General features: G+C 37.3%; 20 protein-coding genes and 4 pseudogenes across 34 annotated transcripts; 13 read left to right on the forward strand and 11 right to left on the reverse strand.

Annotated features, from left to right (window-relative positions):
- The first annotated feature begins 1,316 nt into the window (after nt 1-1,316).
- LOC114736500 (ethylene-responsive transcription factor ERN1) lies at nt 1,317-3,776 on the forward strand. Its single transcript, XM_028924346.1, has 2 exons — nt 1,317-1,415; nt 1,861-3,776. The coding sequence occupies exon 2, from the start codon at nt 2,193-2,195 to the stop codon at nt 3,033-3,035; it is 843 nt and encodes a 280-aa protein (XP_028780179.1). The 5' UTR covers nt 1,317-1,415; nt 1,861-2,192; the 3' UTR covers nt 3,036-3,776.
- A 2,019-nt stretch (nt 3,777-5,795) lies between these two features.
- Nucleotides 5,796-9,087, reverse strand: LOC114736499 (tubulin alpha-3 chain). The gene is made up of 5 exons (XM_028924345.1): nt 8,894-9,087; nt 7,988-8,202; nt 7,703-7,902; nt 6,522-7,030; nt 5,796-6,310 (listed from the first exon to the last, which is right to left on the reverse strand). Exons 1-5 carry the CDS (start codon nt 9,004-9,006, stop codon nt 6,004-6,006), a joined length of 1,344 nt encoding a protein of 447 aa, XP_028780178.1. The 5' UTR covers nt 9,007-9,087; the 3' UTR covers nt 5,796-6,003.
- Nucleotides 9,088-10,604: 1,517 nt separating this feature from the next.
- Nucleotides 10,605-13,712, reverse strand: LOC114736476 (eukaryotic translation initiation factor NCBP-like; annotated as a pseudogene).
- Nucleotides 13,713-14,541: 829 nt separating this feature from the next.
- Nucleotides 14,542-19,058, forward strand: LOC114736482 (5'-adenylylsulfate reductase-like 7). The gene is made up of 4 exons (XM_028924324.1): nt 14,542-15,042; nt 17,235-17,416; nt 17,692-17,816; nt 18,100-19,058. The coding sequence occupies exons 1-4, from the start codon at nt 14,836-14,838 to the stop codon at nt 18,516-18,518; spliced, it is 933 nt and encodes a 310-aa protein (XP_028780157.1). The 5' UTR covers nt 14,542-14,835; the 3' UTR covers nt 18,519-19,058.
- A 1,347-nt stretch (nt 19,059-20,405) lies between these two features.
- On the forward strand, nt 20,406-21,895 carry LOC114736483 (uncharacterized). The gene is made up of 2 exons (XM_028924325.1): nt 20,406-21,326; nt 21,467-21,895. Exons 1-2 carry the CDS (start codon nt 20,589-20,591, stop codon nt 21,581-21,583), a joined length of 855 nt encoding a protein of 284 aa, XP_028780158.1. The 5' UTR covers nt 20,406-20,588; the 3' UTR covers nt 21,584-21,895.
- Nucleotides 21,896-33,033: 11,138 nt separating this feature from the next.
- On the forward strand, nt 33,034-35,008 carry LOC114736484 (uncharacterized; annotated as a pseudogene).
- A 2,777-nt stretch (nt 35,009-37,785) lies between these two features.
- Nucleotides 37,786-40,304, forward strand: LOC114736481 (uncharacterized). Its single transcript, XM_028924323.1, has 3 exons — nt 37,786-38,149; nt 39,209-39,277; nt 39,648-40,304. The coding sequence occupies exons 1-3, from the start codon at nt 37,871-37,873 to the stop codon at nt 40,251-40,253; spliced, it is 954 nt and encodes a 317-aa protein (XP_028780156.1). The 5' UTR covers nt 37,786-37,870; the 3' UTR covers nt 40,254-40,304.
- Nucleotides 40,305-40,463: 159 nt separating this feature from the next.
- On the reverse strand, nt 40,464-41,200 carry LOC114736485 (uncharacterized). Its single transcript, XM_028924327.1, has 2 exons — nt 40,861-41,200; nt 40,464-40,775 (listed from the first exon to the last, which is right to left on the reverse strand). The coding sequence occupies exons 1-2, from the start codon at nt 41,023-41,025 to the stop codon at nt 40,671-40,673; spliced, it is 270 nt and encodes an 89-aa protein (XP_028780160.1). The 5' UTR covers nt 41,026-41,200; the 3' UTR covers nt 40,464-40,670.
- A 3,366-nt stretch (nt 41,201-44,566) lies between these two features.
- LOC114736479 (glutamate dehydrogenase 1) lies at nt 44,567-50,144 on the forward strand. Of its 3 annotated transcripts, none has more exons than XM_028924320.1 (10): nt 44,567-45,148; nt 47,468-47,600; nt 47,705-47,818; nt 48,058-48,279; nt 48,417-48,491; nt 48,583-48,699; nt 48,904-49,154; nt 49,311-49,386; nt 49,471-49,557; nt 49,640-50,144. In XM_028924320.1, exons 2-10 carry the CDS (start codon nt 47,493-47,495, stop codon nt 49,823-49,825), a joined length of 1,236 nt encoding a protein of 411 aa, XP_028780153.1. In that variant the 5' UTR covers nt 44,567-45,148; nt 47,468-47,492; the 3' UTR covers nt 49,826-50,144. The 3 variants fall into 3 exon arrangements, with proteins under 3 accessions (XP_028780153.1, XP_028780154.1, XP_028780155.1); XM_028924321.1 differs by lacking the exon at nt 44,567-45,148 and adding an exon at nt 45,800-45,874; XM_028924322.1 differs by lacking the exon at nt 44,567-45,148 and adding an exon at nt 45,900-45,953.
- A 171-nt stretch (nt 50,145-50,315) lies between these two features.
- On the reverse strand, nt 50,316-52,903 carry LOC114736486 (putative H/ACA ribonucleoprotein complex subunit 1-like protein 1; annotated as a pseudogene).
- Nucleotides 52,904-53,866: 963 nt separating this feature from the next.
- Nucleotides 53,867-60,839, reverse strand: LOC114736487 (casein kinase 1-like protein HD16). 2 transcript variants are annotated; one of them, XM_028924329.1, is made up of 17 exons: nt 60,583-60,839; nt 59,270-59,746; nt 58,763-58,888; nt 58,584-58,657; nt 58,284-58,353; nt 58,156-58,211; nt 57,982-58,053; nt 57,777-57,871; nt 57,579-57,645; nt 57,373-57,502; nt 57,059-57,277; nt 56,819-56,949; nt 56,092-56,266; nt 55,907-55,997; nt 54,812-54,969; nt 54,524-54,712; nt 53,867-54,308 (listed from the first exon to the last, which is right to left on the reverse strand). In XM_028924329.1, the coding sequence occupies exons 2-17, from the start codon at nt 59,672-59,674 to the stop codon at nt 54,249-54,251; spliced, it is 2,118 nt and encodes a 705-aa protein (XP_028780162.1). In that variant the 5' UTR covers nt 59,675-59,746; nt 60,583-60,839; the 3' UTR covers nt 53,867-54,248. The 2 variants fall into 2 exon arrangements, with proteins under 2 accessions (XP_028780162.1, XP_028780161.1); XM_028924328.1 differs by having other exon boundaries at nt 59,270-59,731; nt 60,583-60,838.
- A 1,560-nt stretch (nt 60,840-62,399) lies between these two features.
- Nucleotides 62,400-63,961, forward strand: LOC114736489 (photosynthetic NDH subunit of subcomplex B 2, chloroplastic). The gene is made up of 3 exons (XM_028924331.1): nt 62,400-62,930; nt 63,095-63,535; nt 63,611-63,961. The coding sequence occupies exons 1-3, from the start codon at nt 62,499-62,501 to the stop codon at nt 63,803-63,805; spliced, it is 1,068 nt and encodes a 355-aa protein (XP_028780164.1). The 5' UTR covers nt 62,400-62,498; the 3' UTR covers nt 63,806-63,961.
- A 685-nt stretch (nt 63,962-64,646) lies between these two features.
- On the forward strand, nt 64,647-66,404 carry LOC114736488 (protein NDH-DEPENDENT CYCLIC ELECTRON FLOW 5). The gene is made up of 3 exons (XM_028924330.1): nt 64,647-65,225; nt 65,303-65,773; nt 65,890-66,404. Exons 1-3 carry the CDS (start codon nt 64,710-64,712, stop codon nt 66,082-66,084), a joined length of 1,182 nt encoding a protein of 393 aa, XP_028780163.1. The 5' UTR covers nt 64,647-64,709; the 3' UTR covers nt 66,085-66,404.
- A 377-nt stretch (nt 66,405-66,781) lies between these two features.
- On the reverse strand, nt 66,782-70,171 carry LOC114736491 (protein SINE1-like). 4 transcript variants are annotated; one of them, XM_028924335.1, is made up of 4 exons: nt 69,869-70,171; nt 68,685-69,100; nt 67,942-68,576; nt 66,782-67,476 (listed from the first exon to the last, which is right to left on the reverse strand). In XM_028924335.1, exons 1-4 carry the CDS (start codon nt 69,895-69,897, stop codon nt 66,997-66,999), a joined length of 1,560 nt encoding a protein of 519 aa, XP_028780168.1. In that variant the 5' UTR covers nt 69,898-70,171; the 3' UTR covers nt 66,782-66,996. The 4 variants fall into 4 exon arrangements, with proteins under 4 accessions (XP_028780168.1, XP_028780165.1, XP_028780167.1 ...); XM_028924332.1 differs by having other exon boundaries at nt 67,942-69,100; nt 69,869-70,170; XM_028924334.1 differs by having other exon boundaries at nt 67,942-69,258; nt 69,869-70,170.
- Nucleotides 70,172-71,045: 874 nt separating this feature from the next.
- LOC114736503 (PHD finger protein ING2) lies at nt 71,046-74,846 on the reverse strand. Of its 5 annotated transcripts, XM_028924352.1 has the most exons (7): nt 74,707-74,846; nt 74,533-74,604; nt 74,146-74,372; nt 72,987-73,050; nt 72,465-72,721; nt 72,303-72,341; nt 71,046-71,295 (listed from the first exon to the last, which is right to left on the reverse strand). In XM_028924352.1, the coding sequence occupies exons 1-7, from the start codon at nt 74,750-74,752 to the stop codon at nt 71,191-71,193; spliced, it is 810 nt and encodes a 269-aa protein (XP_028780185.1). In that variant the 5' UTR covers nt 74,753-74,846; the 3' UTR covers nt 71,046-71,190. The 5 variants fall into 5 exon arrangements, with proteins under 5 accessions (XP_028780185.1, XP_028780184.1, XP_028780183.1 ...); XM_028924350.1 differs by lacking the exon at nt 71,046-71,295 and having other exon boundaries at nt 71,311-72,341; XM_028924351.1 differs by lacking the exons at nt 74,533-74,604; nt 74,707-74,846 and having other exon boundaries at nt 74,146-74,516.
- Nucleotides 74,847-77,510: 2,664 nt separating this feature from the next.
- Nucleotides 77,511-79,157, forward strand: LOC114736477 (NADPH-dependent aldehyde reductase-like protein, chloroplastic). Its single transcript, XM_028924318.1, has 2 exons — nt 77,511-77,978; nt 78,536-79,157. The coding sequence occupies exons 1-2, from the start codon at nt 77,557-77,559 to the stop codon at nt 78,942-78,944; spliced, it is 831 nt and encodes a 276-aa protein (XP_028780151.1). The 5' UTR covers nt 77,511-77,556; the 3' UTR covers nt 78,945-79,157.
- A 576-nt stretch (nt 79,158-79,733) lies between these two features.
- LOC114736494 (uncharacterized) lies at nt 79,734-84,396 on the forward strand (annotated as a pseudogene).
- A 3,325-nt stretch (nt 84,397-87,721) lies between these two features.
- LOC114736493 (GATA transcription factor 9-like) lies at nt 87,722-89,368 on the forward strand. Its single transcript, XM_028924337.1, has 2 exons — nt 87,722-87,999; nt 88,374-89,368. The coding sequence occupies exons 1-2, from the start codon at nt 87,874-87,876 to the stop codon at nt 89,085-89,087; spliced, it is 840 nt and encodes a 279-aa protein (XP_028780170.1). The 5' UTR covers nt 87,722-87,873; the 3' UTR covers nt 89,088-89,368.
- A 2,626-nt stretch (nt 89,369-91,994) lies between these two features.
- On the reverse strand, nt 91,995-95,251 carry LOC114736492 (glucan endo-1,3-beta-glucosidase 8). The gene is made up of 2 exons (XM_028924336.1): nt 94,266-95,251; nt 91,995-93,243 (listed from the first exon to the last, which is right to left on the reverse strand). The coding sequence occupies exons 1-2, from the start codon at nt 94,592-94,594 to the stop codon at nt 92,139-92,141; spliced, it is 1,434 nt and encodes a 477-aa protein (XP_028780169.1). The 5' UTR covers nt 94,595-95,251; the 3' UTR covers nt 91,995-92,138.
- Nucleotides 95,252-97,739: 2,488 nt separating this feature from the next.
- On the reverse strand, nt 97,740-107,067 carry LOC114736497 (CCR4-NOT transcription complex subunit 3). Of its 5 annotated transcripts, none has more exons than XM_028924344.1 (16): nt 106,831-107,067; nt 106,574-106,705; nt 105,694-105,810; nt 105,491-105,541; nt 104,997-105,086; nt 104,759-104,905; nt 104,479-104,589; nt 104,226-104,282; nt 102,495-103,190; nt 101,932-102,102; nt 101,230-101,338; nt 100,646-100,788; nt 99,765-100,046; nt 99,545-99,679; nt 99,281-99,462; nt 97,740-98,459 (listed from the first exon to the last, which is right to left on the reverse strand). In XM_028924344.1, exons 1-16 carry the CDS (start codon nt 106,921-106,923, stop codon nt 98,393-98,395), a joined length of 2,583 nt encoding a protein of 860 aa, XP_028780177.1. In that variant the 5' UTR covers nt 106,924-107,067; the 3' UTR covers nt 97,740-98,392. The 5 variants fall into 5 exon arrangements, with proteins under 5 accessions (XP_028780177.1, XP_028780175.1, XP_028780176.1 ...); XM_028924342.1 differs by having other exon boundaries at nt 102,495-103,184; nt 105,694-105,831; XM_028924343.1 differs by having other exon boundaries at nt 101,932-102,096; nt 105,694-105,831.
- A 2,013-nt stretch (nt 107,068-109,080) lies between these two features.
- On the forward strand, nt 109,081-110,082 carry LOC114736509 (E3 ubiquitin-protein ligase SIRP1-like). Its single transcript, XM_028924358.1, has one exon. It carries the CDS (start codon nt 109,081-109,083, stop codon nt 110,080-110,082), a length of 1,002 nt encoding a protein of 333 aa, XP_028780191.1.
- Nucleotides 110,083-113,891: 3,809 nt separating this feature from the next.
- LOC114736478 (myb-related protein 1-like) lies at nt 113,892-116,538 on the forward strand. The gene is made up of 7 exons (XM_028924319.1): nt 113,892-114,035; nt 114,111-114,328; nt 114,409-114,485; nt 114,861-114,918; nt 115,043-115,115; nt 115,211-115,280; nt 115,469-116,538. Exons 2-7 carry the CDS (start codon nt 114,121-114,123, stop codon nt 116,213-116,215), a joined length of 1,233 nt encoding a protein of 410 aa, XP_028780152.1. The 5' UTR covers nt 113,892-114,035; nt 114,111-114,120; the 3' UTR covers nt 116,216-116,538.
- A 4,639-nt stretch (nt 116,539-121,177) lies between these two features.
- LOC114736508 (thioredoxin-like 1-1, chloroplastic) lies at nt 121,178-123,348 on the reverse strand. The gene is made up of 4 exons (XM_028924355.1): nt 122,923-123,348; nt 122,384-122,560; nt 122,118-122,282; nt 121,178-121,788 (listed from the first exon to the last, which is right to left on the reverse strand). The coding sequence occupies exons 1-4, from the start codon at nt 123,199-123,201 to the stop codon at nt 121,522-121,524; spliced, it is 888 nt and encodes a 295-aa protein (XP_028780188.1). The 5' UTR covers nt 123,202-123,348; the 3' UTR covers nt 121,178-121,521.
- Nucleotides 123,349-128,876: 5,528 nt separating this feature from the next.
- On the reverse strand, nt 128,877-130,037 carry LOC114736511 (NAC domain-containing protein 87-like). Its single transcript, XM_028924359.1, is given in 5 exon segments — nt 128,877-129,080; nt 129,082-129,138; nt 129,380-129,543; nt 129,546-129,659; nt 129,783-130,037. Coding segments are annotated over 5 exon segments (726 nt in total). The 5' UTR covers nt 129,970-130,037.
- Nucleotides 130,038-134,769: the final 4,732 nt, after the last annotated feature.

Consider the following 134,769-nt stretch of genomic DNA (forward strand, 5'->3'; position numbering starts at 1 on the left):
TATACATAAAAAATTAGGTAAGTTAGGTCATGGGACTCACCAAAACTAAGGTATACCTCTAAGCTTAAAAAGTGCTTATGAAGGTAGTTATAGATTATGCAGGATTTGATATCTTTTTTTTTGTACATCAAAAGTTTAGGTGAGTTGGATCTAAACACTTACAAGAAGTATTTATAAATTATTCACCAACAAGGTCTCCTCACATTGGTAGCAGAATTCGAACTCACAATCTTGTGAGTTATGAGTTGACTCTTTACCCATTAGATCAACTCTTGTCGGTAGGATTTGATATCTTAATATCACTAGATTTGATTTTTGTTTTTTTCACCCCGACCTTAGGGATAACCTAATGCTGCCACTCTCAGCATTCATTGGCCCAAAGAGAAAGCCCATCTTGGAAGTGGTCAAGCCCAGTCTTTAGTTTTTCGAGCCCTTCTCCATTTGGTTTGTGATATCCAACAACTTGTATTTTCACTTTGCTGCGCAGGAATCTGAGATTAGTCATCAAACTAATGAAGACTTGTAAAAAATGCGGTTTCTTAATAAATTTACAAGGAATACTACTATTGAATATGTATAACATATATAATATTTATATGAACATAAATTAGGAATGTTAGGTTTGCTGGAGCCAGTCAACATAAAAATACACTAAAATGGGGTCGAACATGTGTTTTAAAATTGTCCATTATTTGAATCTAAAACCATCTGAATTTTATGAACAAGGCTAGGATCAAAATTTAAAACAAATAACAGTGAAAAACCTGGTGCAGCACTCTGGAAAGCGGAAAGCAGGGCAAGCTCAGGCTTCTTCTTCTTATTATTATTATCAAGCCAAGTTGACTGATATAGAAATGCTTGGGTCATTTTCCCCGAGTCGGTAACGCATAAGAACAAACGTGAACTTTATTACGAAAATTTAAATCAAAGAGAAAAACAAAGACTGAAATTTCTTATTAGGTTGGCTAATTGTCTCTCTCAACCAATCAACAAAGACGAACACAATTATATTATCACAATGTCTCAGATAATGATGTGATAAACAAGGATTAAGTGTGGTTTATGGGTTAAGACTGAAGAAGAATCTTAGGATTAAATAAACATAACAATGGAGGGAAAAGCAGCGAGAAATTGTTCATGACGTGGGGAGGAGGTTACAACAAACGCAGCTCGCACGACAAGGTATAATTAATAAACAAATTGATAAACATAAAATTCTATAAACCCAGAAGTGGTCCGCCACAGTAGTGTGAGGCGAGAAGGGTTTTGTTTTTTAATTTTTTGTCTCTTTGTTTATGGAAGTGTCTGCAGGATCGCTCTGGAGGCTCCACATGGCGCTCCGTCGTGCCTTCACTGTTATCCTTTCGACTCTTTTTGACTCAGCTGCATCTGCAGAAGCGAAGGACATTGACTTGGTACCCTCATCCCTAATCCTAACCTATCGTTTTGTTCTCTTTCTACTTTTGTTCTTTTAATTGATGGTTTGGTGATTCTATGACATAGCATGTTCTTTTACCGTGGCTTTAGAGTAATTTTCCAGGCTGGACATGGACCAATTGGCACTGATTTGTGGCATTGCTAAGTAGGGTTCTTAGTTAAACATGGCTAGTTGTTCTATTTTAGTGTAGTGTATTCTCATTTGCTTCATTCAATCATGAAAATGGTGCCCTCTGTTTTTTCATTTCGTTAGAAAAAGGAGGAAGTTCTTAAATAGTGCAGCGGTATTATTGAAATCAGTGGTGTAAATCTATTGACTGATCCAGTGGAGCTTAGTTTCTGACAACTGAAAAAAAAAAAAAAATTTACATTACATTGGGGCATATTTCACGGCCGAAATCTGAGTCAGTATCCATGAATCAGGGATAATTGGAGTTAAGAAGAAATTATTCTCTTTTGGTGCATGTGTGAGAAGACATTATCCAGTTAAGTAACTCCAACAAACAAGACAGGTATGGCGGTCATTTTATTGGAAGTCAAAGGAGCAATTGAAAGGTAAGTTGTCAACATCACACACACATTTAAAATATAAGCATCTCAAACCCACTTGCTCTCAATATTCTCATCAACCCTTGAATAATATATAATCTCACAACCCGCAAAATAACTACATGAAGCTGAAGAATAGCCTTCCTCTATTATCTTAAGATCCCTCTCTGACTTATTTGAATCAAATCCCATAAGAATTCTCTCTCATGGAAATTCAATTCCAGCAGCCAAAGCAGCAACATCAGAAAGCAGGCATTCCAATCAGCAAAGTGGGGAAATTCAAAGGAAGAAACAGAAGCCGCGGCAACACAAACAAGTTTGTAGGGGTGAGGCAGAGGCCTTCAGGGAGATGGGTAGCTGAGATCAAAGACACAACCCAGAAGATAAGAATGTGGCTTGGCACATTTGAGACTGCAGAGGAGGCAGCCAGAGCTTATGATGAAGCTGCTTGCCTTCTTCGAGGAGCTAACACTCGCACCAACTTCATCACCCATGTCTCCTTGGATTCTCCTCTTGCTTCTCGGATCAGAAATCTGCTCAACAACAAAAAACCCGCAACTAAAAAACAACAACAACAAGAAGATCGTGTGGTAGCAGCCTCTGCCTCTAAAACCAGATGCACCAATACTAGCACTACTAGTACTCCTAGTATTAGGAGTAGTTCCAGCAATAGTGTTGACCACAGCGACACTTCTCTTTCCAGTGGGACAGTCCAAGATGCCTGTTTGTTTGATGATGTTTATAGACCAGATATGAGCAATTGCAAGGAGGAATTTGGGTTGGGTTCCACGTCCAATCTTTCATGGGGTGGTTTTGGACAGGTTTTTGATCGTTTTCCTTTTGCTCAGGTTTCAGATATTCCCAAGACTGATGGGGGTCTGTCCAATGTTGCTGACTTGGATCTTTTAGAATTTGAAAGGATGAAAGTTGAGAGGCAAATATCAGCTTCACTCTATGCAATTAATGGAGTGCAAGAGTACATGGAAACTGTTCAGGACTCCAATGAAGCTCTGTGGGATCTTCCACCCTTGTGTTCATTGTTCTGTTAGATTGGACGGTCTAAAGGACATTGAAATATTGATCTCTAATATCTAATTCAGTATTTCTTTACCATCATCTAAAATTGGGGGAGAAACTGTGATCTAGGATTTGGTTGGGATCACATCAGCAGATAACTTTAGTGAGGTTTGGAATCCTGTTTTTCTAACTTCCTTCTAAATGTCAGCAGGAGGTTATGTGAATTATTTCAGGGACCACTTTTTTAGTAATCAATCTGTCAAATATCCCTGCAGTTTTGATCCCCTTCATCGCTGACCCCGATCTCTAAAACGTGAATACTGTCTCTATCTCTACCTTTAGCAGTAGAATTCGGACATTTGGAGGCATTGTAATTTGATTTCCTCGGAATTTCCTTGTGTATTTATTGATACGAGAAAAAGGCCAATAAAAGTTAATCTTGCCGATCGTATTATATAAAGGTCCAATGTTTCTCTGTACAAAGCATGCATTTCTTATTCATGCTTTTGTTTCTATAAATCACTATACTGTTCTCTGCATGGTATAACATTATGTAATGTCAGATGATTACTAATGTTTCATTGCCCAACCCTACGGGGTCAACCAGTAGAAATATGACCAAATATTATAAAGAAACTTCAAGACATGCGAAGACCATCAACAAAACGAGCAACAAGAAACAATGATAGAATTGAGATCATGTCCCTAATCACTTCTAGAGAGATGTTCACCTCTTGCTCACCATTGAAGGACGTCAGTTTTACCTGCCCTTGTGGACCCAATAGGTCTTCTAATATTTTTCCTTTTTAAAAATAGACTGTACTTTCTCAATCCTTTTATGCCATTTGGCTCATGAAGATCACAATGAGGCATATTTAGAAAAGCCTGCAAGCACAGCCAGCTGGATAATTTCAATAGCTGAACTGTGGAGTAGAAAGAATTAAAAAACTTCAAAGTAGAAATTGAGTTATAACTCTAACTCTATATGCTTCTGTTGAAACATGATTTGGATGATCCATCAAGTGAAAATAAGCTTTTTTTAATTTTAAAACTGCAACCGTACAAGGTTTCATGTAGAATCAGAAATGGGAGAATGGGTACAGTGAAGAACAAACTAACGCAGATTGACGGAAATTCAAGTTCAAATTAAAGAAAACATCGGATGACGCATATTTAGCCAAATCCAAACTGTGGAGCCATCAATAGTGAAGTGAGCCTGGAGCTGGGACTGTAGATGGCTTAACTTATCTCTTTTTGATGTGGGTTATATTTATTCATTAGCACATGGAGAGAGTAGTAAAAGAAGTTGGATTAAAAGTGAGATGTCTAACAAAAAGTATAATACAAGCTGCCGGAATATAGAATTAAGGTCAGCATCACATGGAACCATTCTTCCCGAGGCAAATACAGGGACCATGTCCTACTTCCCGAAACTATCTCCTAATTCTCAGCCAAAATTGAGGGGGAAAAGTCGAGTTGAACAGGTCAATTTTCATAGATATGATATTGAATTACTCTTTGATTACAACTCCTTCAGTGCTTGGTTCTAGGTATGTTCTTGAATAAACTATTAACTAATAATTTAAAAATAAATAAAAGGATTGCTTTTACGTGGAAGCAACAAAGACAGGATTAAGTCTTACAAATAGCCTAAAAAAGCTATTTAATAAACTGGAAGGTAAGGGGAAAGGGAAAAAATTTAATAAACTCAATTTAAAAAAATTTAAAAAGTATGATATAAAATTTTAATCTCATTTTTTAAATCAAGTTCATTGAAAAATTTTCTCTTTTTACTTTCTTTCATTTCAGTCAAACGAAACGAATTTAACGACCACGACGAGGCAGGCATATCCATACGGGCTACTGCAATTTAATGAGTAAACTTTTTTTTTCTTATTGCATTTATAAGTATTTTTTATTATTGTTATTCAACTGTACTAGTTCTTTTATGATGTTTCTTCTTTGTGGTGTTTTTAAACTTGGAAGGAGAGAGAATCTTTCTTTGCTTTCGTATGGGATAGCTTAAATAAACTTTATAACTACCACTCCTAATTTTTTATACATTTTTTAGTTCAACAAACATCTAATCCTAATTAATTAGTGACAAAAGGAAGAAAACATTGGAAACTAATTGTTTAATAAGCCAAACGTTGTGTGTTGTATAAAAGCCAAAATAGTTAATGCTCCCCCCATTCTTTTTTAAATTTTTATAAGCTCTTCTTAATCAAATTGCACAAATTAAGACAGGCCAAAAAAATTACACAAAGTAAGCAAATTGGTTGAAAATCTTGATTTTCTCAAAAGTTAGCCTGACATTCCAAAACTACCCTTGTATTTCAAATATAATGTTAATTCTCTCTGCAATAAATATTATAGCAAGCCGGCAACCCACTTATAAAGGACATTTTTTAATATCAATAAATAATTTACTATTTTTTCATAAAAAGTCTTATATTTAAAAACAAGAAAAACATCCTATATTGTACTACCTCCAATCCTTAATATAAGAGCTAGTTTAACATTTAATTTGATCTTAAATATAAGAACTCAATTCACTTTGTCTTTTATATTTATATATTTTTTCAAAATAGTCATTGTAATAGTTACATATGTTAAATGTTTCATCATATAGTACTTCTAACTGATATATATAGTTAGTAAAAGTATTTTAAGAAAGATACCACATATTTATTACAAATAACTAATTTGACAAATTTTATTAACATATTTAACTGGTTTTTATATTAAATACCAGAGATAATATATTGGTAATGATGAAAAACCGGACGTAGGATTTGCAAAAGAAGCAAGGGATTGATTCGAAAACTGAGATGAATCCTGGAGATAAGTAATCTCGGATCGACCTCTAATTGGGAATCATCATCAATAACAAAGCCACAACACCAGAAAGATTGGCAAGAACAGGCAGTGCAGTGTTAGAGATACAATACAGAGGGATAAGAAGAGATGTAGGCAGGTAATGCTGAAGGAGATTTGATTTCAGTAATCTTCTTCTTCATCCTCCAAGCCTTCTGCCCCAACTTCTTCGTAGTCCTTTTCAAGAGCAGCAAGATCCTCACGGGCTTCTGAGAATTCACCTTCTTCCATTCCCTCACCCACGTACCAGTGGACAAATGCTCGCTTAGCATACATCAGATCAAATTTGTGGTCGATACGAGCAAAAACCTCAGCCACTGCTGTGTTATTGCTTATCATACAGACCGCACGCTGCACTTTGGCAAGATCACCCTCAGGCACCACTGTTGGAGGCTGGTAATTAATACCACACTTGAACCCCGTAGGACACCTGCAATTAGTCACGAAAATCAAGCCTTCAGATTCAGGTTATGTTAAAGAGAATTTCATATGCAGAGGTTATTATTATGTTCTCCTCTTCACTCCCCCAATTTAAGCGGCTGGTGTATGGCAGGAACAAGAAAATCCATAGTATATAAGTGATCAGAAAGATAGAATGGCAGCAACAGAAGCAATTCCATTAGGCAGGGAATTTCAATTACCAGTCAACAAACTGAACGGTCCGCTTTGTCTTGATAGTGGCAACAGCACTGTTCACATCTTTGGGCACGACATCTCCGCGGTACATGAGGCAGCATGCCATGTATTTTCCGTGCCTTGGATCACACTTAGCCATCATGCTTGATGGCTCAAAGACGGCGCTGGTGATCTCAGGAACTGATAGCTGCTCATGGTAGGCTTTTGCAGCCGAGATTACAGGGGCATAAGATGAGAGCATAAAATGGATACGAGGGTATGGCACAAGGTTAGTTTGGAACTCAGTGATATCTACATTAATTGCCCCATCAAATCTCAAGGAAGTGGTTAAGGAAGAGATGATTTGAGATATCAAGCGATTCAAGTTCGTGTAAGTTGGCCTTTCTAAGTCTAATGATCTTCTGCAGATGTCATATATAGCTTCATTGTCCAAAAGCACAACCACATCAGTGTGCTCAAGAAGAGAATGAGTAGAAAGGACACTGTTGTAAGGTTCAACAACTGCAGTTGAAATCTGCATTTACATTACTAGAACAGTATAAGGCACTGCAGAGAGTCAATATCCTCAGGTTTTCTAGTAAGCCATCAAAGGAAGTAGGGCAATAATGGGAACATGCGTCAACAATTTTATGCTTCTAGATGCCAATATCATTTGCTTACCTTTCCGGCAGCAGCACAACTGTTAGAGTGTATATATATTACATTTTTTGTTCTAATAACAGGATATCCTCTATATACCCCTAGTACTTAATATAAAACTAGTTAATTAATTTAAATAAATTAAAAAATTAGTTAAGTTAATTATTTGTAATAAATAGATGTTATTTTTCTTAAAATATCTTTGCTAACCAAGTATATTGGCTAGAACTATCATTATTACACGAACTATCTTAGAAAAAATGGATAAATATAAAAAACAAAGTGAATTGGGATTTTATATTTAGAACCAAAATAAAAGTTAAATATACTTTATATTAAGCACCAAAGGTAGTATATATGAAGTTTTCCCCATTACAATTTCCCTAGGCAAGGAAGAAATTTGATTATTTAAAGGTTATTGTTAGGACTAAAAAAGGTCAAAAAGTCAGCACAGGGCGCAATGTGAAGTTGTTAAGCAGCTTTTGAAGCTCAACTGAAAAAATCATTTTTCTTCTATTCATATCTGCTAAGGATTTCAAGCAAGCACCTGAGGAGAAGGATAAATGGTAAAGCCAAGTTTTGACTTCTTCCCATAGTCTACAGATAATCGTTCCAAGATCAATGATCCCAGACCAGAACCAGTGCCACCACCAACAGCATTGAAAACTAGGAACCCCTGCAAACCAGTGCAATTGTCTGCTAATTTTCTCACACGATCAAGGCATAGGTCAATAACTTCTTTTCCAGCTGCAGCACAGATAAGCCAATTAGTAGCTCTGTTGAGTAAAACGGAGTAATGGCAAATTTAGACGTGGGCTGGAAATGGAGCTACCAGTGTAATGTCCCCTTGCAAAGTTATTGGCAGCATCTTCCTTTCCGGAAATCAGTTGCTCAGGATGAAAGAGTTGCCTGTAAGGACCAGACCTTACTTCATCAATAACAGTAGGTTCCAGATCAACAAATACGGCCCTTGGCACATGCTTGCCCGAACCAGTCTCGCTGAAGAAGGTGTTAAAAGCATCATCTGCAACGCCAACTGAGGCATCACTGCAAGTAGGTAAACGAACATTATTTGGGCCAAAGAGAGGGGAAAACAATATCACAGAACGTTAAAAATAATGAGTTCGCTACAATGGCAAATTGCTAAATCCATAACCATTAAAATAGCTATAATTCCAGTCCTCTTTTATGTATGTCTTTCAATGCAAGAAGCATCTCGGCTAATAACAACTGTAACATGAAACAGCGGCATATCTGCAAACACATGTTTGGGGAAGCGAAATAACAGAGTTCAACTATAATTTAAAAAAAAAAAAAAAATCTAGCGTCAACTGCTTGATAAGTATTAGTATGTTACTCAACAGAAATTATCATAGAAAGATAAAACGAATACAGGAGGATCTGAAACTTGACAATTAAGAAAAAAAAAAAGAGGGAGATAGGCAATTTTAAGAGGTAAAAATTAAAATGTAAATTAGAGAACTAAAGGAAGATCAAGTTCAAAGACTCGATTCGGTGAGATTCTCAACATTTTGGAACCAAAAAAAATAAAAATGAAATATAATGTAAACTTAAACACCGGAGCTAAAAAGGATGACATCCAAAATTAACCAGAAGAATGTATTTCTACGGATGTAAAAAGACATGTATCGTAAAAAACAGTAGGAGAATTTCAATCGCTGGAGAAACATTTAGGGTCAAAACCACACAAACAAAATGAAAGCAAAAAGAAATATACCTGGGCATCAAGCCATCGGGGTGAATTTGATGCTCAAGGCAATAAAGCTCCCAGCATGAATTTCCCACCTGAATTCCAGCTTGACCAATATGAATACTGATTATTTCTCTCATCTCCCCCCCTCTTTGAATCTCTCTCTTTTATCGTTCTGTTGCAATACATATATAACTGGAAAAATAAAACAGGGGGGAGAGAGAGGGATTCTTTTTTTCCTTCTTTAACGTTCACGGCGAGTCAAGGCCTGAAAGCCAATGGTAATGGTTATAATTGATAAATAAATAGCAAAGGGAAAAGGGAAAATAGAAAAGCCCAATCCTTAACTGTCAATTCAATCCCTTACTTAATAATTAATGAACGGCGCAAAATTACAAATTAAAGCGGGTCCCATGACTTGGCGCCATCCTTTTTGTGTTGTATATTTTGATCAGTTTTGGAGGTTGCGCATCGTGGCCATCTTTCTCGTCTTTGTTCTCTGTTCTTTAAAAAAAAAAAAAAAAATCTCATTACTGTATAAAACAAAATGAATAAACTATTTCTACGAACCTTTTAATATAAGAATTATTGAATTAATTTCAATAAATTTAAAATGAAATAAATTAATTAACTACAATAATATGACAATTTTTCTAAAATATTCTTATAACATTTAATTATATGGGTTTATAAATTAGGTAAATTGATGTAGATATAAATGATAAATATAAAGAAAAGAATGAATTAAAAACCTTATATTCCGTTCCTTAATATAAGACTTTGTTTGATTTTTATTTTTATTGTAAATATAAGAACCTAATCTACTTTGTTTCTTATATTTATCTATTTTTTTTTCTAAGATATCATTCTAATAATGATAATCCTAACCAACAAACTTAATTAACAAAATATTTTAAGAAAGATAACATCTATTTATTATAAATGATTAATTTAACTTATTTTTTTATCTATTCAATTAGTTAACTAACCTTTATATTTATATTTATAACAGGAGGTAGCCGCCGAACGAGCAACGCCACCTTCAAGCACCGTCAACAACCCAAAATTTGAAACAAAAGAGGATGATGAAACAACTGGTAACAGCCACTCGATAGTTGGGAAAGAGGAGCGAAACCCAAAAAAATGGTAAAATGTTGGAGATTTCAGAGTTTGATTTCACTTCATAACGCGAACAATAAAAATGATGCGAGAGAGAGCGATGGTGCTTCAGCCACTGTCAGGCCAGCGTGCTCTATGATTCGTCATCATCCCTATCTTCGCTCCTCAAATATCAAGGGGTCCGCTAAATATCTCACCTCAAATTCAATACCCAGCACAGCATGCTGCTGCTGCTTCTTCAAGTGCCTTTCCTGGGTTGTCCCCTCCACGTATCATGTGCCAAATGAGATTGAGGCATCATTCATTTATTGGATTGGGATTAGACAGAGATTACAGAAAAAAGTCAGTTTCAACCAACTCACAATTGAGTTGCTTATCACAAATTTCAAGGCAAATTTTATTCTGATATTAATCCTTTATTTTTACTTGTGACCGATAGAAATAATATAATCTTTTTGGAAATCAATAGCATCGGAGCCAAGAATTATAATCCCTTTTAAGACCTAGTGATCTCAAAAGGAACGTAGATAGTTAGGACAAAGGATCACAACGATTTTTGAATTGATTTGACCTGGTAGAGAAACGATATCACATTTATCTATTTAGCTGCGCTGTTGCATAACCAAAATGCTGCTCTTGATGTCTGAGCTTATAATATTCATATGACATCTAAACAAACGAAGTAGTAAATGAAGAAACCACATAAACCACGCGCTACAAATTAATGTAGCAGCCATCTGAAAGGTATAACCATCCCAAGGCCTTAAACATACTATGAAGCAAAGTCTCCGCAAATTTATTTACATAGAAGAAAGATTCAGACATGAACTATACGATTGGGGATGATATACAGAGTCTAGAACCTCTAATGCACTCTCTCTGCTGCCTCACTGATGCTGGCAAATCTAGGTCATTCTTTCTTTCAATAGTTTTCGTAAGATTTTTCTGTAAAACAGAAAAAACAGAGAGGAGAAAAGCAGGGATTTCAAACTCTGCAGTACAATGGATGACAACTCTTGCTTTCCTTCGGTTATGTTCAAGAGAGGCAGCGGCACTGAAGCACCCAAAACTATCATTAACTGCATCCATTGATGACCAAGTGACAGTAACCACATCATAAAAAATGAGCCAAAAGCAGTGCCTTGACAAAGAAAGTCGCGAGGCTTGCCCTTATATCCCTACTATCCTCTCAGCCAAGTGTTTCTGTAAGATGAATTGTCTCGCAAAGAGGCATAATGCGGCTTGTACTCCATAACATAGCTATGAGGAAGTTTTAAGTGACGTTTAATCGAATCCCTCAGAGCCATTACAGCCTGGCATGGACATCAACATTTTAGAGACAAGCATGCATTCCAGGAGATATTACCGTTAAAAATGCATGACTCAAGAGTGATAATGCCAACCTGATGGTCAGATGCATTGCGATTCCAAACACTCAATATATCCTCATTGAAACGAATGCTTAGAACTGCACCGCATATGTTGTCTCCACAATCCACTTGGTCACCCACCAAAGCAAGAACCTGCACTTACAGCCGCATATTGAACCAAACATGACATTGTGTCAAAGATTTGGAACCCAACGGTAAAATTATATGCTAATTAAACACAAGAATCATGGAGTCATGTATCGCCAGGCAAAATAGACTCCAAAGGGGATTGAGTTGGTCTTTATACCATTATGAAGAGAACTAAAATGAATGTATTTGACAGGGACGGCTGTTGAATTAACAATATCTAGGACAATTCATTCAATCAAGACAATATAGCATCTTATTTCTTCAAAATGACATTTTCCTAAATTGCACATTTAACATCATTTTGCATAGATAGATCCAGTAATAGGTATATCCCCTCGGCGCAAAGACGTTACTCAGGGTAATGATTTTGATATCCAAACAGAGTGCCCACTATTTAGAGCAAAGTGCTAAAACATGAGAGGGGACCCAGGCATGTGATTGAGAATGATAAAATCTGAATTCCTTCAAATTTTAGATCAATTAAAAGGTCATAACTATTAGCATCAGTATTTTGTTAACTTTGGCTTCCATCGAGATTTAAGTTGAATTCCTTCTTTAACCCTGTAAGACAGAGTCATTGTTTACTGGAAAACAGAAGATAAATTATCAGCAGACTTCTACTTACCAAGTCCTCTCAAAAACGACCAGACACAACCTTTTTGAATCGTATAATCCACTTTCCACCATTGCAGTTCGCAGAATCCTGAAAAGAGACAGAGCCGTCATTGCAAATTTACACTGAAGGACCAGGGTTAGGCATTTTAAGTTCTACCTCCCACAGAGGGCGGATTCCTTCCTTAAAAAGGTGCAAATCTGTTGGAACTGGCAAAGAAGAAGGGCGAGCAGGATGGCAATAGCAGACCCAGAATCCTTCGACCTACATATAAATAACAGTTATATATAACAGATCAAAAGAATGTCATAAGAAAGAAAGCTAACAACGAAGCAAGAATTCAGCAGCAATTTAATGATCCCACGATATTGCAAATCTTACCGTACTGAAATCAGCAAGTTTCTTTATGTTGTCCTCATATGATCCCTGACTTCGAACTCCAGGAGTTCGGCGAGTGTACCAAAATACAAATTTGTGCTGATTAGAGGAAAAGCCATCAAAAAATAAATGAAAATGTCACGTACAGAAATAAACTGGAGCATCAACATGCACTTATAATGTAGAGAAACTATCGAACAAAGTTATTAATATTTCGTCAGTCCTTTTAGAAGTAAAACCAATCTTAACATTAGCCTGAAAGGTTTTGAAGCCAGTGAGATAAAATTAAAACCCGGAATAAAAATGAAAGAGAAATCCCACAAAAAGAGATACCCCGGTTGGCTTATGCATTTGGGAGAAAAGACAGGTACGAAATGAAAGCAACAAAATATGAGTGTCGAATCGACTATAAAAAAATTGGATGATATGAGGAGCGAAAAGCCTATCAACATATACTGGGAAAGAATAAAAGAGAGGGATTTGTAGTCAACAGACATTTATAGCAAAAGATATATGACAAATAAAAGGGAAAGCAGCAACGGATTCAGACTTCAAGAGAAATTTATAAACAGCTGCCTAAAAGTAAAAGGAAGAATGAATTGGGGTCCAGAGTTAAAAACTGATGGACATTTCATCTTACAAGAGCAGAGCCCCTCGGAGACACGTCTTAAACCCAAAAAAAAAAAAAAAGCGAAAATGACGAAACATAATTAATGAAGTTCGACCAATTCAATCGGCGTTTCCAAGGAGGAAAAACCGCAGATATTTAAACAGAAAGTAGGAGTGGCGGAGTGTTAAAAAACCTTCAGTGGATGAAGGCCAACTTTAAGGTCACGAGCTTGTCGTTCGTCAGCTCCTTTATCAGGGTTATTGTTTCCATCAGATGCGAATGAAGACGTCGAATCTGGGATTTCTTGAGGATTATTGGTGTTACCATTATTATTTTTATCATTAGAAACATTGATGGAAACAAGTTCTTTCCTCTCCACCGCCAAATCCATAATTAATTCCCAAAACCCTAATACCCTTTCCTCCTTCGTATATGAATGATCACCTTCTACCTTGCTTCTCGCTTGCAAAACAAATCGATGATTGCTTGAGTGCTTTTGCAGTTATGCAGAAGAAAATATCTTTTGCCCCCTCTGAAAAACCTTTTGTTCCTTTCATTCTTGTTCGTCTCCCACTCCCACCGCGACTTTCATGAATAATTGCGAATTCGTGAAAATTTTCATTATCGCCTGTTTTTCCAAACTTACTAGTTCAGAATCGGATCCATGACTCGTATACTAGAAATAGCGTCCCAATGCTGGCCCAAAAAACAGCTCCAGAAGAGAAGGCCCATCCAAAAAAGTAAGTAAAAATAGACTTTGCCGAATGCCGACCCACGTCTATTTTTACCTTAATGTTTTCCTAAAAGGCTAAAATATGGTAAACAAAAACTAACCTAAACTGGTTCAAATAGAAGGGACTTGAGCACCTTACCTGTGGGGCATATTTTAGCCTCACGGTTTTGCGTTTTTAACAATCAATCACATTTAATTAGACTTGCTTTTGAGGTGGAAAAATCTCATTGAAAATTTACTAATGATGCGCTTCTCGTTCTCTATGCTATCTAATTCTAATGATTTACATATTAAAAGGTTGATTGACTGAAATAAAAAATGCAAACTTTCAATTTTTATTTTTAGAACATATTTTCGAAGAGTTATAATTATGATTTAATTTGTATGTTTCTATATAATGTACATATTTGTTTATTATTTTGACTTAAAAATTTTAATGTTAAAATATATCACCTAAAACACACACAAAAAAATCATGGTCACTCATACTCACTTTTAATTAAAATCACTTTCGAAAAGCAGATTCATTCAAAATTATTATGTTTCTCTGACTTTAATTCAAATGGGTACTCCCTTCCCTTATCTTAATGGTATATTTTTAATTATTTTCATCTGCCGATTTAGAATAATAATAATAATATATAATGGCCATGCCCCTTCGGTAATGTCTACGCACGAGGGTGGTTCAGAGGAGAGAGAAACGGTTTGTTCGGTCAAAAAAGAGAAACGATTTGATTATATATACATAAAAGCTAATTTGGAGCCGAGAACGGAGAATCTTGGATCATTTTGCCGCAATCAGCGAGCCGAACATTGCACAACCACTACAGAACAGAAAAAGCTACCCACCCAGTACCACCTCCAACCCCAGCTGTCGAAGACGATCAGGTGTCCAAGAGGGAGAAGATAGAAGATCAACGCTCTGTTTCTCGGAACGGTTTTGTCTATTTTTATTTTTATTTTTATTCTCCTATTTTGCCCCCCGTGTTTTCTTCTATGTACTACCCCTCCCATTCTTCCATGGCATCTTCGAGATCTATGGCCCCCTCCCTTCTTCTCCTTTTTATTTCTGCCTTCTCTTTGTTTCAATCGGCATCATCCTCATCTGGATTTTCGGCTTTGTGCGATCCCTCCTCTGCTCTATTTCTCCACTCTCTTCAATTTCAATGCCCTCTATCGATCTCCCCGAATCCACCTCATCAGGTAGATGTTCATCATCTCTATCTCTCTTTCTTGATTTCAATTTGCGGTTGGTTGTATGTTCTGTTTTTCCCCCTTCTTCGTTTGATTGATTCATTTTTGTGTCGGAAATTAATGAGCCTGTTATTTTGGCCTTTTCGTCCCTGACGTCGAAATTGTTTTCTTCTTGGTTGCTCAGTCAAAATGGCTATTTAGATATTTTGGTTTCGGATCTTTTATTCTAGGCTATTGTTCCTATGTTATTCATTCATGGATTTTCGTTTTATGGAACTAGTTTCTGAGTTGATGATTTGTTAAAAAAATGCAAATCAGAAAATTGGTGTCGATAGTCTACTGGTCGGTTTGATATAATATAATTGCAAATAAACACGGGAATGCACGGCAGCCTTTGAAGTTTTACTATTTTAGAAGATGGGCGACAATGTAATATTCTAAGTTGATAATGGATTTCATTGTAGATTGTCTTGAGTCTAGATATTTTTTATTTAACAATACAGAGAAAGAAAACCATGAATGCTTTTAGGGACAAGCAAGTCTTGTGCTATCTCTTGCGCCAAGACCGAAGTAGCACTTGCTCTGATTTTAGCTAATTTAATATGACTATGAGGCTTAATTTTCTAGGATCATCTAGCACTAATTAGAGGTCAGATTGTTCATATATAGCTCAGAAATGTAATCAGCGCGAGTTTACAGCCTCAAAATTTAATCAAAGCCTTTGTGGATACTCTTTTTTATAATCTTATGCATTGAGACGTTCATATACTTGCACTAGTCTTATTAATGCAAAAATAAAAATCTTAATGTGATGTCATGCCTTTATAGCCCTTAATTATCATGAAAGGAGTTGTCTTTTTCCCTTCCGACAAGATAGTTCACATGTGAATGTGATGACATGTTATGAATTTTAGCATGAATGTGAAGATTCCATTCAATTCTTAATATCTATCCAACAATATTATTGAGATGCCTTACTATGAAATGTATCATTTATGTATCCTATTATTAGGAGGAAACAGTCTTAAATTTAGGTAAATTGCATGTTGAAGTTCTTTCCTCGGGAAAGTTGACACTATCAGAAAAGTTTAAATGATTTTGTGACCCTAAGTAATTCTGCTTGTTGCTATGCACAAGCTCACTTCAGCTAAGATCCTTAGTTAGTGCAGGCTTAAGTTTTTGTTTTATACGGTTTCCCTTTTAAATGGACAATAGCTTGTTTTATTTCTCAGGTTCCCCCTGTCTCTTTTCTCGGATGTGAGATCCTCACTGTGTCAAGCTGGATTGCAGGGTGATCTGCAATGGCCAGCTGAGTTTGATTGCTGTTATTGTTAAATTATTAATTTTTAAATTGATCATGTATTCAGCTTTGTCATTTTCTGGTTTTCCCCTCTTTAACTTTCCATCATTCCTTTGAGCTAATATTTTGTAGAAAATTTTTTTATCTCATAATCTAACAATATCAAATCAATCACTATACTATTATTAATATCCCATTTTTAGAATCTTACGTAAACTCCTTCCCCATGCCTTCCATAAAGAGGAAAAGGCCTCAACAATTTTGAAGGTTCCTTACATGATGTTCCTTTCATATAGGAAAGTGATATTGCCTGACCTTAGGCATCTCTAGACGTGATGTTTGTGGTATGATTTTGACCTTCTCTACTATCTGAGTATCATACTTGAGTTGCTGAGCCTGGGACTGGAAAATGAGTCTGCATTGCTTGGGCCTCTGGGCAAGGCTGTTGTATATTGTTATTGATTTGTCTTTTTTTTTATTATTATTTTCTTTAAGCACTTTGCTTTTCATGAGGATTTTACTATGGTTATTTATAACTGAAGTTTTTTTTTTTTAACCGATAAACTAGTTTAGGTTGATCCCAAAAGCATTTTTCAATCTTTGGCAAATATATGGAAACATGGCCCTTTATTATATTTTTAGTGGATGCGTGTAAAATATGGGGAAAAGGCACAATTTTTCGTAGGAGCCACTTGATAGAACCTAATTCTTCAGAGAAGTGGACGTTTAAGGTGCAATGGTGATTTTTTCAATAGTCTTTCTTTCTCATCATTGGACTGATCAACTTGAAGATTTAATAATTTTTTGGTCTTTCTGTTGTACATTTATTTTGTTTATTTGTACTTATCCCAAAATGCTGATTTCTGTGTCGTGTATCTAATCCCTGTTTTGGTTTGCTCAGGTGGATGGGAATTTCGTAGAAGGAGTTTTGTCTGGGAAAAAGAAGATTGGTTATGCCTCTATTCTCTTCTATTCTTCCCAGTGCCCGTTTTCACACAGTTTGCTTCCAAAGTTTGAAACCCTCAGTTCTATGTTTCCTCAAGTTGAGCATTTGGCACTTGAGCAATCATCAGCCTTGCCAAGGTTCTAAAGCTATGGCCTATTAAAGTTTTGGATAATTATGTAATTGTTGCATTTTCTCTTTCACATGGTTGGTTTGTAAATATTCATTCTTTTTTCCGCAAGAATTAGCTTGGCTCTTTGTTGGCTGGGCTAAAGTCATGAAGTGCTGTAGGATAGTTTCTCTTCTATTTTATGTATTTGTGCTGATGATTTGTGATTGAGCAGAATTTTTTTTACCGAATGGGCAATTCTTTAATTGTGTGTTGATGTATCTTCATTTGTGTTTAACGCTGCAGCTTATTTTCAAGGTACGGAATCCATAGTTTTCCAGCTATATTACTGGTGAACCAGACATCAAGGTTGAGATATCGGGGGCCAAAAGATCTTCTCTCACTCATTCAATTTTATGAAAGGAACACGGGTGAGCTCATCCTGACTCTTATCTGTAAATTGGCGGTAAATTTTATAGACTGCTATTTTGTACCTGCTTTTGACCTCATAGCTTTTGGATGATACTCGTAAGACCCACTATTCCTTTTGTAATATAATTTACACTACAAAGTGAGTCTTATATTTGGAATTGGAAAAGTATATGCAAATAATATGGATGACAGACCAATTTACTTTGAGTCTAAGAGACTTAACTAACTGACCGTAGTGAGTGAGCCTATACCCTCTTGACTCATCTGCCTTTTGTGTCCCAGGAATTGGGTCAATCCAATATTTTGCTGATGATCAATGGCAAAGCTCACGGAGTGGGAGAAAATCAACTATGAAGTCATTGACGAGCTTGTCATTGGAAGAAATCACGAGCCGGGAGCCTTACTTAGTACTCTCCATATTGTTTCTGTGTCTGAGGATTCTTTTTTCTGTGTTTTCAAAGATTGTATCGAGTGTCCGGGCATTCTGGGTTTCATATGTTCCTCATTTAAACTTGCAAATATTTGGGGAGACAAGCCAAGCGATGGGACGTGTTCTTCATGTGATTGATGTCAGAAGGATTTGGACCAAGCTTAGAATGTGCAAGGCTAGGAACTTTCATGTTTGGGCTTCATCTCTGGCTTCCGTTTCTCTTGGCGAGTCGTCATCATCAGCGAGGCGGTCATCTCAAGGTTTAAATTAACAAAACTTATGCCAGCCCTGTTGAGGGCGGCATGAAAGTTTTTATCTGAACATCCTCAAGCTGCAGTGAAGCTTGGGATCACATGGCCCTCTCTCAAATTTTATTGTTAGTGCTGATAGCTGAATGTTGTTCTTGTTTGAGCTGGGTTTTGGGAGGAAGCGAACAGGCATGTAAATTTTGAGTACAGCTTTTTTAACCCCTGTAAATTATTTGTTGTCGGAAGCAAATTATACACGCACCACTGCATTTTAAGCACCTCTCTGTCTCACCCGCAAATAAAGCCCCTTGTTTCAGGAGATGATTCAACTACCGTCTACAAAGTTCATATGGCTGGGTAAAATGAGGGTGGAGGGTCGAGATTGCGATAGAGTTCTGTTCAATTGATATGCTGATTATGGGAGGAGACGGGATATACAAACTACCTGCGATCCCAGCGGCCGCGCAAAATACAAATCTTGATTTTCAACTTCCTTTCATTCTTAAACACGAGTCTTAGTACAAATTGTCATGTATAATTAATTCTTGTTTGGTTTCTAAAAATATTCCTGATAGAATATATAAATTTCTTATTCAAATTTTTACAAGTAGATGCGCCCTTTTTCATGATACTAAGTGGAAGGTAAAAATAAAAAGCAAAAAAAAAAAAAAAAAGGAGAGCATAATATATAAATTTTGTTTAAATATTAGAACTTATATTTGAAAAATAGAGTAAACATTGTTACCGAAAAAATAGAGTAAACGTGTGCACGAAAGCTGATGGTGAATAGACGGAAGGCATATGCATGAATGCAAGAGAAGGTATCTGAACGCAGCAGCGGTTAGGAAAGTGAAGTTACTGAAGAAAGGAGATGAGGCCGTAACTATTGCCATACATTAGAGAGATGTGAAGGGGAAGGCTCCGATAAAAGACAAATAAACTATGGACAGCTGTACCTATGAGAGGCCTCCTCACTTTCCTTCTATTGTGTTTCTTCTGGAACCCACCCTCATCATCACTCTAAGACCATAAATCTCGACAAGCAACCGCTTGAACCGACACTCCTCTTTTTCTTTTTCTTTTTTAATATTATTTTCGTCATATCGATCCCATTAAATTATCAAAAAGAACCTCTTCTTTAGTGGTGACTGGTGAAAACCCCTCTTTCTTCCCGTTTTTATATACTTAACTTTTTCTTTAGGGGAAAAAAGTAGACTCTTGTAGCTTTGCCCTTATTCCATATATAACCAATTCGAAGTACACCCCCCTAAGTTAGCTGGACATTATTATTTTTCTTCCTCTATTGGAAAATCCATCGATCGTAACCGTAGATCTACATGGAATAAATATCTAGGCTGGTTCTTCTGTGAGTACTGTCTATTTATATTTGAGTATAATTGAAGATAGCAAATTCTTCTATCTTTTAAACATTAAAAACACGCACAGAAATAGAAAGATACATTTATTTACGTTTCAATTGTGATAATCGTTGATGCAATAAAAAAAATATTTATGTATAATTCTTTTTGTTACAGTTATTCGATACTACCCTAAAATTTACATCTTTTTAGCACTATTATTTATTGTAAGATTATCAAGCCAATATTTAACTTCTAATAATTTTTTATTCCATGTTCGTTTGGAAGGGAACGAAGGGAGCAAAGATTTTAATGATCCCGATTTTTCAAAAAAAAATTGGAGAAGCAAAATTTAATTTAAAATCTTTAATAAATTTTACTTATTTTTCTCTTATTAGTATTTGCGTGCGCTAAGAATCCAAGCGTAGAGGCTAACGGCCATGGTGGGCCACGTGGACTATTCTCAAATTTATCCCTTTCGTGATGGATGCGCACCCAGTACTCTACATGTTAAACGCTGGTGGCTGGTGAGTTTTGAGTCCTCTCCCCAAGAGCAACATGACCCCGTAACGGTGGCCTGCTCTTTGATCGTATCTCAAATTCCACGCATAACTCCATGAAACCCACCTTCTCCGACTCAGTTATTCAACCCCTACCATTCAAATTCCCTGACTTCTATTGTGTAAATCAGCCTCCACTCTTGTCACCCTTCCCGATCCAAAAATCCTCCCCGACATGGATTTGAATCTCGATGAGTGGGATTTCCTGTCTGATGATGGCTTCCTTGATTTCGGTGAAGACGGTCAGAAGAAGGTTTTCTTGGGAAAACATTATTCCGACTCGATCAGCGTGTTCGACGCGGATCACTTCATTTGCCCTTCGCCGAGATCCGTAAAGAGCATCGAGCCACCAAGGAATTCAAGGCTGCCAAATCAACTTGTTCCTGTTCCAATCCCTATCCGATTGGATCCTGGACCTCCAAATGATGAGGCAGCGAAGGAAATCATCACTAAGAATCCTATTGACATCCCGTCAGCTTCGATTCAGAAAAACAGAGGCTCCCAGATTGGAGGCGTGGAAGCTGATCAGGACTCAGTCTCGCAGGTTTTCTTCAAAATGAAGGAAAACGAATTTGTCGACATGAAAATGGACTCACCAAAGTCCGGTAGCCGAGGCATGTTGCCTCCAATTGATACCATGAAATTCGATGAAAACGGAGAACCCATGGAAATCATGACCTCTCCCCGACTCAAAATTGAGAAGGAAATACTTACCCACAATGATCAGGACTCCACTTGGGAACACAACAAAGATGGGTTCAATTTATGGAAGTGGAGCTTCACAGGGATTGGAGCTATATGTTCCTTTGGCGTTGCTGCTGCCACTGTCTGCATCTTGCTCTTCGGTAGCCACCAAAAGAACAAACTCCACCACAACCACAAGATTCGTTTCCAGATCTATGCCGATGACAAGGTCCCTAAAAATTTTCAACACTCTTACTAGTTTCGCTTTCTCTTTGGTTTTTTTAGACCAGAATTGTGTGTATAATATTGATTGAGTTGAATTTGATCCGAACCCTTGAATGATGGACTGATGCTTTGGTGTGACTGCAGAGGATTAAGCAATTAATGCAGCAGGCGAACAAGATGAACGAGGCAATTTCTGCAGCAACAGGTGTTCCTCTGAGCAGAGCTCACATAACGTGTGGTGGCTATCACGATGGTCTGTGAAGCCTTAATCAAGAGACTTAAAGATATGAAATCCTACGTCCTGGTATTACTATTATAGTTATGTACGTAATATTACATGAGATGTAGTCCTTATACCCTATTATTTGCAGTCCTTCCTGTAGATGTGTGTGTTGTAAAGGGATCATAATTTAGCTTGTTATCCAGTCTAGATCCTGTATGTCATTATGATTGAAATCATTTATAAGCACATTTCATATAAGTCAGGATAAAACTCCGCTCACGTACTTATATACACTTACCTTGTATTCTGTGATTCACGATTAAAAAGTTATTTATAAACTATTCTAAACAGACTAATCTTCTATTAATTGCTATGTGGCTATTTGACATTTGAAGGTGCCAGCTTGCAGAGTAATGGCAGAACAAGAAACCAGTTTCAAAAACAGTGGGAGTTAAATTAATGACATTGAAAAATCTTGCGTGGTGTATACTTTGATTAACAAGAAATAATGCTTTGTGGACTTTTTGGTTCGGTTTTTCAAATATTATTAAACGGGTACCCTGCATGTTTCACCAAAGCTACACGCGTTCCCTTCTTGATCCCCAGTGAAGTCCTGGGTTTTAAGCTATCCCACCATGTGTATTTCAATTCATTTGTAATGAGAAGAGTGCCAAGTAGTTGAGTGCAAGTCATGAGAAACTATTATATTATTTGCAAACGTGTTTTCCCTCTTGAAGTTCCGGATAGCGATGAAGTACAGTAAGACAAATAGGTTGATGTGAAATAGTTTCTTCTTGCTTCTACTTACGTCTCTTGGGATGAATGAATCCAAAGTGCCAAGCGATGAGATACCTTCCCCATAGCTCTCAAGATATTTATGATACCGAGCAGTGACAAAGGTGTGAGAAGGAACGAAAACGATTGATTGATCGTTGAACAACCCAATTAATGGGATTAAAGCACAGTGAGAAGGAGGGGTTCCGTCATTCTGAGGGAGGAGCACAAATGACACACGGTACTGTTCATGTTTACATCGTCAAAATTGATAACGTGGAGAGCACTAGAATCGCAGAAAAGGAGGGCGATGTCAAGGACCATGTGGGAATACTATGTCCTTTAGAAGCAAGTCACTGGAATCTAGTGTTTGCCCATTTGGAGTTTTGTGACGTGGGTGGGGTATCAACTATTCAAGATTCAACGAAAGGCTGGGACCCCATAGAATCTTATCAGTTATACGGTGCATTCCCCCCTTCCGAGAAGTCAATAATTTTGCTGCTTCCAGTTCTTGACTTGTGGTATTGTTTCTCTTTCTGTCCGCGTCTGTTTTTATACTATGGAGTGTGAAGATTATGGACTAATCCGTACTAGCAAAATTAGGATCCAGCGGAATGCTTATTACGCAAATCGACAAATAATAGCGTGCTACATCTAAGAGAAGGATCTTACTGATTTGCATAATAGTTGCATCTGGTCATCAGATACTAAATTGACATTGTTTTGAATAACTCTCAGACCTTACATGAAATTGCAATATATTTATGTTTTGTCTGTAGGAGTGAATCCTTTTATGTTATCGTTTGTAATGATTTTTGCAGTTAACTTTCTTTCTTTGTTTTTTCCTTCTTAAAATAAAATGCAATTCATTCAGGTAAAACTGTACAGTGTAAAAGGCCTGGTGGGTCAACAAATATCGAGGAACAAGAAAATACAAGGTCCTTGTTTATGCGAATTCCTGTCACAATAATGAACTAAAGCACTAAATTGTGTTTTTTAATAATTAATTTTATCTTAGAGAAAACAAACAAAAAAAAAACCCCAAGGCAGCTTGTTTGTGGGCCTGGATTGATGCTTCATACTTGAGTGCGAACAATTAAAGCCCAAGAATCGGGAAGGGCTTTTAAGAAATCTGCGACTTTGTTTTTCTGGGAAGGGGCTGTGGGCCTAGGAGAGTTGTTGAAATAGAGAGGTACCAGCAATAGAGATTGCATTTTATGGCCCAAAAGAAGGTTGTTAGACAAGTATTAGACCAAAGATTACCATTATTGGAATTAAAAGCTGGGAATTATGGATCAAATGTCGCAGAGATGAGGAGACGGAAGCCATAGCTGAGAATGCCGCAGTTACTACCCCCCCTCCCAAGTGCAACAAGACATGCAATTGATGAATTCTATGAATTCATCTCAACTGGATTTGCGCAAAAGGGCTTTACTTCCATTGGGGGAGCCGACGCTTTAGCTAAGTTAGGCCATACTTTAAATGACAGCATTGTTGGATCCATGAACTCCAAAACAATCTCGTGTAATATGTTTCGATTCATAGTCACCTTTTAATTCATAAAAAGAAAAATCAAAGAGTTTGATTTCTAGGGCACAAATTCTCATTATCCATACCTTTGTGGGGTATGTTTGCCAAAGAAGGATGTATCAGATTAAGAATTGGAAGGTGGAGGGGAATGGTAAGGAGTGTCCGAAGCAAACAGGAGAAAAGAGCAACAAATGGAGATATTGGCTCTTTGAACGAATGGAAGTAAAAGCTTCGGTTAATATGATTGAATATAAGCCTCTTTTGAACTGAAAGCCTATTCTCAGCTTAAGCTCTCAGCTTCTGTAGAGGCTATGGTTGGAATCGAATGCCTAACCTCTTCCATTAACTCTGTATTCTGAAGCAGAACATTGCATTCGCAGTTTCGCCCCATCGATCTCCGCCGCCTCCCTAACCTAGCTCTCCCCCAACGCTTACCCCGACCCGTATCCTCTTAAGCTCTATTTATATTGGTCATCTACCTGGAATCACCATACTGCCCTTTGAGCGGCTCGTCAGACCCCATAATTTCTTTTTTTTTGTTTTTTTTTATGAGTAGACCCCAGAATTCAGATCGGCTGCCCTCCCCTTTTGTTATTTACTTGATTCCAAGTGAAATGTTAAAGTAGTAATATATATATAAATAAAAATAAAATGTACACCTAAAAGAAAATAAAACGCAATTTTCCCGTGCTTTTGAATATTATATATTTTTTAAAAACGTAGTGTTGATCATTTATAAGTTATATGATTTATAGAGTTTTGATGTTTAAATTAAATAATATGTGTGCACAGAAATCAAGATGATGATAATTTTCATAACTTTATAAATGAATAATTATAGAATACCATAGAAAGTAGTCGCACTCGATTTATAAACTTAAATTTGGACTTCTTTGACGGAATGACTTTTTCCCACAGCAGTTGAGCATCAGAGCTGCTTAAAATATCTTAACTGAATTTCATTTTAAATTGATGCAAAATAAGGAAAAATTAAATAGACCACACAAGATCTCAAACACTGTTTACATAAAACTTAATCGCAATAAGAATTACTGCCTCCAAGCTACATGTGATTTTTTATAGCTTTGAAAAACTATAAATGATTCGAATAGCTATATGAGCATGGGCGCTTGAGAAACAGTGGAGGACTTTAAACCCCCAGTGTTTCAAATGTCCAGGGAGGAGGAGGGGGCAAAAGAGCACAAGGAAGAGAAAGATAGCAACAAAAACACCAACAATAAAATAACAAATGATTATGATTCGGAAATAGTACAAAACAAGGAATATAAGGAAGAAGAGGAGAATAAATGCAGAATAATAATGTACAGAAAAAGCGAAGGGTTAGATCAGAGGAGGAAGGCGAATGCGAGGGCAATGAGGGAAGCAAAAGCGGAAGCCAGGAAGAGGGTGGGTGGCATCCGATGTGGACTTGGAGCTGGTCTTCCCCGCCGATGCGCCGCCATTATCATCACCATCACCATCAACACTACTTCATCTTCATTCCCTCCATTTCTCTCTCTTTCTTCTCTTAGCTTCACAATCTTCCTCCACAAGCTTCACAACAATACGCAGAGGCTGAGGGATGAATGAAGACCTTGTTTGGCGAGCAGCTTATTATATGCTCGTCCAGTTCACGGGCAGTCCCCCCCTGCCCGTTCGGTGACACTGAACAGGGTGTCTTCTACCTGCCTTCCAGCTGTTCCCAAACCCCTCTTTCTTCCCCCTCTTTCGAGTTTTTTGTGCGTAAAGACCCATTTCTGCATTTTATGTTATGCTTTTTAAAAAAATTATATGGGACTTCAGAATAATTTTTCCTCCCCCAAAAAAAAAAAAAATTTGTGCCGCATGAAAATGACTATATATCATTATATCTACACCCACCCAAAAGCACCCCCCATAAAAAATAGCGTATATTTCGCTGTGTAACGAGATGTTTAGCCTTAACATATACGAAGCTAACTGTCAGGCTGTTAATGAAGCCTGTCTTCTGGTAAAAATAAAAAAAAAACGAGCTTGTCTCCTAGTATCACAGTATTAACGTCTTTTGCAGATTTTATGCCCTAGAATCGTATTGCCTTGTGCTTCTCATGGTTGTCGTATATGGCTGTGCATTTCATAATTCATTTCCCCGACTAATTAACTGATTTCATTGAGCTTATCCTTTTTGTGCTGGCCACGTGGTTGTGATTATTGTGCATAATAATGTCTTTAATATAAAAACTGATTTAGCTTTTATAGGTTTCTAATATAATACTTTAACTCACTTTATCTCATAATTTATTTATCTTTTTCTCAAATATTTTATTGTACAGTTTTTATGTGTTAAAATATTTTATCAAATAGTAGTTCTAGTTAATAGATATAATTAATAATGATATTTTAGAAAAAACTACTTATTTATTACAGATAATAAATTTAATCAGTTTTTTTAATTTATTTAAATTAGTAAATAATTTTTTATCTATAAAGAATCGAAGTGGCATTACCTAACGAGCCTCTGGGCTTAGGTTGGCAACCCAAAAATAAAAGCAAAAAGAAACCACCGAGTTTAAACTTTAGAGTTGAACTCAATAATTGACGAAGGGGGAAGGGTTGGTGGGAGAACAGCGTTGCGTCACATCCTGCTTCTAAGCTTTTAAAAGCCTCTGGAAGACCGTTCCAATTCAAACTGATTTGTATGAAGGCCGTGTTCTAACGGTCATAATATCTCCAGTTATTAATATAAAAATTAATTAATTAATTTAAATATATTAAAAAAATAAATTAGTTATTTATAATAAATATTTTTTTTAAATATTATTATTAATCAAGTATATTAATTAAAATTATTATTTATTAGAAGACCTACCTTAAAAAAATTGTATAAAATATGATAAATAAAATGAATTAAGATTTTATATTTAAATAAAAAATAAAAATCTTATATTAAAAATCATAGGTAATAATATTTAAGCTCCCACAAGCATCCAATGTTTGTTGGGTGCGACCGAATTAGTTCACAATATCTACCTTGTTTGCTGGGCAGGAATGTGGGGTTCCCATTTGGTGCTCATCGGGTGATGAGCACCCAATGCTCATCACCTGATGAGCAATCTGGACCGTCCAGATTTAATTTGGACGGTCCAGATTTAATATTATTAAATATTATTTTAAAATAGAAAAATTATATTTTTTTAAAATGATAGTTATGAGATTATCTTTATTTTTTATCTTATACCTATTAAAATAATTATTTTAAAAAAAATAAAATAAAATAAAAATAATCTAACTGGACGTTTCAGATTAGATCTGGACGGTCCAGATGGGTGATGAGCATTGGGTGCTCATCACCTGATGAGCACCCAATGCAAATCCAGGAATGTGATATTACGTTTTCTATCTACTGTGTTCTACAAAAGCTTAGATATTAAATACGATAACATTAATTTTTTTTTGTTTTCTTATTTTTTTATTATTATTTTTGTTGCCAGAGTATCATCACATCTAAATTGTAAGAGACTAATCTCACACCGTAAGGGAAACCTCTTCCAATAACTTTTTTTTTCATACACACTGCTATAAAGATCTAACCCAAAACATAATGATTAAGGTGTTCTAACTATTTTCACTTGTTGGTTAAATTGTCTTTTATTAATTACTCATGAGTAGCACTGAAAAATGGGTCGCCAGTCAAAAAGTGGTCGTTTTCCGAAGCCTGGCCCTTGTTGTGATGGGCCCTTATCGGTCCTCGTGCTTTTTAAGCTTGTTTAATATTTTTTTAAATATTTTGATATGTATGAAAATAAAACAATAAATATCATAAAATTCATGCTTCAAGCCATTAATATTAATATAAAGAATGATTTGCATTGAGGGATGGTTTTAATCTAATAATTTTAAGAGGACATTTCCAAAAAAAATCATATATTTTTTTTAATAAACAAAAATTTAACTAAGTTATTTAAATTAATTAAGTAAATCTCACATTAAAATTCAACGTAATATTAACCAATTAATCAATGATCCACATTATCAATTTTTCAGTTTGGATATGATTATTAGTTGCAAGTACTCATAATATTTGAACGGAAGAATTATAATCAAGTCTCACAGAAAAGAAATAATTATCAAAAATCTAATAACAATATTAACAGCCTATAATGACAAGTCCTATGATAAGAATGACAACCTCTAGGACTTGTTTTTCAATTGTTTTTCCTTACTTGGACCTCATGGTAATTCTCCCTATTTGAAGTGATCATTTGGGCAAAACAATATCTTAAATTCAATAACTCCTAGTGTGATGAGTTTTTTTTTTTTGGTCAGGGTGTGATCAATATGGATACTCATCTGGTTCTAATATAAAACATATTTTTATAGTATAAATCATACTACAAAATAGGTCATAGGTCTTATATTTAGACTAAAGTGATATTATCACATGAAGTCTGAAGAGCATAATACAAATACTTTATTGCATAGCCCATCAGCTAGGGTTAAGCAAGCAACCTGAAACCCTGCCATCCACCCACAGCCTATAAAAATTGGACTCGTTTGAGCCCGCCCCAAAATAGAAAATAAATGGACGGGTTCAAAAATTAAATGGGCACAGACCGGGCTCTTATACTTGGCCATTTAGTTTTTTTTTTTTTTTTAAGGACATATCAAATCTGCCTTAGTTAGAGGCTTAAGGCGAACCAAATACAAGCCAGCCCACTTAATAAAGGTTGTCCAGTTTGTCCCTCAGCGTCTCTCGCCTTTCAGTCTCCACTCTTCATTCCAAATTTGCTACTCCACTGGCTGCTGCTCCTACCCACCTCACAGCCTCCCCCAGATACCCACCTTAACCTGGTTGCTCACTCATGCCTCACCAGTCACCGCACTCAGGCACTGGCACTCGTAAGCATAGCATAGTCTCACACTCTCTCACACATAGTCCGCTTCTCTCTCTCAGACCTCAGTCCAGCTCTAATCACGCAGATGCCCCCCACGGCAACACAGCATTGCTGTAACATCCTGAGCTTTATTTTGGTTTTTTGGTAGCCCTTTTTGGTTGATTTTGAGGATGGATTGGTGTCTAACTTGAACCTTGGTGTGTGGTTTTGAATCAAATCATGAGTGGAGACGTAGGTGAACAAATCCCTCTCAGGATTTGTTTGCTGCGACAAAGCAGCGAACAGAGAGGTATTGGGAGAGTTTCCTTTCAAGAATAGATTTTGTTTGTGGCTAAGTTGAGGGGGACGCCATGACGAAAGTTGTTCAGGGAACAAGGTTCCCTCTCGGGAAAAAGTTATCGGCGGGACGAAATGGGTTTTGGTCGCGACTAATTTGGGTTTTCGAATTAGAAAATCCCTCTTGGGATTAGTTAGTCAACGCCAAGGCTTGGGTTCGCCGCGACGAAAATGTTTGCGTTTTTAAATCTAGAGAAAGGGTTTGATGTGCGAAAAATAGAAAATCTGAAGGAGGTGAACAAATCCCTCTCAGGATTTGTTTGCTGCGACAAAGCAGCGAACAGGAGAGTATTGGGAGAGTTTCCTTTCAAGAATAGGATTTTGTTGTGGCTAAGTTGAGGGGACGCCATGACGAAAGTTGTTCAGGGAACAAGGGTTCCTCTCGGGAAAAAGTTATCGGCGGGACGAAATGGGTTTTGGTCGCGACTAATTTGGGTTTTCGAATTAGAAAATCCCTCTTGGGATTAGTTAGTCACGACCAAGGCTTGGGTTCGCCGCGACGAAATGTTTGCGTTTTTAAATCTAGAGAAAGGGTTTGATGTGCGAAAAATAGAAAATCTGAAGGAGGGAAGTTTGTGCATTGGGTTATGTTAAGGAGGGTTGAAATTGGATGATTAATCAATTTAGGATGTGTGTTAAGACTTCAATTATTCTAATTGGGTGTTGGGTGATGAATTCCTAGAGTGAGACTTTGAGTTTCTAAATTCAATAGATGTTTTGGAGGGGATCAGAGTGATAATTGTCTCTTGTGGTTTTGGAGTGTTATTGTGATGGGTTGACCCTTGTGAGTTTGGTAAAGCTTTGGTGGGATAGTAGGACTGGGTCCCCAAGTGTTGTGTTCATTATTCTATTAGTTTGTTAATTAATACACGGCGTTGTGCGTTTGTGTGCTTGTGTAGACCTGTATGATGTTGTTAGTGCACGGGCATCGTTGGTGTTTTGATTATTCCTTGCTCAGGCAAGAGGTAACCACTCTCCAATCTTTATATATGCTACTCCTCCGGTCTTTAATATAAGAGCCATTTAACTAGTTTGATTAGATTAAGAAAGTTAGGTAAGTTAGTTAATTATAAGAAATGTGACATGTTTTTCCTAAAACACCATAATCATCTTTTTTAATCCCAATCTCTCTCTTCTACTTGATTATGATTGAGGAAATATCCATAGGGGTAATTTAGAAAAGAAATTGATAAATATGATAAATGGGTCTTATATTTAGGACCAAAACTACTTAACAATTGGGTCCTATATTAAGGACGGAGGAGTATTATGGTACTATAAGTGGATTTATATTTTTGTGTTCCGAGTAATATATGGTGTTCTAAAGGCATTTTGTATATTGAAAGAGAAATTTGTCTTGTGGGGTTTTGTATAATACTGAATATATTGGGAAATTTTTGAAAGATATGACACTGATTAAAGTTACTTGTAAAATAGTGTATTTACTCTTCGGTAAAGACGTTTGAGCATGATGCATGTTGGGTTTTGGTGGGAGACTTGATTGTTACCACCACGTGGTAATACCTCTATTAATGTATGATTGTTGGCTCTTTACGTCTCCTATAGTGAGGGATAGGTCGGGTTCGACTCTTGTAAATCCCCCAAAGTGAGGGAGTTGGTAATGGGTAGCATCGTTGCACTTACATGATTCGTTGTGGCTATCGTTTATAATATTACATGTTAATTGCCCTACTTAACACCTCACGAGCGCATGTTAGTTTGTACTCTGAATTGGAAATGTTGTTACTGTGGCTTTTGTCTCACCCCGTGGTTTATAATGTTTTCAGGTGAAGTTTCTAGGCGTACGCCGTCGGGAAGGGCGAGCGGAGGCTTAAGCTTAGTTAGCTGTAATGCCTCTGGCCTGTGCTTTATGTATTGTTGGATTGTATATTGCCACTTAAAGGGCCTTTTTGGAAATATTTTGTTGATACAATAGTGGTATAAAGCAGAGAACATTTCGATTCCTTCTCTGGTTGGGCAGAGGCCACTTGTTATGTTTTATGAAACTTTGATTTACACTGTTGGAAAACAATTCGATGGGCTTATGTTGATATCTTTTGTTATTTGGACCAGAGGCTCGGGGGCCCAGTAGATTTTAATGAATGATTTGGTTGCATGCAAAATATTTGTTGGGGTTTCGGTCCACAAGTTTCGATGTTAGTTTCAAATGTATGCATGATTCTTTTTTACTGTGGTGGATTGTCATGACGATTTTCCCTTTTCCACCATAGTAGTGGTTTTATATCGAGTTTTATAATGTTTTAGAGAAGGAGTTTTTACAATTGCAGCCCCTCTCCCCTTGTAATTGCAAGTCACCAACTCTCAGCCTCTCCCTCTCCCTGGCTCAATCTTTCACTCTCCCATGGCTCCCAACTTGATCTCTCAGTCTCTCTCATACAGCCTGTACTCGTATAACTTTAAACAAGGCAGGTCACGGGTTAGGGGCTAGGCTGCCGAACCCGCTTGTTACTTAGTCACTTGTTACATAGTCAACAATGTCATATTGTTCACCCTTGCCATAGGTAACACTGGTATCAAACTTCACGCATGGATCAAACTTTAAATGTTTAACAATGTGTAGCATTCGAGAAGTGACGACACAATATGTTTTGACCAGGAGGATACACAATACTATTTCTAGTCCTAATTATAAGACTTCATTTGTATCTTACTTGAAATTATGTTTGTAAGTATTTATAAACATATTTTATGTAAACTGAAATAAACTTCTTATCATATATTTATCTCGTATTACATAGATTATAAATAAAATGTTATTATAAATCATTTTAAATGAGTCCTAAGTTAAACTCCAAATGCATTTGACATCTTAAAAGGCAGTTTAAGTTTTTTTGTTTAAAAAATTTTGTATCGACATTTGAGATTTTAAATTTCAATTTCAACTCTTTTTACTAATGAATGTAAATGTGTTTGGGTTTGAAAAATGAAAACACGTTTTATGAAATTTAGATGCTAAAACAAAACTTTGTGTAAAGTCAGTCAATGAATCAAAGAAAAAACAGTGTCCCGATTTTAATGCATATAAGTTACTCTTTAAAAAAAAAAAAACCAAAATATAAGTTACTCTTTCACTTCTAAACGCACGAGTTATAAAATTAATTTAGAGGAATTTGAAAACATTAAATTAATTATACATAAAAAATATATGATGATTTTCTTTGAATATTTTATTATAGGTTTTTTTTCTTAAGTTGCTGAATATAATTTAAAATTACATTTTTCAAGCGTGTTAGGGAGTTTAGAAGTATTTTACTTTCTTATAAATATTTAACTATTTATACTATTTGAATGAGAGTTAAAATGAAAAAAAATAGATTTTAGGGTTAAGATACATACAGCACCCTCAAGTGTTTTTTTTTTTTGAGTAATTTTATAAAATATTAAATATAAACCAACTAATTTTTTTACCAGATGGATATGATATTCTGATAACAAGAAAGTAAAAAAGATAAAACTCACAGTACCAGCGCCAATAACTTTCAACATTCTATTTTATCCTTATTAATTACTTATTTTAATTTTTAATATATTTATTATCTTATTTTTCAAATCATTATTGCTCTTCATACACATTCTGTCCACTTTCATAATTTTTATTTTTTTATACTCTTTTTTTTTACAAATAAGGGTATTTAAAAAATTTTTCTAACTTTTATTATTATTTTTTTTAAATTTATGCGATAGAATCAAAAAATTGCTTATAAAAAAAATACAGGACGGATAATTTGCAACCCGAACATAATCAGCGTCGAAACAAAAACAAATTCAAAATGCTGTTTTTTTTTCTTTTTGAAGATACGTGCGAGCGTGCGAGGGATCCGGAAGTCGAAAGCCACGAGGGGGTTGAATCTAACCGTTCATTTCCAATCCAACGGTTCTAACTGTCTATAGTTATTATCATCACTTGAGAAACAAGGATAAGTAGACGGAAAGAGGTGGAAGGGAAGAAGAACAGAGGAGGGAAGGCGCGGTGAAAGCAAACAGAGAAATAGATAGAAAACGCTGGCTGCACCACTGCGAGGCCCGAAGCATGGTTTATCACAAGCTGGAAATCTGACAACAGGAAAGATCTATAATTTGTTTATCTCGGAGGAAAATTCGTTCTTTTGCTGAGGGAAATCGGTTTCTTCCATTTCTCCCGACGTGAAGATATATCATTGTAAGGTCTCTTCTTCTTGTTCTCATTTGCGATTCTCTCGCAGATGGATTTCCTATTTCTAATCATCCTTCTAACCTGGGTGCTTCTCGTTTTGCAGGCTCGCTTAGCGAGGATATTAGTCCCTATATGCTACCCGCGGAGATCTTGTAGTTGGGAGTAAATCAGAAATCTTCCCGTAATTTGCCATTTTTTCCACTGTTCTGCTGAGTTTTGTGCAAAACCCAAATCATTATTTGGTTGCGGTATCTGACAGTTCTCCATTGGGCATCTCGCCTCAGGGGAATCCGATTGTGAGGAGAGGTGTGTTGGAAATCTCTCTGATTTTGGTTTATGTTGGTTTCTTAAGGGCTTCAATTAACTTCAGAAAATTTTGTGAGGTCCTTAGTTCCTTATGAAACATAAGCCTCCTTGAAGATTGAAACATCTTTGCTTGGTTGTTTTTTGTGCTTTATTCATCGCAGATATGGAGACAGAAGAGAGGAATCAGAGAGGTTATAAAGGTTCGGAGTCAGAATTCGTCTTGCGCTGGGGTAACAGAAAGCGGCTCCGATGCGTGAGGGGGAAAGACCCTCGGGTATCGTCGCGACTAACCGGTGGAATCCGAAGGAAGATTACGCCGACAGTAGATCGTTCAGGGATCACTAGTTCCGACAAAGAAAACACTCATTTCCAACCTAATCGCTTAACTAGGTGAGAATAGCGAAAGGATCTTCTATTTTCTTCTTCTTCTCCTTTGATTCTCTGACTGTGGTCGTTGGGAAACGTTTGGAGAGATAATAAAATAACAAAGGCAGATAAACCTCCGTCCTGTGCAGGAATTCTGAGGGGGGAACGCTTCGGTCCGGCGCGGGAGAGATTAGGAAATCTGCGTCGCCGGAGAAGGAGGACCGGTACTATACGACGAGAGGGTCGGTGGGTGGCGAGGACACCGGTAAGGTGTCAGGGGATGGGAATAACGGGGAGGAGAGAGCGTTAGTGTGGCCAAAACTTTTCATCGCGCTATCCAGCAAAGAGAAAGAAGAGGACTTTCTGGCCATGAAAGGCTGTAAACCACCCCAGAGACCTAAAAAGAGGGCAAAGATGATTCAAAGGAGCTTGCTTGTAAGTATTATCTTTGTTTCCCCACCCGTGCTGTTAATTTTCAAAGATCCCCTCCAATAATAAGCCTGCAATCTCTTCTATGAATGGAGGGAAATTTTGCTTAATTGGAAAGACAGGCAATCGATTTATAACTTTGTATATCTAATGTTAAGTATTATTTGAATTTTGAATTTTATGGACTGGTTTTGGTGAATTGAGTTTGATGGGATTGGTGGATGCAGCTGGTGAGCCCTGGTGCGTGGTTGAGTGATATGTGCCAGGAGAGATATGAAGTGAGGGAGAAGAAAAGCAGCAAGAAGGTAGGCGATTCTTGTCCTACACATGTGTATGTGTCTTTCAAATTTTACCTTTTCAGAAGTGCGAATACTAATGGGTTGTTTGATACACATGATGCAGAGACCGAGAGGATTGAAGGCTGGGTAGCATGGAAAGCGATTCTGAATGACGCGTAGCGCGGTAGCAGTATTGAATGAATTGCGTTGGATTATGATCAAATGTTTTTGATGATTTTGTAAAAGTGCAAGATTTCATGAATGAAGAAAAATTAGCTATTCAATGACTTGTTGAAGTGTTAGAGAGGAATCAGGAGCGCGTGCTCACTCACTGGCGTCCCCTGTTTTACCTGATGTTTTGATTGCCTCTTATGGTGGTTATTTCACGTGGGGCTTCATTATCCTGCGCTTCCCTCTTCTCTCATTTCTTCCAGTTAGTTCATTCTTCACATCAGTTTTCAAATCCTATATCGAAGTATGGCATTATTAGGATTTGGCATCACCTAGTCCGTTTTGGGTCTATTGTAGGGAGTAGTAAGTTTTAAATAGGAGAGAAACTATAGACTAGTAAAAAATTACCAAGGCTGAGGATTACTATTTACTACAGCAGCAGCATACTGTTGTACTTCCGAAATCAAAATCAGCCAATTCTTCGGACAACATTCACTCTAGCAGCTTAGATAGCAAGGCCAAAAGCAACAATTTTACGCAAATTCTCACATGATCTTCCAGGCGTGGAAGGAAAAAGTTCATACAACAGGTTATCGTTCACAGGTGCTCTGGCCGTTCAAAGCGTGCTCTTGCCCAGAGCCTAACACATTAAAACCGCGATCCTTCTGAATCCCACGTTCCTCTTCGTCATTTTTTTAATTTGAAGAATTTTGGTTTGAGATTCCACGTTAACCTGCTTCCGCTTGGACGCAATCAGTCATCTGACTCTTTAATTATGCCCAGCCACTCCAACTTTTCTGACGTCATTCCTCCGTGTTTGGAATAGTGTTCAAAATATGATTAAAAAGTTACTTATAACAAAAATATCGGGTCGAATCTCACGTTTTTTCTATTTACGCCTCATTAATACGTACTGTAAGGGATAAGCTGGTCAAAATAGCCTGCCCGTGGCAGTAAAAATCAGGTTGAGAAGAACCTTGAAGTGAGGCTTTTGTACTGGTTTAGTATTTTATGATTTGTGTGATGCGTATTGGCAGGATTGAAAGGGGAAGACAGAAATGGTGTAAAATTTCTTTATTATTCATCATCTTTCAATTATATTCCTTTTGGAGCCGTGTCTTATCAGCGCTGAGTCGATAGATAGGGAACCTCGAATCTCTGGAGGCAAATTGCAGCGGCACTTATCCTCCAGTCCAACATCATCTGCACACCCTTTGAAAATTCCTGCCAACTTAAAAAACTTTTAAACAACAATTACCCTTACAATCATATCAGTAGGCGTAAAACCTGACACGGTTTAGACAGTCAGGTCGTTCTGGTTAAAGAGTACGACCATGAGCCCTTGGGATAATACTGCTGCATTTTGAAATTCGTGAGTAAGCTGATATATTATCTTATCCTCACTCGTTGAACCGAAGACCTTTTAGGAAAACTACGGGACGAAGGCCAATGTAAGACGCTACTCACGCTAGGTTGTACGTATATTTGAGGAAGCGATCTGCTGGCCCAAGACGACGTCGCTATCTAAGTTTAAAAATCAGGTCTAAAATATCTTCCTTCCATGGAGGGACCAGGGATAAATAATTGAGGGAGGGAATTTTTTTGGTTGTTATAATCTTAAAAGGAATAAATAATTGAGGTGCCGTCGTCGCTGTCCTCAAAAACCACCAAAACAAGAAGAAGGCGTGTTGTGTGTGTTGTGGTGTTATTCTTTTCTTAAATGTTTCAATTAACCTACAAATTTTCCCCGTCTCATTTCCTTATGAAGTTTAAAAATTTAACATACGAAATGTTGGTCGTGGAATAGATTTCTGAGAACAAGTACATTTCCTTCGAAACCCACGCCTTAAGAACAAAAACTAAAGACCTATTTTAACCGTAATTTATAAAATACAAAATAAATATATAAAAACAGTTTTATCTCTATTTACATAACACATGCCTATAAATGATTTTAACAAACAAAATATAAGATATAACAAGGTGGGTAGTTTCTTGCTGATATTAAACAGGCACTCTTCACCAAAAAAAAAAAAAAACAGGCCACTGTACTTTTTCTTGAAATAAGAGGCAGAGGCTTGACAAGACAAGCCAATCTCAGCATAGCATTTTCACATGACTGGAGTCCACATGCAATGTAGGGGTCTGAGCATTTCTTATGGATAAGGATGAAACGAAAACATTATAATTTGTTACGATTTTGATAATCAACAACTTTTAACCACAATATTCTTTAATTAATGTGAAATAATTAAAAAAAGATCAGGTAACAAAAGGGAAGCGAGGCCTTGGGCTTTACTGTATGAGATTTTGGGGATTCATTGTGGGGTTTCCTTCCCGGGTTGCCGGGCGTTTCCATGAATCAATGAATAAGGAATCAATCCGTGATGTGGGAGGCTTGCGTGATGAGCAGTGTATCGAGCAGTGTATTTCGAAAGACATAGTACCTGATTGACAGGATTTAAAAAATCTCTTATAAATATATTTTATATAAGCCGAGATAAAATTTATCTCACATATTTATCTCATATTTTATAAATTATTATTAAAAAACAGCTTATAAGCTTTATAAGTTGTTCTAAAACGGACTCATTCTTACTCCTTTGAGGTTTGAACACTCTGAATAAACAAAATCTACTTTAACGAACAAATAAACCATTTTTTTAATTAACACTGTTTTATTTATTAATCAGCTGTGAAATATATATATATATATATATATATATAACAAATCTCTTACTCTTGATTATCATAAATTTTGAATTTTTTTCCCTTGACAATCCTCGGTTATAATTATTTTTCAAACCAGATCCTGAATCATAATTTAAAGAGTGTTTGGATTGCTCAATAATCACTTTTAAAAATATCTTTTTGTAAATCAAATTAAATTTTTTTATATATTTATTTTGTATACTATAAAAATATTTTTAAATTATAGTTTTGTTTCTTGTCAAAATCCTTTTGCCAAGAACCTGTAATTCCCTTGCTGGGTCAGATACACTGTTGAGGGCTCCCGTCAAAATGCGTTATTTTGTCGGTGTTTGAAATCTGAGAGCAAAGAGGAGGGCTTCTTATTCATGAACGATAATGCAAGCGCACCTTTTGGTGGGACCCATCCCTATCGCTGGTTGTGGTGGCGGGTTCAACTCCATCATCGATTCCAATCTGTTCATCGCTGCTCCACCCAGCTGGAATAACCGTCGGCACCGGCGACTCCGCCACGGTCACTGGTGGAGTCCACTTTTTGTAGCATCGTCTTCGGCTGCCGCAATCAACGGCGAGCAGAACCACTACGTCGTGTTGGGGCTTGATCAGACTGCCACCGCCGCTGATATCAAAAGGGCTTATCGCCTTCTCGCTCGCAAGGTTCGCTATTTCCTTCCTACTGAAGTATTAGGGATTTACGTGCCTTCACTTCGTATTCCAAGTATGTTCTGATTTTTTTTTTTTTCAAATCTGGGGAATTGGGTCAGTGATAGGCCACAATCGGAAGTATGGACGTTAGAGACTTTGGATTCAGAGTTTGAGATAACAAATTCATGGCTTCCGGCCTTTGCCGAGAGCTATTGAATATTAGATAACCTTCATAGTCATACTTTACAGTCATTTCTAGAAAATTTGTTAAATTTTTTAATTTCATTTGTTGCGCTTGTCTAGATGCATCGACATTCAGTAGAACGGAAAATATTTGAACCTTGCGGCAGAGTTATGTGAACGCTGAATTGGTTGTCTTTAAAGTAAAACTGACCCAAATATTTAGCATCTAGCCTAGGAAATATTCTACGCAATCGGAATTCCAGGATACGGGCCGAAGCTGTATGCTTAAGGGATGAATGTGTGATTGGCCTGGAAGTTGAGTGTGAATATAGAAACTGTAATGATCTGGGTGTCGTCATTTTATTATAGCATGCACCCTTCCGCTAAGGACATGCACAACTAACCCTGAACCACCAGGCGACTCTGTCAATTCTCATTTCAATGAAGCTTTATGATAACCAAAGAAAGGAGAAAGTTATTCCTTGATCATTTATTTAAATGATGTATTGATATGCCTTAAGATTGATTTTTTGGGTTTGATAGGACATGAGGATTGATGGATCTGGAGAGAAGGGTGAGAGTTGATCAATTCTTGACAGAGCTTGTTTGCCTTAGTCTTATATATTCCATAGTTTGGACTTTGATGTTTTCATCATAATGAATTCCTGAATATTTTAAAATATTTTAACAATTCCGGCCTTGAAAATTTCCATTATTTACAAAGGGTTTTCTACTTAATGGATAGGGAAATGAATACAAATGATGTGTTATTCAGGGAATGACAGTTTCATCAGTTGCCCCTCTTCCCTTGTGTCTCTTTTATTTGGACCTCAATTCCGACTTATGATCAACAAGTTCTCCTTGACTGTGATTGTGCTGTAATTGCAGTATCATCCTGACGTTAGCAAGGATTCACAAGCTGCTGAATTGTTCAAGAGCATTCGTCAAGCATATGAAGTGAGCAATACCCCATTTACCATTTTACTCGCAATATAGAAATGTATGTATCAGGGAAAATAATTTTAGTTCAGTAAGAGGACTTCTACAAACCCTCAGACGTCTGACTGTTTCCTTTACTTCTGAGCAATAGCCCATCTTACGTCAAAATCATTCCCTCACCCTCATGTTAAATTCAAGCTGAAACCACTGAAAACGTACTCTTCCCTCGGAATGGAAAAGATCCTGCAATTAGGAACCGCTTTAGAAAGGACTTGAAGTTCCCTGACTCCCTAAACAATTTAGGCTTGTCTCTTGCTCTGACTTCACCTTTTGGCATGTGTGCTTTTCTGAAGCCCAGATGTAATTTCTACTTTTATCCTTAAAACAGGTACTCTCCAATGAGGTAACAAGAAATGAGTATGATCGGTCTCTAAAAATTGGCCAGCAGCCCTACAGGAAAAAATGGAGTTACAGCACTGAATTTGAGGATGGGATAAGAATGTATAGGTGGGCCAAACTGAGGCAGAAAATGCGTAATGAAGCATACTGGGAGCACTACAACGTCAACGAGGGCTACTATAACAGCAGTGAAACAGAGGAGGAAGAGGAGAATGAAGAAGAAAAATTAGAGGAGAGAGGTTCCTTCTTCGAAGTTCTGAGATCTGCATTCATGTCCCTGCTATTGTTCCAAACATTTGGATCCCGACTATCCCTCACATTTAGCAGTCTAATGGCATTGTTCGACAGGAAGCTGGATACTGGCTATAAAATTGGTTATGTAATGGCATGGATTCTGGGTGGTAGGGGGGGCATATTGCTAACATTATGCTTGTCATTTGCAAGTTGGGTTTGTGGAAAAACCAGTAGTAGTGTAGTTTCACTGGTGGTGGTAGCCATGTGGGTTGGGTCCTATCTTGCAAGGTATGCCCCTCTTCCCCAAGGGGCTTTGCTAACTCTTATCTACATGTCTATGAAGCTACAATCTGACCTATAAATATAAACACCATGATTCTACTGCCATGCATGGTTTCATCTCTTTTCTTAATCAAGTGTTGTACGTATATTTCCGTATGTATTATTAGGGATCTGTTGGAAGCAGCCTGCTTTTATACCAAATAAGGAATCTTTCTAGGAAATTGAATAACGCAGTTCTTGGCGTTGAAAAAAAAATAAAAATAAAAACAAAAACTGGGGCAGATCAGTCGTCGGGCCTCGGAAAATTAACATGGACATTTTTCAGAGAAATCATTTGTCCAAAAAAAGAAAAAAATTACAATGAGTATCCCCCAAAGTTTCACCTCTTCCCTTTCCATAAAGAACAGTACAGCCATCTATGTCCGAAAAAGATCGAGAAAATAAGGAAGATAAGATTGTACATATTTGGGCAAGACGATCAATGGGGACCCTAGTTCTAAGAGCTTTTTTGCTCTGTGTCACCGTTGACAGCCTTCAGATTTCTCCAGAGATACCTCCCACTGGCCATGTCGACGAATACCCAGAATCCGTTCTGGATCGCCTGAAACCCAAAAGGCATTGTTGTCACTCGTCAAAGATAGGAAAGTATAACAAAGAACCAATCGAAAAATAAAGAAGAAGCGCACCTCTTTCAAATTGAAATCATTCTTCGTGGGAGCTTTTTCTTCAACAGAAGATTCATCGGAAGCGATGTGAGCGTTCGGCGCCGGCGACGAACGCACCGTCCTCCACGCAAAATAACCCGCTAGCACGGCGGAAAAGAAGACCAAGACAAACCTCAGAGGGCACATAGCTTCCTCCAAGGCCCCAAGAAAGAGAAGAAGGCGGAGATTCAAAGGTGGAGATTTCTGGAGAAAGAAGCCGAATAGTAATAATAGAAAGAGAAGCGTGAACGTGGGCGGCTCGATGGCAATAATATGAAGGAAAAGGGAGGAAAGACGCGTGCGTTGTTTAGAGTGGAAAATTCTCAACCACTATGCGACTTTTTGTTGTTTACGATGTCAAAGAAGTTGGCTTCACCATTCACCAACCGCTTCCTTTTTCTTTTTTGGTGACAAAATTTTAGGAAAGGGGTTGGGCTCACCCACAATCCAAGGGCAGGACAACTAACCCTTGACTCCAGTCCAACCCAGCGTCGTAGCTTAAACTGGGACTTTGTTTTACGGACTGAAGCCTTGGCTCCGAAGATGCCTCCTCCAGCGCCGCGACTGGAGCCACAACTAAACCGCTTCCTTTCTTTGTTAGCCAAAGTGGCTCAGTGCTTCCCTGTATCTGCATAATTATTACTCCTCCGGTCCTTATTATAAGACCCAATTTGACTTTTTATTTGGTCCTAATTATAAGACCCAATCCATTTTGTCTCTTATATTTATGCATTTTTTTCCAAGATAATCCTTCTAATAATGATAGTTTTAGCCAATATACTTAATTAGCAAGGATATTTTAGGAATAACAACACTTATTTATTATAAATAACCAACTTAACTTGCTTCCTTAATCTCCTCAAATAAGTCAATTGGGTCTTATAATTAGGACCGGAGGAGTATTTACTTATTTAGTTCATTAGCCATTCAGCCATTACTCAGCCTCATAATAATTTTATATCCCCTTCTGACTTCTCACTATTAAAAATTAAAAAAAAAGGTGCTCATTCATTACATGGTGGGATCCAGCTGAACCCACTACTTATGGGATTATCTTCTAGATCCCACGTTTCCCGCTCGGGACCAAAAATTAAAATCCTCCGAAGCTGACTGAATTTATGAATAGATAAGAGCGAGAACGCCTTGTCGGTGGCTAAGAACAGGGACGCGGCAAAATATGGGGTGGGTTTTCGTCTGGGCCTGGACCAACTTTTTATGGGCTTGTGTTCTCTGTTTCCAGCTTTTAATGGAATCACTTGGGCCATCATATCCCGGCCCAAAAAAATTGGGCATCATATGCACTGCTGACAAAAATGGGTCCGGTGGGACATTTGTTAGTTTATTTGACTTCAGAATTATTTTTGGTTTGTCGAACTCATTTTAAGTACTTATATTCCAATCAAATATTTTCTATTTTTGAAATTAATTTTTTATAATTGATTGTTGGCAAAAAAAATTTTATGATTAATTCAATGAATGTACTTGAATTATTGAAATATTTAAATTTTTCATTCTGTCTTATTGAGAAGGGTCGTGCATAAACTGACTATTCGAAACATCCCCCGCCAAAAAAAAATTTCCACAGAATTAAGTCAAAAAATTGCTTTTGATTTTCTTGTTAATTTTGAGGCAAGAAAGAAAAAGAAGGGGGGAAAAAATTGCTCGTAAAAGCGCACACAATGCAAGAGAGACGTATCTGATAACTCGCCCCACTGACAAGGTAATCCATCCCGTGCCTGTGGAAAGGCAGATGAGAAATACAAAGTAGATTCTGATAAGGAATTCCATCTAAAGATTCCCTCATCAATGTGTTGGATTTATTTATTTTCTTTCATCAACTCTGTCATCTTAATTCTTGAGTTTTTAAATTTTCTTTTTCATCGGGACTATTGAGTTCACTTCAACCTGTTTTTAACAACAATGAAGTCTCCTCTGCTTTTCCAGTTGTACTAGTGGAAACTGGAAAGAAAAAGAAACATGCTTTCTTCTGGTCCAGCAAAGTTACACTTTATTCCCTCTCATTTTATCAATTTGTTCTGATGCCAGAAACATTGTGATTACGCATCAAATATATTCCTCTTGTTTCCTATTTAAACGAGACGCAGGCACAGAGCAAGGAACTTCCAGTATTCAGACAGCCAATAAAATGTCATCAGGACACCCCCCAACCGAGAGAGAGAGAGAGTGTTAAAAGTTGAAACCATGATTTTCTACACTTGAATGTGTTACACGTTATATTTAGTTGTTGATCGTGATCCTGAGCAACGTATACTGCCTCGGAATCAGGGAACATCAACTCTAATGGTTAGAATAATGGAATCCTCTCTCTCACCGTTTGTTGCTGCAGTGCTTTAACCTGATTGGCGTATAATATGTGTAGAATTTTGCATTCAGGTACATGCATTTTAAGTCGAAGATTCTGCAGATAGAAGAAGGATAAGATGTGCCTTGGTGGGTTGTAAGTTAAATTTCTTCCTTGTCCTTTTTTTTTCGGTGGAAAAGATCTTGTCCTTTCCTCTCTTGGTTAGTTTTTTTTTTTTACTTCATCACAACATGGTAAAACAAAGTTGTAGCATTATCACGCGCTTCTTTTAAAAAGATATGCACAAGATTCGTTTTTTTTTTTAACGTGTAATTCACTTTCGCGGTCAAGAAAGGAAAATGGTTGGAAGGCTTTATCAAGTTGGTAGGCTGTGAGAGCGAATTCCAGGGTCGTGAATCATGCAAGCTTTTGTCTTTTTCCCTGGACAGTGAAAGGAAACTTTGAATTTTTTGACCGGTTCATGAAGCAACTAATAAAAAGAGAATTTGCATTTTTATTTTCGGTGAAAATGAATAAGGGTAATGATAATGTTAAAATAGGAAGGGTACCAACTTCGATCTTGGCCTACGTCGGTGTGATAGAAAAGCAGAGACCAAATACAGTTTCGCCTCCAGATACTTTGGATGTGCTCGGTTATTGGCTTACGCAAACTCGAATTCTGTGCGAGTCAGCAAAATTGTTACGGGACAGGACAAAAGATAGGCGGAGTTACACGTGGGAATACACAACGTTCATGCCTTCTCTTGAATCATGTGACTGATTCCGATATTGCTTTCTTACGTTGCATTACCCTATGACGTTCAAAATTCTATAGGAATTTAGAAACAAAATTTCCGTCCTTGGAGTTTCCAAAGGTTATGTCTTCGTTTAGATAAGCGGAAATTAAATTAAAATAGACTTTTGATAATCACTCTGCTCCATCACTCACCAGAAACATGGTTATTTTTCTGCAAGTAAGGTGTAGCCGAGCAAGATATTCCAAGCCAAAGCATTGCTTCTTTATAGAATTTCAAACCGTTGGTGACTTTTAGACTAGGAAGAAATGGACAGCTCATTGCAAGAAGCTGCGTAATTCGCTCTTCCATAATCGCCTTCTATGGGCCCCTTCTGAAGAGGAAAGGCAAAACGTCCGATTTTGAAAGGAGGGTGAAAGAGAAAAACCAAACAAGGTAAAGAAAATTTGGTAGAGGCTTATTCAGAAAACACCAAATATCTGGTAAAGAGAGATTAATCTTGATGAACCTTTAATCCTCCGTATTTTGTGGTGCCATCTTTTCTGGATGACGATACTTCAAAAGGCGACGTTTCAGAAAACCAAAAAACCACTATGTCTGTGTGGGGAAATTCAAATTTCAAAGTAATCATGTCATTACTAGGAGTCCATTATTAACCCTTTTTGTAAACACTGTAAAAAAAAAAAAAGATGGCTGGGCTATGTGGGAATCGCGTTGGATTCACGTACCTGCCGACCCATTTGTATATATAATCATGTTGCAGGAAAACCCATCACCCACGTTCCCTTGCGACCCGTTCGTCATTGTGAGCGATGCTAAAGTGTTTTGCAAAGTGTCTGTGAGGAACAGAATGCGAGGGGTTAATAGAGCTTGAGTTGATATATGCTGTCTAGTGGATATTACGTCCTCAAATAAGCATCGTATTCCTTCTGCGAATTGTAATTCTGACGAAAGTAGGCACATCGGCACTTGATTTGATCAAGAGTTGTTTTGGGCGGATTTGGTGTTTGCAAGGAGTTTGCTTTTGAATTAGATTCCACTGGGAATTCAATTCTGATTCTCGCAGAGTTCGGGCTTCTCCTCCCTCTATATATAAATACAGATCCCCAAATTTTATCAGGTGTCGGACCTTGGGAGTCTCCCTCGATCAAATCCACCCTCAAACTGATCTCAGTTCAGCATTTTCCCGCTCCGACTTACATCCTGTCTCCTGGTATGTTTCCTAACTTTTTAGCATCTGTCGTCGATCGAAGTTCTTACTCCCTCCCATTGAAAGGCTGAAACAAGCACCTGGTGATTTATGAATATTATCCCTTAGCACAATGATTTGATGCATTTCCATTACATCGTTACTTTTTCTGAACGGTAACATAGAAGATGATCAAAACTCTCTGTTTCAATTCCAGTATATAGATTATGGCTTGGCTTTAATAACAAAAGTCGGTGCTTGTTTCTGCCTTTCTGGCGTAGTGAAAACAAACATATTTTTTTAAATATACTTTATCAAATATTATCAATTTTTCGTGGGGTCCATTCCACATAAAATATATAGGAAACTGACGTGTGCTTGACCTGGATTGGATATGTGCAAGGAATGCATTAACTTGGAAGTGGGACCATAAACTTCAATCTGCCTCCTCCAGTGTCCTGCAGTTAGGGATAATGTTATCCTTTGAATATTAAATTGTTCACCTACCCAAACGACTTTTCTATTGTAAACGTTTCTTTTTATCTGTATAATTATTGATAATTTTTTATTTTAATAAAAGTGGGGGAAACGCCATACGAAAGCCGCGTTGGAAACGGCATCTGGTTTTTAATTTCTTTTCCATCCCACTTGTTGAATTTGTGAAACAATGGTTTATGGCCTAGGAAAGTGTAGCTCCCAAAAATGGCGCTCCAAAGTTCGATATTAAAGCGTGGCTGATCAATAATAAAGGCTTTTTACCTTTGACCTTTGTCACTATTTCATTTCAATTATCTTCTCATCTATGTGAAGCTGCCTGCTTATAACCCAGGCACAACCTTCTCCTCTATTTTTCTGCTAAACATGATGATAATTTTAGGACGACTATGTCTGCACTTTTACTTTATCTTCGTTGAATTTGGGTGGGATGAAATAGTAAAAGCTAAGTTGGCAGGGACACCTAGCATCACATGTTATTTTACGTGCCACCCAAGAGTTCTTTGGGAGAAGTTATTCGATTCAGAGCTAGGCCTTTAAAATACAATAGCAGAAAAAAATTCCCAACTAGGGGAATTTTTTCATAAATTAAACAGAAAAGGAAAGAATTTTTTTTCCATATTTGTTGTCGAGGTGGAAGCTATATCAGGGAGAAGGGTTTGCGTGATCAATAGTAGTGATAGAATATCGTGAAAGGCAAGCATATGGCCAATAGTTTAGGACGATTTGTATGTTTCTTTATGAATCTGTAATAAAATATTATGTTGCAAGAATTCATGCTTCCGCAATAGTGGAAATGAGATGCGTTTGTGTTTAGATAAATAAAATATACTCCTTAATATCGGAGATCTGAATTGACAATTTTGAGGCTCCGGAAAGCAATGAATGTGATTCTCTTAGCTTCAATCACTATAAACAAAATAAATCTCCCGCTAGTGACAACTCATTTTGTCCCTTTGTTAGAGTATCTTGTGTTATACCTGAACTGTATAACACCTCCTGAGATGGTTTTGGAGCCTCTGGGAATGCAAATTCATAATATAGAAACCCCTTAGGTGCTGACCTCTTGGTGTGTCAATGGGTGATTCTCTCGTGATCGTTTCTTGGTAATTGCAGCAACACTTGGCCCAATAATATGGTATGACGTGTTAACAGAAAGGGTGCTGGTCGAACAATTCATTTTAAATACATTAAGAAGGCAGTAATCATGAACCCAGATCAGCTGTGAATTAGCAGAAAGTTTAATCTGTAATTTTGTACTATGCAACTGGGTCCTTTTTCAGAACAGGTTTTCTCTATTAGAATGTTATTAGAGATCTAAAGAAGTTTAAATCTCCCTGACAAAACATGTAAACTTCGTTGAACTAAATAATAGTTTTTTCTCCTGTAGAATGTTAAAGTTGGGTCTTCAATATTTTACTTAGGCAACTGACTGGTTCATAAGATAAACTGCCGCAGTGAACCGTGTCTTGCAAACGAAACTATAAGCTATAACCATCTTTATTCAGCCCTTAGATATCATGTTTTTCCAGCTTACTAATAATGAATTTCTTGCTCTAAAACCACACGCATCGTACACTGATGGTACTCATCCATTTTGTTTTCCCATATGATCGTTTAGCCGCCTCTTAATAGGATATTATTGCTGACATTGACTATACGTGGCTCTCTTACATATCGCTGGCTTTTCTAATAAAAACAGTTGGGCGGATTGATCTGTTCTCTGATCCACCCGCTTAACATATATGTATGCTTAAAGATACATGTATTCCGTAACAATAAAGATACTGTAAGCCCTTTTTTGGCATCCTCATATATCTCTGACCAGTAGACTGATTCTTGTCTTAGATTTTCGGTTTGCCGTGGGGGAACAATGAATGCGCTAGTAGCCACAAACAGAAACTTCAAACTGGCCTCTCGGCTCTTGGCTTTGGATTCTAAGCTTGAGAAAAGCTTACTTATCCCTTTCAGAGAAATCAAGGCAAGTAAGATTTCTTCTATGTTTCCCTTGAAATTATACTAGCACTTTATTCTGACTTGGCGTGTTTTCATTCGCATATTTCAATTTGTTGAATGAAAATGCAGGTTGAGTGTACCATTCCTAAAGACGATGGTACCTTGGCATCATATGTTGGGTTCAGAATTCAACACGATAATGCCAGAGGGCCAATGAAAGGAGGAATCAGATACCATCCTGAGGTTATATATACATATATATTGTGATTTTGACTCAAAATCTCAGTTACTTTGCCAGAAATATGATGAATTTAGTTAAAGTATATAAAGGAATCACAAGAATGACAGGACGAAAAATTACGAGTATTTTTGTGACCCGCCCTCTAATTGAAATCATCCTGCGAACCTTTGATATGATTTTTGTGTTACCCTGTGTGCTTTAAATCCCTGTTCTTACCCGCAGAATTTCTTGGACTAATTAGGTTGACCCAGATGAAGTGAATGCTTTAGCACAACTAATGACATGGAAGACAGCTGTCGCAAATATACCGTATGGTGGTGCCAAGGGGGGAATAGGGTGCAACCCTTCACAATTAAGTGTGTCAGAATTGGAACGGCTTACTAGAGTTTTCACCCAGAAAATTCACGATCTGATCGGAATTCACACAGATGTACCCGCACCTGATATGGGAACGGGACCACAGGTTTGTCTGTATAAAGTTTTAGCCCAGTCCATTTACTGCTTCTTGTTGTAAATTCTACTAATGCTCAGGATCTTGTGTATCACATGTATTAAATTTGATTTTGAAATTTAGCATTGTCTTTCTGCTTGGTTATGCAGACTATGGCATGGATACTGGATGAGTACTCAAAGTTTCATGGCTATTCTCCTGCAATTGTGACTGGAAAACCTATTGTAAGTAAATTATTCCTCTTAATTGTGAGTCTCATGCAATCATCATGCTTAATAAAAAAAAATTCTCCTTTTCTTCTAAATTTCCCAAAAGGATCTTGGTGGATCTCTCGGCAGAGATGCGGCCACAGGAAGGGGAGTCCTCTTTGCCACAGAGGTTCTGCTTAACGAGCATGGGAAGAGCATTTCTGGACAACGGTTTGTCATCCAGGTACGTCTCGTGCAGTTTTTTTTTTTTTTTTTTTTTTTTTGGCTCAAATTGGTATTTGTATTATTACTATTGGATGTTGCAAGCATTTTAAGGCGACGTCAGTTTGAACTTTGAAGACACTGCTGATTGTAATGATGAATGAAGAAAAAAGAAGAGTTTTGTTATGTATTTGGTGTTGTGATAAATTTGAGGAAATAAATTCAGGGTTTCGGCAATGTGGGGTCGTGGGCCGCACAATTGATAAGTGAGAAAGGTGGGAAGATAGTTGCCGTGAGTGACATTACAGGTGCCATAAAGAACAGCAATGGAATTGACATACCAAGCCTGCTCAAGCATTCCAGAGAGCATCGAGGCATTAAGGGATTCCATGGTGGTGATCCAATAGATGCCAAATCAGTATTGGTTGAGGACTGCGATGTTCTCATCCCTGCAGCTCTTGGAGGAGTCATTAATAGGTACTTTTCCTTGAACAAGTCTTTTGTTCTTCCCTCAGGCAAACAAGATACTCGTGAAATTTAAAAATAGTAAGAGTATTTTGTTTTTTGCTTTTTCCCTTTCCTTAGTTTAGTACCTTTGTAATAGACTGATTTCAACTTCCTCTCTGTTTGAAGGGAAAATGCAAATGAAATCCAAGCGAAATTTATTATTGAAGCAGCAAATCACCCAACTGACCCAGAGGCGGATGAGGTCAGTGTGTATGTTTTCTCTTCCAAGGTTAAAAGCGAACGAGGAAGGTGAAATAGTGTTCTTAACTACTAGGCTACTCTGCAGATTTTGAAAAAGAAAGGGGTTGTAATTCTTCCAGACATATATGCAAATTCAGGAGGAGTTACAGTTAGCTACTTTGAGTGGGTGCAGGTAAATTATGAGATTTCGCAGTTAAGTTGACAGTAGAATATTCTGTAGAAAGACATTGAAAAGATGGGTTTATGATGCGCAGAACATCCAAGGGTTCATGTGGGATGAAGAGAAAGTGAACAATGAGCTAAAGACGTACATGACAAGGGGCTTCAAAGATGTGAAAGAGATGTGCAAAACCCACAACTGTGATCTTCGCATGGGAGCCTTCACCCTCGCGGTTAACCGTGTAGCTCGGGCTACAGTCCTCAGAGGGTGGGAAGCTTGATATCATCATTCTATGATTGCTGCAGCATTGAATAAAAACTGAAGAATCTTGACATTCTGGTCTCTGTTAGCATGACAATTTTTTGTTGTTTTCATGGCGATGAGTGGATTATAACCTCCACCTCAGCTTTATTAGGTTCATTTATGCCTTTTGAGTTATCAAAACAAAAGGCATGTCCGCCTAATATAATTTATTCACCTGTTATGATGTCAATTTCCTTAATCTGAAATAAAATTGCTATAGACCCTCCGCGTGCGAGGCTTGTGTCATCCAGATCGCAACCGGTGGTTTTAGAAGCTATGAAGATGGAATTGGTTTCGATCAATGCTCAACCCCGGAAACTTTTTTAATGTGCCTGCATCATGTTAAATTATATATTTTAGTTTTTTATTTTATTGAAAACAACTACAACTTCTTAATCCCCAACTGCGGAATATGATCTTCAGCTCAAAACTTTCTGATAGAGTCTGAATCGGGAATACGCACAAAATATCCAAGAACAACTTGTGGTTGCATCAATATAACCGTGACACAAGAATAGTACATTCATTGGACATTACGTAGTACAAGTCTCGATTATCTTGCAATCAGTGACTCACTCAAATCTACATACAGGAGGAAGCTATGGAACTTATCAAAGGCCTGAGAAACATTTCAGCCTCCAATCCATTCATTGGGGCCCCTTTCTTCTCTTCAAAACAAAATGATTCAAGCACCTTAAAATTACACAAACGTCTCTTACGATCTCCCCCTTCCCCTGAAACCACCACCCCTAGGAGGACCACCTCTCCCACCCCTTGGGCCACCCCTTCCTCGGAAGAAGCTGCGCCGCCGCCGCCTCTGCCTCCACCACGGCCTCTGCCCCGGCCTCCAGCTCTAGAAGCTTGTGGCTGACCCCTGCAACAGCAACCAACCAATCATGTTCAATTTGATTGAATTCCAATGACCCCAGAACATTAACCAGCAATGTCAGCATGGCATATACAAGTATAAAGCTTAAGCAACCACTGCAGTTGATAGTGAGATTGATGTTTGGATAGAAACGAAACCATAGTTTTAAAAATAATTTTATAATATACGAAATAAATATATAAAAAAAGTTGTCTCGACTTGAGTAAAAGCACAATTTAAAAGTGCTTCTTGGGTGATCCAAACACCCCCTTAGCCACACAAGTCACAGAGAGCCGATTGTATAGTACAGAATTGCATCAATGAAAAGGGAGAGACTGTAAAAATTAAACAAAAACAGCAGGACAATGCCATCTAGGTTTATAATAGCACATCTAGGCAAAAGGACCTAGCCCACCATCTAGCTACTACGGTAAGGGACAAAGGATCCCGCTTGATAAATAATTATCCAATAGTCAAAGGATAATCCCTTCCACCCAGCTATTACATTGCATCCCCATGTCAAAGCTTCCTGAACCAACTGAAGCAAGCAAGGATTATAAGGATCAGAGTACAAGCATCCCTTGCTTAAGGCTGTATAGAGGTAAAACAGTAGCTGCTTAAGGCTCCACTTATCAAGGATTTCACTTGGAAGATCTTGTGAAGTTAGCAGCAAGAGTCTCACAAATAAAAAAACATCGTAAACCTTTTCCTAGTTCCTTTCATATCCATGAAAATTGTTAACAGTATGAAACATTAAAAACTATGAATAGACTGTAAGTCTCGCAAGGAAGAACCCCACTCCCAAGGTGCGAAATGAATGAGATCAAAGCATTCAAATACATGAGAAATGACTTGAAAAATGAGAAAGAATGCCGTTTTGATATACTTTCTCACATGGATAGATGATCATACATGACATTCCAGCAAGTCCATAAAGATAAACAAAATCCGGGATGTACAGGGTAAAGCAACCAATAAAGGAACTCAAAAATCAAGCTCACCCGTTCATTCCCAACAAAGCAGACCATTGATCAAATCATAGTATAATTACTAGTTTTCCTTCTCCTAGTTAGAGAAAAATACTACATAAATACATCAGGGGACGGGCAAAACCAAAGTAACTAAGTTTACATCGTATTTAACATCATCGTATTTTATAAGCCTCCACCTACCAGGTAAAGTTAAAATTAGAAAATAGCATAGGATATTGGAAATCACAAATTCAAATATTTATGAAATGTTGGAAATCACACTAATTGTGGAGTGAACGAGCAGGTTATTTCTGCAATGAGATGTAAGAGAAACATACTTGGGTTGTGGAAGAAATCTAGCAAGAGGCAACAATTTCCTTGGATCAATATAAAACTTGTCTCCAGATGAATACGAAGTTGCCACAATCCCTTCCATCATCTTGATTGAAAAATACTGCAACAGTGCAATTGAATACGAAATTATATCTCACTTCTAAAAATAGACAAAACACTAGAAGAAATCAACAAGCCAAAACAAAGAACAAGAACTCACAGCTCATTTATGGGGCCAAATATTTCATCAACTTTTCCAATCTGAGTCATATTCTGCAGATATAGAGGAGCATTAAACATGGGAACTTTTTCATTTGTGAGCCTTGTAACTGCGTCTCCCTCGCATGCATGTAGAAATGTTGAGACCTCTGCACATGTCAAAGAACCTCTTTAAAATACAGTGCTCATTGGCTCACCCAAGAGGCTTGGAAAAAAGAAAAATAAGTACAATTGTTTTTTTCCCCCTTCGGCGGGTGTAAAATCCGTAAAAAACGAGTTGGACACTGGCCGTAGGCCGTGGTGTTCAATTGCTTCTAGAAGCAAGGGAATTTGAATAGCCAGTGAATAGCTTCCGATCATCATTCCATGCGATTTCCTAGAACCAAAATTGAAAACAGGCCACGACACTTTCTTCAACGCAAAACACGGAATTTGACAACGTATCCTAGTTCCTAGAAGGTCGAGGCGACAAACCTATTACTTCGGTGGGCAGGCCTTCATCACGAAAGCCGCCTCCACCACGACCGCCGCCGCCACGGCCACCTCTTCCTCGGCCACTATCACGGCCACCTCTAAATCCGCCGTCGCGACCGCCCCTCGGAGGTCTCATCTTTCGCAAATCAAAAGGTCTACAACAGTAGCCGGCCAGTGCGCCGTCATGGCTTAGTAGTGTTTTTTTTTTTTTGTGACCGGGGCTTAGCAGGGTTTAGGGTTTTACATCTTTGCGGCTAGACACTAAAGCTTACTTGGGTCAATTTTAAACCCCAAATAATGGTTGGGCTACAAATTGGGCTCCTACTTAGACTGGACTAAAAGAAGATAATCTAATTTTTGGAGTCTTCAGAAATTCCTCATCTGCGAAGAATGAAAAACATTGACCAAAAAACATTGGAAACATCCAAAAATTTCATCAGCAACGTATGCATATGTTTCCCATTTAGCAGTTAAATTTTTCTCTCAAAATCTGTTTTTCAGTTGAATATTCGAGATGAACACAGCAGTCACACCCACCTTCCTTAATACATGGGCAGTTTTCTTCAGCATTGCACGAGGGAAATGTTTTGGACCTTCTTTAATGCACGGGTAGTTTTTTTAAGCATTGCACGAGAGATTTAACGTTATTATTGGTACCATGAAATACAATGAATATGGAAGGCGTATGCTAACTTTGCGAAGCATTTAAGATTATTTTTGGCACAAAAAGCATGTATATTTTAGGCTAAGCACATGCAACACATTTTAATTCAAGACAAGCAAACGTAAGCACTTTGTCGATGGCAAATACACCCCAGACAAACACACCTCATTACACATGGTCAGTTTTCTGAGACAACCAGTTATTCCCAAAAGATTTACATGTCATAGTGGAAACTAAAAGCACACAAGGAAAACACGAATGCGGAACTTCACAAACTTCATTTGACCAGGATATTCAAAAGCAGCCCCAAAAACCAACCAATGAAAAATGGCTTTTCATGTATTTTAATCGATTGTATTAAACTTCTTGCTTAGCATTAAGCTAGCATATTAAAGTGAGACAACTTGATATGGTCTAACGTCACTCACGTAGAAACACCTAGAGCCTTAGTTGGAACGAACTTTGAGGAAAAAGGGAACTTGCAAGAGCTTCAAAACCCAAGGCAATCATATATGGAGCTGAAAGATGGTAAAGAAATATATATCATTACATACAAAATCGCAAATTGTTTGAAGCACATTCACGGAACAAGGCCGATTAGCCAGCCTTTCTATTACATCAGAATACTTTTAACTGATCTTTTCCCATTGGCCGGAGTTGGTTGGGGTACATCAAATATGCTATCCCATTCCATTTTTGTTCTTTACCAATTAATGAGGAAAAATTCGTCAGGAAGGCCCGGGATCCCCATCAATAACTGAGGGCAAAAGAAAAGCAACCCATTCCATCTTAATGTTTCTCATAAGCCCTCTCACCTTTCTGATTTTGATTCCTTTCTTCCAAGGATATGCCAAAATTCATGTCCCAGAAACTAGCACACAGTCCGCCCGTAACAAATTGATGCAATATAGAGATTCTTGGACCATTTTTCCTGCAAAACCAGCACATCAGCTATTACTATTACCACTTTAGTAAAAGGGGAGGCAACACAGTGATATTACAATATTGCAGTTTCAGAATATTTTTATCATTTTAAACTACTTTTTCGAGGGCAGGATTTATATGCTATCACCTGCTGACACGTTTGTCAAGAATACTAAAACAACAAACCAACATCTAATGGATATAATGGAAATAATTGAATACCTTTACGTGGGTGCTAGGGAAGGCAGAGGTGCGCAGAGTCTCTTGAGTTTCGTCAAGCAGCTTGCGTTTTGGTATGCTCAGTATAAAAGCTGCCTGATCAGCAGTAGCAGCCATGGATGTTATCCGGTAGCCATTTTCCCATCGTCGGTGTATTCCTTCGCTTGGATATAGAAAGTCAAGCTCCACAACCTTGCATCATTATAATAGGAAATGGATGATTAGTTTAATGAGTCAGGTAAAAGAAAATTAATTAAAAACCGAAAATCAAGATTAAAAAACTTTATATACCTGGTCAGAATACCCAGCATTCCTGGACATTACAACACCCCAGCGACTGCCAGCAGTAGTCATGGAGGTAACATGGAATCCTTCTTTCCACTTCTTATTAATCCATTTGAAGGGAAATGATTCACTCACTTTGTAGGATTGCTGTGTGTAAGGAGTTCCTACAATGAAAGAACATCATGAGATCAGAAGGTCTTGTCCTATGAGCCAATTAAAGAGGTGAAATAATTTTTATAATTAACTTCCATTGCAAGCCTAACATAAGCTTCACAGCTGACAAACCCACCCACCTCACCTAAAAGAATCAAGGAGGGAAAATAAATAAGAACCCAGAAAATTTAGTCTAGCTTAAGGCATTGGCGACTAGTTGGTGATTCAGTACCGAATCAACAAGCATTATTCAACACATTGCATTTAACGCCGCTGGCTTTTTTCCAACCCCCCCCCCCCCAAAAAAAAAAAAAGTTCATGACGTAAACCCTGATTATAATCATACAGAAGCTGGCTTTGTGATTTGTCAGCCTTCCTAACTGAATCAAATCATTTCAACGGAGAAACCTCAGGTGAATGTCGCAATTAACCATGAAAGTCAGGTCCAGAGTTCATCAACCTAAAATTTTGTTAATAGAGAAAAACAGAAGCCCATCCTATGGGCTATTGGCCCCAAGAAGAGAAAGAAACTAGAGAGAAAGGGAGAAAAATGATTGACACCTCCACAGTGCTTTCTAAACCACAAAAACTAGTTGAACGTGAATTATAAAAATGGTAATACAGATTACCAAGCCTAGCAATGTGTTCTAACCAATTCCTATCAAATTTGTCTCAAAGGCAAATAATGGCCCCCATAAATATAAGTTTGCAAAGTATAATCTAGAGAACAAAGGACAACGCAATACCGGTGAAAGGATTCAGGAAATGTAGACAAATCACGCAAGAGCACCAAAGGCAAGCAACAATTGTTGAAAAAATTATGGAATGGGTTAAAGCACTCTATAAATAAACAGTATAAAAGAGCATAAAAAAAACAAATGAGGGTAGAAGATAGCGTATGCATCCCTAATAAAATGATAGAAGAAAAGGGAAGCACAGATAGTTAACCCTTTGACATGACGACCAAGGAACTCCCATTAGTTGCACCAGCTATTGAACTGATATAATAATTTTTCTCCCACTGTTCCATAATCCAGTCCTGATGGAAATCCAATTACCATCATGTCAATATCAATAATACTATAGTCATGCATGATTGTATAAAAGATTAAACAGATATATCATGGAACCACCTTATGCAGGAAGACAGGTGACAATTCATACACCTGGGAAGAAAAACCTGTTCCTGCATCCATGATTAGGGCCCACAGATTTGATGAGGAGGCCACAGAGCTGATATACAACCCATCCTCATTACCCTTGTCTACATGCTGACGAAGTCTTGTGTCTGCCACATTGTAATGGTACCTACACCCACGGAACAATCATTAAGGCCAAGCCAGGGGAACTCTATCAATACCAGCTAATGCATAAAATTGGAAAGTCTAACTAAGACAATTCCGGGAGTCATGCTAGGAATGACAAAGCATCACTGCTACCTTTTAGATTATTAGTAATAAGCAATATCACGCCATAAATGCAATACCAGAGAAGCGAGATTAAAAGATCAAAATCTATTAAACCCATCTGTAAGTATGATGCAAAAACAACTTTCAAAATTGTTACAACTCATCCATAGTTTATCCCTTCAAACTAATTTGCCGTTGAAAAAAGAAACAAAAAAAAAAGGTGTACCAAGAATAAAACCATAAACCTTTCTGGTATCCTATGAATAAACTTTTTAAGGTGTAACTTCACAATATTTCTTTCCTACCCATATCAAAAGTAAAACAATATTTCTTTCCCACCCATATCAAAAGTAACCAATTTGTCAAACTTTTTCATATGATAATATACTTGCATGTCATGATTAGTTTTTTTTAATTAAACATGCCAAATTGAGTAGAATGTCTAATAAACCTTTGCTTCATGGGACGACGTGCATTATAGACTGAAATCCACTGTGTAGCAGGACTCCCCATGCGTACTTTCTTCTTTGGCTGCTCATCTTCTTCCAGGTTAATAAGCATCCTCCCACGCTTTTGTCCAACCTATTTGTGCACATAGACATGGAGGAGGTTAGCATTCAGATATTAAACTCATCACTGAAATCAATGAAAACGAACATAAAAACAATGAAGACAGAGCTGTCACTACAACCTTTAAAGCTCCATCAATTCTGATCGGTCTCATTGGTACACATGGTTCAATCAAGCTTTCAAAAAAAGATATAAGCTTGGAATAATTTGGCTCTTCATCAAATCTCATGTTAGTAACAGCTTCAAGGAACTGTTTGAATGGGGCGGGACAAAGGCAACACATTAACTCCGGAGAAGTGGACATCTTCTTCTTACAGACAAGAAAACTTTTATTGTCACCCTGTATATAGGTCAAAAGAACGGACAACATTTATATAAAACCAAACCTTGGACGAATCAATATATTAAGCAGTAAGAATTTATATAAAAATGCACCTGATAACCCTGCCACGGTAACCTCCCTTTTATGAGAAATATTAGCGTGTAGGCCAGTGACTCAAGATCATCCCTTCGACTTCCTGTCCTACCTAAATGTGCATGCACGCTGGCATACCTTATTGTTCCCCTATGAACAAAAGCCATATAATCAATATATAAAGAATAAAATAGACATGTTAACCTCAAATGACATATGTACGAACCTGAAAATATCAGGTCTCTGGTCATAGTCAACATGCTGACCAGATGATGCATCCTTCCATCTTGAAGCTGAAGATGACACATGGAAGGAATTATATATCAAATAATTCCAAATACTTAAAACCTTCTATTGGTAGAGTAGCACAAGTTAATCACTATGTAAAAAGTAGAAACAGGACTTGTCAGGAAGGAAAGCATACCCAACCCAAGATCAATAAGATATAGCTTCTTCTCATCAGCCGTTCCAGGTTGACCAAGTAAAAAGTTTTCTGGTTTTACATCTCCGTGCACAAACCTTGTTTGATGAAAAGATTTTTTTGGGTTTGCAAAAGCAATCAGTCATAACTATTCAAAATAACAGGAAGTATAAACCCTACAGAGAAGAAAGATATTAATGAGATTTACCCTTTCATGTGGAGCTTCTCAAGAATTGATATTGCTTCCACAGCAATGCAGGCAACCATATTTGGTGACATCCTGTCCAGAAGGTAAGGAATTATTCAGGAAAAACGTAAAGAAACTGAAACCATGCAAAGTGCATGTATAAATTGCAAAGAGAGGGGGCAGGTCAAATCTTACGATTGGCTAAGTGAATTCCATACATCCCAAAGACTGGGTCCAAGCATGTCCATGACCTGCAATGTTTATTTTTCCTTTAGACACTATGAAGCAAGTCCAGGATATAGAAATCTCAAATCATATCTCACCAGAATATAGAAATCTCCTTGTCGACCCTTGTAATGAACCCAGGGAATGCCATAACACCCATTCAAAGTACTGACAGATTACAAGAAGCCAGAAGAGAGAATCAACATATATATATATATATATATATATATAAATTAAAGCCACATTGTACAGAGAGTCATGAATAGTGCGGCATCCAGACTTAAATTCTATGCAACGCGCACGGCCCAATATCTAGTTAGAAAACAAAAACTAACAATTGAAGCTTGAAAGAAATAAGCTTCACAAACCTGTTCAGACACAAAACATAAATTACTTACTTGTAGACCTGCCACTCATAAGGAGGTCCATAATTGCAACCTTTACTATTTCTGTGCTCAAACTTCAGTGCAACCTGCAAACACAGTTCAAATAAGGAAACGAGCGGAGAGGCATCATATATCACATAACTAATATTAAATCAACACACTGAAAGAGAGAAGAAACTTCAAAATCATACCTCAATTGCATCAGGACCTGTCCGATCAGAGCCACCACTTACCCTTCTGCCGACATACACTTGACCGAAACCACCCTTACCCAATTTCCTTTCAATCTTGTACATTGGAGAAGTACCAACTTGAACCTGAATCAACGAAAAAAGTAACCATCTTAGATTAGAAACTCAGAGATCTATATTAAATAGATGTTAAGAACGTTAATCACAATGCTGTTCAAGATAAATTCAATACACACATTATGGCACAATATTATTTATGAAATATCTAAAATCAAAGAGACCATCACTAATTCAAGCTTCCAGAACAGTCCAAACATTATTTGATTCAGTTCGAAAAATTCTTAAAACTGGGAATTTGACAAGAAAATCATAAACGTGACAACTATAGTCTATTCATTAAAGACCATAGAAGTCTAAGTTATTATGACTGAAAATAGTGCCTTTGCATCATTAATTTAGGAAATAAACTAATGCAACTAACATAAGGAACATGCAATCAAGCGATACCCTCTCAGGAATAGGGGTCGTGGTAGCTTCCTCTTCAGCTCCAACCACCTTGTCTGCACTTCCACCTTCCATCACAATTTTATTGTTGGCCGCTGCCTCAACACGTAGGGGTTCTGGGGCTCCTAGTCCAACTTGATCAGGCAGGACCTCACAAGGTTCAGGGTCAAGATTAATTAATCTTACTCCCCGACCTCGACCAGCTGCAGTTCGCCTTGTGGGTACCGCTGGTGAAGGTCCTTTTGCTACAGCTGTGGCATTACCACGTCCTCTTCCACCTCCAACCCTCCTCCTGGCTCTAGTTGGAGCAGGTTGTGCACAATTCTCTCCTTGATCAACAGGCAGTGGGGCAGGCTGAAGATCACCAAGTCGTTTCGATCTTCTAGCTCCACTTCTCAACTCTGGCATCCTCTCCCCATTCAAATCATAACCCACTTGAGTCGCCCCAGAGACAGCAGAAAACCTCTGCAATGAAATAAACTAAGGTAAATAGATAAATAAGTTCAGAGCATATAATGAGAAAACCTATCAGCAATAGGAGCAGGAAACCCGAAATTAATTAGAAGAATTATCTGATACGTATATTGATTAATCATATCTGAAAAGGGGGGGAACATCTACGAAGCTGGCATTTTGCTTGAGTTTGATGACATGCAAGACAGTAGAGTGCTGAAAAAGCAGTAGGTACCGGGAAAAGATGCTACTGGAAGCAAATATACCACACAGCCAAACAACAAAAAGAATGTACCTAAAACCATATAAGGAAAACGTCCCTTCCTGGATTCAATCACGGCATATACTTATTATAACAACTTTTCTCGGTCATCAGTTCAAACTATTTCGCAGAAAATCAATGGGTGAACAAAAGAAATCCAAAATAACTAGCCTAAGGGAATTCATGTACATAATAGATGATATGATGTCATAGCTACCACTTCGGTCAATCATTTTATCTGAAGAAGCGGCAGTAACAACGCACATATAAAATGAATTTTCATTATCAAAGATTATTCAACAACAGAGGAAGAACAACAATCTTCAACCCGATCACTGATGCCTGGAAAAAAAGTTCTAAAATAAATAAGATACACAAAAATTTCACAACCGACCATCAAATTAGCTCAAGTGAGCAACAATATCTCATGCACAGATTGGCGAGAAAAAATATTTCTTTTGGGCAAAAAAATTCCGACCATAAATACTTCCTTTTTTTGGGGACAAACCGACCACAAACACTGACAGATCGGTCTGGCAAGCTGAAAAACAGAACGATCGGAGGCAACAATCAAAGAAGGCGAGTGAAAAGGAAAACAAACCGAGGACGATCGGAGTCGGATCCTTGTATTTCAGTGGAGAAAATAAAACGGCACACGCAATTAACGCATTACGAGAGAGAAGCTTTGTTTTTTTCCCCAGGCAGTGAAGCTATGGCGAAGGCATCGCGGAATTTAGGGTTGAGGAGACGAAAGCCTGCAAGTATTAGGTGGAGATATGGTTTAGAGCCTTTTTTGGTGTAGAAATGATGTGGAGGACAAGGGGAATGCGGTAATGGTGAGTCTCTTGTTTCTTTTCCCTTCCCACTATGTTTTCTATCGATTGTGTTATTGTGTATGTGACAGGGGAAATAATAAGAATAAAATATCAAAATATAATTATATGTATATATTTATATTTATATTGAACATGGAACTGTGGCTTTGTGATGGCCAAAAGGATATTATGTTTTCTATTATTGCATTTTTTATTATGCTTTATTTTTAAGTAATAAAAAACCGTAATAATTATAAAGTAAATATTTTGTGCTGCATTCTTGTTAATAAAACTGGTTTTTTTTTTCCAATTAGAAATAATGAAGCCTAGTATTAGCACGTGTCATATTTTTTCCTATCTGCATACAACGTGTGAGCTCGGACGCAACGCCCTAATAAGCTCCCAAAAATAGGTAAAAATCTTATTGGGCAGATCTTAGGGTTCACTCTGAGTTAGTGGAGATTTGTGGTTTTTTTTTTTTTTTGAACTTGTTGAGTTTTATTTTTGTTTGTCAGGTAAGTGATCGATTGCCATGAGGTAAGAGTTTAAATTTCAACATTAACGGTAACTAAGGAATAAAGAAACGCGCTAGTAAAACTCAACAACGTTAAGTTGGCAGGGGGAAAAAAAAAAAAAAACTCAACAACGTCAAATATATTTGAAGGGATGTGAAATTTAATTTCTGAAAATGCAATGGTGCTGAAATTTCAAAGGCGTCCATTGAACAGGTGCCAAGTGTATAAACACAAATTAAACATTGAGGATGTTGATTAGGAAGACGATGCAGGCCAAACAGGCTTTGACGCTGATTATGAAAGCAACTGTGTGGCTAAGCCGCCAACAAGGAAAGTGTTGCGCTTATGATCATCCGTCCACTTTTATGTTTATAGTAAGAACTGAGTTGAAGTGTGTATCAAGTCAATGCTCATTTTCATTTTTAATTTTTTGGCCAGGCAATGTATTTTGACACTCATGTTCACATGCCATGTAAACAATATTTTCCTGAATTTTATAAAACATATTATGAACTCGTTTACATTCAATTTTTTAAGAAAAAATCTGATGTTCATCTCTAAAAGTGCTTTTTAAGTATACCAAACCCCTCATACATGTAGATCTCTCTAGCATCAAATATTATATACTATTTTCGGTCTTAATTATAAGATTTCGGCTGTAGTCTACAAATAAGGTATTATAATTAAGATCGGAGATAGTATTAATTATGCATATTTCATTGATTTTAATTAGAAATGTGACTATTTCATATTAACAGTTATTAATTAATCAAATAAACCAAGGTTCTCCGCCCTTTGCAAGTTCAAATGGCTTCTATTCTTTGAAATTTGATCCTGTTGAAAGAGTTCAAAGCCAGATGTGCTTCGGGACTAACTTTACTTGTAAAGCAACATTCAAGGCAAAGCATACAAGTTCGAATAATCTTTGGTGAAAAAAAAGAAGCAGAAGAAGTTCGAATAAGCAGGGGAGTTCTACAGCTGGGGCCTGACAATTGGGCTCAGCGTCCATTTGGGCTCTCACTATCAACCCATCCAGCTACAGGATCCTTGGCTTACAGCTTTCTTCAGATTAAGCAAGAGTACCACTAAATCCGAACACACACTTGCGGAGGTAAGGATGAGCCTTAGCATCATGTTACTGAACGCCGTGTGTGGAAGCTGTTGACGCAGCTTCTTTCTTCTCCTCCATGGCTTCTTTTCCATCCTTATCACTCCCCAAATTAAACTTAGTTAAGGCCTCCTCTGCATCAACTTCCGCCCCCACTCTCACTACTCCAGAGGCCCTTACTGAGAAATTTGGTAGGAAAGGCATCAAGTTCTTGGAATCCGATAACACCCCCATTGTTGAGCTCACTGTTAGAAATGGCAGCTCCTTGAGATTGCAAATACCAGATGCTCATGTCACTTCCTACAAACCAAAAGTCTATTGGAAAGATGATGGCTTCGAGGAGGTCTTATACACACTTCCAGCTGGTGGTGGAACATGCTCTTCCAAACATAAGGGTGGGATTGGTTTGGTCTTGAATGAAGTGTTAGAACCCGGAGCTAAAGAGTCACTTCCCTCTGCTTTAGATTGGACTGTCAGTGATGTTGATTCTGATGCCATTGATGCTCTTCAGGTAAATCATTTTAATTCCCCCCCCTTTTCCTCTGTTTCTGAATTATTGATTGCCAAATGGTACTCTGTTCCTCTATGTTTTCATCCCAACCACGTTAAAAGTCTTAACCTTTGGCGCTAAGAGTCAGAAATTGAAAGCCGGTTTTTGTCAATGTTATCTTTCAGGTTGAATTGAGCTACACTAGTAGAATATTTGACATCACCTACGTTGTAACCCTGTACCCAATGAGCTTGGCCACAGCGGTCATAGTAAAGAACACAGGTCGAAAGGCTGTGACTCTGAGCAATGCCATACTTAGCCATTTTAGTTTTAAGAAGAGAGGTGGGACCGCAATCAACGGACTCCGTAGCTGCTCTTACTGCCCACACCCTCCCCCATCTTCTCCTTTTCAAATCCTGACTCCTGCTGAAGCAATGAAATCTGAGTCTCCTGGATGGCTTACCTATGAGTCTGAGGTTGAAGAGAAGCAGGGGAAGTGGTCTCAGCAGAGTGTGCCTTTCACCATTCTGGAGAATAAGATAAGCAGAGTGTATGCGGCTCCTCCAACAGAGAGATCAAAGGCATTTTATAACACTCCACCTACCAAGTATGAAACTGTTGATCAGGTAAGAACGTATAACCGATTATATGAGTTATTCATTGAAGAATTCTGTGTTTTTAACAGTTTCTGGTTTTTCCAGGGACGTGAGCTGAGCTTTAGGGTGATAAGAATGGGTTTTGAGGATATATATGTGTCTAGCCCTGGTTCATTGTCGGAGAAATATGGAAAGGACTACTTTATCTGCACTGGTCCTGCTTCAGTTTTGGTGCCTGTCACTGTAAATCCTGATGAACAATGGAGAGGAGCACAAGTTATTGAGCATGATAATCTGTAATTGAATTGATAAAATTTATGAAATGTGAAAACATATCCTTGCGGCTTCCTGTTCATTCTTCCTCCAGTTCCTCCATTCTTTTTGCCGTAGCAGGATTACCTTATTCTTCCCACAAGTTACATTCAATTAAAATACATAATGCTTGCTAAGTTTGTATATTATGTAGTCTTACATTTGTCAAACTGCAGAAGCACTCAGGATGTGATTATTTTGCTGCAGCTATAAGAAATGTAGAGATTCGATCCGAATGTCTATGTCTAAGCGACATAAATGTCATCTCTAATGAACAAATGTCTCTAGAGTCTTAGCCAGAGAAAGCTGGTCAATTAGAGAAACGAACAAGAAGAATAAGCATGGACGATGCCTGCATCATTTCGGGATTTCTCTTATTCACATCATTATTATGCTTCCAGCAAAATTGTGATCATTCACTCAACCACTGCTGTCATAGCATGGAACAGAACTATTCTCATGAAAGTGCTTTTAAGTCCTCATATTTCCATAGTTCAAAGAGAAGAATATATATCGTTTCTTTACCGGACTGTACTTGTATGCTAAGACGGTATAAACCTTAACCTTCTAATATTCAAATGGCTCCTCAGAAATGGGGCAAATTGAGTAAAGATAAACCTTTTTTGTAATGGATGATGACATTGCCGATCATATTGGTTTTCGCACTATACGCGTTGGCAGATGAAAAAGCTAAAACAACTTGTTCGAAAAGGACAAAGGCAAAGATAAATATCTTGAAATATCTAAAATGTTCACCAGAAACAACATAAGCGACAATAGCTGTCATCTTATCCACTTACACACCAATTTCTAACCAAGCCAACAAAGCCCAGAATAACTCTCTTTCCTTTGCTCCCGACTGCGTCTACTAAGCCTAACTCTGATACGAAGCATGACCATGGCTTCTCGTTCACTTTTTTGCCCTCTTAATTTCCCTCCCACATTAATCCCTACTCCTGCAAGACAAGCAACACGCGTTTGTTTCCCTTGCACTAGTTATATTCCACATAACCACCACTCCAAGAAAGAGTTTCCAATCCCATTAGTGGCTTCAGTCCCATACCAACCTCTCAATGTAGATTATCTGGAAGGAGAATTCAGTGGCCATGGAGTCACTTTTGAAGGTGTTGGTGAAAGCTGCGTTGCCAAGATGGAGCTGCAAAATGGAAGCACTGCAACTCTCATGCTTCCAAGCGGATTGATAACCTCCTACAAGTCCCCGATGTGGCATGGGGAAAAGATGGAGTTGCTGCACACAGCAGTTTCAGAGGGAGAGGATGGTGAAGCCATCATTCAAGGAGGGTTGTCCCTGAACTTAAATTTTCAAACTGATGATGGCGAAGTTTCGTGGTCTCCAACAAATTGGGTGCTCCATGATATTAGAGGCAATCCTGAGGAATCAATCCAAGTCTGTCTGCCCTTATCTGATTTATCATGGTTTTTTTAGCTATTTACTCAGACAACATACTGCATAACCATTTGCAGGTAGAATTGAAAAGCAGAACATCGGAAGATGTGGTTGAATTAAAATACGTGGTGAATTTGCGAGAAGACACTTTAGGGTCAGAGCTGGAAGTTACAAACTTGAGGTCCGTGCCTATTCAGATGACAGGATCCATCCTGAGCCATCTGACAGTGAGCACACCAGATGCAACTTATGCAATGGGATTAGAAAGATCAAACTACAGCAGTAAACCACCATTTGCGTCAGAATTTTTTTTAAGCCCTCCAGATTTTAGCCAAGAAGGTTTGGGCAAAATATGGAATTTCTTGGCTCAGAAACAACTCTTTCCACGCTGGGGCGCAAAAAATCAAAACTCCAACGAAGCAGAAAGCAGCCAATTAGAAGATGATGGAGATGCCAACGATGAAGAAATGGACAACTACAAACATTTAGGAGAGCAAATAAGCCTAGTATACACAAATGCACCTCGAAGTTTTACTGTGATTGACAGGGTACGTATTCATCATTCCCTATATCTGGAAGACGTGAAACTACTATTCTCCGAAAAGATTTGCCGTAATATGATACTGGTTAGTATTAACATCTAAAAGCCTGTCCTGTGGATCAGGGAAGGAGAAATTCAGTTCTAGTGGGAAGGAATGGATTTGATGAAATGTACCTATTCAGTCCGGGCTCGAGGGTTGAAATTTACAGCAAGTATGCATACATATGTGTTGGCCAAGCAGCTGCACTGAAACCAATATTACTGAAACCTGAAGGTGTGTGGATAGGTGGCCAGCGTCTACACAATCCAAATCAATGAAATATGATAAGGTTTTCTTCGCTATTCTACAAAAACAAGTTAATTTTTTTTCCCCCCTTGTTATGGATTTTTCTTCCCTTTCTGGTTGGGAGGACGGAAAAAATATATTGTTTCCGATTACAGAGATTGCGTAGGTTGAAGTGAACGATACTATTTCCTGTTATGCCAAACGACCTGGCCGTTAATACAAGGCAGTGCAATGGTGGAAGCCCAGAATTAGGATTAGAAATATATGTAATATTTGCTGAAAAACGACCTACATGCAAGAACATTCGATAATCCTACCTCCAGTCCTCAATATAAAGATCTCTTTTGATTTTTATTTTGATTCTAAATATAAGATTCCAATCTACCTTGTCTCTCATATTTATCTATTTTTTTGGAAGGTAATTTTTATAATAATGATAATTCTAATCAATATACTTGATTAGTGAGGATATTTTAAAAAAGACAATAACTATTTATTACAAATAACCAACTTAACTAGTTTCTTTAATTTACTCAAATTAATCAACTAGTTCTTATATTAAAGACAGAGATGATACAATGAGCTTTCCTAATTGTGTGAACAAGGAGAAGGATATTTTGCGGGCCGTGGCTTCTTTTTATTATGACTTTGCGATCTTAAAAAGAAAACATAATAATTGTTAAGTAATAATAAAAAGAGTACAATATATAACAAGAGAAGCATACGACATACCATATATCTCAGTTTTTGTGCCAGGAAAAATTAATCCTTTTCTTCAAAGCATACACACTATGGATTACATCATCTAATCTGACTTTGAACTCCCCAACATTTAGGTGACACTTACGATGCTTTTGCAAAGACATACAGAACCCTCTGTTGAAAATTTTTAAAGCTGTATATCAATCATCTTTATTCTCAGCATGTACGTCAGATAGCACGCATTAAGTAGGTACAAGATAACGATCATCTTGAATGTTGATCCAAAATAGAGGAGCAACCATTGCCAGTAAAACAAAAGAAAGGCCGAAAACCAATTTCAGTTTAGACTTATGACGAGCCTTTTCAATTCGAACTGTAGTCCGAGCATCATTGCTCTTGGAAGGAACCATCTCGGGAGGCGCCAGTATGCCAGCACCAGCAGGAAGGTCTTCTGTCGATGAAACTGACTCCGGCCCACCGTGAAATTGCACATCAGCACATAAGCTTTCGTTATCATAGCCCAGATTATGTGGAAAATAATTGTGGTCATATCTAGATGTTGGGCTCCAATGCATATTGCCTGAGGATAGATTCCTCAACCTTCTACTTTGTCGCTCGGAGCAACTCGAGTTCACATCACATGGATACTGGAGAGAGTGAATATGTTTTGTAGGGGTCGCGAATATTTTAATACTCTCCGGGGTAGCCAGGGCACGTGACCTCTGAATTACAGATTTACAGAGAAGAGACATGTTACGATCTTCTCATTTCTTAACAAATGAAATCATTGAAGCTTCAGTAAAGAACAGACAAAATTTAATTTGATGTTCTGCCTAAAAAACTGAACCTTTAATGTCAACTGAAAACAAGTTCATATAGAGTACTGCAATGTGCATTACCAATTCTAGTGCGCTCCTTAAATAAATGCAAACCTTCTTCTTTGTTTTTCGTTTTTTTTTTTTTTTTGGGTAGCAAAAGGAGTGGTACATCAGTGGCCCGGGTGGCCTTAGTAAGGGCAAACTCTAGGAAGATCTTGCAAACTATTCTTTTTTGCTCAAGTACTACTAATACACTGTTAAAACCGAGTTCAATGATCAGAAACAAGAAGCCATAAACATGTGACCAGCAGATGCAATTATCTATTCCAGAATTTCAAAGAAAATATGAAAATTGGCTGAGAAACTTACTTGACTTCTGGTGTTACTTCTTAATACTACGTACTTCGGATTCAAAGACCGATGCCCAGGGTTCAAGTTCTGAGAAGCTTGATTCGTCAATATTGGCGACTCAACAATTGATTCATATCCAGGGAAATAGCCCATGATATGTGGTTCCGGTGAGAGAGATGCAGGAGAATGGTCTTCATCACCAGAAACATCTTCCCCCTCACTTCTACTTAAGTTTGACCCATCAATCGAATCATGACTGTTTACATACCTCGACTTCTTGTCAAATGCAATTTCCTCAGCAGCTTGTAAAACTTCAAATGCTGCAGCCCTAACATATTCCATTCTATCAGACTGACACTTCTCCATCGCCTCAATGATCAATTGAAGCTCGGAAAATACACTCCTGGGGTCCAAAAATTTGATCAAGCAGTTCAACATTTGAATGGATGACAAGCGCCTCTGAGAATTCCCCTCCTCATGATCAGCATTCAGTATTATTAGTCCAGATTGTATAAGCAGCCTTGCATAGGCTTCAACAATCAAAGCATTGCGCTTTGCTAAGGCCATAACTAGACCCATGTGTGAATTGGTCTGGTTGGGCTTTCCATCTAATGCCACAGCAACATTTTGACAAATCCTGCTGACCATTTCATCTGAAACAAATCGCCAGTTATCAGAGTCCACAAGAGCGTTTAAGCAAAGGGCCGCTCCTGAAGTCAGGCACCCTTGGGAACTTGATAGAGAATCTGAAAGAGGCTTACAAAGAGAACATATTACATGCCTCTTCTTCTCTTCCGGGGTTGTGGGTTCAATGCTATATCTAGCAATTGCCGAAACCACCCTTGAGCAAGCTTGATGAAGAGGGAAAGACCCCGCGCTTGAAGCTAAGGTCTGGATTATAGATTCCATGATATTGTCGACCATGGGAACAATTTTGACACCGTGAAATCGAGCGAGAACTTCATACAGTGAAATTATGAATTCTCCAGATAAGGAACTGGTTTCCTTTATTTCAGAAATTTGGTTAAGAAATACATGAATGGTCTTAGAATCCAAATCTTTCACGTATGCTTGTAACGCTTCCATCGCAGATCTTCGACCCTCTGCATCTTTTTCAAAATTTTCTATCTCTTGCCGCAGTATTGGACTGAGATTCCTCTCCATCACGGACCCCAAACTGACCAGATACCACAGTTTAATTCAAATAAAAAAGAAAAGTGACTCTCACAAATATTTCACGCTCGTTGCAGAAGATATATCAAGCAGGTATTTTATCCCAATCCACGCCAACCATTGATCCTTCAAATATTTAAGTTTCAGCACTTTCTGTAAACACTAAAAATGAATTGATTGATCATGCCAATCACAAGGTTAGCTTTTCTTCTTTGCGTATGAGCTTATTTTTCTCCAAAAATGAGAACGAAGTATCAAAACAATACATGTTTACGCTAAAATTGCTCTACTCGACGCTAAAGCAGGAAATGAAATGGAACAAGAGTTTAAAAAGTTAAAAGAGTCATGCAGGCATATGCATCTTTAGTATTTGGAAAATCTTGAAGCCCTCTTTTGCCTTCTTGAGCCTCGCTTCAACAAAAAATGACGGAGTATACAAAACGCTGAAGAAAGAGCGAAGCAGTGTGCGAGCGTGTTCTTGATTTCATTGCAATGAAGAGAAATTCCTTATAAAACAACAAATGGAAGAATATAATCACTACACAAGGGTTAGCACATAGCAAATCATGTAATACCACATGATCAAATAACAAATCGTCGTTCCACGAATTAGGCATGGCAAAATCATCAAGTTCGAAAGCATCAAACTGTTGAAATAGATCTCATAACCCATTTTTTTTTCAATAAAAAAACTCAAATTATAGCCGAAAAGACGAAACAAGAGGCTCATAATTGGCACCAAGTCTGTATTCGAGAGTGGAAAAGAACATACTTTGGTGACAGTGCTGCAGCACAAAGCATAAGAAAGGGTTCAGATGAACAGGAAAAATCACTCCAAGACGATGGCGAATGACCAATCCCTTATTTTGCAGATTAAAGGATAATGGCTCCAACCCTGCTCTGTTTCTTTCCTAGTTCGTAGATTACAAGCGGACGTCGTAAAGTAGATGAATCCTTCACCGAAATCATACTGAGCCGAAGATCGTGGAAGCAGAGTTTTAGCCCCACATTGAGCTACGGCAGTGGCTTGTGCTTCAATGGTAGTTGCTAAGATTTCAAGTTCGAGCCTTGGAGGTGCGAGGGAAAGAACGGAGAGGACTCGCGCCGGAGGTGATAAAATTTCAGGCAAAACGTTGCGTTTCATGCCATCGTCTGGAGACGCGGCGAAGCGTGAAACGTCCGATGAAAGTTGGTGCCAGGATTTCATTGATTGTAATGTATTCTAACCTGGAAATGACCAGTTCCAAATGCACGGGTTTAGAATTTCGGACGTAACGAGTTTCAAAATCTTTTCTCAATATCCCGCCGCTATCCCTCCTTGGAGTGCTTGGACGATAATGCCCTCAACATTTCTCCGGTGCACACTCGTTACGTTCTGCGGCTCTTCGAACTTTTTTGTTGGCTGTTTTTTTTTTTTTGGTTTTTGTTTCTAACATTAAATTTTGATTTAATTAGACATGGTAGTCATGAATTTGGATGCTTTCTATTCAAAATTAATTTGTATTTATCTTCATTTTTATTTTTAGTCACTAGATTTACGGAGAGGCTCCGATTGATAATACAACAGCTAACTAGATTAATCCACTAGTTATAAATGAGGAGAGCTACAATGGAGGGCATTTTACATGGAAATAATTCAAATTCACTGTTAAATTCATTGCCTGAAATTTAAAAAAAAAACGATGAATTAAAAAACAAACTATAAGTCATATTCCTTATAATTTGTCAATAGTATAATTTGTCTTAGATTTAATCATATAAATTAGCATTTGTATGTATTGAAAGTGGTTGCGTCGGATGATTGTTCGCATACGAACCTTATTAGAATTTTAACAATGAATATTGCAAATTATAAGAGATGGTTAAATTTCTTTTGAATTAGTGTGGATGAAATTTCATTTTAACCATACTTCTCGTCGTGTACTATATTTTAAGCATGTAACTGCATATTTTTCGGCCAAGAAAAACTATGCGACTAAATATTTCAACAAATACTATCTCTTGATAGAAATAAACTCTTGCAAACATAACAAACTACGTCTGTTTCACAAATTTGTCTAATCTCATGAATTTGCCAAACCCAACTGAGATTAATCATTGAAAGTGGGGTCGGCAAGTAGGACAATACCACTCTCCCTTGAATCTTGTTTCCGGACTTACGCCAACACACGAATAGTGAAACCATTCACCTCCTTGGCACTAGGAGGAAAACCAATCAAAGCTTTAAAAAACCAGAAACAACTAGAGAGGGGGGGAAAGGAATATTATCATAGAATCCTTTATTCAAATAAAACTAGTTGTAAAACCTATAAAACCCACTGTTCAAATAAAATTCATGGCACCAATATTCATCTGTTAACTACATATAGCCGTAGTTTCTGGCGACATAATGGACATACATTATGTGATTAATGATTAGTAAATGCATGAAATATTGCAGTTAACATATGTGAATGTAACCAGAACATACCCGGTCAACCCCTAAGCATGAACGCAAACCCTATTCACGACAGATTTTTCATCTATATAATTAATTTTTTTATACTTCCGTGTTTGCATCATGAAAGCCGCATTGGATGCATTCTCATGCATGTTGTTCACATGCCTCTTTGCAAGGTGTTCAATGTTGAATTTCGCCAGTTCTTTATGATGTCCCAAATTTATACATGTTATGCAAATAGAGTAGGTGCATCAAAGATTGGTTGACGAATTTTTAGTGTATTCCAACCATGGCAAGCGTTTAATCTACAATGGATTAAAGAAATAGAGTTGAGCCCTAATTAATTGTAAAACTTTCGGTGTAACAGTAAGTATCGTTCTCACACTTGGTATCACAGGGAGGTCACAAGTCTGAACCTAACAGCTTTGGAGGGAGAGGGGAGACTGTGAGCAGGTAAGAAATCATGCCCTCACTAATATTTGTAACCTTTGGCATAATAATAAGTGTGTTTGGTTTCACTTTCAAAATTCCAAATCAATCTTATGCATAGCAAATCATCTATGTCTGCAGTTAACGCATCTAGCCCAAAAATATACTACGCATTTGATGCACTAGGAAGGTAATAATATATAGATACCAGACAGTAATCAAATTTGATGTGGGAGATCACATGACGATTGGTAATTCTGCCAATCCGGCTTTCCTTGAAGAAAAAGAAAGAGGTGCAGCGCACATGAAGAAAGAAAGCAAGGCAATAGGTACTTACATTTTCGTTGTCACAAGCAATCATATCTCCATAAGAAACCTGAAAGATCAATTAAAAAAAATGCCATATTCTTATGGAGCATTTACAGAACATTAAAAAAAAAATCACATAATTGAGCAAAGGATAATAGAATATAGAATACATTAAACAGCAAAACAAAACCTGGTGACAGATACAGTATATAGGTTCATTTGGATCAATTGGTTGATCCATATCCATGGGAGTTGCATACTCCTTCTTATGCCTTCCTGGTGGGGGCATAAGTTCAAAATCTCTATCACGCCCCCGATCCCAATCTCTATCTCTGTAGTCAAGTCCCTTTGATACAGGTGTTCCATATAAGGATTTTCGTTTTTCACTTTTTGGGACTACAGGCAAGGTGGGAAGAATAGCTGGTTCATCTGGTGGTATCTTGCCTTCTAATAAAATAGGAAATGTGAAACAAAGAAAAATGAAAAATTAAGATTATAACCATATAATGGACCAGGACAACACGTTACTGACAACAACTTAAAATCCAAAACAAATTTTGCTTTCATCCGGTCCTTTCTTTTGTGTTAGATGGTGACAATAACTTTCAGGTCCTCTTAACCTTTCCCAACATGATAAGTTGGTTTTATTTATTTTAAGCTGTGCATGTCTGACACAAAATAAATCAGTATGCAAATTACATTGTTATTTTACCTTGCTTTAGATCTTCGGAAAAGTTGTTCAAATCCTCATCAAGTCGTTTTATATGGCTATCTATCTGAAGCAAATTAAATAAGATAAAAGCTTATAAACTCTCGTTTATGATGTTCATAACATGCATATGAGGAAGCAAATTCCAAAAAGTTTACATGAATTCTTCCACTTATTGAGCTAAGTGCTTCTCAACACATTTTCTTCAAAACCTCTTTTCACAGCATGCATGCTTACATAATTAAAACCTCAAACTATACCCTGACTGTTTAGGATCTATACATCTGAGTTATATAATTCAAAAGTTTTTAGAGTTTGATGATATAATAGCATCGCATTGAGAAAATCACGTGCAAATAAAAATTACCTAAGAAAAATTCCCAAATTAATAATAGAAAAAATTCTAGTTCAAGCTTTTAAGGAAATGAAGTGAGAAATTTGATCAGATTGATTGACTTTGAAAATCAATACAATCAACCTACTGTTGATTATGCAAGGATAAGTTCAAACCATAACAAGCACTACGTGACAAAGTAAACAAACGTTGAACTTTGTGTTCCTGACAGTACGTGGAAGTGACTCTGGCACCCAAAAAGACATGTTGAACTTCAAAATGGCTCTTGCAACGCCTCATGGAATCACAAATCATAAAAGGGGCTGCTTTATCGATGAAGATCCACAAGAAAATGACTGCACTGACTAAAACTCCAACTACATAATATATAAAAGAGAGCAAGGTTTGTGGAAGATATATTAAGGTAAGACTAAATGACCGGCAGGGTTATTTGGAGGGGTTCCTCTGCTCTTCCTTTTGCAAGACTATATAAAGGTTAGTTCAAGCTACTTGGTGTGATTCTGACGGTGGATAGTCAGTAAGCGTCTCGAGTTCAAACCCTAATAGTCACATATATAATAAGGCTAGTTAATGACTTTAATTATGTGCTAAAACAATATTTTCCTCCTCTGATCTCTTTCTTCAATTTTTTATTTCACTTTCTCACTCTGAAATGCACCAACTTGTATCAAGTCATATGTGTGTGTGTATATAACAAGTGAAAATACAATCAACAATTCAATATAAATGCTTAGCGTTAAGAATACACAACATAAAACAATTAAAGTGAAAAAGAAATAAATTTAGAAAAGAAAAAAAGAAACTCACCAGGTCATATGCTTGCTGTGCCAACAAAACCTTCTCGGTACAAAGATTTAAAGCACTATCCTGATTAGCCTCAATTTCTTTATGCATTTTCTCAATTGTTGCATCGTCTTCTCCGGTGGTGTTAATGTTGTTATAGCTATAACTAGTATAATGATTAACCTTCTTAGAGCCATGTGAAGACAACCCCAAACAGTACCTAGTGCGTTGCCTGGTCTGGTTGATCATAGCTGCCATGCCCCCAACGCATACAGATATAGCAGCCAAAATAAAGATACATAAATACATAAGCAGCGATAAATAGATGCAGACATCACAGACCAGCGGCATATAAAAACGTATGTGCAATGACATGATAACGAACAGAAACAGGGTATAGAGAACATTTACAATGGGATCTTTCGTCGAGTTCCCTGATCGTGTTTAACAGTCTCTGGAGTTCAGCAGGCAACGTGCTTGCATCTGTGGGGATTAAGTAATGATAATTCAAAGTTAGCCAGAATAAAAAGTAAAAACGAGTTTATCGAAAAAGCATGAAGAAATGACATTTATGGAGACTCTTACACTCCAAATAGTCGTCAACGTAGACTCCTGTTCGTGAAATTGCCATTCACTGTAGTGATCAACGTAAATCTGCAGTCAAAATTCCCGGGGTTGCGATCGGAGCCCTAGGTGACCGCCGGTTTAGAGAGGAGAAGAAAACAACAAACGTCGTCGTATAATGATGCGCATTATAAGCGTTAAAGGCGAAAATCAACGAAAGAAGCGCCAATCGGCAGGGCAACCTGACTGACCGTTGGGTTCGCGCGAGTGTGCGGATCCTTCCGTCATATATTCAATGCGTTTTTTTTTTTTTTGCTCCCGTATTTAATGGGCCATAGCCTCGTTAAATATTAGAGATTACATAATTAAATTATATATAAACATTGGTATTTTTTGTGCCATATGAATTTATAATTAAATACTATTAAATATTAATATTTTAAAATATGACACATAGTCATATGTGATTAAAAACTTGATGTAAATATTATCCTATTTCTAATTTATATAAATTAGTTATTTAGCTACTGCCTTAAAAAAAAATCTTTTCATCGTATTTTGTAAACTGGAAGTTGCATGAACTATGAAGTTTCATATTTGATTATTTAGTTTAAGATAGTTGATGGAGACTTTGACCAAGAAAAAAAAAGTTGATAAAGACTCCATTTAATTTAAGTTAATCTAGGCTAGAAGCGGAGATCAGGATAACCCTTCTTTAAAACACCTTGATAGTATTCTTAGATTGTCAATCTTAGATGGAGCATTATATTTCATATCAGTAATATCATTTTTCTTCGAGGTGTTCTTGGATTTGTCATAATTAGTTATAAAATTAAGTAAGAATAACTTATAAAATAAACAGTTTTGAGTTTATGATATCGATTTTGGCATGTATATATATGAAACAAAACTAATTGATATATGTGTATATACCGGACCTATTTGTTTTGGCGCTTCAGTGGGAGAAAAGTGACTTATTGAGCCAAAACGTGGGATTGTGGAGATTGAATGAAATTTGGAGCATATGTAATGGCATCAGAGTAATTTAACTTTTGAATGAAAAGTTATCATAATTCATAAGCAAAAATTTGAAGGTTGCGGCTTTTGAAAAGTGGAGAGAGAAGATGAAAAAGAAATTGCCACGCTTTCAAAAAATTTATCTTAAATTACATCATACCACCTTGCTTATATTCAAACTTAAACTTGTATTCTTTTAGTACAAAACACACGCATCAAATTTTTCATACCAGTATAATACTGCCTCCGGGCCTTAATATAAAAATTCATTTGATTTTTATTTTAGTCATGAATATAAGACCTCAATTTATTTTGTCTCTCATTTTTTTTTTTTAAGGTAGCTCTTGTAATAATAATAGATCTAACTAATATACCTAATTAATAAGAATCTTTAATAAAAGACAGCACTTATTTATTACAAATAACTAATTTAAGTAGTTTCTTTAACATACCCAAATTAATCAACTAGGTATTTATATTAAGGACTGGAGGTAGTATATATACATTAATTATTAATATAATAGCTAAATAACTAATTTGTAAATATTAAAGAAGTTAATTAAATTAATTATTTGTAATAAATGAATGTTATCTTTCATAAAATATTCTCATAAATCATGTGCATTGAAAGCTACCTCTTAATGAAAACTCATTAATATATGTAATAACTATAGCATAGGGACTGCTTAGGGACAAAATAGATAAATATTAGAGGTAAAATGAATTAGGATCTTATATCTATGACTAAATTGAGTTTTCAACTAGTTCTTATATTAAGAATAGGTGATAATATTATTTAATAAAATTTATACCATTTCCAGTTATTTTACTATTTTATTATTTTTCGTTTTATATTTATATAAATCATGCATAGTATATCATCTAATTAATTATATAATACTGTTTGGTTTCAAAATTTTCACATTACTATGATTTCTAATTTAGATATATTTTATTAATTAAATATAAATTTTTCGTATTATAATAGTTTAAAATTATTATATTTTATAAATTCTTATTTTTAATCAATATTTATTATTTAATAAAAACCATGTCCATTTTGATTATTCTACAAATTAAATTTACTTATTCAATCATAATCCAAACAACTTTTCTACGTTACAAACTGACTTTTATAAAAGTAAATCCCAATATAAATCGTATTACCGATGTTGCTTTTATCAAAGTTAGATTGAAACTAAGTTCCTTTTCTATAGTCAATCCAAATAGACTTATGATCTTAAACATAAGATTCATGTTGTATATGTTTTTGCTTACAACTGCTTTTATTTTGGAAAAAATCACAAAAAAAAAATTAAAATTAAAAAAGTGTATGTAGAGATCATTTTTTAAAAATTGTTATCAAAACTCATACTAATATTGTAACAAGCCTCTATTTGCAATTTTTTTATTTTTAAGGTTTTTTTTTACGATTTTTCCTTTATTTTAAGTAATTTTGTACTGTGAAGTAGATATATAAATACTTTTCTATATTTATTTCAGGTAATGCAAAAACATTTAAAATAAATCACTCCAAACACCTATTGTACGGGTTAAATACGAAGTGGAGAGTATGCAGACGAAGTGCAGATAGATGAAGCATGGTTTTAAAAATAAAATCATCATTATATAAATAAAAAATTCATATAGATAATACAGTCTACACTAGGACTGCTACATCGACTCACGGAATGCAGAGTACGCATGGAATATGATAGTTGTGATTCCTTTCTAACACACGCACTTTCTGCATTTTTACTGGCCAACGCAGACGCTATCCTTTTTTACCGCCACTAAGCCACACAACATGAAAGAGTTAGACGAAAACCAACTGTAAGCTGTAGAGTGATCGAAATGGCTCTGCCATCGCCAGGCAGGGGTTCCGACAATACTGAACTGAACCAGGAAATTCAAACTCGATCGCTTCAAGATCGAGTTGCGATTGTTACTGGTTCGTCCCGCGGAATCGGTCGAGAGATTGCGCTCCATCTAGCTTCACTCGGTGCCAGAGTCGTCGTCAATTACTCCTCCAACTCGGCTCCTGCGGAGTCAGCCGCCGCCCAGATTAATGCCTCTTCCCCGCGTGCCAGTAGTCCAAGAGCCATTGTCGTCAGGGCTGATGTTTCTGACCCGACTCAAGTGAAGTCTCTCTTCGATGAGGCTGAGAAGGCCTTCAACTCACCGGTTCATATCCTGGTTAATTCTGCTGCGGTTATCGACAGCAATTACTCTTCTCTGGCCAATATTTCCTTGGAGGACTTCGATTATATTTTCAGGTATGCTTTTTGTCTCTTTCTCCTTTTACCTCAGTTCGTAAACTCGCGATAAAACAACCGTTCACTGAAGTGATGACTCGAGCAATATATCATAAAGTGTCTATCGCCAAATTGTTGGTGAGCTAGATGTCAGAACTGAAATGTAATTCCTTCAGGTTCCTAAACAAAATGCTTCACAAGGTACTTCTGTTGTGGGAGTTTCTAATTTATCTCAGAATTTTAACACTTAGGGCACCCTGAATATATAGCGTTGAAACGTGCTGATACATGTTTGGATTATCGATTTAGTATCATATTACGCGAGCATATCGGAGCATTTTGTTTTCTTTTCCACCTTCCCTTCCATTAGTTGTTAATACGATACAGTTTCCCATCTCTAATCCTGTTGGCCTGTACACCAGTTTTGAAAGTGAAGTGATAGAGCATAAATTAAGCAGCGTAATCTCCTCATATGTACACTCACCGTGTTATTAACGCATGTTACAATAACAGGTTATTTACTTTTTGTTTCATATATCGAAGACTCGCTGGTTGATATATAGCTGGCTGTTTCACAGTGTGAACGCAAGAGGGGCGTTTCTGTGCTGTAAGGAGGCAGCAAACCGTTTGCAACGTGGCGGAGGAGGTCGAATTATAATGTTATCTACATCAGTGGTGGGTTCATTGATGCCCGGTTATGGGACATACGCAGCATCCAAAGCAGCCGTAGAGACAATGGTGAAGATTTTAGCAAAAGAGCTGAAGGGGACGGGAATCACGGCCAACTGTGTTGCGCCGGGGCCAGTTGCAACAGAGATGTTTTTTTCTGGTAAGACTGAAGAACAAGTGAAGGCGGCTATTGACGTATGTCCTCTGGGCAGGCTTGGCGAGACCAAGGATTTAGCCCCTGTGGTGGGATTCTTGGCCACTGACGCCGGTGGGTGGATCAATGGTCAAGTGATTCGTGTTAATGGTGGCTATGTTTAAGGGTGATGAATAATCTCTTCTACTGGGGCTGCTTTTTCCCGTGTAGACTAATAAGATGCCGGTCTTGCTATTGTTATACGTAAAGGCTGTGTAATGTAAATGACGTCTGGGTTGATGAAGCCCTTGACCATATCTTTATAATTCCCATGGTTTATAGCTTCTCAATGATTAGCATGTAATTTTCATTTGCGAGGCTAGACCGTTGCTTCGTTTCTCACACATGCATATCCGTTGGCCAGTTGGTTTTTGGACCTGCTAAGAGCAGTAGAGCACTGAGTCAAACGCGTCTAATTTTATAATCAACTTTTTTTGGGGTAAAAAACAAAATAATATTGTAGTACACAGATATACGATAATCAGTTTTAACTTCCCAAATGCGTGCGGAAGGCTTCTTGTCATGGGAACGCTATAAGCTATGTTCCTCATATACGCATGCAAAATGAGTTTGTGACGTGCATTTGAGCAAAGGCGAAGACAGATAGTGCCGCCCTGCATCCCCCCCACTATTTTTTTTCCTGATTAATTTGTCATCAATTGATTCTGTTAATTTGCTCTTCGTATTTTTAATACCACTCAACCTGTTGGCCGACTAATTTTGATGGTTAGATAAATTCCCCAGCTCAAAAGGTCCAGATCGTAATATCTTTTGGAAAAAACTGAGGGCAGACTTGTCAATTCAAGTGCATAGCAATTGTCCCAAAGGAGCGAGGTAACGGCAGATATTCCGTGGAGCCAATGCATTTGCCCATCTTATTTTCCTTCTGATTAATTAATCCCAGAGGGTCTGGAAAAGTTGGAAAAGAAAGGTGCAAATTTGTCAATTTTGAGCTCGAGGAGAGGAAAGCGGATGGCACAGTTTACAACTCACGGTCGCTTAAAGACGCTCTTTAATGGCGAGGGGTTCTCGTTTCCTTTGGAGCAGAAGGACCCGTTTCACTTCAAGTTCAGATCAATTCAGTGCCGCGAGCTGAAGGTTAGGTGTATAGGTTCGTTCTCATCATACCCGAGTAGGAAAAGAAACCGTTGCAGTGGGGAGGCACTCCCCACTCCCCAGTCCCACTTTTCGCAATGGCAGTGTTCATGACGAGGATTATCCTGATCATGATGATTATGAGTTTGAGAACGATAGCTTAGCTTCTTTCAGAGGCCTGGTGTTGGATGTATCGTACAGGTCACTTCAATATTTACTTTATTGACTACTGTTCTGCATATCGAGATTGTAAATTTCTGAAACGGCATTGTTTCGAGAAGCTATGTGTAATTAGAAAGGACTATTCTTTTATTTTCTTGTCTTTGATAGGCTTCGGTAAATATCATTTGGTTTTTCTAGTTCCTGGGTTCAACTGATTTTTGCCATACCGTGGAGTCAGTTATTTACTATAGACTGTATCAATAATCCTTTTCCCCATTAGGTGATCTTGTGGTTGTTATACATTACTTAGGAAGATTGTGCTGGGTTTAACATCGTACAAATTATATGCTAAAATAAGTTACTTTTTGCAATGCATTCTGTTATTTGAATTTACTCCAACCAAAACAATATGGGAAGCCCCATGAGCTGTTTGACAGAGTGAATGTTCTTGGAACCTGGTGTTTCCACTTCTATGACACGGTGAGGAACAACTTTACTGCTGTAAAACTGCCGTGAATTCTGTGCATTTGATTGTTGATGCATACATGACATATTTGGGGTGCACAAACATAGATTATGCGTGGGTGCGTGCGTGTGTTTTTGAGTAATTATTATATGGCACATATGTTGGATAAGCGAACGGGATTCCTTTTTAGGTTCTACTCACGCACATACTTTAATGCTTTTCTCGTTTGTGTTATTTCTCATTTTGATTACTTGACCCGATAAAATATATAAAAGAACCAAAACTGCTAATAAGTTCGGTAATCGGTTTTAAAATTATTGTGAGGTTATGTCTTCCTAATGGTTTTAATGTATTCATTTGGGATGCAAGATGTCATATATCCTTATTATTCTCTGAATTAGTATATGTAATAGTGTAACTCTCTTTAGACTTTGTACAAGTCATGGGGCCCACCATCTAGTTTGGATGATGTGAAGTTTGTAAGGTGATTTTCTCTTGTATATCAGTTGTTTGCTCACAGATCTGATTGCTGTCATCATGCTTCAGGCCAGTTAACGTTGTAGGCTGGAAACGTGCTATATGTTTGGAGTTTATGGCGAAGGTCAGATCTTTCAGCACAACGCCACAACCCTTTCTTTTGAGTTAATTATTGTAAAACATTTTATTATGTTATTTATGCTGTCTATTGCTTCAAAACAGACATGAAATTACGTAAAATCAAGGAAACCTAGGTTATCCCTTAAGGATTATGCTACAGCATATTATCATGTGCACTGGCTGTTTAACTATATTGGCTGGTAGGGAATGTTGTATTTTCTTCATCCTATTGCATATGATTTCCATTTAGAAGCAAAGTATGTTTCTGAATTCTCCACATAGCTTCGCTTTGATTGGATTTTATTAAATGGATATACAACTTCTGCTTCATTTCCCAGGTGATAATGTTCATTCCTCATATATGCAACTGCAGACACGTGCTCTCAAAAAACCTTTTTGTCTTTGTTTATCCCTTTCTGTTTAAACTGATACTGAATATATTCTTATTCTGTTTCAAATTTCAAATGTTGCTCTATCCAGGCTGATGTACTTGAGTATTACGATCAGACTGTGAACTCGCCATGCGGATCTTTCTATATACCAGCTGTTTTAAGGGTATGCCCTCGGTAATGGCTGTTGTTTTTTTAGTTTTCTGACCCTTTGTAGTCATGACTCTAGTAGTAGCATTGGCCCTTCATCACCAATTTATAGTTACCGATTTCTTCACAATTGGGTTGAAACATTTTCTTGCTATTTTGCTTCTACAAACAGGGTTATACCTGATATTATGCTTGTTCTGGAACAGGTTCCTAATCTACTTCAGGTTGTCAAAAGAAGAGTTGTCAAGAGCAATCTTAATAGGAAGAATATACTATATAGGGACTGCTACACTTGTCAGTAAGTATGCTGCTTTAAATTTGATCTCTAATAGACCTAAACGCATTTAGTTCAACCATTTAACACAAAATCCAAAAAGGAACAAAGTGAACTTCATTTATGTATTTGGGTTCTCCATTCCCCCATCCTGTTTAGAAGTTAAAACTACGTAGCTACCATTGTGTCAATCCTTTAAAAAGTAATGGACTGGGTTTATAGCATGAATATTGCTCTCTTAGCATTTCACTAAATAAAAGGAGGCATCATGAATGCGATCCCATCCTTTGACTTACAATTGCTTCAGGTGCACTACCCAAAAAACCAAAAAAAAAAAAAAAATCTTAATTCAGGAGACCTTCCATATTTTTATCCTCCTTAAAATTTGTCATGCCCAAAACTTATACAGTCCATTACTTTGTCGATTGAAGATTGTTTACCATGGAAGTAGCAAGTCATTGGACCCTTCTCAACAATTTCATGGTTCTGGGGCAATGTTTAGGCCGTAAAAAGGGTTTCTCTCTTGATATTGCTTTTCAAAAGATTAGGTTTATCCTTGTATAAAGCCTCGTATTATGCTGATATGAGATTCCCTTGCTCAACAGGTATTGCTCTTCACGTGAGAATTTGACCATTGACCATGTTGTGCCTGCTTCACTGGGTGGAGAATGGAAATGGGAAAATCTAGTAAGTCTATCAGCTTAATATGGATGCATACATGTTCTACATCTGTATGCCTGCATAGAAGTGTTGTGTTACTTGTCTCTTTTCTGAAAAAGGAAAGGATCTCATCCTGGAACTGCAGAGTTGAGTTACGTCTGGGGCATTAACTGCGCCGTGTATTTGTTTGTCACAGAAGCTGCAAAATATGTGTGTGTGAGTGCGCAAAAATTAGACCACAACCTCCAAGACGAGTAATTTAAGGGTTGTCCGCCCATAGTTTGTCTAACCTTCATATGTTCACCTTCGATTTTTTGGGGTTCCTTTGTTCGTCCAGTATTTTAGGAAAAATCTTGTGCATTTATTGGCAAAAGAGAAAAAATGCTTCTGAAATACCATATTTGTGGTACTTGGACTTGACGTCAGATGGACATAAAAGACTAAAGAAGACTGTTCAATGCAAGTACAGAAAGAAGGCTTATAGGACATGACTAAATGAATCTCTTTCTTCCAGAGGAACTGAACCGGAACCCTCCCCCCCCTTTTGGGCCAAAGAACCTGAACTTTAAAAGAAGCACAAAATTGGAAATTACTTTAAGTAGGTATAGTACTAAACTTCTATGATAAATTTAAATTCCGGCGAACTTTTCATTACTCATCAAAGCATGTTATCAAGAGGGAACAAGTGAAAACTGTGTTGCAAATGAAGAGTATTTCTATTTGTTTTTTCATTTTCTTGTTAAAATCTAAGTTGAATGTAAGACGGAAGGGAGGAGTCTTAAACCGTTAGTCCTAAAGCATGTTATCAAGAGGAGACAAGTGAAAACTGTGTCACAAATGAAGAGTATTTTTATTTGTTTTTACATTTTGTTGTTAAAATCTTAGTTGAATGTAAGACGGAAGGGAGGAGTCTTAAACCGTTAGTCCTAAAGCCCATCTTCTATGCGTTGCCTCTTCACCATGTATCACCAACCTTTCACTTGACAGGTTACTGCCTGTGCCAAATGTAACTCAAGGAAAGGTCAAAAAACTTTAGAGGAAGCAAAAATGAAGCTGATCAAGAATCCCAAGGTATTGTTTGAAGTCATGTATTACGTGAATTTTTTTTTTCCGGGTGAAGATAGTTTCATTCTTTATATTAAGATTGATGTTCGACAGTAGAACATTATTGTAAATTTGACTTTGAAGAATGATAACCATGACTGTCTGCATTGTGACAATTCCTAACCGGATCATGCTGCGATCTACACATGCATGGAGAACATGTTCGCTACCTAAAAGTTTGCCAGTGCTAGAACACAAATCTTCTAATTGCACGAGCAATTTTAATTGAAGCACAGTGTATACCTCAAGATATTGTAGGGATTGCCTACTAAAAAACTGAGGGATCCAATATTTTACCTCAACACCATTAAGAAGTTACTCTTGTTGCTCAGGCACCAAAGGACTATGACATCCATGCCATACCCCTAACCAGTGCAGCACTGAGAATGTTGACGGTAAGAAGGGGAACACCCGAAGAATGGCTTCAATATCTATCAAGGTCGTCGTAGGAACCAGTCACTTGCCCCCAGCATGTCATACATACCAAATTTATCGTGCTCCCTCAGGAAAAAAATGATCATTTAGGCTAACTTAAAATGTTCATTGTAATTAGTGCTCTCACATTTTTTGTGTTGTGTAAAATGCAAGGATAGTAATATCCTGCCCACTGTTGTAATCTTCTAAACTGATGCATGAAACTGATACAATTGACGTCTATCCACTTCAAGTGGGATTTATTATCTCGCCTAGCCTATCGTGTTGCTTGACCCTTGGGTTATTTACCTTCCTCTGCTTCACCTTGCGCTTCATCACTGCTGCATCCACTCAAGATCATTAGATGGCCCGCATCTAATTTGAGAACAGTTTGGGCTGCTACCTGCTGTTACATACAGCAGTTAAGCATATCTGCGTCATGATTTATGCAATGTTTTTCTGGTTGCTAGTGTTCATACATATATGCTGCTTATCTTTTTTCTACACCTGGGGCCTCCAGGCATTGTTACTTTGGTGCGCTTTTCTTTGCGTAATTCTGCTGCTGATACTTATTTTGGGCACGACCCTCAGGTCATGATACTCGGCTGATTCCATGTAATGATTGATCTTTATCATGAAAACCCACTGATATTATATTTTATTCCTTGAGAAAAATTGATCCTATTATCACCAAAAAAAGAAAAAAGAAAAATTGATCCTATTTTTTATTGAATCACACTCAAAAACCCATCAACTCATGCGTAGAATGTTTTTTAAGTATATTACTCTTTAAAGAACTAAATCTCATACGCTTAAAGTATGAGATATGTCCATAATTGACAAGATGTTCGCATGCATTCATGCCTAAGCTGAACTCTGAACTCTTGATCCGTTAGCCATTGAGTTGGATACATCGTTCAGTTGGATGAGGGGAAGAGAAAGAAGGGCTGAAGGAGATGGTAAGTGGCCAGATGAGTCCATTCTAATTCCAATATATGTACCAATGGGAGATGGGAGATTCCCTTTTTCCCCACTGTAGTTTATCTATATGCTCTCATTGCACTGGTCACGCCTCATCTTTTGAAATTATTGCTCGCAGTGGCCTACACAAAGTAACTTTACAATGTCTCCTCTTTGACGCCTCTCTTCAACCGTACAGTTATTATGAGCCCTCGTCCAGGTCCTACTCCCACTCAAGCTGGGAAACAGAGCTCCCTTCATAATTCACTTGTGCCCCTTTCCCTTCAGGACTGGATATGTAAAGCTCCAGCATAATAAGGGAGAACGGGAAAACAAAACTAAAGTCAAAGCATGATTGCTCATTTCTTTACAGCATAACAATGACTAAACATGAGGAAAATATAACAAGTCTCTGCGCGGTCGCTTATCGGCACCGAAACTCAGGTTCTTTCTATTTATTTTGAGGAGCATAGGCTAAAATCCTTACGAGTGTTATTATTCTGGTTGATAAGTACTTGATAGGAGACAAGACCCTTTGATTTGGACCTCATAACATGGGGAGGTTGTGGGTGAAATTGGACCAGCGGAAGTAGAATGCCATGGAAGAGAGGACAGAGTTCTGCAGAAGTGGAAGAGGCATTTGGATATGAGGCGTTAGCGATGTGGTTCTGTCCTTTGAAACTGCTTCTTTCATTATCATTCCTTTTCAATTAATTACTCGTCTAACAATCTGACCCACCTTAGCTTCATCACGCACATACATATCCCTGGTCCCTTTACCCTCTGTTTTAATTCTCTACCCGTCAACCCATCACAGATCCTTATCACGCACAGCGGCTTTGGAACTCACCGCCTCACCCATTCAACATTCCTACCTGATTCTTCAGTGAACTTTGATTGCCACTGCCAGATCAACAATTTGAAGTTACCCATGTGATTTGATGACGCTCCTTTGTAGAAGTCTACTGGATTTTTCAAACCTTGCAACGCGGCTTCCCACTTCGAAATTCATTGGTACTTTCGGCGGTTATATTATAATCTAGAGAGGGGACCAAGAATTTAAAAAAAAAAAAAACAAAATAAATAGGCTAAACTACTCTTATATTTCCACCATTGTATATTCAAACCCGAAGCATTTTAATATTGTGGATTCAATGTTCTCATGACACTGCGTGAACTCTTGGAAAGATTTTTACTTTTTTAATGTACGGGAGGACGCTAGTTTGATTTAATTATTTACTCCATTGAGCCTCCTTGAATAGGAGTTAGGACTGAGGATAATCAATTTTAGAAGCTCAAAATGTGATTTTAAAACAAAATTATTCACATACCTTCGTAAATGCCTCCATAGTAAGATGTAAGCACACCTATTTAAAAATTAAGATTTATTTTTTTAAAAAAAATCAACTTAAAAAAAAAACTTATTACTAAATGCTTAAAATTACTTTTTCATGGGAATTAGTGAATTACTGAAAGTTCTCTTGAAAAAAAGATACACACATACATGAAGTTTGTCAAAATCAATATATACTTCGAATAAGCAGCTCTGAATCTTTTCACATGAGTAACATTAACCACAACTGTTATCCTTTTTTCTCAACGACCCTTCTTAAATTTCTTTCAAACGCAATTATTGTTCCAAATTTTCAAAAGAAAATAATGAAAAACAAATAAAAATGTAAAGTCAGTGGATCATATATAATACCATGTCCTACGATAAAATCAGATAGGATTATAAGTTCACTTTAAGGGGTGTTTGGGTAAGATCAAAATCATGATTTTAAAAGTATTTTTACGGTATATAAAGTAAACATGTGAAGGAGTTTGTCTCGATTTGTAAAAAAATACTCTTGAAAAGTGCTTATTGAGCTTCCCAAAAACTATTTCAGGATGGAATATTCAATAACCTCAATATGATGCAGCTAGCTGGAACGGGTAAGAAATCATAAAAGAGAGTAGGCCAGTAATTATGCTAATGTGAATCAAAACGGGAAGAGGGCCTTTAAAAGGAGGGCTCTCTATTTTCTGATAAAGTATGAGAGTTCATTTCCAAACGGCGAAAGCAACTAAGCATAGAGCACCAACACTAGTGATTAACTTGTCCCTCTTACCGTATAACACTTAAACTTTTTGGACCACAATTTTACCATCGAGTGCTTCTTACGTTTGTTACGAAGAATCTAAACTGAATTCCCTCTGCTACCAGCAGTTCTGCTGTCTGAGACTCTTCCAATGCATCTTTTGAGATTTTCTTTTTCTTTCTTTTCCCCCCTTAACTTTTCCTTCTGCAAAAGAAGGAAATAATTAAAAAGAAAAGATTAATAGTGTACCAGTCCTTGGATAGCAGCAGGCTGGGCCAAAGGGCGTTTGTAATTAATAATTACTGCCTGTGCTTTTCTTCAACTACCCATTCATCCCCAATACAAAGGGCAAGAGTCCTATTAATTAATAACTCGCACCTTCTCCTTTTTCGTTAGGGACAAAAGTGGTAGTCAGTTCTGTGTACATATATGCCATGGGAAGAAGTAAACAAGGGGTGAACAGGGTATAGGAAAAATGGGGAGGGCATATATTAATGGGGTGATTGTTTGTGTTTACACGAAATAGATATGTCTGTTTACTAAATGACTCGGTAAATTTTGATTTGTTTTATTTCGCTTTTTATCTGCCGACAAGAAAAAAAAACGAGGGACATAAAGGGAGCACTGAGACACGGGCTTGTGACTTGTGACACCAATTTTGGCTTTCTTTCTCTTCCTATCGTTTCTGCTGTCAAGGCGGCCATGGATGTGTGCCGGAATGTATCAGTTTCCGGTGAGTGCAAGCAAGAACAGGTTCTCTCCCCTTCTTGCTCAAAGCTTTCTTCCTTATCAACCAGCCTCGATGACCTCTTCTCTGCTCAGAACACGGTCAGTCGATATCTCCCCTGTTTTATGTTGGCTTCTTTCTTTCTTTCTGCCTCTGCCTCTGTTCTCCGTAAAATTCCATGGCCTAATGGTTCTTTTTGAGTTTTGTCATCCGGGTTTTTTCGCCGGGCTTTCCCTTTTTGGTTCGGTGATAGTTTTGAACCAGCAATAAAGGGGTTATTTTTATTGGTAGTTAAGTCATACTAAGTTTGTGACAGGCTTAAACTGTATCACTTGTGCTCTGTTTCTGCTGTTTGCTAGTTTATTACTAAATGTTCGCTTATATCTACACATGTACTGCTTTTCTGCGTCATGGTTCTTACTAAAGTAAGCATTTTTCTGTTATGCTGAATGAATATGTATATATATGAATGCAGGAGGTGGATGTCGGATTGGAGTGGCTGTCAGTGTTTGTGGAAGACTGCTTTTCCAGTCAAGCAAGCTGCCTCTTGGTACCTCCTGATGTTCATCAAGCTACAGCCACAACCTCCAAACCTTCAAAACCATTGCAGAGACCCCACCAGAATGAGTCTTCTCTACAAAATTTTGCGGTGCCCGGAAAGGCCAGAAGCAAAAGGAAGAGGCTTTCAGCCCCGAGAGCCAAAGACCCTTTAAGCGTCTGGTCACACCATTTAAACCCACAAAACGAAGCCATAAGCTCAGACCCTCCTCTCCTCAAACAGACGTACTGGTTAGCAGACAGTGAACTCATCGTCCCCGACAAGAAAGAAAAGGCAGAAGAAAGCAAAGAGGAGGAGGAAGAAGAAGAAGTAGAGGCGGAGAAGACGATGATGGTGAGGAAGGAGTCGTCGGAGAGTGAGGTCAGCAATGGGCAAAATCCAATGCCAAGGAGGTGCAGTCACTGCTTGGCACAGAGGACCCCACAATGGAGAGCAGGACCATTGGGTCCGAAAACACTATGCAATGCATGTGGGGTGAGGTACAAGTCTGGTAGGTTGTTGCCAGAGTATAGACCAGCCAAGAGTCCAACTTTTGTGAGCTACTTGCACTCCAATTCCCACAAGAAGGTCATGGAGATGAGGATGTCCCTTGTTTCTTCTTCTTCCTCCGTTCCCAGGGAGCACCAGTGATTACTCCATGTAAATCAAACTCAGCAAGTATAGGGCACAATATATATTCTAGAAACAGAGAGGTTACTGGGGGAATGGGGTGGTTGTTCAGCTGTTGGGTTAGACCTAGGATTACAGACTTCTATACATATTGATTAGTAGCATCCATTTTCAGATTTTCATTACATCTTTCTCCTCACAGCTATGTGCAATGCACTCTCAAATAGTATTTATTCTTATTCTCAGTACAAGGATGTCTTATCATGAGCTGGGATAGGTCCAACTTTGGTTCAAAGTTCAAACTCTCTCTCGTACGCCATTACTCATTACTTGCTGAGTGATTTTCCGATTCTGGGCATTTAAGTCTGCGCCTAAACTAAAGTAGGAGGGTAGAACCAGCGGGGCTTACCTGACATTGAAGAATATTTATGATGTCTGATAGCCTTGCGATTTTCTTATAGTTTTCCATTTTCCTCTTCAAAATATAGGGCCGTGGATTTTGATTTTGCTGGGTATCGTATGCTATGAATGCTGTCATTATAAGCAGAGCATGTGGGAGTGTGGGGCGTTATTTGAATTTGGCAGTTGGCATGCACTACCGCAGAGAAGATAAGATAATGCATTTCGATATGCAAGTGCACGTGACTTTCAAATTCTCAAGATGCAAAAATAAAAGAGAAAAACTTAAAAAGGCAGGTGAAATAATTCAAAAGAGACCCTCGTCCTTGTTTTCTTAAAAGTCCTTAATTACAGAGAGACTCTAGTCCTTGTTTGTTTCTGTCCCTCCTTGCCTTGTACGGCCCTTTTTCTTTTCTTTTCTTTTCTTTTTCTTTTTTATTTGTTTATTTTATTTTTTATTTTTAACCCAGAGTACTATACTATTTACTCGAAACTCTCGCTTTTCTGGGACAATGGCTTTCTGTTTTCTTTGACAGCATGCCTCCTCCTGAGTCCTCTGTTCTGAGTTCTGATCTAACAGGGGATGCGTCATGCATTTTCCAACTTTACATGTTCCCGATTTCTTTTTTTTTTAAAAAAAAAAATGAAAATCCCTCTGGGCAGCGAAATTGCAACTTTTATTTTCGGTGGTTGTATTTGCATAGTGTTGGCTAATGATCATGGCATAGAGAGGATGTGTGGAAAGTGAAAGTGTAAAATAAAGGAGAGGCAACAATTAGTGGCGATGAAATATCGAGAAGCCTGGCGACGATTATTTCGGCCCTGAACACACTGTGCTACAGATCGCTGCAAGTATGCAGCATCGATTCGTATCCCTTTTTTTACTCTCACTTTTTATCAGTATTTTTTGTTTATTTTGCCTGGGGGCTCAAAACGAAGAAACCTGTTTCAGCTCGACTTAAATTCATTAAAAACTCTAAAAACAGGGGATCTCATTTGATGCTATCCAAAGTCAAATGTCTTAGAATCATTATGCCCGCGGTTTATATAAGATTTTTGTTATTTATATTGTTTTTCACATTAGCATTTAACTCCGAATGTTGTTTTTGAAAAAAAAAAAAAAAGAATCTGATTAGAACGAAACAATAGATGCAATGATTTTAGGAATATGAAGTTTTGTCCAAGCTAATGAAGCATAATTAGAGGGGATTAAATAATGGGGAGGACGTCATGAAGGGGGCACGTGATTGGGCAAAAGGGGATTTATGAAATCAAAAAAATAATAACAAAAGGACAAATGAGTTGGAGACTGCGTTACGCGCAATTAGAATTTAAAATGATATCTGACTAGAAATGAAAATCCACCACTAATGTGAAAATTGAGAATTTGAAAATGTAGGAGCATGGTTAGTCAAAAGATGGAGAATCACTGATTATTAGGCTGTCTCTGTGGTGCCAAGAAAGTTGCAACTTTTGGGGCACAATTGAATTATATAATACTCCAACTGTAATTAAAAGAAGAAAAGAGGAACAATTATGATCATATATTTATGAAGGCGTGGGACAGAAATCAAATCACACCCATCCAAATCCAAGTGCTGGGGTTGAGTTGGCTGCATTATTCAGAGGAGAAAGCAACCTTTCAATTTCAATTTGAAAATCTGAGATGCTCAAATTTGAAGTTCCCTCCCTCCCACCAATTTTCCAGGCAATCACATGAAGAAGGGCACAGATTCTTGATTCCCAGAATAAAGGCAGCCACCCTGTATGTATTATGTGTACACTTGAAATTTATTTCAAATATTTCGGCATCTTTAACGTCAGTCATTACTTGTCAACAATTACACGTTTACGATATTTTGTTTCACGAAATTGAAAATATGCATGTAAAAACACACACAACTTTTTTTTGGGGGGGGGGTTGGGCCAAAATTTCATGGAATGGGCTTTAGTGTACACCTCGTTTTCTTAACCAATGCGAGCGGTGAGCTTTCATGGGAAAGAATGAGCGAATAATTGAAATGAAGAGAATTTTGGGCTTGCTTGAACTTTCCTCAGTCTCAGATGACAGAGATATCACCGTAACTATTATGTAGGGCTTCGTCATCATGTTGGATATTAGCTTAACTCATCATCAAGCCCAATAGAGCATACCAAATACGCCGGGTCAAGATACAAATCAGAATGTAGTTAAGACTGATAAGAAAATTTTTCTAGAAGAATCAAAATTCACGCTTTCTATATATGTCAGCCAAAATATGACTTAAAAAACATTTTTTTTTGAAGTTTCATCATGCTTTAAGAGTTCATCCAATAGTCCCATCCCATGATTCTTAGCTCCAATACATTCCTCTTCATTCACATGAGAAATTACTACAAGAAATGTCATCATAGGTCAACCACATCATTCACAAGGCCAAATTCAGAGGATCAGATCTGAAGTGACTTGAGAAATTTGGGCGAGAAAAAATCAAAAGGGTTGGCCGTAAATAAACAAGTTGGAAAGCATCAATTCTCACAGGATAGGAGTTCATCGACCGAAAGATTTTAAATTTGGAAACCTCTTATTAAGTGAATCCGCCAGACAAGAATCATTCAGACTATCTCAGCACAATAACTGATAAATATTCAAATAAATACCATCTTTGATGTATATACAAAAAAAATGTAAGTCTACAAAAATAGAATCACTGATAATGTGATGAAAACGCAAGCCACTAGAGAGGACCTCAAAGAAGAGGACGATGAAGGAGCAATCTGAATAATAAAATTGCAGCTGCCCTGTGAAAGATTCTGGTTAGTAAGTTTGGCCAGCCCTTGAAAATTGCAGGCCATGTCATCCTGATTCTGCACTTGATAATACATGTTAAATGCGTATGAGGCATTCCCATTAGCATCTAAATTGTTGCAAGAAGAACCATACCCAAGCGAAGTGCAGTCTCCATAGGTACAGGCATAATTTATATTGTCTGCAAGTTTGCTAAGATCTTTAGCGTCAGGATTAAACATGCACCATTGCTGAGGAAGATACTTCACATTCTGAGCACCTATAGGAAATTTGTTTTGACCCTGACCAGATAGATCCATAGGAAACTTGGGTTGCCCATCATACCTGAAAATCCCCCAGTGACGCTCAAAGTTTCCTGGAGCAACACTCTTGGCATCTTCATCAATTAGTCCAAACAGATAGACTTCTATATATCCAGGACGACGTGGCGTACCCCTATTGGCAGCAAGCCTAGGCAGAAGGCCATTGTAGAATCTTAAGGCATTACCTGCATTAGCATTCTTGTCTCCATCTGTAGGCCACCCTACCTCTCCTACCAAAACGGGCATATTCCCTAGCCCTACCGCAGTTAGAGCAGAAACCAATGTGTCAAAGTTAGCATCAAAAACGTTTGTGTATAGAATCCCATTGTCATTTATGGGATTGGTTACCCCATCAAAGAAGGCATAGTTGAAAGGGAAGTTATCATTCCCATAAAGGCTTAAGAAGGGGTAGATGTTAACTGTGAATGGTGCTCCATTCTTATTGAGGAACTGGACCATTTGTGTCATCAGACCATTTATGTCTGCCCTGAATCTTCCAGCAGATGGAACTGGGTTGTTTACTGGAGACTCGTAAACATCGGCATTTAAGGGCACGGTGGCCTTTACGATGTCTCCAAGGTTAGCCTCGTTTAGGGCATTTTGAATGTTCTGTAGGGCTGGCAAGGTGATGTTCAAGAATGAATTGTTGTAGGATTTCAAGAATGGCTCATTTCCTACTGCTACATACCTGTCAGAAATTTCACATCTATATTTAGAAAAATGAAGCTTTCAGCGCAACATTATCATAATCAAATCCAAAATAATAAATCAAATACTTCATACCAAAATAGAACTGAAACGATTGGCCCGATAAAAAAAAAGTATTAGTTGTGTTTCTGGAGGTTAAAATTCATGCCTTTTGCAGATTGTAGGCAAAGATATGATTTAAGAAGATTTCTTTTAATTACATCATGCGTTAAGAGCTCATCCAATGGTGCAACCCGACGATTCTCATTCCAAAGATGTTTCTGTTCAGGCACATAAAAAGTTACTACAAGAAGTCACTACGACCACGAACAAACAGAATACTAGTTTGTTCAATTCTGGGGTACGCCTAGCATATAATAGAGACTTGTTTGTGGAGTAAAGTAAAGATGCAGCATGGTCATGGTGGATGATGAAAGGAATTATGCTATCAGGAATGGCCTGACGTAATCTTGCTCTAGTTTTGTTTTTCTTATTAATGACGTATAGAGTTTTTATTTTTTTTAAAAAAAATTGGATACAGTATGGGTTTACTTTGTGTAAGAATTCCTCCACACTTTTCTTTGCCCTTCAACTTGTCGGCCAATAAGTCCTTTTTTTTTTTTTTAACCTTCTTCAGAGTGGGATTGCCGTCTTCTCCTGATAAAATTCTCAGGCCAATGGCATTTGACGACACAGACTTCTAAATTCTAATTCCATTAGGAAAAGTACAGGCTAAAATAGCAGGTAGTCGGACAAGATTCTTCCAGATTAGGTCAAGGATTTGGTATCCAATGCCCTCCAAATTTGAAAGATTGAACAACGACCGGATGCAGAACCCAGAATCAAGACGCGAAAAAGAAAAATTATAGCTGGTTTTAGACCCGATTTTCGATAAGTCATAACCACTGCAAAATTGCATGAGTTGAAATACCCCACATCTATAAATGCGATCAGAAATAGAAATAAGATTTCGGTATCGATATTGTTTACTTAAATAGAAAGCAGTAAAATGAATTAACTCACTTGATGTGGACGCCTCCTTTGAAGTTGTAACGTGTAACATTCTTACGAACCCACTGTTTGGCCCGATCATAGTTATTCATGGCAGCAAGCTGATTGTTGGGAATGGCGACCATGACTTCAATGTTAGTCCCAGCCAGAGCACTCATGGTGGACTCATCTGCATCGAACAATTTCACTTTCCGAATTCCATTGTCCTTCAGCATCTGAATCACCGTGTCTGGCGGCAATTTATGCGTTGCCTGAGTTCCCCAATTCACCCCAAGCCCTTCAACATACCAACTCATGATCCCCACCACCACAATCCACCTCAATATCCAAAATTTCCCCATTCTCCAGAATGTTCTTGCCAGATAGATGCCAACAATTTTTCCAGGACGAGATGACCAGGAAAAAAAAACAAGAGAAAAATAAGCGATTCTAGTATTGGCTTCTATAAACAAGCGACGAGTGAGAAAAAATGATCACAGAGATGATTAAGAATCAATATAGAAGTTCAGTTCTTTAACCAATCACTGATAGAAAGATACATGACCCAACAGAAACCGGGGACGAGAAACAGAGGGGCAGAGTGACTTGGATAAAAAAGAAACAGTCGGGCAAGCAAGAGCTTGTTCTTCTTTATGGGAAGAGGAGACGGGGGGGGGGGGGGGGGAGGAGAGAGAGAGAGTGAGTGAGTGAAGGCAGAAGGAGGGAGAGAAATGAAAATCAGAAGAATCAAGAAACTTGCGAAGGGGAAGATGAAGAATGAAGATAGAGATTGTGAAAATTCTTCAGGGGGCAAGGACAAATACCCCCATGAGCAAATGACGAATGGAGGCCCAGTGTTATTTTTATTTTGAATTGAATCAATGGGATGGAGGGACCCAAATCGAATCGAGGATCACTCAAGGTAAGCGCAACGGCTACAATTAAACATGGTTTTGCGTTTGAGGAGCTTGTGAAGAAGCAGTACGGGAGGTCAAAATTTTTATTTTTTTAAAAAGGGAATGAACCTGAAAAAAAAAAACAGAGAGAGAGAGAACTAAGCATGGAAGTTGGTGCAGGGGCCGCGGATTTCTGAGTGGGAAAGTAGCTTTAGGTCGATTCTGTTTTGATTAGTTCGAGAAAAAGGACTCCGGCCAGTTTGTCATTTACTGGGTTGCGAAGTGAACGATGATCTTGGGTGATTCAGGGCAAAAAAGAAAAAAAGAAAAAGAAAAAGAAAGATGATCTTGGTGATTACTGTATTATGGAGTACTGGTTAATTAATTAATTAATTAATTTAATTATTATCATATTGAAGTGGATGGTAACGTGGCGCGTTTGGATCTATCTGACCGAAGGCGAACGTTAATCAATGCAAAAGGGGGCATCATTTGACTTGTTTCTGAGAGATGTTTCGTTTAAATTAAGCCTGCAACTCTTTTGGGGGTCACTGGCCGGTGACCCCATCTGCTGGACTCGCGCGATGCTATGATAATAAACACTTGGTGGGCATTATCAAAAGATGCTGCCTTTGTATCTAAATTGATTTAGTTTTTTAACATACCAAACGACATAAAAGATAATATATTTTTATTTTTAGTTTTTTTGAGATTTTTATGTTATACTACTTCCGGTCCTAATTATAAGAGCTAGTTGACTAATTTGAAGAGATTAAAAAAAAAGTTAATTAGTTATTTGTTATAAATAGATGTTGTCTTTCCTAAAATATCTTTGCTAATCAAGTATATTGGCTAGAACTACCATTACTAAAAAGACTACCTTAGAAAAAATACATAAATATAGGAGACAAAATGAATTGAGATCTTATATTTAATATTAAAATAAAAATAAAATAAGATCTTATATTAAGTACAAGAGGTAGTATAACATTTTGTATCCTGAGCGACATGTAAATATGGAGTTGGGGGTACCAACATGGACGGCGGTGGATTTGCAACCACAAGGCAGAGAAGCATGTGCTTGTCTGTCCAATGCCCACTTCTCACTTTCCAATAACTTCACTTGTGTTCTTCCTAACAAAGCTGTGTCTAAATTTAAGAGGGAACCGCAATACTCTCAGCTACCAAAAAACAAAAACGTTTTCTTTCCATTGTTTTAGAACGTATTGATTTTTTATTATGTTTTTATAAATGTTCCTTCATTTTTTAATGGACTCTTTTTTTTTTTTTTTACTGAAAAGCATAAGTTTAGTTGCTCCATGCACATTTTATCAGCTCTGAATCGGCAATCCACAACACGTTCAGAGCATAAAATATGAGCTTCATCTGATTTGCCGGTTGAAATTGAAAAAAAGTATGAGAGATCTTGATCGCTGGAATTTGTTTCCTGGTGTTTTTGGCTCTAAGAAGAAGAATAAATGGAGGGTTTTGTCCAGTCCCCTTTATAATGTTTTTGTAATTAACAGCCTGTTTGTAAGAAAGAAAATTAATATGGATACTAGGAACTGAGTAGCCGAGATGCTTTGAAGATAATAAAAGCTGAGAACTACATTTTTATATAAGAAGGGCATGTGGGATCGAATCCAAGTCATGCATCCTTCCACAAGGTTTTAATAAATGACTATCGGCTTGCCTTGTCCACAAGAATATGATCATTTAAAAAAATGATTTCACTTTTCTAATTTTTATATGTTGAAATTGATCGGAATGAGCCTTTCAACTAAACTTTAAAAAATATATATTTGATTTGATTTTTTTCCCTTTTATTATAAACCCTTTGCAGTTTTCACTCGTGGACAATCTTCCCAACGACAACGTGTTGTAATTATTTATTTACTTTTATTATTTCAACTACAGAGGGTAGGATGATAATATGTATTTGGGTGGGCAATCAACCTCTGACTTTGAAGAGAGTGGTGAATTTAACTTTCACTGATGCATCGATCAAGCACTGAGAAAGGCAATCATTGAGATGAAAGACTGGTAATTTATTTGAGCCTCTGCTTTCAAAGAGGTAATGAGAAGGCCTCAAAACATGAAGATAAGATTTTCTGTAGCACCTAGCCCTGCATTTCAATTTCAACCAAGAAAAGTAGCTGATCAATCTCCAAACAAGAATCATATTATTGGGGAATTCGGTGGCCGCTATAGCAGCGGACCCACACCACACGGCTGAGCCTCATAAAATAATTGGACCAAAAAAATAAATAAGCCACAGCGTGAAATTTGCAATCCGTTTGTACACATCCACCACATCATTTGGCCCTCCTTGGTTATTAAGCTTCATATGAAAACAACAATGGGGACCCGCGAATTTTCAATGAAGAGGGGTCCAACTTTTCGTGTATCAAAAGAACACTGCCAACGACACCAACCGTCGCCGGTGAAAAATACCGAACACATGTTAAGCTTTAATCATTCGCTATCAACATCACTTGGTTTGAAATCAAGGAGGCATGCGCCAGAACACGAAAGCAGGAGAATCAACGAGGTTAAAGGGAGTGCGACAATGAATGAATCTTCACATACGTTTTGAGAGGGAAAAGCATCATAATCTAACACGCAATCGATAAAAAAAAATTCGCTAAACAGAATGCTTATGCAGTTACAGACATAACCTAAGTTTAGTCTCCCCAGAGCACAGCCACTACATCCGGGCGACGGGATTTCTCACAATCACGACCGACAAGGAAGATCAGATGACTTGGGTAACATTTAGTACGGAAAAAAGTATTTTCATAAAAAAATACACTTTCTTTATAAAAAAAAAAAATGGAATAGGTGAACGATCCATTTCCAATGCCTTTTTCTGTTCCAAATGTATCAAGACTGTGTTGCTCTGACCCGAAAAAGCTGACCTGATGTCTTTTAAAAGCACTTCGCAAACCCATCAATAACTGAGACCCTACAATACACGATATCTTGTCCCAGCATGTACTTTCTGATAGCAGATACCTCTCATTTAATTAGTTCACTTATTCCTTGGTTTTGGCGCCACCTCATCCCATTCTTGATAACTTACTGACACCCGGATCTGGATGTCGTTGATTAATGTAAGAAAAATGTTCGGAGACATGTACAACGATCAACTTTTTTTTCCCTTCATATATTGTTTATTTTGAATCAGGCGATACTGGTTCATCTGATAAACAATACTTGACAGCGAAAACAAGACACCAAAGGCATCCATCGTCTACAAATCTTCTATACACTAAGCTCGTCTTCAAGATAATTATACTCAAAAGTGAACTCGGTCTTGATTCTTTGACACCTGAACAACGACAAAGTGCAGATAAGTTGTGAGAACAGTGGCACAGTTTACATTCATGGACTGGACAAGAGAAGCAAAATCTCAATCCAAACGGTCAGATTCTTTCACGGCCCAGATATGTTTCCGGACTAGTGAGTCGTGCATAACCAAAAAAAGGGCAATAACTGCCTCAGTATCCAAAGAATGGGAAAAAATCAATGATATGAAATGAATGAACCCCATGGGTAAAGAACAACAGAGCCGAGTGCTTATCATGATACAGAACATAGTCACAAGATATCATGAACCAAGCCAACAATTCAACAGATCAAATATCAGATTTTAATCCGCCCAAAAAAAATAGCCCCCAGACATGAACTGATCAACCGATAAGAATAATAGAGAATATGAAGTTGACGTGATACTGTACTAATATTCTCCTGCAGGAACTGGACAAGCTAACATCATAGTCACTATAACAGGTTTACAGTGAAAGAATAAAACCAATTTTCCCCCTTCTTTTCGGCCAAAAGAAAATTTCAGGCTCTTTGAACATTAGTCCTTTGAAGGTAGTTATCATAGCCTTGCAGGCCAGGCTTTACTACATCTCACCGTGAAGAACTTCTAATTTTATGCCGAAGGCAACATGATACTCAATTATTGAAAATTTTCCTAAATCTAAGAATATGTTAATATCAGAAATTTGACTCATAATAAATTATCAAAACACTAGTTAAACTTAAAAAGTCGGACATAGTGGTCAACATCAGTGCACACATATATATATGCGATAATCATGAATGTAAACTAAGCGATAAAAAAAAAAAGTTGATTAAGCATACCATCCATGTTGCAGGTCATCATTTGCGATATGAAAATCGAAGTATACATATGTTCCCTGCTCAAATTCATCTGTAGCGACTTTTGGCTCTTCATGTCTCTGAAACCATGTGTTATATTTTCTGTGATATCTCCAAGACTGCTTCTTTAGTTCTTTCGCAGCCAAATATTGTTGATAAGTGTTCTGCAAAAGGTAACAAATATAATTTTAACCTCACAGGATTGAGTGAAGTAAAAGCGCTCATGCCACAGAAAGTTCCAAGTACCTGTTGATAATAAAATGCAAAGAACAGGGTGTCAGTGCCATATGGTTCAAGACCTACTCTCTCCCAAAAGGCTGGATTACTGACAATGGGGGCTTGTACTTGAGGATAACTTGGAGGTGTTATTGCTGGGTGCTTCTGCAGAAAAAGATAAGTAACATTCATCATGTGACCATATCATAAATCTATACAACATGTGGAAGAATATAAATAAAGATCATACAGGAGTATAAATCCTTGGACGTTCTGAGTCTTTAGGTTGTGGAAGTTTGTAGTAAGCTGCCTCAAGCATCTGCATATTAAGTACATGGTCACGCCCTCCACCAGAATTGACATTTGTTCCGCTAAGACTATCACCAATGGCTCCAAAATCGGCAACACTTCTTCTTCCAATAACACCAAGGTTACCAGAAGGTTGATTGGGTTGTAAAGGTTGGCCAGGAGAGAAATCAGTATCTCTGGAGCCCTGAGCAGGCTCGGTAAGAGAACCAGACACTCCTGCCTGCTGCATAAAAGAAATATTGCCAACTCAAATCAACATTCTTTTTAATTTAATAGATCATTTATATAAATATAAACTTCTGAGTTCTCTCAATCATGTGTAGACAAGAACAAAATAGATTTTTTTAACTTGCATGCAAAGTAGGACTAAGTCGAAGTTCAACATGAACCGCACTACAACTAATATTCAGTGGGTCATATGCCTTGCGTCTTCCAACAAAACAGCGTAAAAAAAGAACACATGCTAGCAAGTTTCAACATGGACCCTTACTTAACTTCAACAGTCATCACATATTTCTAAATTACAGTATGCTACCCTGGCAGGTATGCCATGGATCAGGATTGCAACTGAAGTCTAGCTCATTTCTATGTACGATGGTGTGCCCAATCCAAAGGCTAACCTAGCCAATCAACAGTCCACCTAGAGCTTGAAAACCAGTAGTTATTAAATACCAAATCTGATGCACTGCTAGCATTGCTCTGTAACAAGGCAAAAAATATATATATATATATATATATTGCAGGAAGAATGAATAGCAAGAACATTCACAAACTGCATATAATTGAATAAAATAACAAGCCTAGAAGAGTTTGTCAACTTACAGGAGAATCTACAGCATATGTGGATTTTAAATCCTCTTCATTTAGAAGATTCTTGCCAAGCCCATTACTGGCAGTAGATTCAGACACTGAATCATCAGGAGTACTCTGTTGTTGCTGATGTTCTTCAGCTTTAGAATTGCCATCTGCAAAATCCAATATATTATGCAAATTAGAATCCTAGACAATTAGTAATGCCAGGTCCAGCCAGAACATTATGCAAATTACATTTACTGCTCTACTAGTATGCTTTTATTCTCCTTGACTACGTAGACTAAAATGACCCCAAAAAAAAAAAAACTAAACAGAATTATATTGACACTAAACAATGCAAAATTAATACAATTGCCTTCTATATTGATATCAAAACAGGATTGGGAAGAGAAAAAAAAACCTTAGCTGTAAGAATTAGGCAGGGTGATCAAGAATATCCAGGAGATAACCATACTACAATAAGTACTCTCTCATTCCCAAGAGAAAAAGAGAAAAAATATTGAAATGACAGAAAAATAAGGAGATACTGATCCATCTTCAGAGTGGGCGGAAAATTCAAGAAGTCAAGATAACATTGATCATGGCGAACATACCAGAATCTTGAGAAACACTTGATATCATTGGCTGTTGGCTAGATGGAGAAAGGATAGAATTGGATGGCTGCTGTAACGAGGTGGATGAAATGCCACTGAGCCCTGATGCCTGGACTCCAAAGCAGATCAGAATGAGAAGAAACAGATGAGCTTTAAGAGTGAAAGTGGACATTTAGTAGCACATATGGCAAACCACAATTTTCGTGCATGAATTGATATCTTACTCCAAGCAAACAGGATTCTTAGCTCATTTCTTTTCCCTTTTTGAAATGGGGAACTTGGAAGTAGGGGCCTCTACCTAAATCTCCAACCACCCCAAAAACCTAAAGCTAAGTGCAGATTACTAATGCATTAGAATAACCCAAACCATAGAGGGGTAAATTATCCAATCTATAGATAAAAAGTAATTAATAAAATCAGAACAATATTCCATTTCCCACAGAAACAAGGACAAAAGTTTGATATGGCCAGTTGGGATAAAATCCAGGTCCATAATGTTTTTATAGTGAAGGAAAAACTTGGTTCCATGATCAAACAATTAAAGAGAGATGAAGATCGAAAAATACAACAGTTAGCTTGAAAAGACATGGTATGGAGCGGCACAAAAGTATAAGATGATGCAGGGTGGGCTTTACTCCTATATTGAAAGCAAAATAACTAATAAAGAGAACAGTGGCCAAACTTAAGGTGCAACAAAGGTACCTGCTGCAAGAGAGGATTTTGCTGCTGAGCAGAAAACTGCTTATGACTTCCACCAGCGAGAGAAGGCATACCAAGAAGGGTACTATGACCTTGTTGCTGCACTTGCTGAAACTTCTGCAGAAACTTTTCTCTCTGATCAGGTGCTATTTCAGTTCTTCCACGAAGCTGCCCCTAAAAATGAAATCAAATTTGCGTCTTCAACCACATAGCTTAAACATACAGAACAAGAAACTACGCAAGATGTTCCAATTACAGTGATCTAATTCAATTACTTTTCATTTCACAGACATTTCAATGTATATCTATGCATGTAATTGCACATAATTTAACCCAACAATCAACATCCGAAGAAAAAGAAAAAGTAAATACATATATATAGCAAAATAACTTGGAAGCAATATGGATGTCAATGAACAAATAGATTTATAAACCAGTAATAAAAAAAAAAAGCATGATAGTTTACTTAATTTGTCAGATGCAATCAGCCAACAATTCAAATTGTATTCTGCATCTCTGAATGACATGAATACCGAACAGAAAAATAAAAAAGATAAAAATATCACCGTCTCATTTTGGTTCTGGAAAGGACTTCCGGGCCTCCACTGCATACCAGGAACACCAGAAGGGGAAAAAACTCTCCCAGATACAGCTGCAGCCTCATTAACACTATTAGGGTCAACTGAACCAGTTCCATCATTAGCCTTCACAGCCTGAGGCAACATCATTCTATTGCTTAGGGGTGACAGAAGAGGCTGCCCAATCCCGCTACTTCCAAGCCTGTCATCAGCTCCCAATAAGTTTCTCTTCGTTATTTCAGAGGCTGAAGGGACTGAACCAAGAGCCCCATTGCTGGACACAATGTTGCTGGAAGCAAGAGGGATGCCAGATGTCACTTGATTTGGTAGGCTGTTTCTACTTATGCCTCTTGCATGCGCAGCATCAGAAAGCGATGGAGATGCTCTCCGGCCAGGGAAGCCATTAACCTCATCTTCTTTCACAGAGGTAGACTGATTTACAGATGTAGAATTAGGAACACTAGTATTCTCCAGAGCAGTCCGAACAGAACTTGAACTGGGGAGGACCGATGCTGCAGCAGTCACACCAGCCAAGTTCTGAGATGAAACATTCAAAGAGACAGGAGTAGAATGGTTTCCAGCTGGTGTTGACACAGCAGAACTGATACCACTACTTTTGGGAGGTGGCGTTCTGACAACAGTATCAGAATTGCTATCTTGGGAAGCAGCGTCATCAGCCTGTTCCTGGATAGAATCATTCTAGTCATGATTCGATATAATACTTGGCTAGAAAAAATAAATGAGTGTCCTTTTCTACTTAAGCAAAACCTAACAAGGACGTAGGTCTCTCTCTCTCTCTCTCTCTACTTATACAGATAATCAAGTAACTTAGAGAGACGTGCTCAGAGGATCTATAATCATGACTCGTCCTCCACTGTCATTCTAACAAGGAGGTAAGGTACCATAGATCAATATGTCAACACGGAACAAGAACAAAGCATCAAGACAAAACCAACTGAATTCAAGCAGAAAGCAAACCAGACATCATATCTTTATAGCTGCAAAAAGTTTCAAATTAGAACAAAACATAGAGAAGCTCAAACATATGGCAGGCAGCAAAATGCATAATCACATAGGACGATCTCATATATTTGTTAGAGATCCTAGTCACAAAACCTTTTCTCTTTTCTTCTCCTTGACTAGGCCAATACTTGAGAGAACAGTTAGACAAATATTGAAAGAGAAACCTGAAGCAATAAAATAACTGAAAACAAATTATTTGAAGTGTCAGAAACCAATAACTTCCGTCTTCAAGTTGAACCATGTTTACGATGGAAACATTGGATAATACCAAACTGTTCTGCATATGACAGAAGAAAAAGGTCCCTTTCATGCAACTATTATCAGTAAAATAAATGCAGAACAAACAGAGAATCACAATGAACTATAATTCGTGACTAACAAGGGCAAACTCATTTAACTACCACTCAACAGATTTCCCAACTATTTGGATTCAAATGCAAAAATGCTTACCCAAAAGTAATCAGAAACTGCCCAATGCATTATCTAACCACGACGTCAATAGTGGAATGAAACTAAACCCATTTATAAAATGAAATATCGGAGACAGAGGAGAATCAAGGCCACGGAAGAAGAAAAATGGGGGAGAAGAGCCTAAGCGTAACATACGATTCATGAAACAATATATCATCAAATGGCTTCAATTTTCAAATATGCTGACTTAATAAATTTCATGTCATTGATAGAAGAAACACATACAGATGTTTGCGAAGCCGATCCAGCTACAGACGTCTTCAAGCTAAGACCAAGTGCACCCTGCCAAAATACAGCATAAATTCATATTTTTGTATATTGGCAGAAAATATGAATTTCAACATTTAAAAAGGGGTCTAGGATGTTAATAGCCAACATAAACATGCACTAAATGTATTTTGACAAGACACCTATCACCATAAGAAAATCTAATATCCAAAAAAAATGCATGAGCAATTTTGATTGGGTAAGCAAATACCTTAGCAACACCAGGCGGACCAATTGTGACAAGATCTTCGAGAGACTCCACCTTGTCTAAAGGTAATGAACTATATAGATCATCGACATCATTGAATTCATCAAAGTCCTCCTGCGTACAAATAAGAAAGTTAAGAGGAACAGGAAAAATAAGCAGAAAGACATAAAGTTTGCATAGTATTATGCTTTAGTACGCAAAACTCTGTTCAGGAGAAAGCATGAAAAATATCTTGAATTTATCATGCAGATATAATAATGAGTTCAAATTTTAAAAAACAAACCTGATTACGCTCCACATAGTCTTCCAAGAAATCTTTGACATCATTAACTTGCTCAGGACTTAATTCATCGTTGTCTAGCAGCCTCAACAGTAACTCACATTTCTTTATATGAGCCTTGTGTCGGGTAATTGACATTTCTAGATGCGTCTGGAAAACAAACGTAACATGTGAGCAGCCAGAGAAAGGTAAACCATCTGTCCCACAAAATGAACGTCCTATGTTTACTTCATAATCATACCAATCTAGGTGGTCTGCTTTTCCCCTTTTTGACAGAAAGCCCTTCAAGCTCAGCTTCAAAGTTATCAATTTGAGACTCTAACTCTCCGACCTACTCATGTTTTAAAAGGTGTTAATTAATTCTTCCAAATAATGATGCATATAACAATAAACATTTGTTTGCTTAAATTATATTAATATGAACTGCTTGACAATGCATCATTACAAGATGCCGCAACAAGAATCACAAGAGAAATAAGCACCAGATTTGACTGCACAGTAATTACTGGAGAAACAAATCTAAGAAACCAGCTTAGAGATTGCAGTTGGTTAAATGATCTCGGGACAAGTTTTAGTATGTTGCAATAACCAAGGGATACAGCAAAGCTGACCATTGCAACAGCCAACACTATAGAACTATAGAGTAATGTGAACAAATTACTAATGCAACGAAATATTCACTATACTTTGAGCAAAATATAAAAGGGCTGAATTTTGTGTAAAGAAATCGCATACCACATTATTCAACCAATCCCTTGTCTCTGACTTAGCCTTCTCCTTCGGATCCTACAAATAAAAACCCAGCAACTACATTAGCACAGGACAGCGCATTTTTCAGCCCAAATACCACATAAATAGACCAAGGCACAACAACCAAAACAAGGAAACACTCTTAAATATAATTTTAGAGAGAGGGTGTCCCAGGGTTAAAGGCTCACAGTTTTAGGCTGCTGGCCCAAGCCTTCTTTGGAGAACGCTTTGGTCTTAGTTTCCTTTTCACAGATCTTAAATCTTTCCATTTCACGCTCAATGAGCTTGCGAGCATCCACCAGAGCCTGCTCATAAGAGGCACTAACCTATGTCAACATATATCAAAAGAAAAAATGTTAAATTCAAAACCAACGAGTTGAATTGAATATTAAAATCCCAAGCAAAGTTTCAGAAACTCATATTGAAGTTACCTCCAAGCACAACACAAAAAGAATCTGAGATATGCAACAGATGGGAAATTGGACAGCAACACTTAATCAAGGGAATACTTAATGGTAATACTTGGCTTTGTGACAAAATACAATGCAATGAAAGATTCCTAAACATTCTGCTAACACAATAAAAGATGTGTTCCACATTACCACAACATACAGGTATCAAACACATCTTTAATTGAAAGACATTTATACATAACTAGAACGTCGCCCCGTGCTTTTGCAAATGAGTTTGAAGTAAGACGCATTATAGAAATATAGATTCTCAAAGCTAACTGCCATAAGACTAACATCTCATTTCAAAAGTCAACTTCTGCAAACAATAGATATTGTAGGCCAACTAAATGATGAGGTAAGTAGTAGTGTAGACTGATGTGCTTCTAAAACCTACAATGTCCCAAATATTATAATCAATTAGGAATCGTTACAATTAAAAGCAAAATAAAAGCATAGCAGAAATCTACAATTTCCAGTTTTTGGCTAGAAACAGGCGTGAGATTATTACTAGTGTATTCCCAAGAAAATTCAACATGCATTATGCTAAGAGACGGCACGAGCTTGTGAAGTTGTGATAAGGGGGAAACTCGAAGACACAAAAGGCACTTGAATAGACCTTCTTGTCCTTGATCTCGCTAGACTGTATCCAAGTCTTAATTTGGTCTCTGTATCTCTGGAGCTTCTTAATCTCCTTCTTCAGGTCTGCCTCAAATTTCTCCTTCTGGTTAGCATTGTCCGTATCATAAACCTGAAGGAACAAACAAAATTAAAACCAACCATTTGTCGAGTCATTCAATTGGACAAGGTTGATGTACAATCCAAATCCCAAAAAAGCAGCCAAGTAAACTAGAAAGAAGGATAGTAACTAAGAACCTTGTTCCAGATACTATCGAAGACTTCAACACCTTCTTGGACCTTTTTAAGAACGCGATCTATCTCGCCCTGAAGCTTTCGACTTGCGCCCATTCTGCTAACTCAATCCAACGAAAATGTTGTCCGTAATCTAATCATGCAATCGCGAAATGCACAACGATCAATTGCGGTCGTAGTCTTCTAGGGTTTCACTTACACTGAACTTTTTCAACTTCTCGGGGAAGAGTTAATACGATCAGGAAAGAACGTGGCGATAAAACGACGATTATTTGGTGTGTGTGTGTGTGTGTTTTTTTTTTTTTGGTTTTGAATGAGTTATGTGTTTTTTTGTCCCGGCAGTTACTTATATAATTTTTTTCTTCTTTTTTTCTCTGTTAATGCAGTAAAGATGACAATTTCTCAAACCTGTCCTTTATAATGATTGGACGTTCAGCGTAATTCGACAGTAATAATTATTTTAAAATTTAATGAGGTAAATTGTTTATATAAAGTTTTAATAATATTTTAATACTATTTGATTTTGGGAAATAAGTAAGCAACCGAATTAAAAAAAATCAATGAAACATCTTGTTTAAAAATTTTAATAACTAAAAAAACCAGATTCAAGTATTTATACTTTCTCTGTGTGAAATACTATAAAATAATAGTACTTTTAGTACTACCTCTAATTTTTAACTTTTAACTTTTATTTTGGTTCTAAATATAAAACCCAATTCACTTTTTCTCTTATATTTATATATTTTTTTTAAGATAGTCCTTTTAATAATGAGTAGTTTTAATAATACACTTGATTAGTAAGGATATTTAGGAAGGACAAATCTATCTATTACAAATAACTAACTTGATTTATTTTCTTAATTTTCTCAAATTAGTCAACTAGCTTTTATAATTAGATCGGAAGTAGTATATGAAAACATATCAGTTTTAAACGGGAATTTTTTTAGCAATTTTCCCTTAATCGACTGTTCCTTTCTTTTTTTTTTTTTAAATTTTGCATTAACTTACAGATTGTAGATGGACTGGGCAAGCCTCTAAGAATGCAATCGGAAACTCTCCTCTTCTCTCTTTTTTTCCCCATAACTATTGGATTGACATATTTCAACAGTTAAGATTTTAATTTTTTATAAACTATTTATAAAAATTTTAAAAATATTTAGTGTATTTGTAAACCATTAGAATAAAGTTTGTAATTTATTATTTATTTATTTTTATAATTTAATATTTTAATAAGAATTTTAAAAAGTTTTAAATCTCAGCTATTGAAATATTAATCCAATAATTAGAAAGAAGAGGAGGAAAGAAGACAGGTTTCGAACCGCTGAGGATGGCGGGCCAATGCTCTTTTGTGACATGTTCATAGTTTTTAAGCCTTGTCCTTTGACAAATGTCCATTTTCTCAATCTGCTGTGCATTCCTTTGTGAGCATTTTCTTTTCCTGTGCTTGATTGAGATTAACTTCTTTGTATTAAAAAAAAAAAAACTTCTCCATTAATTTATCAGACAATAGCTGAGATGATCAGAATTTGCTCAATCAATATATAATCTCTTGGTAACATATACTTCCTAAAAAAGACTGCAGGCTTTTAATTTTTTAAGGATTTTTTTAAAAGTTGAAGAGAATAAATCGTTGAAAGATAATTCGCTAATTCCTGGCATTCTGACACGATCATATATTGTGAGCTGGTTCTAAAAGCAAAATGAAGTTAATAGCAAGACTTTTAATTTTAGAAAACTGAAAAATAAGGATGAATCAGAATCTGGGGCGCCAAGCACTCAAGTAGAAATGTAGAATGTCCTAATTAACTTTTTTTTGTTTTTTAGTCGGGGCAAAGCAGTAATTAACTTTAGACAACTCCAAATACAGACAGATCCATAAAGCTGTGATGGATAATCAGGTGGGTAAGCCGGCAAAATCATAAAAGTGAAATTTAATTTAGCCAAAAAGAGAAGCAGGCTGCAAATTTACCATCCAATGTAATAGAGTGAAAAAAAAAAATGATTGGTAGAAACTCTAATCTAAAACTATCATTAACTAAAAAAAACAGGTTATTATAAATTAAAACCACTGCATGTCATTCTCTACCTACCTCAGCCAAACAAATCCAAAATGATGCATTGATCATGCCCAGATAATAACAAAGCTCTCATTCCTGCAGGTACGAACAATATAATCTTCAATAATTCTTCGTCTGAGAAATATTGTGAAAAATCATGGAGGGTGGCGGGCGATGGTGCAACACGTGCTCTAACATGGTGAACCCAATGAGGGAAGGAGAGAACAAATGCCCAGTTTGTGGGTCAGAATTTACAGAGGCAATAATGGAGAGTCTGAGATCAGAGCATAACGAAGGCAGCGATTTGATCAGATCAGCCTCTGTATTCTCTCTTTACGCGCCAATATTACTGGGCTTGATGAGTGCTCTCAGACCTGCTTTAGCAACCGTCAGCAATAATAACAACATCGATGGTTTAAGTTCAAGGGAGGGGGAAGACGACGAGCAAGAGGTGGAACAGCGCAGTGACCTTGTGGTGAGAAGAAGAAGGCGAAGAAGAGCATCGTCCACTTCTCTCATGCTGGTCTTTCGTCGTGTCCACGATAGGACGGGCCAGCCAGAATCTGATCAGAATACTAACACAGAAAACAACCATAGAAACAATAACGGTGGTGATAGCAATAATAACGTGAACCTCAACGTGGTTGTGATTGATCCGTTCAACGAAGAGGCTTTGATTCTGCGAGGTCCTTCACTGATTAACAACGCTACGAGTACTACTCCGTTGATCGAGAATCCGATGGGGTCTCTAGGTGACTTTCTGGAGGGGCCTGGGTTTGGGTTGTTGCTGCAACATTTGACGCAGAATCATGAACCTAATAGATATGTGAATAACGTGAACCCGCCGGCACAGAAGGCGGCGATAGAAGCAATGCCGACGGTGATCACGGTGGAGAACATGCAGTGCATAATATGTTTGGAGGATGCAGAGATTGGGAGTGAAGTGAAGGAGATGCCGTGTGGGCATAAGTTTCACAGTGACTGCATTATCTCGTGGCTGAAACTTCGGAGTTCTTGCCCGGTTTGTAGGTTTCAGATGCCGTCCGACGCTTCCAAGGTTGAAGTCAACGGTGGACGTCGGAATGAAGGCGATCCGAGCAATGATCAAGTGATGGATAGAGAACAGAGGATGAGTTTTGGAAGAAGGAACTGGCTTTCCATATTGCAGCCATTCGATTACTTTCTTCCTTCTCCTTGAAGAAACAATTCCCTCTCACATTTAGGACGTAATGTTCATAGATGAACTTTTTAGGACGACTTGGATGTCAAAGCTTTTATTTTCTTTATTTTTTTTATTTATATTTTGCCAACAAGTTGAATGTCAAAGCTTTAATGAAAAGCTTACAGTTAATAAATAGTTTTTATTAATAAAAAACCTGAGAGCTTATGCATTCTTTTTATATTTTATTCAAGTATTTATTGATTAAAGATATCCAGGTCATGTAGCTTATAAAATAAGTTGACATCATAATGAAACTAACGAAGCAAGGGACAAGAAAGGAATGTGATCCGAAAGTTCTATGCACGGTGAAAAACCAACCTCTGGCTCTTTATTTGGTGTGCTCACATATGTATAAGAGTTGCAGTATGCAATGAACAAAACAAGAATGCGTGAAAGCCCCTTGAAACATGAAAAACGAATCCTGTGATGACATTGGTTGCCGCAGGGGCATTCTTCTTTTGCAAAAGCCACATTCTTTTTTCTTTATTTTTTTTTGTTTTTGGTCCTTACAGAATCTTTTGTTGCTATGTCAACTCGTTTCTCTGCAACTCACGTTTAGTTAGCTCACCTCTTTGTTCCAGTTCTCTTACCCCTGGGGAATCGCATTCTCCTGATAAAGCATGCAGTGTAACATAAAGGTCTTGAAGATTATCTCATGGCGGAGAGCCGTTGCTTTCAACAATCTGTAACGATCTCTTATCAGAATTTCCCTCACAAGTATGAATCAAACAGAGCATTTTTCCCAGACGGAAAGAAATTAAATCAAATAGACTAATTAATATTATATCAAGAGAGGAGAGTCTCATATCTTGAACTGTCTTTTATGGTGATTAATGTGAACATAGGTTGGTGAAAAGAAATGACCATTGAATCAATCCAAGCTAAGGCCTCAGCCACTGAAAAGCAAGCATTAAACTGGACAAACTTGTCATGAAATGCCAAACTGACAATGCTTAGTCATAACTGATTAAACTGTCTTGAAAGGAATCCGCCTACAGTTTCTAAAGGCAACAGCTTAGTGGGCAGAGGGAACCCATTTTTCGTGGATCTTAGAGAAAGAACAATTAAGTTCCTGATTTGAGAATCACATCTGTCAGGTTTCTAGTTTAAGATTCCTTTTCCATGCCATGAAGTGCACTTAACTGGCCCCCTAACATTATGGGGAATAACAATAATGTCAATCTGTACTTCTATTTCAGCCAATGTCATTTCTTGGTGGTCACGTGATTAAGTACGATGAGTGTCTCATCATTATTTTGAGTATGATTTCCAGTAACTCCTTGAATAAGCTTCAACTCTTGACATTTCTCACATCCAAAGGTGTGTATATATTCGGGACTTGATGGAATTATAGAAAGTTGCATAAAAGGAAAGCCAACTAAAATCTAGTCCTGAACGGAACAATATTTACAGAAACAGTTTGCCAAAGCCTATAAAATCATTTTCAAAATGTTGGTACTTTCCTGGATCCAAGAATATTTAAGAGAAGTTAGAGCTGTTAAAAAACATCAAAGACATGTACTTTATGTAAGCTTACCATAATTTGCAAGATCCATGGGTTCTGAAAAGGTTTATCTTAAATCCTCTGATTCATTGTATATATGGTGAAGGTAAGGTATAGACTGTTGTTCATGTAGGAGTCCAGGACCCTAAAATACACTTTCAAGCACTAAATGCCCTTAACTTTCAATCTAATATATATATATATATATATATATATACACACAGAGAGAGAGAGAGAGGGCAATGAAACAACTTGTCTCATCATGATGCGAAATTCTAGCATCAATAAAAGTAATAGTGGTTTTAATAACCATTAAATTGGTTGTCAAAAGACGTGAATTATTGGTTGTCATTGCAATACAATATTCCTGATGTGGTACCAAATCAGGTTTCTTGCTTAGTTGAATCTCACTTACATGAAGCCATACGACTAAGCTTTTCTGATTTATCTTGTCAATGCTTGCTTTTGCTATTTCCTCTTAGTTGCCGAATAAGTTCTCAGGAATCAGAATCAATTGATGTCCCAAAGAGATACATTAGAATCGATTTCATTTTATTCCTTTTTGCTCTTACTTTTGGAAATTAGCTCTTTCAATTTTAAAATAGCTACACCTGATTGACCTGCTGTCTTGCATGTCTACTCAGTTATCATGCATGTTCTTATTAATCAATAAAACCTACTACCTTCGATCTTTAATATCAGACCTTGTTTAACTTTTATTTTGGTCCTAAATATAAAATCCCAATCCACTTTATCTCTCATATTTATACATTTTTTTTCAAGATAGTCCTTCACCAATACACTTGATTAGTAAGGATATTTTAGAAAAGACAATACAAATTTATTACAAATAACTAACTTAACTTCTTTTCTTAATCTCCTCAAATTAGTCAACTAGCTCTTATAATTAGGACCAGAGGTAGTATTTTTCTACATATTGGGAATAATAGTAAGTGGTAGAATTTATTCTGCACTAGTTGTTGATCACATAAATGATTCTGTGCTCTAAAAACAATAATTCTTGGTTGTTAAATACATGGATTGCATTGCAAATAAAACAGCATAAGCATAATCGACTAACAACTGACACATGTTGGGAGGCATAAATCCTGAAAATGAATCAAACCAAACTATTTTTCAACAGTTCCTATTAGTTGGCCAAATTAGAGCACACGATGCACACATATCGATTACTTTGCTTCAGAGTCTGCTATCTTTGTACATCTGAATTCATGTTTTTGTGACCTATTTGCAAGTTTAACAATAGTATGTATGAAATTTTACGTCTGCAGGTTTGTGAGTTCAACGGCACTACAGATTTAGAAGACAAACTGAAATTTCAACCGAAGCACGAGTCTAGACAACTGGTAATGGTCTATATTATTCCATAGGCCAATGTCTTAGATAAAAAGCAAGCATGAATGTCAAGTTTAGATGATACATTCGCACGTTTTTCTTTTTGTCACTTGGTCCCGTCTAAGCCGGTTGGACCAAAAGAATTGGATCCTTAGTTTTATTCTATTCTTTGTGGTCTACATATGCATCAAACTTATCAAAAAAAAAAACATAAAAAAAACTAAATTCTTGTTTTATTCTTTTCTTTGAAAAATCTCCAAGGACTTTGAGAAGCATCTCTCCACCGTTATTCTTTTTCTTGAATGTATCTGTCAGTATCCATTTCTTGGTGCCCCAGTCATAAGGAATCTTCTTTTCTATATTCTTTATAACATGACCAGTTATTGCATTCGTTTGGAAGCCTTGCCAAATCCTTCGGTTTAGAATACATTCACCCAAGCCACATTAGTAGTATTAATGATGTTAGTAAATTAACTATCCAAAGAGAGTGACAAAGACTAATGAGTGCAAGAATCTTCGATGAGGAAAAAGGAGGTAAAGTGTGGTTTTTGATGCTTTGAGGGAAAGAAAAAGTTTAATTTGTGATTCCAAACACAAAATTCTTCTTTGAACTTTTGGAATGAGGTTCTTGCCTTTACCAGAAGGACAAAAATATATGCAGGCTTAAGCAGATACAAGTTGATAGGTCAATTTTAGTACCAAATGCAACGTTTGAGGTGTCTCAGAAAGTACAGTGAACATAATTTCATTGGGAAGAGTTTCCTTTAGAAAGTGAAAGTGGAGAGAGGTCATAATAATTTTCAAAGAAACTCCGAATATCGTATGAAGTTTAGCTCTGAATTGCTTTTGTACAAGATTCTATGCTTCACTTGGTGCCCCTTATGTGGTCATTTGCTTTATAAGGACATCTCTGGGTACAACTGAGGCATGTGAAAATCTTGTTGGGGAGAGAAAAAAATCGTACAGAGCTGTTGTGGAAAACTACTCATATTTGAAACCTCAAAGGAATAGCATTTGAAAAATACAGCACAACAAATTCCAACTCTCAGGGTCTTTGAATCTTCGTCAGGTAATAAGATGATCTTCATGAACTTAATTACTGTTTGTGCTTCTGGGTAGATTAGTAAGATGATTTTGTTCACAGAAAATAGAGAATGTACTATCATCAGCAACAACAAGCAAAGAACATTCATTCTTTAACGATGTCCAACCCTCCTGAGAGGCATATGATCGTCCATGGTGGACGTGGAACTGGAGACTCAGGACTTGTCCTCTCAACTGATGCTAAGCCTAGACTAAAATGGACACCAGATCTCCATGAACGCTTCGTAGAAGCAGTTAATCAGCTAGGAGGGCCAGATAGTGAGTCTATACTACTTAATGATTGTGAATTAGAAAATATCATTATTTTAGAGCTGCTCCTAACTACATTGCCCTTGCAGAAGCTACACCAAAAACAGTATTGAAACTTATGGCGATTCCCGGACTTACTCTATACCACTTAAAGAGTCATCTACAGGTACCCTTTTTCTTGTTTTACCTTGAAAGTTCCTCAGATTTTCTAGGATCAAGGTCCTCTCCATTTTGGTCATATTCAGTTGATTAGATTGCTAATAAACACACCATAATGTTATGTAAGTGACATCGTCAGCTTAATTAGGTAAAGAAATAGGAAACACAAGATAAAATTTCCCACTTGTAGATGGTCGGTTGTTTTGAATTATCATCACCCTTTTCTTTACACTGGAAAACCAAAGCATTTCTTTTCTTTTCTTTTCTAAATCTAAGCCTTAAAACCCATTATACCATAGAACCTGCTAAACACCAAAAGTCCAATTTTGTAAAGTTTTCATCCCTTTTATATGTTTAGTTTCTAACCCATTTTGGACAACAGAAATACAGACTCAGTAAAAATCTGCATGGACAGGTCAATAGTGGAGCCTATAGAAACGGTGAGGGAATATTTTTTCTTATCCTTTCTATGTATTCCATGAGTTCCTTGAGAGATGTGTAGAAATTACCTTATATGAAGCATAGAATCCAGAAAAGAATTCATCTCACTAGCTTAAATTGCAGAAGCGGCAGGCCAAATTTATGAGACAAGTGAAGTGCATACGAAAAATTTGAGCATCAGACCTCAGACAAACAAGTAATAGCACATAACTTGTCTTGTTCAGATTTTCAGTCATTAAGCGTCCGTTGTTTTCTTTCTCTATTTCTAACAAGGATGGGCCTTGAATCCAGGAACTTAGAAATAAACGAGGCACTACAGATGCAAATTGAAGTGCAAAGAAGGTTGCATGAGCAGCTCGAGGTATAGGACATCGCAGAACATCGACTTGCTCATCCATATCTACTTTTATTTGCGAGGGCTACTTCCATGTTGCTTATCTAAGATGTAGCTCATTGATTTACAAAATTTGACATTCAATATGTGTGTGTTCTAAGCTGTGATTAGTTCACTTTTGATGAGCGTAAAACTGTATCCAAATCTTTAATCAGGTACAGCGACACTTGCAGCTTCGTATAGAGGCTCAAGGGAAGTATCTCAAGGGAGTGCTGGAGAAGGCCCAAGAGACACTAGAGAAACAGAATCTTGGCACAACAGGACTTGAAGCTGCCAAGGTTCAACTCTCTGAACTGGCGTCTAAAGTATCAACTCAATACATAGAGCCTACATTTTCAGAGATAAAAGAATTACAGGCACTATGGCCTCAGGAAGCACAAGTGACCAAAACCACCAATTTTTCGATGGATGGCTACTTGACATCTAGCGAAGGATCTCAGAGAGACCAAGACACACATAACGCAGGCTTAAATTTGAGACTATGTGATGGAACTCCATTTTTAAGGTCAAAAGAGGATGCTCCAGAGCCTACTCTTCTGAAGGCTGATCTCACATTACGTGACCAATTGCAGGAGAAAATGTTGTTTCTTTCCCCATCAAACGATGATGCACATAAAAGAAATTCAAAACTCATACCCCAGGATGTTGGACTTGAAGGAGAAGAAAGCTTGGGGAAACTGCCTGTTTTGAAGGAAGATATGAAGTTAGAGGAAGAAAGCTGGTTGAGAAAGGAAAGAGCTGAAAATGGGGTTGTGCCAGGTAAACTGAACTATGAGAAGATTTCTCAAGACTATAGGCTACCTGACTATGAGACCGCACTAGACCTAAATGTTAATGATAAAAATGATGCTTCTTCTAACTGCCAACAGTTTGACTTGAATGGATTTAGCTGGAATTGCTAGATGATATTGTTAGTGACTGAATTCTAGAAGCCATTGAGTTTGAGTTCCTCCAGCAATAGTTCCGCACTGGAGACAATCACTGGAGCCTGTATTATGCATATGTGTAGCATGGCCCAATGGAGATAAACAAGATAAATTTCTCCAACAACGACACACTAGACTGTGAGCTGTGTTTTGTATGAGATTTAAGATGACTACACTGTTATTATCTACGAATAGTGTAACTTTTTAAAGATTTTGTATTATATAATGATGATTGCTTGTATATTTATACAGACGGTATGACCGTTATATAATAAACATCATGTTTTCCATAGTCCAAAGCCCATTTTCAAACTGCATCGATTCAATAGTTATGAAGTGTTAAAAAAAATCTCTATCTGACAAGGTGGCTTTGTAAACAGAAAGATCACTCCAAAGTCGTGAATATGCATGAGTTCACCACAAAAAGATGTAGAAAAAATAAAAATAAAAAAGAAGAAAGGAAAAAGGAAAACAGATTAAAAAGGAGAGTAGCCTCCAAGTCATTTTGACACAGGCTAGAAGAAGAGGAGCAGATTCTGCCACTGGTGCCTATAAAACAAATAGCAGAGCTAGAAATACAGGCAAGGTCCAAGTATTGATGATTTATGAAATTCTCAATGGGAATTATAAAATCATTTGAGTTAATTTTCAGATACCTTCATTGATCCATAGAAATTAGCGGAAAACCAGAGCAACGGGAAAATATTTCATATTATTTCAACTCTTTGCTCGCATTGGAAATGACCTTCACGTTCAAAACCTACAATCTACAAAGAACAATTATAGTCGTATAAAATGTTCTGCACATGCTCAGAAAAGATGTGGTGAAAAGAACAACAACATAAAATTCAATATCAATCGCTTTATCATTGTATTTTTTTTCTTTTAATAGTTGTCGGTGTACCTCTGAGACTCTCTATGAGTATCACTGCTCACATGGTTTTGATCCCAGAAAATTCTTTATTACTCCTCCATTGTTTCTCTTCTTGAAGAAAGTTTATAACATTAAAATAAATGAAAGAAAGCTAAAACCATACTATCTGGAATTCAGAACGCCCCTGCAAAGAAGAAAACGTAGATGATAAGATATGTATGCCTTCCATAAGAATTTGTAAATTTATAAACGAAAGGAATCTTTGGTTGCAACATTTGTTAGTAGCAGAGTAAATTTGGTAATCATATTCATATCTTGTTTAATTTTCCAAAAACACAATGACTTGGCATATAGCCTTAAATAAAATTAGAAGCTTTATATGGTAATATTTGATGGACATGGATTCTACCACTTTTTCTATCTCTTTCCAACCGAACCATGTGTCCACTAGAGAAAAAGATGTCTCACATAGAAATGTAATGAATCCTTCATATTTAGCATCTCGCTCTTACCATTTATCCGACCAGCCAAAAAATGGATATACCAATTTTTATATCCCAATGATAAATGAGAACTTACCTTAAAGTTATCAGGCATGAGAAAATATATAGGTTATGTTTAAATATTGCCGACCTTGACAAGGAATCTTTAATCTTCAATTGTCCATTCACAGAAAATAATTACCCCACCGCATGTCAAAATTGCCAGCAAGGTATTGTCCATATAAAAACCAAAAGGCATTTTCTTGCATGGTGATTTAGAGTTCCTAGATTTTTCCCATTTTGATAAAGTAGCTCATAGCTAGCCTGCCGGGACAGTACGGTTTTGTCATAATTAGTTCTTTCTGATATATACTATATAGCGTATTCTGACATCCCTCATGATGCAGTAATCTCCATTTCCTTCTCGGATTTCCTATTTTCTAGTCGCAAATATTAAACTTGTGCTCATTAACTGTGCATGGTCATGTTAGAAAGGACCCCATATCCTGATGAAAGGTACCATAAGCTGATCAGAGATGAGAGCGGCAATAATGTCGTATGTGTTCAGAAGATGAAGGGAACAAAAGTTGACGTGAGAAGGAATGAAAAGCAGATTCCTGTTTAGGTGGAACCCTAGAGTGGCAGAGAAAGGAATCGGAACCAACCCTATATACAATATACGTACAGTACACTGTATCTATATGTTACTGCATTGAGTGCTGAACAGACCTCGGTCTCCGTGAAGTTAAAACCGCCCATATATTATCGGCCGCAGTTGCAGTATACATGTGATCACCAACACCCATCTCTGTGATCTGATGATATGTTCATTACTTTCTGGTTTCAAAGGATAAAAAGCAAAAAGATTCAACAATTTCCATGGCAGTGCATTTCTTGGTTGCCAAGTTTGGATAGGCTGCCTCTGAGTGTGCCTCGGTACACGGATGGATATTTCTAGTGCGTTACATATTTTTGTTCAGAGAAACCGATACATAGCCCAGATAAGAATTGTCTGTCACGTGAACGGTGATGTACAAATATATTTTTGTATATGATGATTTCTCTCTCTTCCCCTTCCGATTTTTATCTATAAATTCTCCAGTTCTGTGAAGTTGGTATTCACCTCTTGGCATCCCTTTCCTTATAGTCTGCCTTTTCAGTGTTGATATTTTCTCCCTGGCGTGCCTTGCATGTAGGGTCGGAAAGGGGAGTGCAGCCAAGGATGACTTGCCGGATTCTATATATTCATGACTTTGTCTGTGTATGGAGTTCCCATATATATACAGGTATTCATGTTTATGAAATCTGGCAAGTTGTCTTTGGCTACATGCTTCTTTCTGCTTCTCATGCCAGGCCTCCTTGGTGATGATTTTATGGCTGATCTTCACACAAAATCCCTCTAGGCCCATCTCTGCAGATTCAAATCCTACAATAGTGATTCCATCAATTCTCTGAGTCATTAACACTGTTTTTAATTTGCATTCTCGATCTGTATAGGGATGCTGAGCCTCTTTCATCTTCCGTGGTATAGCTCATGAGTCTTGTGGGGGCTCTTCTTGAATCTTTTTTCCTCATAATGTAAGGACTTGCTTTTCTTATTCATTTGATAAGATATATGGTCACAAGCTTTTTGGACATAAACCATGTGAATCTTCTCTTTCGTTGTCAACTGTTACTTCTGTTCTAGTAGTAATGTGTAAAAAGTTCTTTCTGGGTTGTTCTGAATCTGCATTTTGCTAGCTAGGTTATATTAATTAATGACATTCTGTGTGAGTTTATTAGTAAGTTGCCCCACTGTTGTTTTCTCGTGGATAGCTAATTTTACTCTCCATGATATTGCAGTCACAAGAAGGCTTTTTACTTCTAAGTGGACTTGTGGTTCAGCAGAATGTCCATCGCTGAAGTAGTGCATAAGCTTTGTTTCATCAGAAACCACAGCTTTTATTTTGGTTTGGTCCGTTTTCAGTTTCACAATTAAAATGTGCTTTCAGTTTCGTATAACGGTTATTCGACTTTCATAGGCGAAAGGTATTGTTAGTCAAACGAGGTTGACGGGTGTTGGTGACCTGGACCATCAAATCAAAGCTCGCGTTACTCATGTAACATACCAACTCTAGTCCTATTTATAAGAGCTAATTGATTAATTTGAAAAGATTAATGAAAAAAGTTAAATTAGTTATTTGTAATAAATAGATATGTGTTTTTCTTAAAATATCCTTACTAATCAAGTGTATTGGCTAGAACTACTATTGTTAGAAGAACTATATTGGAAAAAAATGTATAAATATGAGAGACAAAATAGATTGAGGTATTATATTTAAGATCAAAATAAAAGTCAAACAATATCTTATATTAAAGACTAGAGGTAGTATAATTTTATTTTTACTTTATGATTTACTTTCATTGTAATCATAACTTTTTTACCATTTAATTATAATCATAACAAGTCCGACATGCATTTGAGAGATTATTTTGAAAATAAATTAAGAGACGATTCTGAAAACATACGTCAAGCACCTCAACCAAAATAATTCTCCACTTTGTCTCGGATTTTGTAAAGCGTCCTCACAAAGAACGGTGGAAACACAGTGTAAATTAAAGAAAAAATTTAATTATTTCATCCGTATAGTTTTGAGTGGATTTTAAGTTCTAACTCTGAGTTTATAATTTTTATTTTTTTAGTGCAAGTTTTTATTATTTAAAATATTGGTACCCGTGTTTTAGAAAATAAAATAATAAATACAAACATTAATTTTCAACCAAGAGAATAATGTTTTAAATAGCTAAATTATCAACAATGAGTTCCGAGCTAAAATTCAGGAACTAATTTTTATACAAAAATTTAAAGATTAATTGCAGTTGAAGCGAAATTATAGGAGCAAATAATTAATTTTCTCTAAATTAAAAAGACCGGAGTAAAATACAAATAAATAAATGATAAATTAACCAAGCAGGGGCGGGCAAGTCGGCATCGCAACAATTAAGAAATGAAGGGAGGCTGCTTTCGATTCAATTATTGAAGTAGGAGACGAAAAAGAAGGACTTGCATTGGGACACATGGATGGGGCCAGATCCAAAAGCAACATTGAAGTCTATCTAATGGGCCCCAAAGGCCCACTAAGTTGAAATTTTCTTGGCGGCACCACTCACCTGACTGACTTCCCTGCCAAGTGTCAAACTAAGCACGATCCACGCAACCTTATCCGCGTCCAGGCATATCATGCCTTTGATTTTCGGTTTCCTGTGTCCCAAATGCTGTTTCCATTATACTCCTTTAAAGTCGACACGTGGGAACTTTCATGAACACCGCCACCAGACACCTGTGTATTTTCTTACTCCCGTTTCCTTTCATCTTAGCCGGTTGTTATCCCTGGCGACTCGAAGACACGCAAGTCTGTTAGCCAAACGGATTGGGACTGTCCTTGTTCGTGAAAACACACATCACCATCAAATGCACTCAACCCTCAAAACTTTCTAGTAAGAAAATGTTTAGATAAAATCTAAATCATGATTTTAAAAATAATTTTATAATATACTAAATAAATATGTGAATAAGAAAAAAAAAAAACAACGGATTGAACCTAACAAAAGTAGGATCGTCTATTGGAAAGTAGAAGGATATGCAATCTTGTACCAGCACAAACATCACAGAACATAGCACTATTTGACATTGTACAGCACACTGCTATTCCCATTACAATTCATATCACCAACCAGGCTGGGATCTCAGGGAAAAAAAACATACAAATCCATCAGCCTGAAGCAGCCAGGGGGGAACAAATAACAACTTCACCTTTGTTGGCTATAAAAAAAAACCAAAAACAAAAAAAAACACCTTCACTTTTACTGCTACGAGATTATACGCTAAAGATACACTGTACAAGGCTTGTAATCAAGAGATGAGGCATGTTCACAAATTCACCGCCTCAACGCCCAGCAGTGCTCAGACTTCTCTCCTTGTGCACTTCGCAGGACTTGGGGTTCAATGAAGTTAATGGAAGGGGCTGCGAACCAGGAGGAGCTGTCTGTGCAGGGGCTTCATGCATGACTTCATCTGGTTTTGGTATGTAAGTGAATGACAGATCCTTGTTGGCAGACAGAGCCAAGAGCTCTTTCTCCTCCAATCCTTTGGTTGGGCCCAAGCTGCATCTATCCGGGGTGTGTTTGGCTAATGCATCTTTGAACTTCTTGATCTGTAATTAAACCATCAACTTTTATCAGCTATTTTCGTTCTCCTCTTCAGAGGCCGAATGGAGAACAAGGCGCAAATGAAATGCATCGTGATTCTGAATATAATGCGGCCCGAGAACAATCCTATAGACAACACAAGAACCCAAACATTTCCACGATTTGAGCTAAATATCGACAATTTACAGACACAAGGACCGCAAAAATCAACACCAAAAGGCCTAAATAACAATCATAGACAATCAATTCATACCAGAAACGCACAACCACTATGAAAGATCAAACATGTAATCATGTAATCGAGTAAAATATTATTCACAAAGAGTAAACTAACCGTGGCATTAGTACAGCTAAAGCTGCATAAACGACCATGGGCGCCTCTGTAGAAGCGGAAGAAGGGAAGGACGTGGACGTTAAGACTATAACACATAGATTTATGCTCCTCATAATTCACTTGAAGGAATTGAACATCTGGATTCATCTCTGCCAGTTGACATATCTGCCGCAGCGCCAACGAAAAATCAGAATTACTATTCATAAACAAGAAAGACATGAATCCTCGATTCAGGAGAGCTCTGCGAATAGGCCAATGGCGAATACCTTAGGATGGAGAGCTCTGCAACCACCACAACCAGGAGAAAAGAAATCAACAACCACCAGCTTGTCCCCCGCGTTTAACAGGGAGTCCACAAGGTCCTGGGCCGAAGTCACCTCCCTCATATTTGGTTGAAGCCCTGTTTCCCACCATTTCTGAGCTTTACCAATTCCAAGGGTCATCTGCAAATGCCATGACAGGAACAAGATTAAAACGGATATTCAATTAAGAAAATCAATAAATGGGAATCAAAGAAATTTCCTCATAAAGGACCCTCGGAAGGAAACCAAATGAGGATCGGAACCACCAGAAGATCCTTTACCATTAGCGGACGAACTCAATTGAACTTAAAATATAAAAGAGGAGAAGCATCAATTTATAATTTAAAATTTTGATTAGAAATGGTGACTTGAACGATTAGAGCCGAGACCGTATTTTATTCTTGATAAAACTATAAACTAAACCAGATTGTGTTTAATTCTGAAAAAGAATATCCCAATTTAGACACACCATGGGGAAACAAGTGATGGGGGGAATAACCAACCTGAGCTGCCGACGAAGACGGAGAGAGAGATTTCCCTCTGCCAGGCACGCGAGCAGACTCGTGAAACACCAGTTTTTTGCCATAGAGTTCAGAAGACGAAGAGGAGGGAGATCTGACAGCCTGGGATTTTAGTTTCAGAGAAGGAAACCTTTTCACAGGGCAAGAAACACAAGAATCATAGCTAAGAATCTTTGGGCATAAAGAAATTTTGCGGAGATGTTGCTGCACATCGTCGTGCCAAGTGGAAACCAAACCAGTCTGGTTCAAAGCCTTCGCCATTGAGTAGTGATGCCGAGTCTAACTTTCAGTTTGACAGAAAATCGAGACAGGATAAACGAACGAGGTAAATAAATAAATTAAAAAAAGACGCTCCTCCTGGAAATTGCAGAGAATCGAAAAAGTTTTCTACAGTTTCGCAATTGACGACGAATGAAACGGGTGGGTGGGATCGGACGGTGAAACAGAGATAGTGGGAGTAACACGGTGCGAGATATGGGGGCAGCGTGGGAAAGGCGCGTGACGGAACTTCCCAGTAGGAACACGTGGCATCCTGGAAGCTGCTTTCATAATTCATTCATTGAGTAAGAAACCGAAAAATGGGGGAAAATAATAAATAAATGGATAAAAATAGGCGGAAATGGATAAAATTAAGGATAAAATGGAGTAGCGTATAAGGCAGGTCTCGTCTTTATCCACCGTAACGCATTGACCAGGATATGTTTTGGTGTCGAAACAACGTACCTCCGATGATCACTCCACTCGCCTTCTCTTGGACGCTTCCCCTGTGAGTGGGGCCGTTGAATTAGTCCTCTGGATTTTGATTCCATTAAGGTCTCTTGGGCCTAATTCATTCTGGGCTGTTGGGCCTAAGCCCACCTGCCACCCTTAAGAACGCTTCCTTTCTCTTGCAGAATAAGGCTTTTTCAAAAAATTGATTGTAAGTTTCCCCAAAAGCGTTGTTGGCCCAAAGCCTCTAGAGCGCAAGAAAAATGGTTAGAAAGGGGGCAAAAAACATTATGCCTTTACGATTACATTTTAGTGGGGCATCTATCCTTTTTATTTTTGGCCAGCAAGTGGGGCACTCATGTATATTATATACAAGGTATAAATATGAAGGGAATTTACACACACACACAGGATAAAATATGTAAGCTTTTCATAAATTATAAAAATCCCGTAATTACCTGTAATGCAAAACTAGTTTTTGATTCAGTTTCACGTGAGACTTATACATACAAATAATTCAATTTCTTTTATTCCTTAGCCATGTATATGCTTATATTCTAAAATGACGAGGTACCCATTATTCTTAGAAAAGAAATATATACTCACAGTGCACCAAAAATAACGTGGAATCTCCATTTTTCGAATAATTAGGATGAAAGCCGATCGCACGACAGAGATCAATGCTAATTAACGAGTGAAGACATTAGATTAGCCAGTGGCCTCATATGCCCACACAACCAGTCGAATTACCAAAAACAAAACAACACAAATATATGTAGTCTGATAGTATCTATCCACTTCTTTCTGGCTGCTCATCAAACGAATTCACACCAGACAAAAGGTGTTTAGGTATAGAAACAGATTTAAAAGTGCTTTTACGGTATACGAAATAAATATAAAGAGGAATTTGTCTCGATTTACGGAAAAGTGTTTCTGGGATTAGCCAAACACTCCCATAATTCAACATAAATGCGGATGGAAATCAGATGGGAAATATTTCAGAAATTCTACGTACCCTGCTTTTCTTCTTTATTGACGTGAAGACTCTGCTTTATTACGATTAGTTCGCTGCCAAGAAAAGAAGGCTTGAGATGGAAGTCTCATACAATTTCCAAGCAGAAGACGAAAAAGCAAAAGAGGACCTGACAAAGTTTCAAGGTTTTCAGTTTCCTCTCAAGTCTCGTGTTTAATTGGCTGGTCACTAGTATATATGACGTGGAGATATTTGCTGATGCTGTGTGATTAAGAATATGATGTCTCATGGGACTATCAAAATATGTGCATATACATCTGCCACCGCACACATAATTATCAGCCTCTGATTTGTCTCAAGGCAGCCTCGGAACTTCGCCTCAAGTTGAATTTAGAAGGAATCAATAATTGTGATGATACACGTTTGATTATCTCAACCAATCTAATAATTAATTAAACCCTATACGCATATGTTTGACACCTGGTCAATAAACTGCTCGATATTTAGGTTTTGGATTAATGACAGCACAGGTCAATAGTTCAAGCGTGATGGTTAGGTTTCGGATACACGTACGCATCTTAATCATCTCTTATTATTATTCATGCGTTTATATTGTGTGGAATTATATGCAGGCATAATAAATATCTGGGTGTGAATATAGAAGTGGAAAAATGTAGAATCCCAATAATTATACGAGTTCTGAAGTTAATAATTAGGACCCAATATCGGTCCCATTATTCATTATAATGATTGATATGTAATTCTGGGGGATGACAGAACCAGGCTTTATAATTGAACCGGAGATTTAATAATACACAGTAACCATGAAAAGCAAGGTTGCAGCCACCTTCCGGCAGCCATCATTAGTCATATTCATTATTATCGTTTGTCATTTGTTAGTAATTTTCATTAATTAAAAGCATCTCATGTTGTATGGAGAATTCGCTGCTCATAAAGCGCCGCTCAGCGACATGATTATGTTTGAGGGTAAGATTCTCTTGCGTTAGGTGAGGGCTAGCTAGCTATGAGGTAAAATCATGTTCAGGTAAGTTCTATATTATGAATTCCGCTTCTAATTATAGTCCTTAAAGTTTCAAGAAGATCCTCATTAATTATTTCATTCGTATATAATTGGCATATCTAGAAAAATCATATAAATGGGTTTACGACTGCAGCTCATAATTGTAAACCGTTGAACTTGAGAACTTTGCTGACTCCTTCAAGTCCACGTCCAGGCTAGGTAAGCATTATTGGAGAAGAGTGACGACCACACACATACACTACCTCCGATCTTAATTATAAGATCTTATTTGTAGACCACAAACAAGGTCTTATAATTAAGACCAGGATAGTATATATTTTGTGGGAGGGTTCCTATTTTTAGAAACTATGGATGGATTTTATTTCTTTTTGGCCATCAAAACTATGGATTGAATATACGCCTAATGAAATGAGTTTCTATTAGTTATTCGCGTGAAAAAAACAGTTAACAAATTGGAAATTGCAACATACGTAGTACATTAGGTGAGATCACCCACCGTCTCCTCTACCAGGAGATATTCAAATAAATTTCATTAAGGTCAAGTGTGCAGGCTCAGTTTTCACACGTATAGACAAAGGTATACATAAAAAGTCCATTTTTAAAATACTTGACAGAAAGAGAAATAACCAGAGGTGGGGAAAAGCGGCGACGATTAATAATTAAATCCCTGCAGAGAATGGATGAATCGTAGAAGATGACATAAGCTGAGGTTGATTGGCCATCAATTTATATACATAAAATATAATGGACATATCATATATATGTGTTCATCAAATCCACTTAGTTTTCAACGAGACAGTGATAGACGATGAATTGCTGGAGAATCCTCATTGGCCGGTGAGCCCCCACACCCACCTTGTTTTCATGCAACAAATCAGGGTTCTCTGATTCACAAACAAGCATATGCTTTTCTTCAACATAATTCATCTCTCTCTCTCTCCCCCCCTCCCTCCCCTCCTCTCTCTCTCTCCCCCCTTCAATGGGTCCATGTTATTACCCTTTTTTCTTGCTTCTCATAAATCATTTCTCTCTCACCCTTTTTCCCATTCTACACTTCTTTTCGCCCCAGGAGTGGAATCTAATGAAACAGACCAGAATAAGACACGACCAATTAAGGCGGTTAAGTTCCCCGCAAGCATAAAACCCGCAAAGAACGCTTCGCTTAGAATGGAAATAAAAACATATGCAGTGATTTTCCCATTCGAGAGATCGATAAACAACCACACGAACCTTGGCCCTAGCGCCACCTGTGCTGTTCTTGCTCCACATGTGAGAGACAGGTGCCCTTTTACCCTTCGCTCTCTTTCTCCCATATCCTCCGACATATATGAGACCAATCTCATCCCTTTAAATACAGTGATATATATACAGACCTATATCTGTGCATTGGCATCAGATGTGTGTTTACATAGTTGTGCAGAGAGAAATAATGAAATATTAATTCAAAACCCATTAGCTAGCTGGCTAAGCCTAGCCAGCAACAGCGAATAGATGAAGGTTGCTTGAGCAAGGTATGGATATGCAAATCTACGAGACATGTGTGTACTATGCATAATGTAGAAAAGTACAAATGTCAAAAACCGGTTGGGAAGAAAGCACAGGCCGCCTTATGGGAACTCAGTGGGAGGCATAGGCACATGCGAGGACTACGAGGTTACTTCGGACACAAGATTCATCAGTTTTAATCTTGTTGTGTCGCGGTTTTATAATTATGCAGCCTGATTATTGCCACCCTATGCTCATATTCTATATCAATTAAAACCCCTTCCTGGAGGCATCCACTGCACACTTTCAGGGAATTCTCCACATGCTTCATCCATTTGACCCATGCCTGTTTCAAGTTCCAGCAGGGATACATATAAACCCACTCTCGCTCTTGTACTAACCAGTCGTTGTACTTATATAACTATATTTCAAATTTCATTAATCTAATCCAAAATGTACTATGTTCTTGATGTCCATATATGGAGCTGTACTATGACGATCAGAACTAATTTGCACGGTTAGCTTCTTTAATTAGTCAATGTGTAGGTCGTAACAGAAGTATAAATGGGGGCGCGTGATCATTTCTTGACGGGAAAAAAGGCAGCAGTCATGTCGTGGTGGGAAGCACTAGGCAAGCAGAACCTTTAAATTCGAAAGTTGAAATTTTAAAAGGAAAAACGTACGATTTTCTTCGGAATTAATGCTGCTGCCTCCCCTCTTGGATGGTGGGGGTTCATATAAATATATTCGACAGGCATAAAATATTACGGGCTAAACCGAAGGGTCTTAAATGAATGCCATAGCTTGATTTGCTTGGAATCTCAACAAGAATATATACATATACATATATATATATATATATATATATATATATATAGCGAGAGAGAGAACAATGATACTAGTGCGCATATTAATTTACACTAAGAAATTATAGCAAAATTCAATCCATATGTACACAAATTACAAGTTGAACTTGGAATAGCTAGCAACTAATCGTTAATTAACAGACGAAATAGATTAATTAAAGAACACAAGCTAAATTAGCATAAAAAAAGAATGACAGGATGCACATGAGTGTTCATCGATCAAATCCCTTGGCATACGTTCTATGAACGAAAATCTATGACGCCGAGACAAGGCTTGGATATCATATATATAATCTGTACAGTATATGTGTATCCAAGAACTTCTAAATCAATCCGCTTATATAGAAGACATTATAAAAACCAGGACTATTTCTGCTAGAAAAAGTAAAACCACAAATTAATGGGCAAACTGGCCTTGGATCTCTTGATGTGGTGATCAATTTGTATGTATTGTATGTTGCGGTCAGTAGTCATCCCAGAGGCAATCCAAATCTGGAAGGGGACCAAGTGATGGAGTCTGGATGAAATCATCCTCGTACACTGTCTTATTCCTTCCGGTGATGTCTCGCCTCACGGACACCGCCGATGAAGTTTCGGCGTTCCTGTCACTGCTAAGCCCGGTATCCCGCGACACACTCGCCATCGAATGCTCCATATTGCACTGTTTTATCCATTCCCCACGACACGTTTTCATTCTTCACAACCCCTCCGACATCTCTGTTCCTGAAATCTGACACAAACATTCTGCTGAAGGCACATACTGGGATTCTGGATGACTCCTATCCGAGGTTGCGAGGGAGGATAAGCGGGGATCATCTCGTAGTTTCTGCAGTCTTCTTCTGCCTTCACCAACGCCGTCTGATTACTGAGATGGTCGTTGCAGGCGAAGTTGGAGAGATAATAACCGTCCCATGACGGCTGCTGGTTGGCCACCTTGAATCCATCGCCGCCACTGTAGCCAGGGTTCGGCGTTACTGAAGCAAGCTGGATCCATGAGAGGCGGGAGCGACGGAGAGAAATCCGGCAGATGGTCTCCGAAAGAGTTGATCCTTAGAAGCTCAGGAATAAGGGGGGCTTTTGACGTCTGTGTTCTTGTGGAAAATCTTGCACACCACCCATTCATCCTGCACCAATATTATCATCATCACCCAAACTGTAAGATTCTCTCCTTATGCCAATTAAACCCAATTAAGCAAAAGCCATGATGATTAAAGGAGAATGTGAAAGGAACCTTCAAACCACATACACAGAAGAGGGGGAAAAGGGCAAAAAAGGTAAAGGAACGGTGATACTATTGATGATGATCAATTTCATGATAAAATTAAATTGGATCTGTGTATGGGTCATGTTTTGGTGATGAGATACCTTAGCGGCCTTGGGAAGGTTATAAGCGGCGAATTTTCCTTCCAATCGGAACTCATGCATAACCCAGCCAGTCTTCTCGCCTTTAGGAGCTCTCCCTCCGTAGAAGACGAGGGTCTTCTTCATCCCCACGAGGTTCCCTTTGCCTCTGTAAATCTCCTTATCTTTCCGGTGGCCTTCCAGTACCCAGAATCCGTCGCCCTATTCGTCCTCGTCCCCGTCGGATACTTCCTGTCTCTTTGACAGAAGAAGTACCACTCTTTCTCCCCCATCCTCGCTCTCTCTGCACAACCCATTCCACACGCATCATATTAAGTCCCCAGTCGATTCATCATCAAATTACTGGCACCAAGGTTCATTAGTCAAATCAATCACGAGATATATATGGGGATAAGGAGAAACTTACTAGGGAGATCCCAAGGTTCGCACTTGTTCAGATCAGCTTCACCAATAGCAGTTGCACTGAAACTGCTATTCAAGACCTTCTCCGTAAGGTAGCAAGTGATGATCTCCTCGTCCGTGGGATGAAATCTGAAACCCGGAGGCAAATCCAGGGCCTCCTCTCCTTTGTCGACCATGATCGGCTCTTGCATCGATCAAACTAAAATCCAAATATGCGTAGTTCTATGTATAATATATACAGAAGATTGTATCTCTATAGTTTACTGGGAAATTAAGAATAATGATAGCAGAAGGGAAAGGAAGAGAGGAAAGAGAGGGGTTATGGAGGTGGTAATTATGAAGAGAGGGAAAAGAGTGGGATACGGAGGGGTTAAATAGTTGAAGGAGTAGAGAGTAGAGGAACACAGCTCATAATCGGAAAGATCCGTGGAGGGCAAGGAACTTTCTGGGGAAGCCTACAATGGGTATTTTGTTCGGATACGTGTATTTTATTCGTATGACGTATGTCGTATCGTCCATTATTTATACATCTACCCTCTCAAAATCACCCCGAAAATTACACATAATGCTAAATTATTCTAAGCAGCCTTCTCATGACCCGCTTCTCCAACCCTCCCTTCATTTTCTTTCTCCTTTAAAATATTTAATTACGACTTTACCCCCACCCTCAACCTAACATTTTTGGATGGTTTCGTGCCCGGTTCCAAGCTTAGTCAAGTCAAGAGAAAATGTATGTATATCAGTATTCGGAATCCAATTCTTTGCGATCACTAACCGAATATATAATTTTTATTATTATTATCATAATCGTCTTCGACTGAATATATAACTTGGTAATCGTTAAAAATATTAATTTCTGTGCGGGGGGGATATGCTAAATTCGCCTCATAAATTCCCAATTAATACGACTGAAGAATAAAGGGAAATTAAAATGGAGTATGCAGAAACAATAGAAGAGTTTGCACATGAGCGGTTTAATTAATCGTTGGCAAAAAAATAAAAAGAGTGGCTTAATTAACAGGTGATGAAAATGTCTTTAGGAATACTCATATGGCAACAGTGGCTCACGGTATGGAGAAAGTAAGAGGGCACATTAAAGGAAAAGGAGTGCCTGTTGAAGCGAATATATGTGATTTCACGTACGATCATTCACACCCTCAAGTCAAAGCTGATAAGGCAAGGAAGAAGCTAGAAAATATTTTACTCTTCCTATTCTTAATATAGGATCTAATTAACTAATTTGAATAGATTAAATATGTTATTTAAATTAATTCATATAATTTGTTTTTTTAAATACCGTACTCCTCTTTCTTGATTATCTCCCTTTCTCTTCTACTTAATTATTATATTGTTTAGGGAATATCAGTAGGATTAATTTGAGAAAAATCAATAAACATGTGAAATAAGTTTATATACAAGACTAACATCAATTTTTCTATATTAAAGACAGAAGGAGTACGTAATTTGTATTTCTATGAACTTTCCTTTAAAATGTCTGAATTTTGCTCACCTCTAGAATGCGTGACTTTTTCCATATATTCTAATTAATCATAATGTTACTTTCTGAATTCACAGCTCTTCAGCATCTTAAAAGAAGATTCTATTTTTCACAAGTGATCTGTCGCCCACTGTAATAAATACTTATTACTACGAGTATATATTTCCTAATTTATTTATTTATTTTTTTTAAGAATAACTCAATACGTTTTCCCTCTCACAAGACTTAATCTAGAACGCTTTACTTTGGAGGTAAACCTGCGTCGCAGGATCAATGAACCTGCACCTGCCTTCCTTTGAAAGAATTGTATATTAACATGTGCTGCAAAACATATATGTGGAATATTTCACTGCCGATGTCATAATCATTTTAGGATATTATACGAAGAACATCGTGAAAGTGAATTACCAGCTGTGCTGAAGCATACTGATGATTCTTCCAACTTCCAAATCAATCAGTCCCTCAAGTCACAAAAGATAGATATGGATATATAAAAATTAAATAATAAGTGCCTTTCCAATTAAATGTTCTTCATTGATATGATTCAAGAATACTGCAAAATATTTCTTTTTCATGTCTGCCTTCTTTTTTTTTTTTTTTGTTCAATTCAATGGATGCTGGCCCCGACAAATTCATTAATGGAAAATTCACTACAACTTCATAGCAACATCACATGAGTCAAACATTGTACCTTTAATGTGTTTGTGCGTGATTCAATTTCAGCATTTCTACTTTACAGGATAATTAACGACCACACCACGTCTATTGGACATTTTTGGCCACCAGATGACCTTTAGATTTTATATTGATATTCTGCAAATAATTTAAAAAAGAAACACTGATAGGAAAACAGTGAACCTGCAGTACTTGTAGGAGGACAGTAAATTTTATTTGATTAATTATGATATATACATATATGATTATTGATTAATAAGAAGTAAACAGCTAGGGAATCATATATGAATATATGGATGCATGTAGCAATTTAAAACTTACACGGGACAAGGTTTTTGTTGGCATTGCTGGAGATAAGTTAATGAGGTAAGACGATGATTAATTTAATTTAGACTGAAGTCCAAAAAGGGTTTAATTAAGCGTATGTAACAATTAAACTCTTACGCATTAGGCCGAGAGGCTCATAATCCAATTTTCTCTCCTGTTCTCGCAGACAAGTTAAATTCAACCCAACCTCCACGACCCCCACCGAATATATTCCGTTAAAATTATTATGTATTACTATCATTTTTTCAAAAAAGAAGTTAATAAAGTTATCATGTTGAAAGTTTAGTTTTGATGGCCAATCATTGGTAGTCTGTGCTGGGATTTCATCCAATAAATAATTAAGATAATCCCAGAGGCAAATATATATAATAATAATAATTGAAACGCGTGGACCCCTCCTGGGCTGATTCAATTTAGAGAGATAAAGGATTGGATTGGATTGAAAGGCTGAGGAAGGTGTGTTAACTTCTGGGAACTGATTGACTTTTCCACAAAGAAAGCACAAACGCAAAGCATAATATACAGTATATACTTTAAATAAATATTAAGTATATAATGTTTGGAGGCTATTAATTAAAAAAAAATGATCGTATGTTTATGCTTGATGATTAAGAAGCCTGATCCAAGCCGGATGACAAGGGGGGAACGAACGGATCGTGGCCGTTGAAAGGGATGACGATGACGTCATGAGGACATCAGGGGCTCTAATTAATTAAAGAGGCAAATGATTAATTAGCGCCTATTTCAAACAAAACACTGTTTCATGTGTTGAGACAGGTGACAAAACATTGTGTCATCAAACCCCCAACACACATAATCCTAAATTTGAAATTTCAAAGAGACTTTAAACCTAGTCCATCGGCTCTTCCAACCAGTATGTGTAGGTTTTCCATTTCCAACTAGCTAAAAACCGTTTAATATAAGATTTGTTTGACTAATTTAAAAATATCAAGAAAATTAAAAAAATCACTTTAAAATATGTATATTTATTGTTTTCTTCCAAACTAATTCACATAACTTATAAACTAATATATAATTTAATGATATACATAATTAATTAATTTAACCTTTTTAATCTTTCCAAATCAGTCAAATGAGTCTTATATTAAAATTAGAGATAGTAATAAGCAAGCGCAAAATTAATCCCTGGATACAGAAATATTTGCGTGCTGTGTATTTAAATTTAAATTCCCGCTGGTTTCTGTGAAAACTAATTCAACTTGTAACTTATTTATTTTAAGGTATACGTAATTTCGTGCCTTATACTCATACAATTATCTATGTTTTTTTTTTTGGGGGGGGGGGGGGGGAATTACGGCTAGAGGCGCGCGCGCGCACACACACATGTATCTCTAGGCTAGTTATTACAGTTATGTTTGGCTGTTTGGAGTGTCGGCAGCAAACAAAACAAAACCTGGCAAACAAATCCTCCAGCCATACAGCTCGCGTCAGTAAAACTCAATTTACCAATCCCAAATATGTTTGGCTGCTCTGAAATTTCCGTTGCACAAATTGAAATTGCCTTTCAAACTGGTTTTTATCGACGTTACTTAGTTTATATACATAGTTTCGCGAACAGATTTCCAAACACAGAAGTCAATCCACCTCTATAAAATATCCCATTAGATGTTCCTTCTTTCAGAAGATTTGAAGCAACAAAAAATTTAAAAGTTCAAACTTTGCAGCAAAGGACAACTTAACACCGAATCAAAAAGAGCTGCTCCTAATTAGTCGTTATTACTTACTCTTATGATATAGAATTTTATTTTATTTTAATAAAAAAAGGTACATGCATGATGCATCACTTCTTCTAGTATCTTCTCACTCTAATTCACCGAATCAAATGAGTTAAGGGAATTACTTGTCTGTTAATTAATGAAAACACGGTTAGCATATTGATCATATCATGATATTATACGATGTCAAGTTTTAAATATAAGAGCTAGTTAACTAATACGAGTAGATTAAAAAATAAGTTAAATTAATTATTTATAATAAATAAGTGTTGTTTTTCTAAAATATTTTTGCTAATCAAGTGTATTGTTAGAATTATCTTTGAAAAAAATAAATAAAATAAGAGACAAAATAGATTGAGGTATTATATTTAAGACAAAAATAAAAGTCAAATAAAATCTTATATTAAAAAACTGAAGGTGGTACTAAACTTCCCGGGGGAAAAAAAAACACAGATCTGTCACTACCATGGCCATCACATCCATCCGTGCATGCGCGAGTTGAATTCAAGATCCATATTTGAAGTTAATTTTCTGTAATTAATTATTAGTCATGATCAGAAATTAAAGAAGCTTGGTTCACACATGGATATATGACCAAAACTCATATATACGTTTGATTAAATATAATATTAAATAAACTGATACCGATAGCAATGCTTTAATTTGCTGCAACTGATGATCAGAAAAGATTAATTATATTATTATTCCTGTTGAGTATGGTGTGTAAATCATCAGTCACATTCAAATGAGCTGAT

This window comes from Neltuma alba, unplaced genomic scaffold (genome assembly GCF_004799145.2).
Source record: "Neltuma alba isolate B1F8T4 unplaced genomic scaffold, ASM479914v2 tig00013341_pilon, whole genome shotgun sequence".
In the NCBI taxonomy this organism is placed as follows: Eukaryota; Viridiplantae; Streptophyta; class Magnoliopsida; order Fabales; family Fabaceae; genus Neltuma; species Neltuma alba.

Coding starts and splice junctions, on each gene's coding strand:
- LOC114736500 (XM_028924346.1), top strand. CDS start 2,193: ATGGAAATTCAATTCCAGCAGCCAAAGCAGCAACATCAGAAAGCAGGC.
- LOC114736499 (XM_028924345.1), bottom strand. CDS start 9,006: ATGAGAGAAATAATCAGTATTCATATTGGTCAAGCTGGAATTCAGGTG. Junction 8,203..8,893: donor CCCGATGGCTTGATGCCCAG/GTATATTTCTTT, acceptor ACCTACTTGCAG/TGATGCCTCAGTTGGCGTTG. Junction 7,903..7,987: donor TGCAAGGGGACATTACACTG/GTAGCTCCATTT, acceptor TCTGTGCTGCAG/CTGGAAAAGAAGTTATTGAC.
- LOC114736482 (XM_028924324.1), top strand. CDS start 14,836: ATGTACTACCCCTCCCATTCTTCCATGGCATCTTCGAGATCTATGGCC. Junction 17,417..17,691: donor CAATCATCAGCCTTGCCAAG/GTTCTAAAGCTA, acceptor TTAACGCTGCAG/CTTATTTTCAAGGTACGGAA. Junction 17,817..18,099: donor ATTTTATGAAAGGAACACGG/GTGAGCTCATCC, acceptor TTTGTGTCCCAG/GAATTGGGTCAATCCAATAT.
- LOC114736483 (XM_028924325.1), top strand. CDS start 20,589: ATGGATTTGAATCTCGATGAGTGGGATTTCCTGTCTGATGATGGCTTC. Junction 21,327..21,466: donor AGATCTATGCCGATGACAAG/GTCCCTAAAAAT, acceptor GTGTGACTGCAG/AGGATTAAGCAATTAATGCA.
- LOC114736481 (XM_028924323.1), top strand. CDS start 37,871: ATGCAAGCGCACCTTTTGGTGGGACCCATCCCTATCGCTGGTTGTGGT. Junction 38,150..39,208: donor ATCGCCTTCTCGCTCGCAAG/GTTCGCTATTTC, acceptor CTGTAATTGCAG/TATCATCCTGACGTTAGCAA. Junction 39,278..39,647: donor GCATTCGTCAAGCATATGAA/GTGAGCAATACC, acceptor TCCTTAAAACAG/GTACTCTCCAATGAGGTAAC.
- LOC114736485 (XM_028924327.1), bottom strand. CDS start 41,025: ATGTGCCCTCTGAGGTTTGTCTTGGTCTTCTTTTCCGCCGTGCTAGCG. Junction 40,776..40,860: donor ATGATTTCAATTTGAAAGAG/GTGCGCTTCTTC, acceptor TTTGGGTTTCAG/GCGATCCAGAACGGATTCTG.
- LOC114736479 (XM_028924320.1), top strand. CDS start 47,493: ATGAATGCGCTAGTAGCCACAAACAGAAACTTCAAACTGGCCTCTCGG. Junction 49,155..49,310: donor CTTGGAGGAGTCATTAATAG/GTACTTTTCCTT, acceptor CTCTGTTTGAAG/GGAAAATGCAAATGAAATCC. Junction 49,558..49,639: donor GCTACTTTGAGTGGGTGCAG/GTAAATTATGAG, acceptor TATGATGCGCAG/AACATCCAAGGGTTCATGTG.
- LOC114736487 (XM_028924329.1), bottom strand. CDS start 59,674: ATGCCAGAGTTGAGAAGTGGAGCTAGAAGATCGAAACGACTTGGTGAT. Junction 57,872..57,981: donor GAGAAGCTCCACATGAAAGG/GTAAATCTCATT, acceptor TCATCAAACAAG/GTTTGTGCACGGAGATGTAA. Junction 56,950..57,058: donor GAATTGATGGAGCTTTAAAG/GTTGTAGTGACA, acceptor GTGCACAAATAG/GTTGGACAAAAGCGTGGGAG.
- LOC114736489 (XM_028924331.1), top strand. CDS start 62,499: ATGGCTTCTTTTCCATCCTTATCACTCCCCAAATTAAACTTAGTTAAG. Junction 62,931..63,094: donor ATGCCATTGATGCTCTTCAG/GTAAATCATTTT, acceptor GTTATCTTTCAG/GTTGAATTGAGCTACACTAG. Junction 63,536..63,610: donor AGTATGAAACTGTTGATCAG/GTAAGAACGTAT, acceptor TGGTTTTTCCAG/GGACGTGAGCTGAGCTTTAG.
- LOC114736488 (XM_028924330.1), top strand. CDS start 64,710: ATGACCATGGCTTCTCGTTCACTTTTTTGCCCTCTTAATTTCCCTCCC. Junction 65,226..65,302: donor ATCCTGAGGAATCAATCCAA/GTCTGTCTGCCC, acceptor AACCATTTGCAG/GTAGAATTGAAAAGCAGAAC. Junction 65,774..65,889: donor GTTTTACTGTGATTGACAGG/GTACGTATTCAT, acceptor CCTGTGGATCAG/GGAAGGAGAAATTCAGTTCT.
- LOC114736491 (XM_028924332.1), bottom strand. CDS start 69,897: ATGCTTTGTGCTGCAGCACTGTCACCAAA. Junction 69,101..69,868: donor GCTGCAGCACTGTCACCAAA/GTATGTTCTTTT, acceptor GTATCTGGTCAG/TTTGGGGTCCGTGATGGAGA. Junction 67,477..67,941: donor GAAGTAACACCAGAAGTCAA/GTAAGTTTCTCA, acceptor TCTGTAATTCAG/AGGTCACGTGCCCTGGCTAC.
- LOC114736503 (XM_028924349.1), bottom strand. CDS start 74,496: ATGTCATTGCACATACGTTTTTATATGCCGCTGGTCTGTGATGTCTGC. Junction 73,051..74,145: donor CACAGCAAGCATATGACCTG/GTGAGTTTCTTT, acceptor AATTTGCTTCAG/ATAGATAGCCATATAAAACG. Junction 72,342..72,464: donor TATACTGTATCTGTCACCAG/GTTTTGTTTTGC, acceptor TTGATCTTTCAG/GTTTCTTATGGAGATATGAT.
- LOC114736477 (XM_028924318.1), top strand. CDS start 77,557: ATGGCTCTGCCATCGCCAGGCAGGGGTTCCGACAATACTGAACTGAAC. Junction 77,979..78,535: donor GACTTCGATTATATTTTCAG/GTATGCTTTTTG, acceptor GCTGTTTCACAG/TGTGAACGCAAGAGGGGCGT.
- LOC114736493 (XM_028924337.1), top strand. CDS start 87,874: ATGGATGTGTGCCGGAATGTATCAGTTTCCGGTGAGTGCAAGCAAGAA. Junction 88,000..88,373: donor TCTTCTCTGCTCAGAACACG/GTCAGTCGATAT, acceptor ATATGAATGCAG/GAGGTGGATGTCGGATTGGA.
- LOC114736492 (XM_028924336.1), bottom strand. CDS start 94,594: ATGGGGAAATTTTGGATATTGAGGTGGATTGTGGTGGTGGGGATCATG. Junction 93,244..94,265: donor AAAGGAGGCGTCCACATCAA/GTGAGTTAATTC, acceptor AATTTCTGACAG/GTATGTAGCAGTAGGAAATG.
- LOC114736497 (XM_028924340.1), bottom strand. CDS start 106,923: ATGGGCGCAAGTCGAAAGCTTCAGGGCGAGATAGATCGCGTTCTTAAA. Junction 105,542..105,693: donor TGGGCCAGCAGCCTAAAACT/GTGAGCCTTTAA, acceptor TTTTATTTGTAG/GATCCGAAGGAGAAGGCTAA. Junction 104,590..104,758: donor ACTATGTGGAGCGTAATCAG/GTTTGTTTTTTA, acceptor ATTTGTACGCAG/GAGGACTTTGATGAATTCAA.
- LOC114736509 (XM_028924358.1), top strand. CDS start 109,081: ATGGTGAACCCAATGAGGGAAGGAGAGAACAAATGCCCAGTTTGTGGG.
- LOC114736478 (XM_028924319.1), top strand. CDS start 114,121: ATGTACTATCATCAGCAACAACAAGCAAAGAACATTCATTCTTTAACG. Junction 114,486..114,860: donor ACTTAAAGAGTCATCTACAG/GTACCCTTTTTC, acceptor TTTGGACAACAG/AAATACAGACTCAGTAAAAA. Junction 114,919..115,042: donor TAGTGGAGCCTATAGAAACG/GTGAGGGAATAT, acceptor CTTAAATTGCAG/AAGCGGCAGGCCAAATTTAT.
- LOC114736508 (XM_028924355.1), bottom strand. CDS start 123,201: ATGGCGAAGGCTTTGAACCAGACTGGTTTGGTTTCCACTTGGCACGAC. Junction 122,283..122,383: donor GCAGAGCTCTCCATCCTAAG/GTATTCGCCATT, acceptor GCGCTGCGGCAG/ATATGTCAACTGGCAGAGAT. Junction 121,789..122,117: donor TTAGCTGTACTAATGCCACG/GTTAGTTTACTC, acceptor GTTTAATTACAG/ATCAAGAAGTTCAAAGATGC.